Consider the following 116,210-nt stretch of genomic DNA (forward strand, 5'->3'; position numbering starts at 1 on the left):
TCCCTTCCCGGCGGGTGCCCCAGGCTCAGCTCCTTCCCTGCCACCAGGTGGCCACCAAGGAGACACCCAAACAAAGCCACCCAGACGGGTCTGACCTAGAACCCCAGGCAGTGCTGGTGGGGAGGGTGTGGGTGGGGAGGGTGTGGAGGGGGAGGCAGCAGCTGGACCACATGGGAGTCACCTCCAAGGTCACAGCCCAGACCTGGAGCCTGTCGAGAGGAAGTTCCCCGAGAGTCCAGTCTGATCAGCATTCCGAGTGCCTCTCCGAGTAGAGTCCGTGGAGCGGACCCTGAGCCACGGCCCCGCCCGCCCGCTCCAGCGCCCGGGGTCAGAGGCCTCCCTGCAGCCTGCAGTGGTCCCGGGAAGGGCTCCCAGCGCCGTCCTTGGCAGGTGTCTGCGGCTCCCTGGGGGTGGGGAGCCGGAGGCTGACATCTGCAGAGTGTTTTTACTGTTGGACAAATTGAATCAATTAAACAGGCCCCATCGGGGTGGCTGGGAGCCCAGTGAACAGGAAGGAGGAGGGGAGCAGAGCCAAGGGGGTGTCTCTCCACGAGGTTCAGGGTGAAGAGGCACAGGACACGCCCCTCTCCCTGCTCTTGGGGGCAGGGACCCTCTGTGCTGACCACCCCGAGGGCCAGTTCCTGGGGTTGAGGAGGAAACTGGGGGGCTGGTGCCCGCGCCCCCTTGGCCACCGAAACGCTTTTCCATCCAAGATGCAGGCAGCCAGGCTTCTCAGCCGGCCCTGCAGCTCTGGGGCCGAAGCCCCCGACACCGAGCCTCCTTTCAAAGGCACTTTGTGGCTCCCACAGGAGGCCGACGGAGGCCGGGAGGCTCCCCCCAGGAGAGGAGGCTGCCCAGGCCGCGGGGGAGGGAAGAGGAACAGACCGAGGTGATGGCCAGGGCACCGGTCACCACCTGGGCGGAAGCCTCCGCCTGGGCCCACCGGAGTGATTTAGGGTCCGGCTGCTCTGTGACCCAGCGGACCCCGGGCGGCCACTTCTTAGGGGCCCAGCAGCCACAGGAGCACCCCTCTGCCCAAGATGCGGCCCGTTCCCCGGCTCCGGCAAGGAAGCCCCCTCCCCGGGGACCTGGGGCTGCTGCAGGGTTTCGGGGAGTCAGGCCCAGCTCCCCGCCCAGCCACCGCCCTGGCCAGGCACTCACGAAAGGGCCCTTGCTCGTCGCGGGCCACGCGGTGACCTGTGCTGCCCTGACAGCCAGACCTCGCCTGTCCCTGGGTGTCAGCTGTCACTGGGCCACCTGAGGCAGACAGGTCTCCTCAGCAAGGCCCGTGGAGGGACACGATGGTCAGCGGGGGCCTCCACCTGCCAGCACTCGGGACCACGGGGCAGAGGCTGGGAAAGCACTGGGGCCGGAGGGCGGAGGGTGCCGCCTCCAGTCGTTAGCCTGGGCGGCCATGGGAGGCCGTTGTTGGGGGCGGGGGAGGGGGGCAGAGAGTGACACGCTCTCCCCTTGTTCTGGCTCCCATGTCACCTGCTGAGGGCCCGCCTGCCCTTGGGTCGCTCTGAGGCTCTGTGGTGTTGGGATGGACCCGGATGCATGCGAGGTCTCATGTCTCCTAGTGCTGTGTCTTAAGGGACCTGCGTGTTCAGGCCGGAGGTGGGTGAGTCCAGGTGCGCTGAGCACCAGGCAGGCAGCAGGAGGCCCAGGGCCCTGGGAGGAAGGAACGGCGGCTACTCCGCCCGCTGAGCTCTGGCTGCATGTTCGCCCGACGTCCTGAGCTGCGGTGCACGCAGCCTTGGGGCGGGAAGTCGCCCCCGACTGGCTTGGGGGACCAGGTCTAAAGCCGCCTCTGCAGCCTCCCGCGCCCACCCTGGGTCCACCGGGAGGCGGGAGGCGGGAACCAGGAGATCAACCTTTGGCTCCACCACTGGCCCTCGGCGTGGAGCCGGCGGCAGAGGCGGTGCAGGGGCGCCCTCCAGCGGCCGCGGCTGGAAGGGCGGCCGACTTGCAGGAACCTAAGCATGGGCGGCCCGGAGAGAGCACCAGCTGGGCGGGAGGGCTGGCCGCTCCCCGGCCCGGGCCGGTGTTCCTGACTGGATCGCAGGTAACTTGGGAACCAAAAAGGGAGCTGCCCTGTGAGAGTAAAAAGCAAGATGCCGCCCTGGCTGGTCTGGCTCAGGGGACAGAGCGTCGGCCTGTGGACTGAAGGGTCCCAGGTTCGATTCCAGTCAAGGGCACAGGCCCGGGTTGTGGGCTCGATCCCCAGTGGGGGGCATGCAGAAGGCAGCCGATCAATGATTCTCTCTCATCACTGATGTTTCTATCATTGATGTTTATCTCTCCCTCTCCCTTCCTCTCTGAAATCAATAAAAATATATTTTTTAAAAGAGCAAGATGCCTCTTAGAGTGACCCTGCTGGGCTCCTGCCCGGGCCCCGAGGGGGCAAAGCTGGGGAGGAGTAGAGGGAGGGGCATGGGATCAGGAGCTCTGTCTGCTTTTATCCCCCACAGGTCCACGTCTCTACTGGGCACCGCCTCCCAGCTCACCGGGCACCGCCTCCCAGCTCACCGGGTGGGATGGAGGAGGCGACGCCCTCAGGAGTAATCCACACCTCCCTCTGCCCAGAACACCTTGGTGTGCAGCGCCAGCACGGCCATGGGGGAACCTGATTGGGGGGGGGGGGGGGGCGGTGGCGGTGAAGGATTAAAGCAGACAGACAAGACAATAAAGCTGGGGCCAGGTGGGATGCTGCTCTCTGATGGAGAGACAGCACCACAGCCTGCAAGCCGAGTCTTTATTTTACAGTCAGAGTCCACGAGGCACAGGAAGGGCGGGTCAAGATGTTTACAACGTTCTCGCGGGTTTCGAATCCACTCAACTACAGGCACCTGGTCAAGCTTTGCTTACTTGCTGCACCTCATGTGGGCCCACAGGTTCGGACCATAAGGTCAAGCTCACAACCATAGCCTTTGGCTGTAACTGCTGGGACTTGCATGTGGCTTTGCCACGAGAGGATCGTGCCCTCTCATTCGTCCCAGGCTTGAATCTGTCCAAACGCTGTGGCCGCTCTCCACACCTTGGGAGCAGAGAGGACAGGCAGGTGCCATGTCCAACCTTTAGGCTTTAAATGCGTTACCAGCTTTGTTGAGACATACTTCACATACCATACAAGTATCCCCTTTAAAGTGCACAATTCCATGGCATTCTTTTTTTTTTATTGTGGCAAAATATATACAACAAACTTTGCCAATTTTTCCTAATCCTCACCCGAGGACATTTTCATTCATTCAGTCATTCATTTATTGAGAGAGAGAGAGAGAGAGAGAGAGAGAGAGAGAGAGAGAAACATCCACGTGAGAAACACTGCAGGTTTGGTGTCAGGAATCGAACCTGCAACCTAGGTGTGTGCCCTCACCTGGAACCGAACCTGCAACCTTTTGGTGTACGGATGATGCTCCTACCAACTGAGCCACACGCTGGGGCAAAACCTGCCACTTTAAAACCATTTTCTAAGCAGGTCAGTGGCTCTGAGAACAGTCACCATGTGCTTCCATCATCACCATCCATTTCCAGAACTTTTCACCCCAAACATAAACCTTGTATCATCAAGCAACCATGTTGCATTCCTCTACCCGCCAGCTCTTAGTAATCTCTAGTCTACGTCCTGTCTCTCTTCCAGATGTCTCTGTCTATATATGTAAAAAGCCACTGACCGGAGACCGGAACAACCAGAAGGACCGGAGACCGGAACACCACGGCCCCTCGCCCAGGCGGGCCCCGCCCCCCAGGGAGCGGTTAGGGGCGCCCCTAGGGGGTGAGTTTGATGGGGAAAGGTCTTAGGGGTCTGCGGGTTGGGGGGTCGGCCCGGAGTGGGTTTGGGGTGAACGGCTCGGCACCTACCTCTCTCATGGCGGACCGGGACGTGGGCTGGACACCGGGACGTGGGCTGGACGGGCGGCTGTTTCACGAGGGCGCTTGGGACCGCCGTGCTCATGGCAGTTGCTCCCGAACCCTCGCTGAGTCCAGATAGTAAACAGCCATCAACGCCAAGAACAGAAAAGTCCGCTCCAACCAGAGGCCCTGGACGGCGCCACGCCACGGAAGGAGGCGCTGGAGGAACCGGAAGTGGGCGCCCAGAGGATTGTGGGATTGTGGAGGACGCCGGGGCGCCCACGGCGGGACCGTGAGCCTGCTACTGCGCACGCGCACAGTGAGCCCTGTAGGCCTCGGTCTCGCAGTATTTGGACGTGACTTCTGGCGGGAAATGGTTTCCACTGAGGTTTGCCGGCCCCTGCAGCGAGGAAGATCAGAAGTGAAGGTTCCGTTTGTTGCCTTGGTTTGAAGCGAGGAAAATGGGGTCGTGACGAATAAGAAACTTTGGAGACGGCGAAGGGCGGTGAGAGCTCAGAGTCGGAGGTCCGTCGGGACAGAAATCCTGCTAACAGCTCCGGTGCCTGAAATCTGAGCACTGCTTCCAGGTGTTCCAGTGCAGGTTTCTGCAGGCTGCCTACGAGAACACGCTGGTCGGACAGTGTGTGTATAGAAGCCGTAAGAATGACGTGTTTGCTGTGCTTACCACGCTTAGCTCTCGGTAACGAATACGGAATTAGCCGAAATCGGTGTGGCTCAGTGGATAGAGCGTCGGCCTGTGGACTCAAGGGTCCCAGGTTCAATTCCGGTCAAGGGCATGTACATTGGTTGTGGGCACATCCCCAGTGGGAGGTGTGCAGGAGGCAGCTGATCGATGTTTCTCTCTCATCGATGATTCTAACTCTCTATCCCTCTCTCTTCCTCTCTGTAAGAAATCAATAAAATATATATTAAAAAAAAATTTTTTTTAAAAGCCTCATGTTCTTAAGAAGCTTGAATTTTAAAATAAAAAATAAAGAAGTATAGCCCTAACCGATTTGGCTCAGTGGATAGAGCGTCGGCCTGTGGACTGAAAGGTCCCGGGTTCAATTCTGGTCAAGGGCACGTACCTTGGTTGCGGGCACATCCTCAGTAGGGGGTGTGCAGGAGGCAGCTGATCGATGTTTCTCTCTCATCATTTCTAACTCTATCCCTCTCCCTTCTCCTCTGTAAAAAAAATCAATAAAATATATTTTTAAAAAATAAAATAAAGAAGTCTAAATATTAAAAATAAAAAAAGAAGCAGCTCTAGTTTTAGGGGCCATCAGGCAGGCAGGTGAGCGGTTAGGAGCCAGCGGTCCCGGATTGCGAGATGGATGTCCGACTGCCGATTTAGGCCCGATCCTGCAGTCAGACATCCCCCAAAAGGTCCCAGATTGCGAGAGGGTTCAGGCTGGGCTGAGGGACTCCCCCCCCCCACCCACACACACACACACACACACGAATTTTGTGCACTGAGCCTCTAGTTTCACGTAAGTGGGATCATACCATATGGGTCCTTTCGTGTCTGTCTGTGTCACTCAGCGTTCTGTCTTCTGGGGCCCTACCCTGTAGCATGTGTCACGACTCCATCCCTTTTCATGGCGAATTTCCCGCTGATGGAGAGGGTGTGGGTGGGGAGGGTGTGGGTGTGGGTGGTGGAGAGGGTGCGGACAGACCGCATGGCGCTCATCCATCGTCTGCTGGCGGACATTTGGCTGTCTGCGCCTTTGCCCTGTGAACAGTGTTACCATGACACTGGCTTTGGAGCCAGCCCCTGCCCTCGACTCGTTTGGGTGTGTTCCTAGGAGGGGGAAGTCTTTCTGTCGTTAGCTCTTTGAGAGTGGAGTGGACAGACTTCTCCATAATGGCGGCACTGGCATTGCACGAGTTCTCTACATCCTCCCCAACACCTGTTACTTTCATTACAATTATTACTTCACAGAACATTAATTTTTAAAAAGTCATATTTTCGTTACAAGCTATATAGTCGTTGGAAATGATGTACAAACTACAGAGGAGAAAAACACTTTGCACTTCCCGGCAACCTCACCACCTAGAGGGCGATGATCCTCACTAACTCGGGGTGATGCTCTGGGTTTCCACGAATGTGGGTTTGTTTGCTTCCTAGGCCTTGTGTCTGGGAAAGGACCCCAGCGAGGGGGGTGGAGCAGGCGCGGACGCCTGTCAAACGAGGGTCGCCAGGGCAGCCCGCAGCCACGTGGGGTGAGTGGGTGGGGGTCCCCACAAAGGGCGGGGCACCACGGCGGGGGCCTGCGGATCGGTGCGGCGGGGCGACCAGGCCCGCGGCCTCGCTCCCCTCCCTGAAGGTTAAAGGAGGGACCAGGCGACTTGGGCGCAGGCGGCCCCGCTCGGGCCCCACTCGGAGCCCCGCCGCCCGGCGAGTCCCCCAGCTGCCAGGCTCGCCAGGAGCCGCGCACCCATTGGCCACGAGCGCGGCCGCCCGGGCCAATCACGGAGGGCGGAGGCCCAGCGACCAATGGGAGCGAGGCAGGCGTGCGCGTGCGCACTGGCCCGGAGCCGGCCCCCTGCGGGCAGCTGCGGGGGGGTAGGGGGGGTCCCCCGGGTCCCGCTCTGCGAGTGGAGTCCGGCCGCGGTCCGGCCTCCCGGGGCCCCTCCTTTCACCTTCAGGGAGGGAAGTGAGGCCGAGCGGGGCCCCCGGGGCCCGAACCCCTCACCGGTGGGGGGGGGGGGGACTCACGGCCTCGCCGGGAACGGTCCTTTTTGTAGAACAAACGCTCAGGACGGAAGCGAGACGCGGGTTTACGCGGCGGCCCCCGGGCCCGGCGGCGACATGTGGCGAGCGGGTCCCTTGATCCGAGACAAAGGCGCCCCGGCCCGCGAGGCCCCTGCGGCGGGGGCGGGGCGAGGGGCTCTGGGCCTCGGGGCGCTCGCTCCCCTGCCCCTCCCCCCGCCCGGCCCCCCGCCCGCAGCCCCGCTGCGAGGTTAAGAGAAAAGGCTTGAAGCCCCGGCCGGTGCGGCTCAGTGGGTAGACCCTCGGCCTGCGGCCCCTTCGTGGTCTCTCCCAATGCAGCTTCACCGGATGCTTCCGAAGCAGCAGCGGCCCTGGCGGGCGGGTGCCCAGTTGCGTGTGGCTCCTCTGGGCCCAGGGGCACGGGCAGCGGGTGGGGGGCAGCGGGTGGGGGGCAGCAGACGCAGCCCTAGAAATGCCTTTCCAAGAGCCAGTGAGTCACAGCTCGCCCCTCCCCCCTCCGCACAAGTTAAAACGGGCAGGACCGTGTGTGTGTGTGTGTGTGTGTGTGTGTGTGTGGTGGTGTGTGTTTGGTGTGTGGTTTGTGTGTGGGGGGGGTGTGTGTGGTGTGTGTGTTTGGTGTGTGTTTGTGGTGGGGGTGTGGTGTGTGTGTTTGGTGTGTATGGTGTGTGTGTGTGGTTGTGTGTGGAGGTGTGTGGTGTGTGTGTTTGGTGTGTGTGGTGTGTGTGTGTGGTGTGTGTGTGGGGGGGTGTGGTGTGTGTGTTTGGTGTGTGGTTTGTGTGTGGGGGTGTGTGGTGTGTGTGTTTGGTGTGTATGGTGTGTGTGTTTGGTGTGTGTTTGTGTGTGGGGTGTGTGGGTGGTGTTTGGTGTGTGTGTGGGTGTGTTTTTGGTGTGTGTGTGGGGTGTGTGTTTGGGTGTGTGTGTTTGGTGTGTGTGTGTGGTGTGTGTTTGTGTGTTTGGGTGTGTGGGGGTGTGTTTGTGTGTGGGTGTGGTGTGTGTGGTTTGTGTGTGGTTTGTGTGTGGGGGGGTGTGTACAGAGCAGAGAGGAAGTGCGCCTGGAGGGCCGGTGTGCACCCCCACCCCCGCTGCAGGCCCTGTCCTGTCTCCCAGACGCCGGCTTGGGCTCCGGGCCATGGCCGGTGCGATGACATCAGAGCTGAGGCTGTCCTTGGCGCTGCTTCCTGGCCCGCAGCCGGGGACACCCAGCAGTCCAGGCGCCCGGCGGGTGACAGGCCCTGGCCCCGGGCCTTTGTCCGTGCCTCCCCGACAGGAGGCTGGGCCAGGGCAGGGTGGCGCCGAACTCCCCCGGGACAAGGCTGGGGGACAACGAGGGTGGTTCCTTGGCTGAATTGCCCATAAAGGTAAGATCTGTGAGCCTCGTGCAGAGACTTCTGTGCAGGAAAGGAGTCTTTTCAGCAAAAACAATGGGAGCCCTGGCCCGTTTGCCTCGGTGGGTAGAGCGTCAGCCTGTGGACTGAAGGGTCCCGGGTTCGGTTCCGGTCAAGGGCATGTACCTTGGTTGCGGGCACATCCCCAACAGGGGGTGTGCAGGAGGCGGCTGATCAATGTTTCTCTCTCATCGATGTTTCTAGCTCTCTATTCCCTCTCCCTTTCTCTCTGTAAAAAAATATTAAAAAAAAATAAAAATAAAGGACTCGAGGCTCTCTGCAGGCCCAGATCCTGGGAAGGGCCGGGGGGGGGGCGAGGGGGGGGGGGAGGGGGGAGAGAATGGTCTTAGCAAGTGGGATGTGGTCAAAGTGAAATAAGTGTCCTTGTGAAGGGGCGGGGTATCCAACCCAGCTGAGCCCCCGGCCCTGGAGAAAGGGTTCGAGAAAGGGTTCTGGGAGCCCCAGCACATCAGCCCCGCCCCTCCGGTGTGGCCGCACCGGCTCCGGGTGGACGAGGCCCTTAGTGACACACCGGCCATCAGCTTGTAAAATGAACACAGCTGGGCAGACACACCACCCATGCTGCTGGGCGCCGCCCCGGCCCCGTGCCCTGGGGTCCCCCCCCCCCATGTACGGGCAGCGTGACGTGTGACGTGTGACATGTGACGTAGGGCAGAGCGAGGGCACTTCCGAGATTAGGTGGTAGGAGCTGCCCCTCTCACTTCCTCACCCGCCACGGGAGACCACAGGCCCAGCCCACAACCTGACCAGGGCGCGTGGGAGACCCGGAGCCAGGCCCACCCAGGCAGGCTGTGCGCCACGGAGAGGAAGCAGCAGGGCCCCTGCAGGAGAAAGGCGTCATTGCTGATGTCATCGTGCCCAAGGCTGCAGAGGTACGCACGCCTCGAGGCCGCCGCCGCACCGAGCCCACCACGCAGCAGGGTGGGGTGCCCTTCTCTCTGCCCTTCAGGGTTCCGGGCAGAGACGCTGAAATGAAGGACAGAGCAACAGGGGAAAACAGCCTGGGGCTGCTCAGTGGTTAGAGCGTTGGCGCATGGACCCAAAGGTCACGGGTTCGATTCCCTGTCAAGGGCAGGTACCTCGGCTGCAGGCTTGATCCCCGGGCCTGGGTCAGGGCACATGTGGGAGGCAACCCATCAATGTGTGTCTCTCACATCAACGTTTCTCTCTCTCGTCCTCCTCCCTTCCACTCTCTCTAAAAAAATTTTAAGAATTAATGGAGCCCTGGTTGGTTTGGCTCAGTGGACAGAACATCAGCCTGCGGACTGGAGGGTCCCGGGTTTGATTCCCAGTCAGGGCACATGCCCGGGTTGTGGGCTCGATGCCCAGTAGGGGGCGTGCAGGAGGCAGCCGATCAATGATTCTCATCATTAATGTTTTTATCTCTCTCCCCTCTCCCTTCCTCTCTGAAATCAATAAAAAAATATTTTTTTAAAAAATCAATGGAAAGATAAAAAAAAAAAAATCAATGGAAAGATGTCCTCAGAGGAGGATTTTTTAAAAAGGAGAAAGAAAAAATAAAAAAATAAAAAAATAAAAAAAAATAAATAAAAAGGAGAAAGAACAAAAGCTAAGTCACGCGTTCTCCTGCGGAGCTAGGAATAGCTGGGAGACCCGGCAAGCAAACTCGCCCAGACGGCTGAAGCCCCCCCGCCCCCACGCCAACATCCGCGGAAGACAGAGGACGGTGCTGGACCTGGGGAGTCGGCTATGGGGGGAGAGAGGGGGGGAGAGCCAGGAGAAGTGCCTCAATGGGCAGGTCATCCTGCAGATTTCAATCTTCCCTTCCGCACGCAGAAGAGCCCCCAGGGTGAGGCCGTCCCTCCTCCTGCCCGGGCGGGGCACCCGGCAGACGGCAACGCCCTGGGCGGAGGAAAGCTGGTGCCTGGTTTTCCGAGCTGCTGCTCAGCATGAGCCACCCACCGCCGTCCTTGTGCCGAAGGGATGCGTTCGGGGTGTTCCCACCCCGGCCGGGCGGCCTGTGCCGTGCGGAGCGCTGGGAACGGGAAGGACCCACCTGACGCATTTCTCACGAGCACACGTCACTGCGTCACGGCGGCGTCACGGCGGCTGTGATGTCACGAGGCGACGAGGATGCTTCGGCTTCATGGTCATCTGATGGCCCACCACGTCGTAGATGCCATTGGTCATGGGCCCAAATACTACTTTGTGGCACGGGATTGACTGTATTCACGTGGAAATGTGTCACGAACATGTTGATTAAAAACAATAACCTCACATCAATCATACCCTTTACGTGTAAACATATGTCACCATAGACACTACACGGTACAGAGGGACATCCGCTTCTGGCCAGAGACACGGAATTGCCCGCCAGCCACAGCAACGAGACGGGAAGGAAGAACACGGAGCCGCCGTGCTTGGGCTGCGGACCACGGGCCCAGGCCTGCGGCCCGAGGGGAGGCCTCGGGCACGAGCCCCGCAGCCACCCCGCTTCCTGTGGGAGGCCCTTCCCGGACGGAGGCACAGGACAGAGGCCTGCGCGGAGCCGGGCGTGTGGGAGGCTGCGGCCCCGGTGGAGGGTGGAGGCAGCTGTGAGAGGACAGCCCGCCGTCCACAGGCCCCGGAGGCTTTTGGTGACGTTTATTTATTTTTATTTTTTTATCCTCACCCGAGGACATTTCCCATGATCCTTTTGTGGAGAGACTGGGAGAGAGCAGGAAAGACAGAGAAACATATCAACATGAGAGAAACACGTCGATGGGTCGCCTCCTGCACACGCCCCGACCAGGGCCCGGGCTGGGGAGGAGCCCACAACCGAGGTACATGCCCTTGGCCAGACTCGAACCCGGGACCCTTCGGTCCACAAGCTGATGCTCCATCCACTGAGCCACCCTCTCCCTTCCTCTCTATCTAAAAAATCAGTAAAAACACATTTAGTAAAAATCAATTTTAAAAAAAGAAAACAGGAAAACACACATGATCTCAATGATGCAGAGAAAACGTGACAAAATTTAACACCCGCCCTGACCGGTGTGGCTCAGTGGATAGAGCGTCGGCCTGCGGACTGAAGGGTCCCAGGTTCGATTCTGGTCAAGGGCATGTACGTTGGTTGCGGGCACATCCCCAGTAGGGGGTGTGCAGGAGGTGAATGATCGATGTTTCTAACTCTCTATCCCTCTCCCTTCCTCTCTGTAAAAAATCAATTAAAAATATATTAAAAATATTTAACACCCATTTATGACTTTTTTAAAACTCTCAGCCAAAGAGAAACAGAAGGACACTCCCTGCGCCTGATAAGGAGTCTGGAGCCCCACGGCCCCGCCCCGGAGCCGCCGGACAAGGCCAGCCCGAGGCTGACACGAAAGGCAGAGACCGGAGAGGAAGGTGAAGCGTTTCCGGCTCACAGGGCGTGACCCTGCATGTGGGACACCTGCTTCTAGGAACTCCTCGGGGGGCACGGGGAGACACGCCTGAGCCAGGTGACCGAGGGCGCAGCACCGTGAGTCACCTTAAGAACACGACCCTTGACCTGACCGCCGAGAAGGGCGCTTTGCCGTCGTGGTTTTCCTCCCCCAAGCCCAGGAGGCCAGATGACAAGGAGGGAAAGGTGCCCGAACCCCAGCAGAGGGCCAGCCTGCTCGCTCCCGCCCAGCCCTCAGCGGCAAGGTCACCCCGAAGGGCAGTCTGCGAGGCAGCCACAGCTGAGGGGCCTGCGGAGCCAGAGGCTAAGGGCCCTGTGAGATTCTGGGGCAGAAAAGGAACAATAGGTTAAAAACAGGCAATGAAGTGTGGGGCGCGGTGACAACACGGCGTTCGTATTGGCTCGGGAGCCGGAGCCGTGGCGCCTACGCTGTGGGCGGCGGGGAGGCCCTGGGAGCCGGCTCTGTGGGACTGTGTGCCCTATCTGCACCTTCCCGGAAACCTGTCCTGAAATAAGATTGAGAAGACAAGAAAGGACGGAAGGGAGGGAGGGAAGGGGAGAGGGAGGGAGGGAGGGAGGGAGGGGGGAGACAGCCGTGTGAACTCGGGGCGCACGGAGCACAGGGAAAACGAAGCCGTTACCACGGCCACAGCGTGACCTGGGCGGACGCGGGCCTCCTTCCTTCCCATTTGCCTGTCTTCTCCCCAGTCCTGCTTTTGCCAGCAGACGTGATGCGTTGTGTGTTTTTGTTTTTAAATATTTTTGATTTCAGAGAGGGAGGAGAGAGAGAGAGAGAGAGAGAGAAATATTGATGATGAGAGAGAAACGGTGGATTGGCTGCCTCCTGCACACCCCCCCCCACTGGGGATCGAGCCCACAACCCAGGCCTGTGCCCCTGACCGGGAATTGAACCCTGACCTCCTGGTTCCTAGGTCAACACTCCACCCGAGCCCGCGGCCGGGCGGGACTCCCTTCTTGCTCAGGCCCAAGTGCCCAGCCAGCTCTGATGGCCTGAGGGGGAGGGGAGGGGAGGGGAAGCCCCTCTTGGACACTGTGGTCCCCTCCTACTTCATGGTCTAAACCACGTCCCAGACACCCCACCGTGCCCCCTGGGGGTCTCCCCGGAGGGCCCCCGGGGGTCCCAGCAGGAGCTGAAAGGGAGGAAGCCCCCAGGAAAGGTGGGGGAGGGGGGGGCAGGGCACAATGAACACAGTGCCCCCCTCGCCTGGGGCTCCAACTGCGTGTTGGCGGGTTGCTGGCCGAGCCCTCCCTCACTCACCCCCACCATTGGGACGGCTGGTGGCCGTGGCGGAGGTCGAGAGCCCAGTCCCCAGGGCACGTCTCTGCAGAGGCACGGCTTCCGGAAGCTTCCGTGGGCTAAGCTGAGTGGTATTTGCGCCCCCGGCAGCCTTTGAGGTCCCATCTGTGACGCTGTCGGTCTGCTTTCCTGTCACTTGGCCACAGAGTTTCCTGTTTCTTGACCTTTGGTTCGGAGTCTGGGGCCCAAACCGCGGAGTCCCGTGGGCTGTGGGGGCGTGGGCCCCTGCAGAGGAGCGGCCACAGGAGCCAGGTCTTGAGCAAGTTCAGTTCCCAAGTCACGGTGGCTCCAGCTGGTCTCTCTTTTTTTTTTTTTTAATGTTTTTATTGATTTCAGAGAGGGAGAGGGAGAGAAACATCCATGATGAGAGAATCAAGGGTCACCTGCCTCCCGCACGCCCCACACTGGGGACCAAGCCCGAACCCGGGCATGTGCCCTGGAGGGAATTGAACTGTGACCTCCTGGTTCAGGGGTCCATACTCAACCCGAGCCCCACCCCCCCTCCTGGCTGAGCTGCTGGGGCGGGTGGGGTTTCCCGCTGGCTGGGCTCATCACTGCAGGGGCCTCCTGCTGGCAGCAAAGCCTTTGGGGGCCACAAGCCCGGGGCGAGGTGCTCGCCTCGCCCGGAGCAGCGCCTGGCACAGCGCCCTCAGGACTTCCGCCCTGAATGCCGCAGTGATTGGCTGTGGCATCCGCTTCCTGTCCAGGAGCCACAGAAGGGCCAGTGTCTTCTCCTACATGTGCGGGCGGCACGCAGGAGTCCAAGGTCCCTGTGGACACACCCACCAGCCAACGCTGGTTCAGTCCAGGTGGAGGCCTGAGCTGGGCAGGGTCCACTCTCTGAGGAAAGGACTCCCCACTCCACACCCTCACGTAGCTGAGCCCGTGCTCCTAGGAGACCACGCCCTCCCACCAGGGGCAGCAGCCACCAGCCCCGCTGGGGCGTTCCCCAACCACAGCCACCTTTCCCTTCCCCCTTCCTGACCCAGCACCGAGCCCAGCCTGCTAGCCACACCCACACCCCCCTGGGTGTGAAGGCAGAACCTGCACCTCCCCCACCACCCCTGGGGCCCACCCAGTGCACCCAAGGCAGCCGCACCCAGGACCCAGACCGACCGCCAGGCTGGCTTGGGAGAAAAAAGGGACACTGCCCGGAGGCAGGAGGCATGTTTTACTGCAGCACTTTTATTTTCCTCACAATGACGTGTTGCTGGGGCCTAATGTTCTCACGTGACAGTAGAAAACCAAAATTTGTCATTTCTTCAAGAATCGCGTACAAAAACCTTACATAAATTAAAAGGACGAAGATTTACAGGTGGAAATGCAAACCGTTTTCCAACTCAAGGCAAGTAACAGCCCAGGTGTTCTGGCAGGAACATCAACTAAGAAAGGAAAGTGGGCCCCATCGCTCGGACCCTCCCACCCCCACCCCGTCGGCCGGCAGGGCAAATGGTAACGGTGCAGGGGGCGTGCCCAGCTCAGAGCCCCTGGAAAGGGCAGCTCCCACGGGCCAGTGCCCCGCACACACGAGGCCCCGCGGGCTCCTGGGGCCACTGGGTTTCTCCTGCAGAAACATGTTCTCGTCTCGGCCGCCAAGTGACCGACCGATGCGTGTACAGGGGTTTAAATGAAAGGTATGTACAGGGCGTTAAACATGTACCAAGGGAACAGGTAACTTGAATACAGGTCAACGTCAGCAACCAGGCCTACAGTCCAGTGCTGAGCTCAGATACAGGCTTCAAGGACGTTTCTTTTCGAAGGCGCGTTCCAGTTTGGGGCCGGCATGAGGTGTGCCTGTGCAGGGCACACGGACTCATCCACTCATGCAGCAGACGCTACGCGTGTGCCCAGTCCGCTTAGAAGCACTTGCGGTGGACGATGGAGGGGCCCGACTCGTCGTACTCCTGTTTGCTGATCCACATCTGCTGGAAGGTGGACAGCGAGGCCAGGATGGAGCCGCCGATCCACACCGAGTACTTGCGCTCCGGCGGGGCGATGATCTGAAAGAGACAAGTGGCCTTAGCTCCTGCCACCACCTTCCCCGCAAGGCCTGCCCAGGCCCACGCCGAGGCCCGGCCCCACGGGACTCACCTTGATCTTCATTGTGCTGGGGGCCAGGGCCGTGATCTCCTTCTGCATCCGGTCCGCGATGCCCGGGTACATGGTGGTTCCGCCAGACAGCACCGTGTTGGCGTAGAGGTCCTTCCGGATGTCCACGTCGCACTTCATGATGGAGTTGAAGGTGGTCTCGTGGATGCCGCAGGACTCCATGCCTACGGGACAAAGCTCTCAGCCCGGGCCTCCGGCTCGAGGTCCAGGGCCCCGCCTCCGCCCGGCTGCGGCCACCTACCCAGGAAGGAGGGCTGGAAGAGCGCCTCTGGACACCGGAACCGCTCGTTGCCGATGGTGATCACCTGCCCGTCGGGCAGCTCGTAGCTCTTCTCCAGGGAGGAGGAGGACGCAGCCGTGGCCATCTCCTGCTCGAAGTCCAGGGCGACGTAGCACAGCTTCTCCTTGATGTCGCGCACGATCTCCCGCTCGGCCGTGGTGGTGAAGCTGTAGCCACGCTCCGTGAGGATCTTCATGAGGTAGTCGGTCAGGTCCCGGCCCGCCAGGTCCAGACGCAGGATGGCGTGGGGGAGGGCGTAGCCCTCGTAGATGGGCACGGTGTGCGTGACCCCGTCCCCAGAGTCCATGACGATGCCCGTGGTGCGGCCAGAGGCGTACAGGGACAGCACGGCCTGGATGGCCACGTACATGGCGGGGGTGTTGAAGGTCTCGAACATGATCTGGACAAGAGGCAAGGGCTCCCCTCAGAGGCGGGCGGGGGACCAGGGCCCCCCCATGCTCACACCCCGCATGCCAGCATGCCACAAATGTGATGTGTGGAGAAAGAAAAGAAAGCAGGCAAAAACACAACGAGAAACCTTGAGACTTCAGGGAGGAAATGCCAGGAGAGGAACAGAGCCCTGGAAATACCGAAAGAAACACTTGAATTTCAGGAAACAAAGCTGAACAGAAAATGACTGCAACGGCTGGGAGGGCGGGGGCGCCGGGCACTGACCTGGGTCATCTTCTCACGGTTGGCCTTGGGGTTCAGGGGGGCCTCGGTCAGCAGCACCGGGTGCTCCTCGGGGGCCACGCGCAGCTCGTTGTAGAAGGTGTGATGCCAGATCTTCTCCATGTCGTCCCAGTTGGTGACGATGCCGTGCTCGATGGGGTACTTGAGGGTCAGGATGCCGCGCTTGCTCTGGGCCTCGTCGCCCACGTAGCTGTCCTTCTGCCCCATGCCCACCATGACGCCCTGGTGCCGGGGGCGCCCGACGATGGACGGGAACACGGCCCGGGGGGCGTCGTCCCCCGCGAAGCCGGCCTTGCACATGCCGGAGCCATTGTCGATGACCAGTGCGGCGATCTCCTCTTCCATGGCGACCTGCGTGCAGAGGCGACCGGCTCAGGCGGGCCCCGGGGCCCAGACCGGCCTCAGCGTCCAGTCCCGCCTTCCCCGACCCCAGCCCGCCGCCGGCCGGAGCAACGGCCTGGAACCCCGCCGGGCTCTGCAGTAACGACCCCCAGGTTCCCCCGCGGCGGCGCGGCCCGGGCTCCCCGCACTGCGGCCGGCCCCGCCCTGCTCCCCTCCCCCCACCTCGGCGCCGGCCTGGCAGCCGCCCGCCCGGCCACCCTTTGTTCCGGGGACGCCGCGCCCGGGCTTCCCGAGCCGGGAGCGCCTAGGCCTGCAGGAGGGCGCGGGGACTCGGAGCGGGGCCGGGGCGCGCAGAACCGGCCGTTTACCTGGGAGGGCGGCGGGGCGCAGAGAGCGAGCGAGAGCGAGCGGAGCGGAGAGGAGCGGGGAGCTGGCGGCTGCAGCGACTGAGGCCGAGCGGGGCCTCCCCCGCCGCTATTTAAGCGGAGCGGGGCGCGCGCGTGGGGCGGCGGCGCGCGCGGCCCCAGAACATGTCCATATATGGCGATCTTTCCGAACGCCGGGCGCCCATTGGCTGGCCCGGCAGGGGCACGTGGGGTCCCCGGCCGGGCCCCGCCCCCAGCCCGCACCGCCCCCAACGGCCCCGCCCGCGCCCGCTCAGCTCCGGGGACCCCGCGCCCGAAACCCCCGCGCCGCCGGCTCGGGTGGGGCCGGCGGGAGCCCCCGGGGCTGCCAGGGATTCGGGGGGAGGATCCCGAGGGGCCTACCGGCCGGCCCCGCCCCGGGACTGCCGCGCGTCGTGGGGGAGGGCCTGGCTGCACCCCGAAACTGCCTGGCCCGGGGCTGGGTCGCGCCCCAAGTTGTGGTGTGTCACCCTGGCCTGGCCCCGCGCGCCCCCGCGAGCTCCCGCGGAGGCTGGGCCGCAATGGCGGTTCCGGAGCCGGTGTCGGGCCGGGGAGGTGGGTCCCCAAAGGCCGTCCTATGGCCCGCGCGCGGCCCGGGAACCTCGGGGAGCCGTGAGCTCGTCCCTGTCACCGTCCCACCGGCAGCTGGGGCCGCGCACGTCCCCCCGCCCGAGGAGGGGCGCCCTGCAGGGCCCCGGGGTGCACGGCGCAGACAGAGCCCGGCTTCCCACAAGACACATCCTCCTCAAACCGCAGCCCTGATTGTCCCCAATCGCGGCTGCACTCCGGATCTGCCCCCCTCGCCCGCTAGGGGGTGCGGGCTTTGTCTCCTTCCCCGGCGCCGTGGGCCTGACAGGGACGCAGGCAGGAAGGGGACCTGACCGCCCCCCCACTGGACGGAGGGGCGCCTCTGCGCTAGGAGGGGCCCAGGCCCGGGGGGTCTGAGCGCCCTGCCCTGGCCGCGCTGCCCGGGGCCCGGGGTTCTCCCCGGTCGGTGCGCGCTTCCCCAGGAGCCGGCGCCGGGAGGCCTGCGTGGGCCCGGCCGCACCTGCTGGTGCCAGGCCTTCTGGGGAGCGGCCCTGGGCCTCCTCCGGGCTTATGTGTAACCTCTGGAGCCGCCAGTGGGAAACCGGGGCGTGAGGGGGAGCCCTTGTCGGGAGGGCGGCAGGGCCATGGTCCCCACACTCAGCTTGACAGGGGCAGGTGTCTGAGCGCAGGGGGCGGCGGGCGCCCCAGGAACCCCGTAAGGGCAGCTGGTGGCCACAGCTGCCGGCTCGCCGGCGACTGCGGTTCCCAGATGCTGAGGCCTTGCCTTGCCCCCGCCCCAGGGCCTCGCTAGGTCACCCCCCACCCCCCGCCCCAGACTTCCGAGGTGCAGGCAAGGCTGCTGTCCGCCGGGTACCTGCCCACCTCACTCACCCCGCGAGGGGCGCCCGGTGGAGGCGGAGGAGGTGGACACTTGCTAAGGCCCCTCGCCCTCCGGCCAGGCCCCTGACTTGGGGGCGCGCCTGCCATCCACTCCAGCCCCCTCCAGCCCCCCTTTGTCTGGTGAGGCCAGGGGCACCGTGGCCGCGGCCCGGCTGCTTGGGGGACAGACGGGGGGGGGGGGGGGCCGAGGCGCCGGGCCGGTCTCCGCCTCCACCCCCTTCTCCACCTCGGCCGCCGGGTGCGCAGGGAGGTGGGCCGGGGTCCCCCACCCGCAGGGCTGGGGTGCGGGGGGCCGGGGAGCTAGTTCCCTGCCCGCGGCTGTGTCCCCGGGGCGGGGGCGGGGCGGGGGTCCAGGTGCGGCCGCAGGTGAGCGGCGGGCGGGGCACCTGCGGGCGGGCGGGCGGCGCGCGGCTCGGCCATATTTGGCGATTTCGGCGCCGCCCGGGAAACCGCGTCCCGGCCGCCCCGTCCCCGCCCGCCGTCGCCGGCCTGAGTCACTGGCCGGGAGGGGACGGAAGTAACGGACGGGGGCGCCGGGCGCGCTCCTCGCCTTATTTAGTCACGGAGGCCGCCGATTGGCCTGCGGACAAAGGGGCGGTGGCGGGCGGCCGGCTGACGGGGGCGGGGCAGGGGGGCCCGCAGCTCCAGGCCCGGCCGAGGGGCCGGATAGGGTGACCCCTCGGGTCAGGGGGCCACGGGTGGGCAGGTGCGGCGCCGGGTGCCCGGCCGCCGGGGAAGCACCGCGCGGAGCCGGGAGGAGGGGGCGCGGTGGGCCGGGCCCGGTGGAGCGAGGCCTCGGGAGCGGCGGGAGCACCGCCTTCGGCACCGAGATGGTTCCGCTTCGCAGCCGGGCGGCGCGAGGCCTCGCCGGGGTCGCGGGGGGCTGGGGTCCTGGGAGCGCAGGGCGACCCGCCCTCCGGAGCTGGAGAGGGGCGGGCGGCGGGGCCCTGGCGGGGTGGGGGGCTCGCGCTCCCTCCTGCCCGAGGCGGGTGTCCTTCCGCCCGGAGCCCGGACGCTGGGCTCTGGAGCCCGCGGCCTTCCCTGCGCAGGGCCGCCGCGGTGGGTGTGTGGTGACCTCGGTGCGCCTCGTTCCTCTCCGTCCATTTACCGGCGGCGGAGCTGCGGCGCAGGGGGGCGGCGCCCCTGGCGAGGAAGTCTGGCGGGGCTGGGAGCCAAGCCGGTCTCGGGGTCCTGGCACCGCCCCGCTACCCAGCTCAGGGTCCTGCCCTTCTTCCTCCCTCGGACACCCCGCCATCACCCCGCTCCAGCCTCAGGGGCGCTCCCGATCTGGGTCACCGCTGCGCTCCACCGCAGAGGGCGGAGCCCACCTTCCCACACCCCTCCCTCGGGCAGGAGGCCTCTTCCATTCCACCTGCCACGAGTGCCCCCCGGGGTCCTGGGACAGAGAGCAGGCCGAGAGTGGACGAGCAGGCCACGAGTGGAGTTTAATGGGCACTGAGCACCGAGGCCGGTCCCCGAGTGGCCGCTGCCGCCCGGATGAGGGTGGGGGGGGAGCTGCAGGAATGCCCACCCTGAGGTGGCACGCTGCAAGTCTAAAGTCACCTCATCATCGCCTGGCCGGTGTGGCTCAGTGGATAGAGCGTCGGCCTGCGGACTGAAGGGTCTCAGTTCGATTCCGGTCAGGGGCATGTACCTTGGTTGCGGGCACATCCCCAGTAGGAGGTGTGCAGGAGGCAGCTGATCGATGTTTCTCTCTCATCGATGTTTCTAACTCTCTGTCCCTCTCCCTTCCTCTCTGTAAAAAATCAATAAAACGTATTTTTAAAAAATAAATAAAGTCACCTCACCATCAAAGCTTTACCTCAGAGAGGCCCCCGCCCTCAGCGCACTGCCGTCTCCCTGGCCTGTGCAGGTCAGATGCCCCCTAAGCCGCTCCAGGGTGTGGGGTGGGCTCCGGGGGAGGGCAGCCCCCCGACTGGCTGTCTGCAGTGGTGACCCTGAGGGGAGTCAAGGCCAGGCACCCCCACCCCAGCGCGGCCTGCCTGCCTCCGTTTCAGGTCAGAGGACAAGGTCAGGGCCACACCCTCTGTCTCTGGTCTGGGGCCCAGTGGGGACTTGTTCTCCGGCTCAGCTCAGCCTGGGGTACAGGAGTCCACTGTTGGGGTCCACTGTCGGGCTCGAGCCCCTTCCCTCCCCCAGCCCCTCGCCCCGTGAGGGGGAGGCAGTGCCTGTGTCCTGGGCCAGCATGTACTGGGCGGAACCTCGTGCTGTCCAGTCTCACCGCCCTGGGACACCCAGGACCAACCACTTCACAGCAGGGAAACGGAGGCTCACTGCGCACCCCCACGCGGAGTTTGGGGGGTCAGGTGCACAGAGACACCCAGACCCAGGGTCCCTGAGCCCCTCCCCTCCTGCCTTCTGCCCGGGGCCCTGGGGGGCCCTGTTTGTGAGGTTCCCACGTCCCGACGGTGGGGCAGCAGGACCCAGGGAGGCCGTGGAAGACGCTGGGCAGGGCGTCAGGCCCCAGGTCCCCCCCCCCCCCATGCACAGCTCGGTGAGGGCCCGCCCAGCGACCCTTTCCTCCCGGCCTCGCCCTGAGCGGTTCAGGCCTCTGGCCTGGCTGTCCCCAACTGCCGGTGTTGGTGATGATTCTGAAGCGCTCACCCCGCCCAGCCCTAGGGTCAGCCTCCTGGGAGGACTCCCAGGCCACACCCCCTGGCAGCGTGACAGCCACGGCCCCGGGGTTGACCTTCTGTCCCCTCCCCTCAGTGGTTCTGATGGCCGGGAGCCTCGTCCACAGTCCTGGGCCTCCACACGTGGCCAAAGCCAGAGCCAGGGTGCCCACCAGGCCTCAGCCCGCCCGGCACACCCCTGGCCTGCTGCGGGGTCCCCCCCTCGTCCACCCACCTCTTGCCTCCCCACAATTAACGTTGCAAACCAGGCCACTGCTCCTGGTGCCACCCGGGCCTCGGCTGGAGCCTGGGCCCCTTGCCTGGGGCTGTGGGTCTCTGGGCCCCCCTCCACCTCTGCAGCCCCCGTGCCTGCGGCCCTGCCTCCAGCCGCGGGCCAGCACCCGGCCGCCCTCTGCCTGGAACGCCGCCTCCTCCAGGAAGGGCTCCAGGCCACCCTCTTCCCACCTGAACACTGTCGTCCCCGACCTCTCAGGTCCGGGTCCCCAGCGTAATGGGGACCAGCACCCCCAGAAAGGGTGGAGGGAGGTGGAGGGGCGGAGAGGGAGGAGCCTGCGCTGAGGCAGAAGGGCCGCTGCCACCCCGCCCTGAGCCCGGCGAGCCAGGGGGCTAGGCCCCAGGCCCAGAGGGAAGGAGCCCCACGGCCCAGGGCCCCTCACCCGCCCGGCTGGGAGGCCCCGGGCTGCGGGGAGGGCACCAGCCAAGCGCCCTGAGCTAGACTAGGTCTGGGCCTGGGACCGCCACCGAGCCCCGCGCGAGGGCCAGAAGGCGGGTCCGGGTCCGAGGGGGATACGGGCCGGAGGCTGCTTCTCGGGGCGCTCTATCCCCACCACTGCCCCCCCCCCCCCCCGCCTGGCGGGGTCCTGACCCGTCATCCTGGCCTCAGCGCCCTTCTTGGGGCGCAGACTCCGCGGGAAGGTGCCCTCGGGGGCGGGGCCTGGGGGCGTGGCTGCGATAGGCCCCGCCCCTCGGGCCGGGGAGGCACCCGCCCGGGAGCAGCCTGACCTCGGGGGCGCGGGGTGAAGCCCGCTGGGCCGGGCAGCGCCTCCTCATCTGGTCCGTGCACCCCGCGGCGCCCCTGCCCGCCGGCCGGCCGCACCGGGACCTGGCCCTGCGCCCTCCGGGGACCGCGCCGACGCCTCCGGGGGAGACCGGGTGGCCCCGGCGGGGAAACCAGCTGGCGGCCCCCAAGCAGCACACCCTGGGCCCGGGCACGCCCCGCCCCCCGCGGCCATTCTGCGCCCCCAATATCAGCTGGTTTCAGACCTGGCGCCAGCGCCCCCTGCCCCCCCTCCCCGCACCCCATCTCCTCTGCGCCGCCAGGCACGGCCGGAGCCCGGGGGGCGGGGAAGGAGGCCGGGCCGGGAGGTGGCGCCCTGCGCCCGGTCAGGCCGGCGTCATGCCCAGGTGGGCCGCCAGGGGGTCCCGCTGTCACTGGGCCCAGCGGGGAGTCCGGCCGCACCTGCCTGCCCCGCACCCCGAACTCAGGGCGGTGGGGGGGGGGCCTGGGGCTGGGGAGGGGCCGGGCCGCCCCGCCGATGAGTCACCGCCCCCCCAGGTGACGCAGAGCGGCCGGGGCGTGGCCGTGACCTCAGGCGGCGCTGACGCAGGGAGGGGAGGTGGGACCCAGCTCAGCCGCACTCAGGGCCAGAGGTGGCGGCAGGTTCCAGGTCACACAGCAGGAAGGTGCAGCCAGAGGTGGGGGTGGGGCTGTGAGGGCCCCCCCCCCCGGCTGTGCACCCCCCTGGCTGTGGGACGTAGGGTTGGGGGACAGAGGGGGGTGGGCACCGTCAGGGTAGCCTCAGGGGCCCTGCGGTGTTGCACCAGGGTCGTGGGGGCCCCAGGAGGCCCTGGGGGGCGGGGGGGGGGATGGGGAGAGGAGCAGAGGGCAGGAGCCACCAGGGGTGGAGGGAGGCAGGTGGGGGCGGGTCCTGCTGAGGAAGGACAGGGCAGAACTCCGCCTGCGGGGTGACAGGTGAGTCAGCCTCCACCCTGTCCACCGGGGACTGTGGGTGTGAATCAGCACAGGGAGCGGCCCCAGGAGCAGCCCCACCCACCCCCGGGGGACAGGGCTGGGGCTGGGGGGGGGGCGGAGCCCGGGCTTAGCGGTGCTGGTCCCCTTCCCAGGCCCCCAGCACCTCCCGGGGCTGGCTGAGCTGGGGTATCCAGCCGGGAGGGGCAGGCCTGGGCTGTCCGCAGGATTTCTAAATGTCTACACACTGAGTGGCCAGATTATGTGCGCTCAGAGATCATAATAATCTGGCCACTCAGTGTATAGATTATTGATTTCAGGGAGGAAGGGAGAGGGAGAGAGGGATAGAAACATCCATGATGAGAGAGAACCATGGATCGTCTGCCTCCTGCACGCACCCACTAGGGATCGAGCCCACAAGCCGGGCCTGTGCCCAGAGGCATTCCCGTGTCCTCGGTACGTGCAAAGGTCCCGGGGTTTGGGTGTTGAACCACCGCCCAGTGTCCGCAGAGCCTCTGATGGCGCAGATGCCTCAGGCCTGTGCTCCTGTCTTTCGGAGCCTCTGGCCTCTCTGTCACCTACCAGGTGCCCCTCCCCCACCAGGCATGGCCCCCCTGATGGTTTTACAGAGACCAAAGCCAGGAGCCGCCAGGCTTCCCACCCTGACAGCCAGGCTGCCTCCCAGTCCAGCCACAGCGCTGTCTGTTTAAGGCAGGGAGGGTCCCCAAAAGCCAGTGTTTCAAGGGGCTGCCCTGCCCAGTGAGGGAAGGGGGTGGGACATAGGGTCCTGGGGATGGGGGTGGGGTGGACGGGCATAGGGGGCATAGGGGGGGGGGAGGGTCTTGGAGATGGGGGGTTTCCCGTGGAGCAGGCAGGAGGTGCAGGCTGGGCACTCCCAGGGTTTGTGCCCACTGAGGCCTGGGGCCCCTCCCCACACTCACCTCAGCACTGCCCCCACCCGCCGAGGGGAGCTGTTACCCTAAACCGCCCGCAGGCCTCCCGTAAACCAACCCACCAGGCTGGAGTAAGAGAAGGCGCCCCGCCCGCCCGCGTGTAAGTGGAACTGGGCGGTGAGCTCGCCATGAAAAAATCATGAGGTAACCCAGCAGGCCGCGCAGGAACAATGCAGGAGGCGGGGCCTGGGCGCCCGCCAGGGGGGACCCCCCCTCCGGAGCAGGGCCTGGCCCAGGACCCAGGACACCAGTGCCCAGCGGCAAAGTGGCCCCGGCCTGGGGGGGGGGGCGGGGCAGAGGCACAGGGGGTGTCGGCCAGGAAGCCTGACCCTGGGGGTCAGAGTGCCAGGCAGGGCGGCACCCACGTGCCCCGGAGGTGCCGGGCCGGCGGAGGGGCTGGGAAGTGGGTGGGCGCTGGGCTTGTGCTGCTGGGGCGCCCTGAGCGGGGCCACGACCGGGCCAGGAGGCTGTGGCCTGTGGGGGCCCCTCAGCCTGTGGCCACTGGGCTCTGTCCTGGGCCACTTCCCACTTTCCAGGGCCCCGGGCCAGCCGAGGCGGGGAGCCCCCCCGCCCCGCCCCCCGCACGCCCAGCCCGTGCCAGCTCACACCACCGGCATCAGCGTTGCCCGGGCACCCAGCCTAGCGCACGCGCCGGTCGCCATGGCAGCCAGCAGCATGCTGGCAGGAGCCCAGTGCTGGTGCTGGCGTCCAGGGCGGGTGGTCTAGACCGGCCAGGCAGGGGTCCTTTCTCTGGTGCCAGAGGGGCCTGCCTGGGGGGAGCAGGAGGGGGGCCCTTTTGGGGGCCAGGCCTGCCCATCCCCCAGCTTCCGGGAAAGTAGCTGTTTCCCCGGAGCCCCAGGATGCGGCCAGGGGCCGGGGACCCTCTCTGCTCCCGGCCCCGCTGGGTGCTCCTAAGAGGGGCCGGGGCCGAGGGCCAGCCCGGCCTTGTCTGCTGGGGGCTTCTGGGTCAGAGCCAGGGGTTCGAGAGGTCCCACGAGTGGGTGCCCCACGCGGCCTCAGGGAGATGCCGAGGGGCAGGGTGCAGCCCCCCAGCCTGGGAAGCAGTGTGCATCGGGGGGCCCTGCAGCAGACACGCTAGTGCGGTGCATGGCCTGTCCGTATGGACTCACACAGGCATGTACATGCACATATACACACGTGTACACACACATGCACACGCACAGAGGACCATCCTTGGGGACCTGTGGGGCCCAGCCCATCACACAAGAACTCCCACATCCAACATTCACAGGGACTTATTAAGCACCTACTGTGTGCCAGAACCTTGGAGGTCCCAGGAAGGGGTCCCAGGCAGCTGGGCAAGGGCCTCGGGTCCCGAGGGAGAGGCCCACCTCCCGGAGTCCCGGGGCCCGAAAGGCCACCCAGGAGCCGCCCGCCTCCGCCGGGACTGGGGGCCCGGCCACTTGGCTCGGCCACGGAGAGGCTGCCGGAGCCAGGCCGCTTAGCGCCTGGCGGCCGCTCCCGCCCCAGGCACCTGCTGCCTCCCCACCTGCCAGCGCCAGTCACGCTAATGAGGCCCCTCCCCCCTCCACTCCTCAGCCCCCCCCAGCTCCTCAGCGCCCCCCCCCCGCTCCTCAGCGCCCCCCCCGCTCCTCAGCACCCCCCACCCCGCTCCTCATGCACTCCTCCCGTGCCTGGCAGGGGTCAGGGTGCGAGGAGGGGACGTGAGCACTGCTACCCTGCAGGCCCCGCGCAGACAGACTGGGGTTCGAACAACATCTCAGCTCGTACCCGGGCCAGGGCCCTTTGTCTGTGCGAGGCCCGGCTGGGTCCCTGGTCTGCTCCTCAGTCTGCACGTGCCAGGCTTGATGGCTGCCCAGAGCTGGGGGAAGGAGGGGCTCCTGACCCTGGCCCACTCCTGACTGTGCCCCCCTGTGCCCCCTGCCCGCCCCCCCCCCCCGGGCTCACACATGCTCAGCCTAAGTCCATTTCAATCCGCTGGACCCCTGTCGGGCCCGCACGGCCTTGGAGGGGTGCAGGCCTCAGGCCCCTGCGATGGAGCGAGACTCCGGAGGCCGCGGCTCGAAGTGCCCGTGTTCCAGGCGGGTCCTCGGGGAGCCCTGAGGGTCACGCACGGGGAAGGGGAAGAGGACACGGAGCTGGCCCAGGCCCAGGCTGGGCAGCTCTGGTTTCACTCCTTGGCTCCCAGCCCCCGAGGCAGGTGCGGGAGACAGACAGGCAGGTCCCCAAGGACACCCGGGGCTCCACAGGGAGGGGTGCAGGGGAGGCCCCGGCCGCTGGGACTGGGAGGGGCCGGTGCGGGGTGCCCTCCTGTAGCTGGCTCATCCCTACCTGGCCCCCTGCACCTGGGCCCATGAAGACCCCGCAGTCAGGCCAGTTTCTCTGGCCACGTGGACGGCAGCTCGGGGCCCCCAAGGCCGTCCAGCAAGGCTGCCCTGACCAGAGCTCACCCACGGAGGAGGGACGAGAGGGAAGCCAGGGGCCCCTGCAGCGCTTGGGGCGCAGAGTCAGCGGGGAGCTGGGCCCCTGACCCGGGTCCTGCCGGCCGCCTCCCGTGTCACCCCTCCCTGCACAGCCTGTTAGCAGGTGTCACCGTCTCGTCACAGCTGCATCCCCCGGGGCCGCACAGCCAGCTGCCCGGCCCGCGGGGACAGTGAGCCGCTGCCTCGGTCTGCACGCCTCGGGTCTGGGTGCCTCAGGTGCCAGGACTGGGGGGGGGGGGCACCCGGCCCGCTCACGGGCACCAGCACCCCCGCCTCCACTCTCCGCCCGGCCCGCTCGGGGAAGCACCAGGCTGCAGGCTGCAGGCCCGGCTGAGGGGCGGCCCCGGGGCACCTGACCGACCGACCGCAGGCTGCGCGGGGCCTGGGCTCCTGGAGTGGGAATCAGAGACGCGGTAACTGGATCTGCGGGCGCGGGCGGCTGCGAGGGCGGCTGTGATCGGGTTGCCACTGCGTGTTTCCACCCGCGGCCTGTTCTACGCAGAGCGAGCCGTGCTGGGCGCGAGGCCGTGCTGGGGGTCGGGGCCGAGGTGGGGCCAGGAGGGGAGAGGCCCCGAGGCAGGACAAGGCCGGAGCCTGGGCCCCAGCAGTTCGGGGGGGGACACGAGGTGGTCAGGGCTTTGTCGGGGGCACCCCGCGCCCTCCCCCCTCCCCCCCCGCCGCGGGGCCCCGCTCCGGCCCGTGCAGCCCGGGAGTGGCTGAAATCCAAGCTGGGGGAGCGACAGGCGGCCGCTGTCCCTAAGCCGGCCCAGCTCTGATCCGCCTCCCACCCGCCCTCTGCTGCCCGCTGGCCATGTAAGAGCCGCCCGGCCCTCGGCCGCCGGTCAGAGGCAGCACCGAGCGGCAGCGGGTCCATGACGCTGGCAGGGCCTGGGGGCCACGGGCCAGCCCAGCCGTGCCGGGCACCTGGGGGCCGCCGGGGTTCGTGAGCACGGAGCGCGCTGCCCGGGCCCCTGTCGGGCTGTCCCCGTCCAAGATGCCCACCAACGGCCTCCACCAGGTGCTGAAGATCCAGTTCGGCCTCGTCAACGACACTGACCGCTACCTGACGGCCGAGAGCTTCGGCTTCAAGGTCAACGCCTCGGCGCCCAGCCTCAAGCGGAAGCAGATCTGGGTGCTGGAGCCGGACCCCGGGCAGGGCCCCGCCGTGCTGTTCCGCAGCAGCCACCTGGGCCGCTACCTGTCGGCCGAGGAGGACGGGCGCGTGGCCTGCGAGGCGGAGCGGCCGGGCCGCGACTGCCGCTTCCTGGTCCTGCCGCAGCCCGACGGGCGCTGGGCGCTGCAGTCGGAGCCGCACGGCCGCTTCTTCGGCGGCACCGAGGACCGGCTGTCCTGCTTCGCCACCGCCGTCTCCCCGGCCGAGCTGTGGACCGTGCACCTGGCCATCCACCCGCAGGCGCACCTGCTGAGCGTGAGCCGGCGGCGCTACGTGCACCTGTGCCCGCAGGAGGACGAGATGGCCGCCGACAGCAACACGCCGTGGGGCGTGGACGCGCTCGTCACCCTGATCTTCCAGAACCGGCGCTACTGCCTCAAGTCCTGCGACAGCCGCTACCTGCGCAGCGACGGCCGCCTGGTCTGGGAGCCCGAGGCCCGCGCCCGCTACACGCTGGAGTTCAAGGCGGGCAAGCTGGCCTTCAAGGACTGCGACGGCCGCTACCTGGCGCCCGTGGGGCCCACGGGCATGCTCAGGGCCGGGCGCAACACGCGGCCGGGCAAGGACGAGCTGTTCGACCTGGAGGAGAGTCACCCGCAGGTGGTGCTGGTGGCCGCCAACCGCCGCTACGTGTCCGTGCGGCAAGGTGAGGGCGCCTCCGCGAGAGGGCCGTGTGGGGGGCCGGGGGGAGGGGGTGGCTCGTGTCTGGTGGTGAACACGTGTGTGGAGCTGTACGGGCTGGGGGCCATGAGTGGGGTCCCCGTGGAGGGCTGCTGGCTTTGGGGTCAGAAGGAAGGGGCTCTGGCCCGGCCGGTGTGGCTCAGTGGTTGAGCGTCCACCTATGAACCAGGAGGTCAGGGTTCGATTCCCGGTCAGGGCACAGGCCCGGGTTGTGAGCTCCATCCCCAGTGGGGGGTGTGCAGGAGGCAGCCGATCCATGATTCTCTCTCATCATGGATGTTTCTCTCTCTCTCGCTCCCTTTCTCTCTGAAATCAATAAAAATATATAAAATATATATTTAAAAAAGAAGCAAGGGGCTCTGTCTCAGGACAGCTGGGCAGCTGCTGAGAGCCACATGGGCAGTGCCCAGCGGGGTGTGGGCAAGGCCCCCTGCCCACTTACCACCCCACTTTCTGAACTTTAGAGGAGGTTGGGGAGGGGCCGAGGCCAGGGCAGGGGGCCAGCAGGGCCAGAGTGAGGCAGAGCGGCGGTCCCCACGCCCCGTCCAGCCCCAGGAGTGGGGAGGGTGGGAGCCTGGGGTCCTTCCAGTCGGGGGGACGCAGGGAGCAGATGGCCCCTCCCGGCCTGTGCTCCTCGGGGGAGGCACAGTCTTTGCCTGGTTGGTGTGGCCGGGCTCCCCGGGCCTCCTGGGTCATGGCCAGCGGCCTCATGTGACCAGCGGGCCCTTCCACATGCAACCCCAGCCTGTGGGTGGACACGGCGGGGAAGCTGAGGTCCCTCACGCTGCTCGGGCCCCAGGCCAGCGGTCTCAGCTGCCTCCCAGTGGGTTGGGCTCCCGGCTCTGTGCACCCAGGAGTGGCTGACACACCCTGACCTGGCACGATGCCACCCCTGTCCGAAGGGCAGAGGCCTAGCATGAGCGCCTGGGAGGGTGCCCACTCTGGCTATAGGGGCCCTGCCTGTAGTCAGCCCACCCAGCGAGGGGGTGAGGGGAGGGGGGATCCCGCCAACACCCCGAGCACTGGTCCTGGCAGCGGCGGGTCCTGGCTCCGACGGAGGACGCGCAGCCCTGTCCCTCCCACCACGGGCCTGTGGTCCAGCTACCCCGGCATCCGGCCCGGGCCAGGCCCAGGAACTTGGTTGTCAGCGAAATGCAGGTTAGGATGCGAAAAAGCTGCTTCTGGGTCAAAGGAGATGCTGGCACAGCACTGAGTGTGTCTAGCTGTGAGCCAGCCTCGTGGGGCGTGGAAGGTGAGGTGGCCGCGCTGGTGGTGAGGGTGGCCGTGGTGACAGAGATGGTGCTGGGGGTCCTACCAGCAATTCCGGTGGTGCTGGTGTTGGTAGTGATGGTGATGATGGTGTTGGTAGTGATGGTGATGGCGTTGATGGTGATGATGTTAGTAGTGATGGTGATGGCGTTGATGGTGTTAGTGATGATGGCGTTGGTGGTGGTGGTGTTGGTAGTGATGGTGATGGCGTTGATGGTGTTAGTGATGATGGCGTTGGTGGTGGTGGTGATGAGGTTGGCAGTGGTGCTGGTTTGGAGATGGTGAAGATGGTGGTGGTGAGGAGTGGGCCATTTTTCATTCTCTGGCCACCCTTGACCTGACCCCAGGCACTGCTTCGGGTAGCCTTGCCCTCCCCGGGACTCCTGGGAGACCCCACATGTGAATGGGAGGCTGGGGAGGTGACATGGGTTCAGGCCCTGCCCGGTGCCCACGAGTAAAGCCCAGACCTTGGCTGTGGCACTGGGAAGGACAGGGACCCCACGGGGCCCACACAGCAGCTTAGGGCTGAGATATAGAGGCCGGTGTCAGTGCCGGCCGAGGGGGAAGCAGATGACCTGCTGATTAGCAAGGCCCGGGGTTTGCCAGCACGGAACGGCCTGGCCCCTGGGCTGTGGTCGGTGGTGTGTGGGCTCCACAGCCCATGTGGCCTGGGGCAGAGCTCCCAGACCCTCGAGAGGTGCCTTCTAAACCCTCTCAGGTTCTCGATGAGCCCGCTCTGGCTTCGGGGTTGCCCCAAGAGCATGCTTCCCCACGTCTGCTCCCCACCCGCCCAGGGAGAGGCGTGAGGGGCTTCCCATCTCCTCCCTCCAGGGGTCAACGTCTCAGCCAACCAAGACGAAGAGCTGGATCACGAGACCTTCCTAATGCAAATTGACCGGGAGACAAAGAAGTGCACCTTCTATGCCAGCACCGGGGGCTACTGGGCCCTGGTCACCCATGGGGGCATCCAGGCCACAGCCACACAAGTGTGAGGGCACCATCCCCATCCCCACCACCACCTTCACTTCCATCTCCTCCATCACCACCACTACCACCACCCCCTCCATCTCCACCACCACCACCTCCACCACCACCACCTCCTCCACCTCCATCTCCACCACCACCTCCATCTCCACCTCCATCTCCACCACCTCCATCTCCACCTCCATCACCACCACCACCTCCATCACCACCACCTCCTCCACCTCCATCTCCACCTCCATCACCACCACCACCTCCTCCACCTCCATCACCACCACCTCCACCTCCACCACCACCACCACCTCCATCTCCACCACCACCACCTCCATCTCCACCACCACCACCTCCATCTCCACCACCACCTCCATCTCCACCTCCATCACCACCACCTCCTCCACCTCCACCTCCATCTCCACCACCTCCATCACCACTACCTCCTCCACCTCCACCTCCATCACCACCACCATCTCCATCACTACCACCACCTCCTCCATCTCCACCACCTCCACCTCCATCACCAGGATATTGTAGCAGCCCAGCCAGGGAGGAATGCCTACTGGGGTGAGGGACAGCTTTTAATGGAATGGGGTGGGCATATTAGTGGAAGGCAAGTGCCTGTCCCTCCCCCGAGGGGTGGTACTGGACTTGAGGTGGGTGGGGAGCCCCGACCCTGAGCCCCGTGTCCTGCTGCTCTGAAGGGACCCTGTCCTGCCCCTCAGCTCAGCCAGCACCATGTTTGAGGTGGAGTGGCGTGGCCGGCGGGTGGCCCTCAAGGCCCACAATGGGCGCTACGTGTGCATGAAGAAGAACGGACAGCTGGCGGCCACCAGCGACTTCGTGGGTGAGCGCTCCCCGCCTGCTGGGCCCTCTGCCCCGGACAGCGCCTGCCCAGTGGCCCTGTGTCCTCCATGAGCCGGCCGCCCCCTCCCCAAGGCGGGTGCTGCCCAGATCCCGGCTGCTGGCATCACAGCGCCCTTATCCCCGGCACCTGCGGGAAGCCCCGGGCGCAGGCCCCGGGCGAGGTCACGTGGGGCAGCAGATCTGGGCCCATGAAGGGGGCCGAGTCTGCTGGGGGAGCCCTTGGCCGGAGCGGCCAGGCGCGGACAGGACGGCTCCCCGCAGGCCAGGACGAGGAGTTCGTCCTCAAGCTCATCAACCGGCCCCTCCTGGTGCTGCGCGGCCTGGACGGCTTCGTGTGCCACCGGCGCGGCTCCAGCCAGCTGGACACCAACCGCTCCGTCTACGACGTCTTCCACCTGAGCTTCAGCGACGGCGCCTACCACATCCGAGGTGCGCGCCCGGGCGGGGGCTGGGCCGCGGGGGCGGGGGCGGGGGCGGGGGCGCGTGAGGCCGGAGCCCGGGAGCCAGGAGGGCTGGGGGCGCGTGGACCCGGAGCGCCCCGCCCACGCGCGCTCGCCCCCAGGCCGCGGCGGCGGGTTCTGGCACACGGGCAGCCACGGCAGCGTGTGCAGCGACGGCGAGCGGCCCGAGGACTTCCTCTTCGAGTTCCGCGAGCGCGGCCGCCTGGCCATCCGCGCCCGGAGCGGCAAGTACCTGCGCGGCGGCGCCTCGGGGCTGCTGCGCGCGGACGCGGACGCGCCTGCGGGGTTCGCACTCTGGGAGTACTGAGCTCTGGGGGTGCCGAGCTCTGGGGGTGCTGAGCACGCCCGTGTCCCCATTAAACCATCTGTCCAGCGGCTGGTGGCTCGAGGCAGCGGCTGGGATGGGGGAGGGTCTGCCCGGCCGCCCTCCTGGTTGCTGTGCGCCTGGCCCTCACCACCCGTCACTCCGGAAACGCAGTGTCACCCACACCATCCAGCACAGCCACAGCCCTGGGTCTCCGCCTGTCCCGCTCTCCCCCCCAAACCCGGGAGAAGACGCCCTCGGGTCTGAGCAGCGGGGAGGCCCCCACAGGCAGCCAGTGAGGGGTCCTGGGGGTGAGGGAGTCTCCAGAGCATCACTGCTCCCAGGCTGGGCGGGGTCAGGGACCCTGGAAACATTTGATGGACAAGCGACACCCACCCTCCCGAATGTGCTGTGGATGGAGGGCCCCCTCGGTTCTGGAAGCTCCCTCATTGCCACCCAGTCCCCCCCAATCCAGGAAAGGGGCTCTCAGGCCAAGCCCATCCCAACCTGTGCAGACACCCCACCTGCCTCGCCCCGCAGCCCACCTGTGTGCCCCCCACAGCAGCTGTCACCCAGAGCCCCCAGCTCACACGGACCCCCCCCCCCCATGGCATCGGCCTGGGTGACCTGGGACTTCCGAGGTGGGTGCAGGTGGGAGGCTTGCCCCTGGGGTTGGTCAGGACCTTGAGGATGGGGGCTGGGGAGGGGGAGACAGCCTGAGGCAAGGCCCAGACCCCGGTCAGGTGACGTCACCGACAGACGCTCTCACTGCCCTTCCCCTGGGGGAGGGTTAGGGCGCAGAGGGGCGCAGGGAGATGAGACACAAGGCCAGGGCGAAGGGAAGGACAGGGCAGGCTGGGAGGAGTCCTGGGGACAGAGGACTCGCTAGGTCACCCCTAGCCCCCTATCCAAGGACCCTCTGGGCCTACTTCCCTCTTGTTAGGGACAGAGCAGGGCCGTTAACGAGGGAGGGACAGACTGTGCCCAGCAGGCAAGGACGGAGCTGCCCAGCCGCAGCCTGTGCTGCCCCCTGGTGGCGTCTGGGAGGAGGCTGGGCCCACCTGCCAGGGCCTGGTGGCCTGGAAGGTGGCGTTAGGCCCGGATCCCAGAGTGCCTCCCGCCTCGGCCCTTGGCCAGTGTGCTTGGCCCGGCGGCCTGGGGCAGCTGCCGGAGGGGAGGCAGGAAGAGGGGGGCTGGGGGCAGTGAGGACGGCCGGCTTCCCTGGGACGAGGCTGGGACTGGGTGGAAAGACGCTAGGGCCGTGGTGGCCGGTCCAGGGCCTCACAGCCACTCCGACTGGAGGCCGGTGGCCCAGGGAGCTGAGGGTCCCAGAAGGGGGGGGAGTTGGTCCAGGTGGCTCCCGAGCAGCGTCACCTTTCCTGGCTGTGCGGCCGCACCCACCCTGTGCCTGGGCCGGCGCCTTCCGGGTGGTCCCGACCGGCAGGTCTTGTGCTCGCCAGCTCACGTGTCACGGCCGGGCTGAGACCACGCTGCGGCTGGTGCCCACTGTCCCGTGTGTCCTGCCTCCTCAGACGTGTTGTTTCTCCCCTTTATCCCACGTGTAGCTTGACCTCAACCCCAGGGCACAAAGAGGCCGGTGCCGGGCTCACCGGGTGCGGAACTGGGGGTGCCAGTCGGAGCCCCACCCGACGCCGGGGGGCGGTAACAAACGGGCGGAGTCGAGGCGGCTCACAGGAAGGCCTGTTGTGGCAGCAGCGGGCCCTCGGCCCACAGAGAAGCACCAGTGACCCCGGAGTCCCCTCCCCACCCTGACACCCCGGGGCAGAGCTGGGCGCTGGGCGGCCCCAGCCATGGGCACCAGGTGACAGGTGTCCAGGCCACTGGCCACCTGGGAGCACCCCCAGTCTTTGTGCTTTGGTCACAGGGAGCCCCCCCCACCTGGGGACCCCAATGGTGCAGGGGCAGGGCCAAGGCCCCCGGGTGGGCGACGAGGCAGGTGGACGGGCAGTGCCCCCAGGAACAGTGACGGCCAGACAGCCCCGCCCCTCCTGGTCCTGAGCCGGCTCCGTGGCCTCCGACAGCCGCCAGGCAATGCCGCTCCTGCTCCGGCCGGCCCTCGTCCTGCGCTGGACCTGAGTGGAGGGGACGACGCTGACCCAGCCCCTGCGTCTGGGAGCTGCCAGCAGTGAAGGCTGAGGGCGAGCCCACAGTGGCTGTGGAGGGAGAGGAGGGATGGGCCGAGGCCCTGAACCCAGGACAGGACGGGCCGGGCAGGCAGGGGAGGGGGCGGCCAGCAGGGCAGGCCAGCGTCCACTCGGCTCCCCTGAGAAGTCGCTCTATGACCCCGTCTCCGAGCACGTCCACGAAGAGGCCAGGTGGCCATCGGGCCAGGGGTCTGCGGCCTGCTGTCGGCAGCCAGGCTCACCCTGACCTTCCACAGCCTCGTGCAGGGGCACCGGCCCCAGCTCCGGAGCTGGAAGTAGCCCTTCGTGTCCTGATCTTTCTCCGTGAGAGCGCAGCACGGCGGCTGGGGGGCTGGGGGAGGGGCGGGGCGGGGCGGGGCCCACCTGCTCACAGCAGGAGGAGGCTGGGGCTGCGGAGCTGCTGGTACACCTGCAGGAGCCGCTCCGCCGTCGCCCGGGAGCTGGCCTCGTCCTCTGTGCACAGCCGGTCCCGCAGGGCCTGCACCTCCCGCAGCAGCGTCTGCAGGGGGGTGGGGGGGCGAGCGACAACAGCTAGGCCCCCACCCTCCCACCTGCACGCCCCCAAGTCGCCCACAAACCCCACCCACAAACCCCTGAAGATGTGAGGGGCAGCCCAGGACAAACTTTCCTCTGTGGCGTCTCGGTGTGGGACAGCCTGCCTCAGGACAGGAGGGCCTGGCCCCCAGGTCGGAGCAGGGCCAGGGGCAGGAGGCCCTGCAGGCCACACACTGGCCGGCCCCGCGTCCTCTGGGGCCGGGCTGCGGGGAGACGCGGGGCCGGGCCGGGGCTCACCTCGTGGTTGGCCTGGATCTGCTGGAGATACTGCACGCGGAGGTCGGGGGGGCTGGAGCCCCGGGCGGCCTGCTCCACCACCATCCTCTGGGGGACACGGGGCGTAAAGAACCAGCGCCCTCGGCGGGCGATAAGCAGGGCCGTCTCCCTTAACCTCTGGGCCAGGCAGGTCCTGGGTGCCCGCCCACCGGGGGCCGCCCCAGAGGGTCAGCAGCAAGCCTCCCCGCCCCGCCCCCCGCCCCGCCGTAAGGGAGCCCCAGACCCCAGGCGCGTCCCCCAGCGCGGACGTACCTGCATGCGCCCGACGATGGCGTGGTGGGCCCGGCACATGTTGGCCAGCGAGGAGCTCTCCACCTGGACCTCCACGGCCTGCACGGGCCCCGCCGGGCACAGGCCGGCCACCGCCACCTGCAGCACAGGAGGCGCCTCGTGCCCGCTCCGGCCCGGCTGCCCCTCCCCCTCCCCCTCCTGGGCAAAGCTGGGTCTCTGCCCGCCGGCAACTCCCCCCAAGAACCGGCCACCGACCACCACGTCTGCTCCCCTGTTGGGGAAGAACCCGCTCCCGGGCACTCGCTCTGGAACGAGGTGACGGCCGTGGCCTAGCCTGACACCGGCCGCAGCCCACACGGGACAACCCAGGCCCCAGGGCACCGCCAGCGCGGCGGCTTCAAGGAGACAGGAGCCGACTCTGCTTGCCTCCTGGACGATGAGGCGGATCTCGGCGCCGTCCGGGGTCAGGGCCTGGACAGAGGTCAGGGCTCGGGCCCGCACGGCGTCCACGGCGGCGTTCTGGGCCAGCAGCCACTGCAGGGTGGCGCAGCACAGGGACACGCCTGAGGGACGGAGGTGCCGGCCGTGAGCGTGGACGGGCCCCGGGGCCGTGAGGAGCCCACGTCCACCGCCTCGGTGTGTCCACGAGCCCCGAGGCCAGAGCCGAGTCCCCAGCGCCGCCAACCTGGGTCCCTGTCCCCCAGGGCAGCTCTGAGCAGCTCCGCGGACACCCGGATGGCGGCCACGGACGGCGGCAGGTACTTGGCGCGCAGGGACTCGGGCCCCGCCGGCTCGCTGCCCGGCCGCCAGCAGGTTCCCAGGAAGGTGCTCACGGGGTCGCCGGGAGGGGGGCAGGGCGCGGGGGCCTGCGCGGGGGGCGCAGCCAGGCCCGGGAAGCGCAGGCCCTGCAGCATGTCCACCGTGTGCTCGCCCAGGGGCAGGCAGATACCCTCCTGCTCAGGCAGGACGTCGGGGGGGCACCCGTCCAAGGAGGGGTCCTTGAAAGGGTCCGAGGGGGCCAGGGCCCCGCCCACGACCTCCCTGAGGCTGAGGAAGAGCGCGCAGGACACGGTCACGGGCAGGTCTAGCGCGCCGTCCTCCCCGGGGCCCAGGAGCAGCGTCACCTCCCGCCGCTCGCCGGGGCCCAGCCGGTCCACGGGGACGGTGTAGGTCACGGCCGAGCCCGCCGGGTCCGAGTCCGAGGCGTGGGAGCCGGGCAGCACCTGGACGCACAGGGCCCAGCCGCGGTCCAGGCGGAAGCCGCTGCTGTTCTCCAGCAGGCAGGTGGCGGTCAGCACGTCCCGCAGCTCCCGGCGGCTCCAGGCCGTGGTGGTGGTGCAGGAGACGGGCCGGGCGCCCTCCCGGCTGGCCAGCAGGGCACAGCTCACGTTCATGGCCTCGTTCAGACACGTCAGGGCCCTGTTGCGCTGGTCCACGGCCTTCTTCAGGGAGGACACTCTGGGGGGGCAGACGGCACCAGGGAGGAGCGGGGAGCGGGGTCAGGAGGGACCAGGACTCTGTCCCGACAACCAATCGCGGAGCCCCCGCCTCCTCGGGGAGCAACTCTGCTTGTCCCGCCCACGCCGCCCCGTTGTCCGGGCCTCGCCCAGCAGGCCAGGGAGCCCGCCGCCCCCACAGAGGCCCGCAGCCCAGGGGCACGGGCGGGCAGGTGAGGGCGGGCCAGGGGAGGGGCGGCTGGTGGCGTCACTGAGCACAGAGCGGAGGAGGCCTCTGAGGAGAGTCTCCCACGTCCCCTCCTGAGGAAACGGCGGGAGGAAGCCCCTCTTCAGGTAGCTCCGCACCTGGGGCTCCGCTGGGGACCACTGGCCACGCCCAGGCCGCCGCGCGCGGACACAGCCTCTCACCTCTCAGAGACGGTGCCGATCCCGCAGAGCAGGTCCTTGATCTTCCGGCCCGTGTCCGCCGCGGTCACCCGGGCGGGCTGAGGGGGCTCGGGGCTCAGGTCCAAGCGGCAGGTCATCAGGCGGCCTTTGGCCGACAGGGCCAGGAGCTCGGTGCCCCCTGCAGGTGGACACGGGCCGGGCCAGTCAGCGGGAGGAGGGCGGCTGCTGGGGCAGCTCCCCGAGACTCCAGACGAGCGCGGGCGGGAAGCCAGCACCAGAGGAGGACCCAGGACGACGGGAGAGCCGGGCATGCGCCAGGGGCTGACGGAGCTGCCCGTGTCCGTGCCCACACATTCCCCAGGGCCCTCCCCGGGAGGGGACGTCGGCACAGCGGAGGTGGCGAGGGGACGGGGGCTGGACTGACAGGGGCCGAGCCAGGACCCTCGTGGGTCACCGAGTCTGTCGGGCTCCTGCGTGCTTCCCCACGCCCCGCCCCCCCGTGGCCCTCTTTCCCTGCGTGGACAGGGGCCTTTCCCCGTCAAAGCGCCTCTTTCACGTTAGAACGCTGCGTGGCAGGCCTCAGGCCGACGCGTGGGCCACCAAACAGGAACATGCCCCGGGCAGACTGCTGTCCCCCAACACGGGACAGAACACGGGTTCAGAGCTCAGGAAGTCAGCGCCTCCCGTGCAGAGTGGGCTCGCTGGTGGCCACGCGGTGAGCGGGGAAACGTCAAGGCCAACTCTCCCGACTGCCCACGAGGCAGGACCTGGCCACCGAGCGCAGACCCCCCCCCCCCCCCCGAGACAGAGCGGCACCTCCCACTCCTAACCCCCACCCAGGACACACAGGCGGCCCCTGACCCCGAGAAAGGCCCGTCCACCACGAGGCTGCCCGCGGGACGGGCCGCCCTGCAGGGCTACAGCAGCCGGGGACAGGAGGGAGGAGGCCACGCACGGGGAGAAGCCGGCCGAGGGGGGTCCGCCACCCCCCAGGCTCCGGGTATGGGGTCCCCACAGCGGCTCATACCTTCAGGCGACCTAGACGGCGGCGAGAGGGTGACGACGCTGCAGACACCCAAGCTGGCGGGACACAGCAGAGGGGGCAGGCGTCCCGGGCCGTCGGGCGGCACGGGGTCCCCGGGGGTGCCTCCTCGAGCCAGGTCCACCGCGCAGAGGCCGGACGGGGTGCTGTGGTAGACGTGGCTGTCCCCGCCACAGGCCGCGCAGAGCACAGGCCCCGGCAGGCAGTACTCGCGCAGCTCCGGCACCAGACTCCCCGCCTCGTCCCAGCTGGCCTTGATGGCCAGGGTCCGGCCGTGGCGGCCGAGCGCCACCAGGCAGTCCAAGTCCGCAGCCTCTGGGCCCTCAGCCGAGGGCTCCGTCCTCAAGGCCCCGATGAAGATGATGGGCTGTTCCAGGTGGTGCAGGATCCTGACCAGGGCCTTGGGGTCACCAGGGGCCAGCCCGGAGGGGACCAGGGTCTGCAGGACCACAGAGCAGAGCTGGCCGTCGGGGAGGCCACAGAGGATCACGGGCGACTCCAGGAGGGCGGCGTCGGCTCCGAAGAGGAGCCCGAAGAGGGACCCCTCCAGCGTGAGGGCCCTGGGGCCGTGCGGGGAGCCGTGCCGGGCCCTGGAGCTGCGCAGGGACACACAGCACAGCACCGGGAGGAAGGGGAGGGCCTGGGGTTGCCCCGGGCTCCCCGCTGGGGGGGTGTGGGTCGACAGCTCCACCTCCCCGATCTGGCCTCTGGGCCCGGGGTCCTCCCCCGGACACGGACACTCAAACAGCTGCACCTTCCACTGGGCGGGGCCCTGCGCCAGCGCGATGAGCAGGTCGCCCAGCACGGTGAACGCGCACAGCGTGGCGTCGGGGAGCACACAGGTGTCTGGGTCCACAGCGGTCACGGGGGACGGGGACTCGCCGTCCTCGTCGTCCCCATCCCTCTGGCTCACAGACCTTCGGGAACAGGGAAGTGTCACTGCCGAGAGGCACCTGCTGTCTCCATGGCAACCCGCCACAGCGACCCCTCCTTACCTGCGGGCCTGGTCCAAGGACAGGCAGTAGACGCCCCTCCGGGCGCACAGGACGAGCAGCGCCCTGCGCGGGGCCAGGACCTCCAGGTGCCACACCTGCCCGGGAAACCTGTACGCCGCCTGGCCGGCGGGGCAGGGGACGGCGGAGGCTCCGGGTCTGAACAAGCTCCTCGGACGCGCCCCCCACCCCCTGCCCCCGACGACCCGGGAGCCCCGCCCCCCGTGCGCGCAGCCCCTCGGGCCCGGGCCCCGCCCCCGCCGCTCACGGTCAGCTGCCGCGCCTCCCGGTCGTAGACGTAGACCAGCTCCCTCCCGGCGGCCACGAAGACCTCCGCGCCGAGGTGCAGCACGCGGGGCCCGCCCGCCGTCAGGCCCCCGACCGGGCAGCTGAAGCCCGCCAGGTAGTGCACGCGCGGCGCCAGCCCGGCCATAGTGCGGGCCCGCCGCCCGGGGAGCGCGGGTGGCGCGCGGGAGGCCGCTCCGCCTGGGCAGGCTGAGGAGGCGGCGGGGGCGCCGTACGGCCGCCCACGTTGCGGCGCTGCCTCCGCCGTAAAACGGCGCGGCGGGGGCGTGGCCAATACAGGAACGGGGCGGGGCGGGGCCGAGACGGGGGCGGGGCCTGGGTGGAACAGGGGCGGGGCCTGGGTGGAACAGGGGCGGGTCAGGCTCCTGGGGTCTGGGCTGCAGCCCCGCCCGCGGGCGGGGAGGCGACGGGGTGAGGGTTAGTTAGGGGACACCGAGCAGTTTAGCAAACGCGGGAAACCCGGTGGTCTGTCCTCGCCCACCCCGTCCGTCCTCTGCGCGGCCCGAGGCGCTTCTTGGGGGTGCCCTGTGGGTCCGCACCATCTCCCTCGCCCGTGCAGGGCCACACGGCCCGGCACCAAGTCCCGCTCCCCTCGGAGCAGGCGGGCACTCCCACAGCGATCGGCTAGGGTTTGGGAAGCGCCTGGATGGTGCGGCCTGGCCGTGTCACAGCCAGAGGCTCTGGGCCTAGTGATGGGTCCCGTCCCTCTGACCTGCTGAGCCAAACGTGGACAGACAGCCCCCTCCGTGCCTGGATACGGACCGGGTGTGGGTGTGTTGGTTTGCATGGACAGTGGGGTAAGCCAGAGGAATTCTGGGTTGGGAGCAGGGCCGTAAAGAAAATGAGGGGGATCGCCAGCAATCATCCTGGGGGTGAGAGTGGACAGGGCTGCCCTCAGCCCTCCAGGGCTGGAGAAGTGCTGACCAGAGAGGGGCCCAGAACTTTCCTCTGGATGAAAAACGGAGACCAGAGCACCCCTGAAAGGTGCCTGCAGACGTCAACTACACCCCTCTCCTTTAAGCCAATGGGCCAGGCCAGTGTGGCTCAGTGGTTGAGCACCGACCTATAAACCAGGAGATCACGGTTCAATTCCCCGTCAGGGCACATGCCCAGGTTGCGGGCTCCATCCCCAGTGTGCGATGTGCAGGAGGCAGCCGATCAATGATTCCCTCTCATCATTGATGTCTCTATCCCTCTCTCTCCCTTTCTCTCTGAAATAAAAGAGCGAATGGGACCATCTCCAAGGCCACCCACGAGAGGCATACGGGGGCACGGCAGGCGTGGCATGCTCAAGGGGCCCAGCTGCCAAATGTCCTCTGGCTGGAGGTTAAGCTGGCACCAGGGAGGCTGGTGATCCTGCCAAAACAGCCAGCAGCAAAAGTTCTCACTGCCCTTGAGGTGTGGGCAGGCACACAGCCCCGGGCAGCAGCCAGCCAGCCCTCCTGTCTCGGTGCTGGCGGACAGCGGGAGCGTGGCGTTTGCAGTGCTGGCCCCCTTCTGCTCCCTGCTGTCCTGGACGCTGGGAGGGCGGCCACGGGGCACAAGGAAGACCAGCTCCCCTCGGCCTTGCTCCTTTCTAGCCCCCCCCCCCCACACACACACACAGGAGTGCTCGGAGCTGCCCTGCTCAGCAAGCCTGAGTTTTCTAACACGTGGGTGGCCCCTCCGGCCCACGACCTTCTGCTCGGCTAGCAGGCGCCTGGCCCCAAGCCCAGGCCGTCCCACACCTGTGACTCGAGGATTCATGAGCATCACCTGCCCATCCAAACTCCAAGGGGCCTTGAGTGCTGATTGTGGAGGTCAAGCACGAGCAAAGGGCTCTAGTCGGCTCAGACCCGAGGGGGACACTGAGGACCCTCCGTGCTCCCGGCGGGAGCCTGGGACAGCCAGTGGTCTCTACGCCACATCTGCAGGCAGCGTCACCTACGAAGGACAGATCACAGCCCCAGACTCGGGGGGGGGGGGGGGGGGGGGGGGGGGGGGGCGCGGTCAGGTTCAGGCTGTGCCAGGTGCTGCTCACAGGCAGCACAGCCATGATGGGGCGCACGTGCCAGGGTAGGAGGGCGGCCCCGAGATTGTTGCCAAGTAGTGCACTCCACCTGCTTGATTACTGGGGGGAGGCCGAGAACCTTCTCACTTCCAGAACCAAGTTCAGCGGCCTCAGGCGCCCTCGGCCAGCACAGCGGCCACACCTGGACGTGGGAGCTGCCAGCCATGTGAGCCACTGCTGGTGAGAGCCTTGTCTCGGGGGGCCTGGTGGCCTGCCCACCAGCCATGGTGTCTTACATGCCTGTTCGGGGAGCAGTCACCCGGAGGAGAGTGCTGAACGGTGCATGAAGGCTAGCACCGCACCCAGAGGGACGGTCGCTCAGGCCAGCAGCGTGTCCCTCTGGCCTGTTCCCTGCAGCTGAGGGGCTCCTGACTCCCTCCTTCACCTGCTGCCGGCCACGTGCACCTGTCCCAGCACGTAGGCCCAGGAGTGACACCTGGTGACGGTCAGGAAGGGCACCCAGGGAGGCCAGGCTCCCCTCTTCCTCCCCCACCTCCCACCTGCTGGGAGCAGAGCCCAGGAGCCCCGGCAAGGGTCCCTCTGCTCCAATGGTCCCCACCTGACGGGGGCCGTGTGAACTGGCCCTGCAGACGGAAAGCGCGCTGCAGGCCGGGGGGAGCCCCGAGGGGGAGGTGGCCGGCAGCCGGCACAGTTCACGCAGTCACCCTCCGCTGGGGGCCTGGTAGAAGAGGTTGTGTTCACACGAGGGCAGGTGGGACGCAGGGCGCTGGGGCCCTCCCTGTGCAGGAGGTGGCTGAGCTGCCTGGGTCAAGCCCATCAAGGCGCCCCTCCCACCTAACATTGAGCTCTGACTCTCTTTGGACAATAAAATAAAGTGCATTACTGAACAAAGAGCGACTCAAAACCAGAAGCAGAGAATCACAATGCTTTTTCTTTAGCTAAAAGACACAGGAACAAGTGAATTCCGTGACGCCAGACGGGAGTGAGGATGCTGGTGAGAAGCGAGCTGGGCAGACGCAGAGCCTGGGGCGCGAGGTCTGAGTAGGTCTGAGTGAGGTCCGGTGCGGGCCCACCTGCAGCCTCCATCTGGTCGCAGGGACCAGAGGCCAGGGCTGCTGGGAGGGCGACCAACGGTCCGTGCAGGTGGCTATGCTCTGGGTGGCTACTCTGCCCCTCCTGCCCCCAGACCAGCCCTCTGCCCTGGCCGGACCCACCCCATCAGCCCCTGCCAACAAGCAGACAAGTCCGTGCTGTGCACCTGGAGGTGCCGGACAGGGCCATTCCCACCACAGCCAACACCGAGCGCCTTCCTGGCACTGGGTGGGTGGAGAGGAGCCCACAGGCCGGCCCCCCAGGGCAGATGTGGGGTTCCTAAGCAGCCTCCCCCGTGGGTTCAGAGCAGCTCAGTCAGGGGCTCTTGTTAAGGCAAAGAGGCATCAGAGCGCCCGTAGGTTCCTGGGGCAGGGTGCCACCGAGGACGTGCGGGGACCCCAGAGCACACGTGGGATGGCCCAGACCTCGCACCATCAACACAGCAGCAACCTTCCAACGCCCTTGGCAGACCCACGTGGTTCACAACAGGCCAGGCCCCTCCCTCCCCAGGCCTGTCTCAATGGCCACGTCACTGTCAGAGGCCAGAGCGGGCGAGGCCCCCGGAGCTTCCAGTTCTGGGCAGCCTCCTTCACCCCAGCAGCCCAGTTTGCTGCCTCTGAGGGCCTGCCTGGTGGGAGCCAGGCTGTGCCCCTGCTCGGGTGGCCTGGGCCTCGGCTGCCGCAGCCATGCACCCGGCAGAAGTCTCAGGCACTGAGGTTACTTCCAAGAAGGGACTGGGGCTCCCTGTCTGCACGCACCGCCCTGCACACTCCCACAGGGACTCCTGGAGGGAAGGAAGTGGAAGCTAGTCTCTCTCACTCCCCTTTTGCAGTTTTTATCTTTAGAAAAATAAATAAAAGTCTTCGGGGCAGGAATTACTGGTAACTGTTATTACAACCAATGCCAACTTTAAAATCCCGCCTGGAGGTTGGTGAGAGCAGAAGGGGCGGGCAGCAGAGTGACCTGTGGGCCAAGCAGACGGCGGCCGCAAGCCCATGGCCACTGTGTTCCCACCAGACCACGGCTACAGGGCGGGGAGTGGCCCCCACAGCAGGGTCTGCCCCAGAGAACGGGCTACAGAGGCCAGCAAGAGCAAACAGCGTCCAGAGAGGACGGGAGGAGGCGGGGGCAGCAGCAAGCACCCCCCCACCCCGCAGGCGGAGATGTCGGGGCGCCAGTCCTCCCCCCGGAGAGGCGTCCACGGCCACCTGCCCCTCTGCTGGGAGGGCTCCATCCTCCGGGGAAGCCTGGTGCCGAGAGGCTTCGTGGGCCGGAGACCCCAGGGGAGCCCCCGCCCTCCATGAGGAGCGGCCCGGCTCCACGTCCCTGGCTTCAGAGCGGGCGGGGCCAGTCCTGCCAGCAGGGCCGAAGCCCTAGGTCCTGGGGAGGCTGCACATCTCGCAGTGGCCGGTGCCCGGCTGGTTCATGAAGGTGCAGTGCTCACAGGCCCACATGGCGGCCGCGGCGGCATGTGAGGAGCCCCCGACGGCTCCGTACTCCTGGAGGCCGGGAAGCTGCACCCCAACTGTGCCTGCAGAGGGGAGAGAGGCGCTCGTCATTTCTCACAGGGAGGAGCCCGCAGCTGAGCTCGGCGTCATCGTGCACCCCAAGCACCTTCTCCCGAGTCCAGAGCAGCCGAGCCGGTCCACAGCGCACACCTCACAGCCCGAGAGCCCGTGCCCTGGCAGAGGCCGCTGGGGCCTGAGGAGCTGGGAGCGTAGGTCCCGGGAGCCCGAGGGTGTCCTGGGACGAGGAGAGGGAGCACTTACTGCAGAGCTGCTCGATGGTGGCCCACTGCTCCGACTTCTTCCAGGTCTGGGCGAGCTCCTCGTTCCGGGTCCGCACGGCCTCCAGCAGCAAGCTGATGCTGTCCTGCGGGGCAAACAGGAGGGTCCGTGCGCTGCCTGCTTCTCCCCCAGCATCACACAGTTCAGAGGGGATGCGGGACCCGCACAGGCTGTCACTACGAAACGCACACTGCCACACTCCGTGTAGACAGGAGAAAACTGAGCCAGCACTGCCATTCCTCCCATGCTCCGCGTTGCCGCGGAGCCATCTGCCAGCACCCAGGTGACGGGCTCCTGGGCTGAGGTGGACGGGCAGGAGTCAAGGTCCTGCGCCCCCCCCCCCCCGCCCCCGGTTCTTGACCTTCTCAATCCCACCTTCCAATACGCACTCTACAGCCCAGGCCCCCGGGGTGCACACAGCCCCACAGAAGTGAGGTCTGGCAGTGACCGCAGATGGTCCCTGCTGCCCAGCAAGGAGCCCTGACGGGGAGGCCGGCCCCGCACCACCCCTCCCACCGACGGCGGCAGCTGAACCTGGGCCCGGAGCTGCACCCGTCTGGGTGTGTCGGTGCCTGGTGTGGGAGGGCAGACAAAGCCAGGGAAATACAAGAGCAGCCACGGGCCAGCTGACAGAGAAGCCTGGGCTCCTTGGGGGGCCCCTCTGCGCCAGCATCAGAGGCTCTGGAGAAACCGCCCCTTCCTCTCTCATGCTTCCTGGGGTCTTGGGCAGAAAGGCCACCCACAGCCCGGTGCCTGCCGGGGCCTCCTGGCTGGACGCTGCCCGCACCCAGGGCCCGCACCGCTCAGAAAGCACCTGCCGCCGTGCACTTGCCCTCTCCCCCTCCGTGTGCCTCACAGGCGCCAACCGCAGCTGCACGGGGCCTGGGCGCCCGCCCGCCGACGGCCACAGCAGCTGGCTCGGGAGGGAAGATGGAAGGAGCGGCTGTGGATCTGGAGCTGCTGGGACAGGGCTCAGCCGGGGACCGAGCTAACCGCCCTGCGTCCCTCGTGGTTCACTCACACAAAGCAGACCGGCCCCAGCACAGGGCCCCACCTAGACGCTGTCTAATGCAGACGCCGAGGGTGAAAGAGTCACCCCATCAATAAGCCCGCAGGGCGCAGGGGGCGGCCCGTCTGCTCCCGAGGAAGAGGACGAGGACGCCCCGTGCCCAGCCCCCCGCACACCGCCCCCGGCACACCACCGGCTCGCGGCACACTCGCTCCCCACCTGCAGAGGCATGACTTCGTTGGTGACCAGGAAGAGCAGGAGGTGGAAATCTGAGATGGTGTCCAAGAACATGGCGGAGGTATTCTGCGACAGGTAGGTGGCCAAACTATGGAAGTCCTGGACCGGCGGGCGGAAGGAAGACATAAACACGGATCGTTCTAGGCCCCAGGAGCCCTCCCTCCTGAGGGGTTCAAGGCCGACAGACATCCCTCTCCCCCTGCCTGTCCCCCTGACGGGACCAGGACCTGGCACTAGACAAACAGGCAGCAGGTACTTCAAATGCGGCTGCTGAAGCGAAGAGCCTACCTGTGTTTCCCCTAACACGTCCCGGTTCTCAATAGGAAATGGGTTTTGTGAAATAGAAAAAGTATAAACTGGATCCTTGGGGAACGTTGTTGTGATCTAAGGAACAAAAAGACAAACCGCATCAACCTCCTGTGTGAACAGGGTGGGCGACCCTCAAGGGCAAAGCGTCGGAGCCTCAGAGCCAGAGGCCTCGCTGCCCACGAGGACGGGCACCACTGGGCACCCTGAGCGAAGCGCCGAACCTGACCCTGGGAAGCGTGCTGAGAACCGCTTCCAGTCGCTTCCGAGATGGCCCCGCCCCCAGGCAGCTGCTGTCTGCCGTCTCTAGGATATAACTCAGCCGGACTGGGCCAGCCGAGGGGCGTCCATCCCACGAGCCCCCCAGCTGCTCTCCGTGGTTGGACGACCTCCAGGGTGAGCCACAGGCACAGCCGGAGGCCGAGCAGGCACCTCAGGAGCGGACTCTGTTCCACTGCTGGGTCTGAGGGCCCTAGAGCAGCCCGCGGGTGGGAGAGCCGCAGCGAGCCCTGAAGTCCAGGGGCCTGCTCCAGAGCAGGCGAGTCAGGGCGGGAAGGGAATCGGGGCCTGAGATGGGGCACAGCTGCCTGTTGTCCCCCCACAACAGCTGGAGTCAAGCGCCTGTGTCCAAAGGGAGCCGCGCCCTCGTTCGGCTCAGACGTGCTCGGGCGATGACGAAGGGCACGTGAGACCCAGCGGTGGGAGCCACGGGAGCCGCGTGACGTGACCATTCTGGGATCACAGGCTTTCTCCCGCCTCCTGGCAGATGTCCTCTCCCCACAGAGAGCACGAGGGTGGCCTGCCTGCCCCTTGCGGTGGCCACGGCGTTCCCTCTGCAGTTCAGCCAGAGGCAGCAGCCTGCAGGCCAGACTCGGCAGCTCTTCTGGGTCCTCGGGGCTGCTTCTAAAGGCCAGGAGGGGCAGGCAGCGACGGCTGTGCTGTGCCTCGCTGACCGACAGGCGGGTCATGGCGGAGGGCGTGGACCTGAGCCACAGGCCCGTCCCAGCAGTGTGGCCTCTCTGCTCATCTGCAAGATGAGGGTGACCTGGCGCCTGCACCTAAGGCTGCTCAGAGGGTTAAATGCTCAGACACTTTGTAAAGCCCTCAGGACGGCCACGGTTCGAAAGACGGCGGCAGGGCGGCCCGTGCGGCTGAGACAAAGCCGTGGACAGCTCGGCCCTCCCTGTGGGAAGCAGAGTGCCTGCTGGTGAGGGCGAGCCCAGGACTAATCCAGGGCCCCCCGGGGGTGGGCACAGGCCACCAGGCACCGGGTCCTGTGCTTCAACCCTCTCCCTCCGGCCCTTCTCGGGGCCGACGAGCTGATGCGTGGGCCCCTCCACAGGAGCCTGAGGCGACGGCCCCGTCACAAGGTCTCAGACAGCAGATGGCCCTCGTCAGGCCTGGGCCTGGGGGCGAGGCGCTGAGCACTTGTCTGGCACCTGCTGCCCGGAACTTCTTCCACAGGAACTGGGTGTCACAGGGTCACCCTCCTCTACCAAACACAACCGGAACCATGCGTGAGGCAAGAACTCAGGGCGGGCGGGCGGGCGGCCTCTGGGAGGTGCGCCAACTCCGCCCGAGTGTGCGTCCCCGCAGTCTGCCTGCCTTGCCGTCACACCCGGTCGTCTGAAATCAGATGCCTGCGACCTGGGTAATCGCTATGTTCTCAGGAGCTATCATCCCGATGCAGCATCGACGGCCTGGCTCCTGGGCCCGCCCCTCCAATGCCAGGCCTGCCTCACATGCCGTCCCGAGCCCAGCGCAGCCCCCAGGTCCCGGCGGGCAGAGCATGGCCTGCTGTCAACTGTCGGGCTGTCGTCAGCTAACAGTCACCGCCTTGGCCTGTGGCCTCATCTGTGACCAGAGCCTGAGGCCAGAGCAGAGCTGAGACCCTGGGCAGAGGCACGGGAGCAGGTGCCCTCTCGGCTCCTGGAGCTCCACCCAGGAAACCCCACTGCCCCCACTCAAGGCCATGACAGCTGGGTCCCCGAGGACCGACCGTGGCAGCACCTGCACCCGCCACGCCTGCCCGGCTGGCGGTCCTCTGCTGCACTTGGTTCGGGAGAAGCTAACACCGAATGGTTTTTAAGGGAAAAGACTGAAAAAAAAAAGCCCTTAAAATGGAGGGCTCCTCAGGGAAGCCAGGAGGCCCCGGGCCCGGGGCACACACTTACGTCTATGATCAGATACTCCACGGGCAGCGGGCGGGCCAGCTGGGTGATCTCGTTGCCAAACTTGTCTATGTCCTGAAACGGAAACAGGGTGAGTGGCGGTCTGCTGACCAGCGACCGTTCCCCGCGCAGGCTGCCTCCCTGGGAAATGGTGTCGGTGCCTCCCTCGGTGTGTGAACAGGAAGGGGAGCGAGCCTTTCCCTGCAGGACCCGCCTTCCGTCCCGCGGAGCTCTCAGTGCCGCCTCACAGGGAAACAGCCTCCGCCCCGGAGCCCCGCCCCGGCCGCCGGTGCCTCTCCCCCACAAGCTCGCGCAGGGCTGAGCGCTCCATCTCCATGCTCTTACCCCGCAGAAACCCCACCTGATGGGCCTGAATACTCACGCGTTTCTAAGAAAACGCGCACATGAGCCCACATGCACACGGACACAGACAGAACCCACCGCCCATCTGCCCGGTCCGCAGTTTGCCGTCAGATGCGCAGAACATGACGTTTAATTAGGGGGAGGACGGCCAGCACATGGTCGTTCATCAGAAAGTGACAATTAAACCCATTTATGTCCAACATGCCGAGTTCCACCAGAGCCCTAGACAAAAACTCATGAGAACGGATGCTCCTCACAGAGATCCTGCAGGGCTCTTTCCTATTGAAATCCTCATGAACACTGTAAATCGCTCACGGACCGGAGGTAAGTTAGACATCCGTACTTCCCACTGCGGGGTCTTACGTCAACGTTTCCGTTTGTTAAGCTCTCGGACCCGCCGGGGTGGAGCCCGGCACCCGGCACACCCACCCTCCCAGGACGCAGGGCCCTGGTCAGACCCAGCCCGCTGGCCCTCTGGCCTGGCTCCTGTTCAGAAATGGAAATTCCTGGCTGCAACACATGGCGCCTGCGTCCACACCTTCCTCACCTCCTCTGTTCACAGCGACAGAGCTGCCAACAAGCACTTGTCCTGGCTCCACCCAACCAGCTGCCGGCACGCGCATCGGCCGCCAGAGGACACCTCCCTGGAGACCACACACAGCTGTCTGTCTGTCTGTCTGTCTGCACCCGTGAAGCCGAACGACTCTCCCCTCGGCCTGGAGGGGACGGAGTGCCCTGCGCTGGTTTCCTTGGTGGTCAGGCTGGGCCAGCTCACCGGGTTCCACAGGCAGCCAAAGGTGGGGGCCTGCTGAGGGGCCCGGGGTCCCCGAAGCGGCAGTTTCTCGATGGAGGAGACTAGGAGGCAGGAGTCAAATCCAATCCAACTAAATCACCATTTCCAAAAATGCACGCTCGCCCCTACAAGACCTAACCTGCAACCGCGCACACGTAACGAGCCCACCTGGACCTCATTTCACATCTAATTAAGCTCCGAGGCAGCAGCAGTCCCAGCACCTGCTCACTGGGACCCTCCAGGGGGCTCTTGTTAATGCCGCTCTCTGTCTGACATTCTCTCTCAAATTTAACTACCCAACCACACCTCTCGGCTCCCCAAGAAGATAAAGGTGCTGCACCCCCTTCCCTGCCCGCATGCCTTCCCTCAATGGTTTTGCCGGGGCCGAGCCCACCCACCATCTCACGGGCCGTCACTTCCACAAGCGTCAGCCCCGTCGGTGCAGCAGCTGGAGGAGAACCTTCCCTCCAAGTCTGCCGGCAGTTTTGTCTCCTCCTTAGCAAGACACCAAGTCCAAGGTCGTGGTCCCTACTGCCTCCTCCCTGCCACGGCCACATCTGGACCCAGGGCACCAGCGCGGAGACAGCGAAGCCCAGGACCTCTGCCTGGTGCTGGGACAGCACCCCCCCATCGGTGGCACCACCTGCTCTGGAAAAGGCGGGTGAAACCCTGAATGAACACACAGAGGCAGCAAATGGCATGAGCAGCTCCACCTGCGACTTCCCAGGCTGGAGCAGGAAGACGTCCCTCGGGGCCCCTCAGACCAACGCTGCGCACGTCCGCTCACGAGCATGCGTTAACCCTGACCCGCGCCCCCGGACAGCGGCTGCCAGGCCTGCCCTCAGCCTCCACCCTCCGGGGCTACACGCACGCTGGGCAGCGCGCTCCGCTGCTCCCGCTCCCAGGCAGCTAACAACCCACGGGAACCGTGGGGGGACCCAGGAGGGAGGGCAGGCCCCACGGCCACGAGCTAGCAGCGCCCAGCGCGACCCGGGAAAGCACGTGGCCCGCAAAAGTTGGCAACACCCACAGCAGCTCACAGTTAACGGGAGACCCTGACACACGTCCTTTACGGTGAAACAGGACAAGGGAGTGGGCACAGGGTGCTACCCCGGAAACCTGGCCACACAGGGACGGGCGGGGGTGGGGGGTGCGTCCTGGGAACCACGACAGGACCCTCATGGGAATTACGGGGCAGGAACAGCAAAAGGGCTCGATACGAAAGTGGACCAGCTTCCAACAGCCGCAGTTTGGAAACCTGCATCAGAAGGTGTTCTCTATAACGTGGAGAAGTTATACCACGTGCATGCAGACACCACAAGCCAGGGCTGTGCAGGTGTAGCAAAGGTTACTACCCCGCTGACCTCAAGATCAGGAGATGAGCCCTAACCGGTGTGGCTCAGTGGATAGAGCCTCGGCCTGCGGACTGAAGGGTCCCGGGTTCGATTCCGGTCAAGGGCATGTACCTTGGTTGGGGGCACATCCCCAGTAGGAGGTGTGCAGAAGGCAGCTGATGGATGTTTCTCTCTCATCAATGTTTCTAACTCTCTCCCTCTCCCTTCCTCTCTGTTAAAAATCAATAAAATATATATATTTTTAAAAAGATCAGATGACCTGGGGTCACCTGGACGCCCACTGGACGACAGGAGCCCCTCAAGGCCGCGCTGGCCTCCGAGACAGATGCTCCTGCGGCCAGGCTGGGAGCCGCCCGGGCGGACACCGGGAGCCAGTGCTGCCACCTCAGGTGAAACAGGCGAGACCCACACCCGCTGTGGCCGGGGTGGCCTGGAGCAGGTGCAGCCGGCTTTGCCCAGACTGCTGCACACGCACCAGTCCGGGGAGTCACAGGTGTCGTGTGTTACAACCACCAGCTGCAGCCGTGCTAGGGCAGCAACAGAAATTAACACAAGGGCCCAAAACACCACCATCAACCCACAGACCCAAGCAGCTCAACAAACCCCAGACAGGACACACGTGCCAGGGCCCGGGCACATCCCGATCAGACCGCAAAAACCTGGCCTGGGAGGACGGCTCAGCAGCGACAAGAGCCCCACTATGGACAGAGGGACGCGCGAGGGTGACAGCGACTTCCTGGGGAAGCCCTGTGGGTCCGGTGACTGGCGCAAGCCTTCAGCCTCAAGTCTACCCAGTGGAAGAGCCGTGAAAAGTGAAGACTGAACGCCTTCAGACATAGAGGCCGCCCCGCTCTCCGAGAAAGTCCAAGTCCCGCCGGCGGCAGGCGGTGCCAGGTGAGCCCTAGGCTGCCCGGAGTAGGGAGGGCAGGGCCTCGGTCACGACCAGGAACAAGTCCCAGCTGAGCGTGAGGCGTCTGTCACAGCAGGAAGCACGGCACTCCTCACCGGCGACCCGGACGCGCCCTTCAATGCCAAGGGTTACGGCTCCACAGGAAGCCCAGGCCGGAGGGACCGCGGTTCGCCTCGGGAGCCCGCACTGAGCACAGCTCCAGCGCCATCCGGGGAGGCCCTGGCGCGCACGTCTTCTTGTTTTCGGAGACCGAGCTGTTCGTGTTGCCTGGTTTGATTTGGTGCCTAAACGCCAGACCCAGGGAAGCCACGCCCACTTCCAGTTACAGGCCCTACCGAGCCCCAGAACCGCCCCGGACGCCTCATCCACCGCTGAGACTAAACCACGGAACAGGCGGGCCGGCCGGCCGGGGGCCGGGGGCCCAGGGCGCCGTGTTTACCTTATAAAACACGTCGGGCACGTACTGCTCGCTGCTGGACTCCTTGGCGTAGCCGAGCTCGGGCGCGTCCTTGCAGGGCAGCAGGCACTCGTCCCGCACCAGCGCCATGCACTGGTTGGACACCTGGTAGCCTTCGAAGTGGACCTGGTTGTCCGGGCCGCCTGCAGGAGAGACGCCGTGAGCGCCCCAGGACAGGCAGGCCGCCCCCGTGCTCCTCTCCAGACACAGGGCAGGCAGCCCCGGGAGCCTGTTGCAGCCCAGATTTCAGACCACCCGCAGGGCTTTCCCAGCGGCCTGAGCACCTTGAACGCAGGGCATGGAGCCGCCCCAGCGGCACCTCCAGCAGCCCCACCCAGGGCTCCCTCTCAGGATCGGGGAGAGGCGGTAAGCACTCCCCAACACCCGCCAAACCCGGCTCAGAGCCAAAGCCTGGCTGCTGGTTTAGAGTTTGCATGCCAGCTGGCTTTCGTTCCAGTGAGGGGCGGGGGGGGGGGGATTCAGCTGGAGGCAGGAGGCGCGAAGCGGGAGAGAGAAGAGCAGGCCGGAGCCGTCGCAGCCAAAGCATCGACCGCACTTGCATCACACTGCGCAGTCTCTGCCCTGAGAAACCTGCACGGCCCCAGCGCGAGCTGCCGCGTGGCCCTGCCCAGGGCGCCGCTCTCCCTGCACCTGCACCGCCCCACACGGCCCTGTCCGTCTCCCAATCCCACCCATAAGCCTCCAGTGAGCGCGCCAGTGAAGGCTGAGGCCGAGTGCAAACAGCTGCTGAGCGGGAGTGAGGCGGCCAGTGAGACCAAGAGGAGCCGTCATTCTAAATATGCCCGAGTAATTCCCTATAGAAGCAGGCATTAAAGGGGCAGGCGGCCCCGGAGCCCGGAGGAGCCTAAAAGAGCACGTTGGGGTGGGGGGCGTGCTCTGAAAATCTGGAAGGTGCTGGTTGCTCAGCAGTGGGGAAGGGTTGGCGGCTGTAGTCAAACGTAGTAAAAGACGCAGACATTGCTGAGTTCAGGAGAGTCCCCCCCCCCCCCCCCCCCCCCGACACCTATTCACAGCCAGCAGGGCCTTGAATGGACCCACACACTCGGGCAGACAAAACCCAAGGATATTTTTCCATTGATTTTTAGAGAAAGTGGAAGGGAGGAGGAAGGAGGGAGAGAGGGAGAAAAGGAGAGAAGGAGAGAGGGGGAGAGAGGGTGGGAGGGAGAGAGAGGCATCGATGTGAGAGGCACATCAATTAGTTGCTTCCCCCACGGGCCCTGACCAGGACCCAGGGATTGATGCTGCAACCGAGGTACGTGCCCTCGACAGAATCAAACCCGGGACCCTTCAGTCCGAGGGCCGACGCTCTATCCACTGAGCCACACCAGCCAGGGTGACAACCCCGTTCTGATGACGAGATTCAGGGGGAGCGGATCGATGTGGAACTACAGAAGCAAGCATGCAGCCTCATCAGGACAAGCTCCCAGGAGGATGCGTGGGAGCTGAGGGAGGGTCCCCTCAGCTCAGAGCTTCACGCAGTCACTTCGCGCCTCAGGAAACTGTCCGTGAAGGACGACAGGGAACAAGCGGCGTTCACAGCGTCACGGTCTTGACTCTACCTGTGGCCACGGCAGTGACGAACTTGGAGCCGAAGTGCCCGTCCGGAGAGAGCCGGCACATGTTGGGGTGCTTGTTCTGGAAGTCCCCCGCGGTGATGCACTCCTCTGCGCTCAGGAAGTAGGTGTCCTGGGGAGAGAGCAGGTCAGCCAGGCCCCCGCGCCCTCAGAGACACCGGGGCCTGGACTGCAGCACGCCATGCCCACGGCGCCAGGCCAGCCGCCCTCCAAAGGCTGGTCTATGGGCGGTGGGGGGTGCCGGGGGGGCGCTCTACGAGACAGACGCAGCCTCACTTCACCCAGACGAGAGTGGACCCCGCTGCGGTCAGCGAGAGCCGCCCTGCCCTCACCTTGTTCCGACTGTACCGGACGGTGCCCTTGCGGGTGTCTTCCGAGACGAGGTCTGTGAATATCCAGCCGACCTGCCAACAAGGACAGGGCTGAGCCTCTCCCCAAGCAGGTGACCGTGGGCCTCCAAGCAGCCAGGCCACACCTGGGCTCCCAACCTGCTCGGCTCCCGGCGGCCACCCTCCTGGTGAACAAGCCAAACTCACTGACCCGCCAGCCAAGGGCATGCCCAGCACTGTGCCAGGTGCAGGGACCCACGGTCTGCCAAAGGGACAGACCGCCCTGGAAATAAGCACACGGCGTGACTTGGTGCTGGCAGGAGCCCAGGCCTGGAGGGGGCAGGACAGGAGCAGCACCTCGGGGACTGCGGCTGAAGGGAGCGCCTGAGGGTGCAGGGCGAGACCCTCCCGGCGCCAAGGCACCCCCACCCAGTCCCCGAGTCCTCGCCGGGGTGGCCTCCGAGGTGTGTCCTGCTACCGTGATGGTCTGTGCCCTCCCCCGCCCGCGAGCCTCCAGCCTTCACGAAGCCGACTGGCTGGGAGCCCATGGGCTGGATCCGGGCTCACACCGACCCCCGTGCCCTGGAGGAGCGAGCTGGTGCCCAGGCCGCTCGCCTGCACAACCCTGACACAGAACTCAGATCCGGCTGCTGCGCACACCACCAGGCAGACTTGGAGGCCGTCCTTTTCCTTTAAAACGCCCAAATGAATGAAGGACAGGAGGGTGGCAATGAGGAGGAGGAGCCTTCCCGGAGAGCTGTGAGGAAGCAGCAAAGGGGCAGATCCACGACCAGCCCGAGGGGACTAGGCTGGGGAGACGGTGTCTGCAGAAAGGCATTTAGGTAACTCCGAATCCTCCCTTGTAGTCACGGTTATCATGAACTTCACGCGTGTAACCAACATAGGTCAAAAAGTCATACTGAGAAAAACTCCCAGGACTAAAACAGACACGTGGCCCTAAACGGAGAGGCTGACCCGTCAGAAACCAAGGGACGTCTTTCTTACAACAGTCAGTGCCTTCGCCCTGACACTGCTGGGTTAGAAAGCGCGTTTCCAGTTGTTCCCGTACCGACCGGAGGGAATGTTTTCACTGTCTACACGGACCTGGCAGTAAAGGGACTACAGGGAGCCTCTAAGCTGTGTTCAGACCACAGCTTACATGTAGCTGTCAACCCCGTCTTCAAGGTCCTGGCCACCTTACAAGGATGTGATGAGACAAGTTAGGTCCATGGTTGGCAAACTGCGGCTCGTGAGCCACATGCGGCTCTTTGGCCCCTTGAGTGTGGCTCTTCCACAAAATACCACGGCCTGGGCGAGTCTATGTTGAAGAATTGGCGTTAGAAGAAGTTTAAGTTTAAAAAATGTGGCTCTCAAAAGAAATTTCAATCGTTGTCCTGTTGATGTTTGGCTCTGCGGACGAATGAGTTTGCCGACCACTGAGCTAGGTCGACAGGCTCAACAGGCAGCTCCGCCTCCTAAGGGCCTCCGCCCCCCACTGTGATCGGGGCTCAGCGCCGACAGAAGAGGACACACCTCCAGCCCGAGTGGAGCGTGAGCACGTGGCGGGCCTTGGCCAGAGGCAGCCATGGTGCAGGGAGGAGCGCCTGCCTGAGGTGTGCGCAGCAGTGCGGGAGGACAGGCCTGGCAGGAGGACGGGGTCCCCCTCATGAGGCAGTCCCCAAGAAGTGTGGCTGGCGGACTTAAGTGTCACGGCCCTGCGTTGGGGGTCATTCCCTCTATGCTCAGGGACATGTTCGCATCGCACTGAATCAGAGAAACAAAAGCGATCGGCACCCAGGCAACACGGCAAGGCCGCCTGCACCGACCGAGGGCCGCTGGCTGCGAGCAGCTGAGGACTCAGTCCTGCCCGGGGCTGGCCACGCCCCCTCCTGGATGACCCCACAGCGCCCGGCTCCACCAGTACCTTCCTCAGGCCGAGCTTGGCAGCGATTTCATCCACCACCTCGGCTTTTGGGTCTTCAAGAAGCTCCAAGCTGTTCTGTGTCCCAATCTGCCGGGCAGTGAAGGGAGAGAGATTTAGAGGAGTGGCTCAGAGGAGCGCGGGCCCCCTCCACGCTGGCTTCGCCGTCACAAAGGAGCGCTGGGCGCCCTGGCCTAGAGGAGGGTGAGGGCAGCGGAGAGAACTCCAGGCCGCCAGAGAACACACAGCCCAAGCCGTTTCCGCGCGTCCCTCGGCTGCGTGTGCTTCCAGTCAAGACTCAGACATGGAGATCCGATGCCGCAGCGGCACCGCCAGCGTGGGCTGTCGGGGCTCAGGAAGGCTCTCCACGGGCTAAGGGCCCTTTGTTGGGACGAGGCTAGTTGCACAGCACCCTCGATAAACAGTTTCCCTCTGGCTGGCTCACGCCCAGCCTCCTGGCCCCCGGCCCCAACTGCCTGCAGGAGGCGATGCTCGGGCGCCTTGAACCCGCACTGGAAGGCAGCTGTGGGTCAGCAGGGAGAAGTGTCGTGCTGAGCAGAAGCGCGGTCGCAGAGCCAGGACAGCAAGCAAGCCCAGCCCGCGCTCCCTGCCTGCACCTGCCCACCAGCCACGCCTGGAGAGCCACAGAGCCGCCTGTTGCTGGTGTCCCCATCTGGGACCATTAATCCTTCAGAGCAGAGACCAAGTCACACTCGGGACAGACCCGAGGACCCTGTTCGCGACACGTGCAGCATGAGCTTCAGCCCCCAGTGAGCGGGAGGTGCTGGGTCGCCGGTGCACCTCCAGGCCCCGGTGGGGTTGAGGGTGCCGTGAGCAGTCTGGGCACCAGAGGTTCCTGTCCCAACCGCTTGCTCAGTCTCACTCTAACGGAACGCGGGGTCCTCACACTGAGCCGAGCCCAATGCCTGGAGGGGGAAGGGGGGAGCCACACCAGGCTCTTCTAGAGGGCTCTCTGCTGCCACCTAGCGTCCTCGTCAGGGAACCACACAAAGGCGTGGCCACACACCTCATGGTAGCTCAGTAAACACTGCAAATGCCAAGGGGAGGGAGACTGCACTCAGACCTACTCACAGACACAGCAGGGAGGCACTGGCACTGGCGGGCAGCCCAGGCCCGCACACAGCACGGCCATGCGCCTGCCGTTAAACCCTGGTTCCTGTATACAGCAGGCGGTCGTGGCGCGCTCCCCAGGGCAGGAAGACCCACGGGACCGAGGCTGGAACAGGGAGTCCCGTGGTGTCTGCTTACACAACAGTCAGACTTGGGCAACTAGACTAGAAACTGCTACAGGTGGTACTACCTGCAGGGGAGGGAGGTACAGGAGGAGGAAACGCCTTGTTTGCAGGTCTGACTTTAGAAATGGGCGATATTTTTCCAAATACATAGCAAAGTCACCAGAAGGTACACAGAACACCGTGGGCCAGCACCTAGCTCAGCTGCCAGTGTGCTGTGCGCTACCATCCCGCGCCCCAGCCACCCCTCCGGCCATCTTGTTTCTGTCGCATCTCACGATCAAGTGCAGACACGGGTACACCTCCCGTGGCAGCGCCTGGAACTCACGTCCACAATATGTAAAAGCAGCCCATCAGCCTCAAAATAAAACCACCACCGAGCGTGGGCCCTGACTGACTGGCCCGTCGTCACACGGAGGGTCTTCCCAGGAACTTTGCTTTTCCTTTAATTTTAATATTTACTTTAAACCCAAAGACACGCTTATTGACTTTAGACGGGAAAGGGAGAGAAACATCCATGTGAGAGAGAAACACCCATCAGCTTCCTTCCCATAGGCACCCCAACCAGGGATCAAACCGCACCCTAGGTATGTGGCCCGACAGGGAATCAAACCTTTCGGTATATAGGACAGCACTCCAACGAACTGAGCCACACCGGCGAGGGCCCACGTAACTTTAAAGCAGTGACAGCCCTGGCCGGTGTGGTTCAGTTAGCTGGGCATCATCCCCTGCACCAAAAGATGGCTAGTTCGATTCCTGGTCAGGGCACATGCCTGGATTGAGGGCTCCATCCCCAACAGGGGCCCGTGCAGGAGGCACCAATTGAGGTCTCTCTCACATCAATATTTTTGCTCTCTAAAAATCAAAATCTTAAAAAGCAAACACACTCAGGAACAGAGGTACCCTAAGGACCCTCCCCCCCACCAAAAAAGCCTTTTACCGTTTTCAGTCCAACTCCAGTGGCAATGCCGGGGCGTGTTCTGAGCCATGTGGGGGGAGGGGGGGGCACCTGGGGTGAAGACCGCGTGACCCTGCTTCCGCTATGCCTGGAGAGCTGAGCCAGGGGAGAGGGAAGGACTGCGGACACTCTGGGCGCAGCTGATGCAAGTGGACTGCCCATGGCAGGTGAGAGAAGAACACTGTGTCGACGTCCAATTTACTTAGGTTGACAAATGTACTTGTCATGTGAGAGGATGTCCTGATGCTCTCTTACGTCCTTCAGGGGAACACACACTGAAGTCCTTAGGAGCCATGATTCCTCTCCAATAATTCAGAAAATAAGCATCGTGTGTGTGTGTGTGTGCGTGCGCGAGAGCGCATGTGTGGAACAGACACAGGGCAAAGGAGCTACAACCTGAGCCGCAGACCCACCTGAGGAGGCTCGTAAATGGCGGCCACCTCGGCCCGGATGCCCAGAGGAATGTCCTTGTGCTCCGTGTACCGTCCGTACAAGTACCCGAAATGCTGGTTCCCCGTCTTCCTCCAGAAGTCAAGGAAGCGGTCAGCAACCGTGTGATTCTCAAACATGATATTGTCCACATGTCTGTATTTCTGTAGAATTAACAACATTGGGCTAAGTAAAAAATCCATAAAAATAAGTAAACTTTTTAAAATTAAATAAAAATTAAAAATAAGTAGCTTTGACCTGGCTCTTCACACACACACACACACACACACACACACACACACACGCTTTAGAACAGCGGCCGCCATCCTTTCAGACCTCGCAGACCACCGGTGGCAACCACTGCTTTAGAATGTGCCACTTTAGAACGTGCCTCAGGACCACTTCAGGTTCTAGTGGGCACGCGGGGGAGAGGCGGGGGAGAGGGGTTCCTCGATAAGTTAATTCAAATGAACCGTACTGGGATTTCACCTAAAATGGAGGTGTTCAAAGTCTCTAGAGGAAAGAATAGTTCTCAAAAAGAAAGAACGAGGAGAGAGCGAGGAGGAGGAGGAGGAGGAGGAACTGTTTCCAGATGGACAGGGGTTCCCTGAGGAGCAAGCGCGGCCGCAGCGGCAGGGAACACAGTGGGCGTCTCGGGGCAGGGCCTCGGCGGCAAAGGCCAGAAGAACCCGTTTTCCTGGTTCTTTTCCTCCGGCTTCAGCCCCGCCGCCCCGAGCCCTGGGCAGGTACCCCGAGCTGGTCCAGGACAGCGCTTCACGAGGCTCCAGAGATTCGAGGCCTCGAAAGGCCGAGCCATAAGCACGGAGCGGCAGGAACAGCCACGGGGAAAGTTTTGCCTCCACACAAGCTGACAAAACAGGAAGCTGGCGCCCACCCCTGCTGGCAAGAGCTGCCGACCTCACAAAGCACGTCTTCAGGGTGCGAGTGCACAAGGGGTCCTTCCTCGGCCAGCACCACTGGGATCTGCCGCGTGTGACGACGTCTCTGCGAGCGGCAGCTCCACTCCAGGCAATGTCCACTCTCAGCCACGAAACCCCGCCCCCGCCGTCACTCACCTGTCTGTTCAGCGTGATGGCGCTGGGCTGGCACTTAGTGCAGATCCCGTTGGGCCACGGGAGGTGTCCCTCACACCCCAACTTAATCTTGCAACTGATGTTCTCCAGGGCAACAAACTTCCCCCTGAACAAGAGCCAACCTAATTAGACGTGACAGTAAGAAAACCGGCAGGAGACTGGCAACAACATTCAAACACTGTCCACTCTGAACAGTTCTGCGCGCGAGCCCGTGGAGGGGCAGCAGGGAGAGTGGCGGCCCGCCTCCTGTGCACTGGACTCCAGGACCGCCTCGCTGTTCCCACATAAACCATTTGATTGTCCCCGTCCAGCTCTAACTTCCATGAAGGTTTTCAAGAAGACTGGTGAGCCCTGGCCGGCGTGGCTCAGCTGGCTGAGTGTCATCCCGTGCACAGAAAGGTTCAGGGCTCGATCCCCAGTGGGGGGCGTGCAGGAGGCAGCCAATCAATGACTTTCTCATCACTGATGTTTCTATTTCTCTTTCCCTCTCCCTTCCTCTCTAAATCAATAAAAATACATATTTTTAAAGGGTACTGTTGAGTATCTGTTGATCTAACCTGTGCCCCTGAAGGGAAATGCAGTGCTTTTTAAGTTTCATTAATTTATCAGCGACACTCACACTGTGAGACGCACACCTCGAGGTTTGTAAAAATTGCTTTTTCTGAGGAAAAAACTGATTAGGATACACAACAAAGACAGCTTCACTCTGCTTTTGGCCCTAGCAGCCTGCCAGCGAGGAAGCACTGGCCCTGCTCTGAACATGGGCGAGCCCTCTGCCGTATCCTCCCCACAAAGTGGACCAAACACTTGGCCTCATCTCCCAGGCCACGGGCCTCTGCTCGGAGGGCGTGTGGAGCGGCTGCCGCCACGGTGGTCGCAGGTTGGTGACAACTACAAATGTGTCCCCCGGACCCCAAGGTCCTTGACCCAGACGGAAGGCTGACACAGTCATGCCCCTGGTCCAGAAAGTTCCATAGCTCATCCCACTGGCAGGCAAGAATGGGTTCTGGTGGGATTTTCCCTCCTGGTCTAACATTTTTAAAGTCATTTTAGGGTGTCAGCGGGCTGTCAGAGAAAAACGACCATCGGGCCTCACGAAGCTGCTGACGCGGGCTCACCATCTCCTGCTGAACCGGCAGGAATGAGACATCACAGCAGGAAGTCTATCCCTCTCTGGTAAGTGACTCTGTGGTCAACAGAAGGCTCACACAGGCAAGGACTTGACATGGTTTGAAAGACATCAAAACGGTCGGTCTCTGGCCACCATCACGGCCTGCACTCAAGGGAAGAGCCGCCCGCTGCCGCCGCCCCTGCCCACCTGGCTGAGTCTGCAGACACGGCCAGCCTGTGCCAGCGCCGCTCCAGACCCACAGGGCTGCCACACACCGGGCTCTGGGCAGGGGGCTGACGGAGGCGGTCCGACATGACCATGGGGTGGTTCTGCTTTTCCAGAAAGCAGAGCAAAAACTCAGACACCCGCCACAACTGGCCACCATCATGCCTTATCTCATCCACCTTCATGGACCAAATGGCCAGGGCACTGAATACCCAGGAAAGCCTGGCAAGTCCCTGGGGCCTCCACAGTGGCATCGCCAGCCTGGCACCTGCCCAACACTCCAGGCTCCACGCATCAGCTTCCACCTGTTTCTTTCCTACAATCAGGAAAAACTCTCGTCCAAGTGCTCCGGGCCCAGGTGCCCATCTTTGCTTTTCTTATTTATCTGCCCAGTGGCTTCAAGCAACACCCACGCGCACACACAACAAACCGTGCTGCCCGCACGCAGTCACTCACTTGTCGGCGCCCCCGGTCAGCTTCCGGATGTAGGCGTGGAAGGACATGTGCTTTACGGGCGGCTCGAGGTGGTTTAGGTAGTCCTCGTCGAACGGCTGCCGAGACACAGTCAGAGCGTCACACACCTGCTGCTCCCACCTGCTGGGGCCGCAGGCTGGCGCAGGAGGACGGGTGCGGCAGGAGGGCCAGGCCCACGGGCAAGGGGGAGCTGGGACTGGCTCTCTCTACCACTCTAGGTCAGAACCCACTTTTTCTTTGGGTCCCTATCTTTTCAAGATGAAAATGGAAAATGGATCCCTATTAAATATAAAACGCCCTAAGTCAAGTAAGTATTGGGAAAGTTTTTCCCCAAAAAAGTCACAAGATGAAGCAAGAAAGAGAAGCCTCGTGGCGATGGGCTGCCTCTGCCGTAACTCAGCCCGGCCAGTCACTGTCAGCACGCCCACGGTAACTCTCCATCTCACCAGACAGATCAGCAGACGGGGGACTCAGGGCGAAGCAAATCTAAAGACGAGGAGCACGGAAGTGCCTGGCGCAGCTGTGTGTCAGGGTTAAAGGATGGTCCAGGGAGCCCTGTAAGCACGGCCCTTCATCACAGCAACACAAATGCTGAGCGTCCACAATCCACCCAGAAGGTCGCCGCCATAAATAAGGGCTCGCCTCCATGCAGCCTGCACTGGAGGGACGACGAGGCCCAGGGCAGTAAAGAGGCGAGTTCCTCTACCCCGAGCGCAGTGCAGGGCTCAGGGAGAGCCAGAGGGCCGGGGAAGCAGGAGCTGCTGCAGACTCACCTCCAGAGGAACGCAGTGCACGCACTTCCCCAGTGGCCCGTGGCGGCACCTGACAAGAGAGGGGCACGGACACACAGTGGTTAGCGTGCCTGTTTCTACTGCTGCCTCCCGGCGCTGCTGACACCAACCAAGTGAAAGCGAAGGGACGTAAAGTCATCTAAACAGATAAAAATCTTAAGCAAGTACTAGCAAGGGGCTCCCTGGATACGGCAGAACCCGCACAGAGGGAGGTAAACAACTCTAGTTCGGAAAAGGCCCATAAAGGAGCCTGGCTCGGGTCCGTCACTTTGGGCAGAGAAACCTCGGGAGCTCTGCGCACAAGCCACGCGGGCACGTACCCAGGGCACGAGGGCGGGATGGGCTGGTGGGAAAGCCGAGCGGTCCCTCCCCGCTCACACAGAGTCCTTCCTTGTTGTTGTTAATCCTTACCTGAGGATATTTTGCTCTGCTTTTTCAGAGACAATGGAAGGGATGGAGGGAGGGAAAGGGAGAGGGAGACATCGATGACAGACACATCGATTGCTTGGCAGGGTGCCCTTGAAAGCTAAACACGAGGTTTCCACTTTTAAAAAAGACAGAACCCCTTCTCCAGTCTCTCCCACTTCCAGCGTAGCGAGGTCAGCAGCACGGTCTCTGCAGCGGCACTTTCCTGCAACCGAGACTGGCGTGCGGGCTGACGCTCTGAGCGCTGAGCCGTGCACGGCCAGAGCTCCGTCAGAGCCCGTTCTAAACGGGGCCATCTCTTAGGTGCCGTGAGTTCTCCATTTCTGAGCAGAGAGGCTGGTCTCGAACAGGCAGGCTCTCTGGACAGACGAGAGGTCAGCGTGCACACGCACACGCTGCTCAGGAAGCCACAGGCACTGCCGGGAGCGGGCAGTGGAGCCAGGAGGAAAGGGCAGAGGCGGCTCTGTGCTGACGGCAGCAGAGCACCACCCGGGCTCTTGGACCCGAGACCGACAAGCCGCAAAGGCAGCGTCTGGAGCCCGAGTCTGGGTGTTGGCACCTCCACCCCAGGGAGGACGCGTTAGCAAGACTCGGCCGCAGGCAGGACCTTCCCTCAGGCAGCTCTGCTCCCCGAGCGCAGACTCGGGTGCCTAACTGCTGTCCTTAAAGGGAACTGAAAGGTCTCAACGGATGCACACGCCACAGGCGCTTATGTGATCCCAGGAGGAAGCGAACGTTCCAAGAGGTGCTCACTGAAGAGCAGAAGCAAGTCCGTGCGTGTGACGCTGAGGCCGCTCCACCTTCACTACACGAGGTGGCAGGGACGAGCACCCTGCACGCACGGGCACCCAGATGTCACCCCTTCTCCCTCCCTCCTCCCGCCCGTCACACTTCCTAACCCCCTCTGCCACGGAGCACTCAAGCCTCTCTGGGCACGTCAGGGTCGACCCAGGTTCCTCCTCGGACCCTCGCTACAAGCAGACGCTTTATGAACATCCCGACCCGGAAGCCAGCAGCCCGCCCCGGCACTCACAGCTGCGGGTCGCGGCTCCGGTAGATCTTCCCGTCCTGTCTGCTCAGGTACTGGTCGATCTCATCTTCCACCACGTTGGGAGCCCTCAAGTTCACCGTGGCGGAAGTCTCCATTTCTGACGAGGGTCCGGCCAGGCTCGAGGGAAACAGGAACAACAGGTCGCCGTGCCTGGTCAACGACAAACATCAGTCCGGGCCCACCTTCCTTCCAGCACCCGAGCTGCACACACCACCTGGTGTGAGGATCAGGCCGGCCGTGCTGAAAGCTGACCACGAGGCCTCCGCTCTTAACAGAGACCGGAAGGCTCTCCTCCGTCTCCCCTCCGCTTCCAGCTCAGAGAGGCCAACAGCAGGGTCTCTGCAACGGCGCTTCCCTGCCAACTGCATGTGAGCACTGGGGCCTCACGCCCACACGCCTAGCTAGCTTCACACAGAGGACACCCAGAGGACACGGGAACGCGGCGCTAGGACCGCCCTCCTCTAAGATGCTCTGATCACGCAGACGACCCTCCACCCCTCGGATTTCCAGCTGCCGACTGAAGATACTGTTTTCAATCTGCGGGTGGTTGAGCCCGTGTGTTTATTGGGAAACATCTGCGTGTGAGTGGACCTGCGCAGCGCAGACCCTCATCGGTCAAGGGTCAGCTGTGGTCACAACACAGACCGGGGGGCAGGCAGCTTCTCTCTCCATCTCATTCTCGGCTTGGCCCCCACTTTCCTTCATTCGCTCCTAAGCCCCCTCTTCAGCCCCCCCATCCTATCTGCTTTGGACACACCCTTCCATTTCTTCCTCCTTGTTCCTGCACACGCACGGTGCGCACACACGTCACTGCTGGGCAAAAACGAGTCTCGAAGACATACTGTCTGCATTTGCTTTTTTTTTTTTTTTTTTATCCTCAACTGAGGATATTTTTTCCACTGCTTTTTAGAGAGAATGGAAGAGGGAAAAACAGAGAGAAATATCTGTGAGAGAAACACATTGACTGGTTGCCTCCTGCGTGAGCCCACACCAGGGCCCAGGCGGGGGAGGAGCCTGGAACCTAGGCACGTGCCCTTGACCGGAATCGAACCCGGGACACTTCGGTTCACAAGCAGACACTCTATCCCCTGAGCCAAACGGGCCAGGGCATGCTTTTTTTTTTTGGTCAGGAATTTCTGCCCAGGCCCCAGGTTGTTTTTCTTTTTTCCAATATATTTTCATTGATTTCGGAGAGAGGAAGGGAAAGAGAGAAAGAGAGACATCAACGATGAAAAAGAATCATTGATCAGCTGCCTCCTGCACGCCCCCTGCCAAGAACTAACCCTGACAGCCTGGTCCACAGGTCGGCGCCCAACCACTCAGCCACACGCGGGGCTGCATTTGCCTTTCTCATGGGACAACACTTCACAAACCCCCCACAGGCTCGTCTGACCGTCACCTCGGGTGGCTGCACGACGCTCCCCAGGGAAGCCGCCTCAGGACGCATGTGCGGCGCCCACACTGACAGCGTGCCGCGTGGCCCCTGCCACCAGGAATGCCACAGAAGAAAATGCTCAAGAAAAGCAGCCACCATGCCCGCCCCCGCCCCGTCTCCTCAGTGGTGCTCACTTGATCTTCAGCAGGTTGAGGGACTTGTTGGAGGACGCTGTGATCTCTCCAGTCTTGTTTCTATTGACATACACCGAGAAGCCGTTATTCTGGAAGCCAAACTCCTTTGCGACCTGAAAGAGCCCAAACAACCGAGATTTAATAGATTATCTCCGTTTCAGTCCTCTGACGGCACGCACGCCCTGCAGGCGTTCCTGGGACACTCCCTCAATTCGGAAACGGCTCCTGGTTACCCACAGTGCTCTCACTACCTTCGCTCTCCTGAGGAAGAGAGTGCTGCTTACACAGATGCCAAGCCGAACGAGAAAAGTGGCCAAAAAGAAGCAAAGCGCCATGTGACACTGAGAATGAGCGGCTCATTTCAGAGCCACGACTGTCTGGAGGTGTAACTTCTGTTGAAATCAAGTGTGAAAACCCAATTCCAATGCTGACCCTACGAGAAGAATGAAGCAGCGGAAGACGCCTGTGCGTCAGCGATGAACACCCGCTGGGCCGGGTGCCGGGCCGTGCACACGGGCACCCAGCAACGCAGCAAGCAGTCCTCGTGCTGGCTCCACTGGCGCCCCGAGCAGTGGGTGACACAGACAAGGCTCCTGCCATCGAGGGTCTTAATACCAACAAGGGAGATAAAGTCAACAAAGATGGAGACCCCAGGGCAGGGAAGGAAGAGTGAGGAGCCCTGAGCACAGGCCTGAGCAGAGAGCCGTACGGGCAGAGCCGGGGAAGAGCGGCAGCAGGACCTCATCCACCATGAACTATGAAGAACTGACATGGGAGAGCCACTGGATGGGCTTCAGCAGGAGGGAGAGGGCAGAAGGAGCCGATTAACATAAAAGCGGTGAGCAGAAACTACACAAGGGAAACGAACAGCCCGAGGAACCGCGGGGACATGTCAGGTGACCCTCAGGAAGAGATCAGAACAGAACTGAGAAACATCCTAAAGGAAATGGCTGGAAACCTCAACTTTGATGAAAACCATAGAATAACAAGGCCAGGGAGCTCAGCAAACCTAAAGGAGAACGAGTAAGAAGGAAGCTGTCCCAGGCACATGGTGGGCCCACGCTGAACGCGCATCCGGGACCAGAAGACAACGGAGTGACAGCTCTCAGGTGCATGGGTCAAGACTGTCAGCCCCCGCCCCCCCCAAAAAAAAGACTGTCAGCCCCGCATCCCGCAGCTGGGAACACCTCCCACACGGGTCGGAGGAAACCAGTTTCAGGTCAGCCACATGCAAGGGGCTGTGGCCACAGGCTCCCCTGAGTAAGTGCTCGTGGACACTCTTCAGGCTGCAGAACAACGGACCAGACAGAACTCAGACCTAAGGAAACGCTGAGTTATACACAGGAAACGTCAGGGACCCGCCCTGAGAAGCCTGCGGGGACGAGGCAGGTGCGAACGAGACCAGGGCGGAGCTTGTCCGAGACCCACACGAGCCCTTCACCTCACACGCTCTCTTCTACCTGGTCCTTCTACCCACGAGGGATTTGTCCTTTCACAGGGAATTACGGATAGAGCCAGCATTGACTTACTAAGGAAAAGGAGTTGACTTAATAATTAACTTTATGTACTAACCTATTTTCTACTGACTTTAAAAAATGGATTAAAACTAACTCCAAATCACCTTGTCATTCTGAAGTTCTAAAAGTGACCAAAATGATCTTTAAGACAAAGTTACGATTTTATACCAAATATACTGTAATAAGTATTTGATACCATGTAGTTTTTTCCCAAGCTAAAAGTGGCATTCATACAATAAAGCATCAGGAAATTAAGACTGAAATTTTGTGTCCCCAACTGCAAAAAAATTAAGACTAAAAATAATAGCTTTGACTCTTCTCTGAAACTGCTTCAATATAAGCTGAAATGAACTAATTGTGGTATTTCACCAATTCTGCAAAAAGGATGCTTCCTGTAGACAAAGCACTGCAAGCTACCTCCAGGAGTGAGAACTCTTCCGCAGGGAGTCAGCCGTAGGGATATAACTCCCCGACGTAAACACTCCGAGGGGAGCCGCGAGACCAGCCCTCGGAGTGAAGGTGGCTGCGGCAGGACGAGCACACCACGGAGCGTCCTGTCCTGTCAGCACGGACGCAGCGATGCCCGGTGGACAGCTGCGGCAGCCCCGCACATGTGCTGGCCCGGGAGGTGCGGGAGTCCGGGTGTGTTCACAGGGCTCCTGTGGAGCCACTGTCCCTGGAGAGTCTGAGTTCTGCACCTGAAGATGCCGAAATCTAATGTGAGGTGCTGAGCCTTTCGGCACAAGCTCAGCAGAGCCTCACAGCTCGCCTGTGGTCAGCCGCCATGACATGGATAACCAGGGACGCGGAATGGAATGAAAACACTGCAAACACCACGGAAGGCAACAAAAGAGGATGCGCAGCATGACTCCATCTAAGTTAGACTCAAAAGCAGCAAAATGAAAACTCAGGGCTCAGGAACGCATGCTGAGGAGGTGGCACAGAAGGGGGCAATTCCCGTCGGGTCAGGAGAGGGGTGCCGGGGTGGAGGAGCGAGGAAGGCTGGCACCACCCCCGCTGTGACCTGGGCCTTTGGTCACCATTTCTCAAGCATTTCTCAGTCTGTATCTATTTCATGGTTTAAAAAAAGTTCCCAAGTGTTAAAAGAAGGGACCGTGTCACATGCTGCTGAGCGGCCAATTATGACCGGACTAGGAACCGCCCCCGAGAAAGAACAGGTCAGACCTGGGGTGACTCAACAGGGGCCGTTTCAGGAGGGACAGCAAAAGGCAGACAGGGCACGGGCCTGGCGAGTGGTGGCCTGAGGAACTGTCCTGGGTACGGCTGAGACGCAGAGAGGGACTGAGAGGGAGCTGAGGGAGGAGCAGCAGCTGCTCTCAAAGGAACCGAGGGCTGAGATTCTGTGAGGCATTTGCAACGCACACGAAGTCAGCGCGCCTGCCCACCTCCATCCCTTACAGGGCATGATGCCACGTGTCAACAAGGGCCAAGGCCACCGGCTGTGGGGACAGTGAGCTGGAGCCAGCCGTGCCGCAGTGGACGACACACACTCCCCAGGCAAGTTTGTGAGGGCAGAAGGCCATTTCAAAGCCCCCTATAGGGCACATATGTACAGCCAAATTATCCAGTTAAAAATGAATACAGCCCTTCGCCTGGCCAGTAGCTCAGTGGTTGGAGCACTGGCCCATGTACCCAATGGTCTCAGGTTTGACTTCTGGTCAAGGGCAAATGCCTGGGCTGCAGGTTCAATCCCGGCCCTGGTTGGGACATGTTTCTGGGGGCAACCAATCAATGTGTCTCTCTCACATCAATGTTTCCCTCTCCCTCTAAAGCCTTGGGACTTTGGTCCTACAACTGTACGCTGTGCCACAACCTGATCCTCTATCAATCCAATCGGTCACAACAGGAAAGAGCAGAGCGGGAGACTGACCCGGTGGGGGGACCAGGGAAGGAGGGAAGGAGAGAAGGCAGAGAACAAAAAGGGAGTCGCCATGGAGGAGCAGGAGCCTCGGCAGCGAGAGCCACGGCACAGGTACCTTCTTCAGGAACGCTGCAGCCGTCTCCCTCTTGGTCGCCGTGATCCGCTTCACCCCGTCCGGGGACTGGACACGGATTATCTGTTGTAAACGAAACAAGACGGTCACTCCAGGCTGGGAAGGTCTGGCTCTATCCCCAGGAGTGTGGAGTGTGTGGGGTGCAGTCTCTCGGAGCCCCCCCCGTGGCAGTGCCCACCAATGTGCCCAGGTGACGCACAGGGCGAAGTCCGCCGACTCTCAGCTTACTGTTTCACTCAGAAGCACACCACTTCAGTTCTTAGCCGTCACTTATAAAGAGTGTATCTGAAACACTGACATGTTCATCTTCAGATTCCAAAAAAAGGGAAGGAAAAAAGCCCACCATGAATCATGAATGACTGGGTTCCTCAAAAAAGACCAAACTTTGTTCCAGGATCTATACACACACATTAGACTGATTTAAAAGCACCAGCCCTGGCTGGTTTGGCTCAGTGGATAGAGCATCGGCCTGCGGACTGAAGGGTCCTGGGTTCGATTCCCAGTCAGGGCACATGCCCAGGTTGCGGGCTTGATTCCCAGCAGGGGGTGTGCAGGAGGCAGCCGATCGATAATTCTCATCATTGATGTTTCTCTCCCTCTCCTTCTCCATTCCACTCTGAAATCATTGGCTTGTGGTAAAGATTAAAAGAAATGTGTGTGACATGGTGTGAAACTTAGCAGAATTTCAAGAAAATGTAATACAGCATCATTTTCCAGGACTTAATTTCATCTGATCAAAGCCCTTTGGAAGGTGACTGACTACCTGGCAACTTCGGGGCAGGAGATAGCATGCCCTGCTGCCCAGACAGGTGATGCTCCAACCACCTGGGGGGGGAGGGGTATGCCAGACAGGAATATGCCAGAATATTCCCCTCAGCAACCACGGCACTGCACTGTCTGAAACACTATACGGATGAAAAATGTCACAAGCCATTGTTTTAAAAAAAGATTCACTGACAAGACAAAATGCCGAAACAGCTTCAATCTACTATCTGTTCTTATCAAAGAATAATCCAGATTTTCCTAAAATAGCTTGCCTGTCCTCATATTCTATTAGCTTTCACTTCACTGAAGAGGCTTTGCCCCATATTCTCAATTTTTACGATTTTGTTTTCAATACTCCCCATGAAATCCCTATTGTTAGGAGCATGAAATATTCTCTACCTTTTTGCTGTCTGACTTTCCGTGTAACTTCCTCCCTCATCCGTGTGGAGTGCAAACACAGAGGCTTTTGGCTTTTGCTTCGAGCTGCCTCCACTGATTCCACACCTGGGAACACGCCTGCCTTTGACCCTCCACCGCGTGAGGAGCCCAAGGTCAGGTTCCCAGGCGTGGGGACAGTGCTGACGCCTAGGAAGTCACTCTACTTGCCTGGCTACCGCAGGGGCAGGGCGTGGCGCCCCTCTGGGCTGAGCCCAGCATTTAACTTGCCCCAGGGGAGCTCTGGCCTGGCCTCTAACACGGCCCCCAATAAAACACACACCAAAAAAAAAACACACACACCCAGGGCAGACCTGCAACAGGGACGCAGCCCTGGGTCGCTTAGCTTTCCCTATTTCTAAGTAAATGAGCTCAGAAAGCTTCTTGGGGAAGTCTAAGAATTGACCAGATGAACATCAGTCATACCTACAGAAGTTCTCAGAAGACCTTTCAACTTTAAAAACCACCACCTGCCTGGCTGGCATGGCTCAGCATCAACCTATGAACCAGGAGGTCACCATTCGATTCCTGGTCAGGGCACAGGCCCAGGTTGCCGACTCCATCCCGGGTGGGGCGTGCAGGAGGCAGCCGATCCATGATTCTCTCTCATCATGGGTGTTTCTATCTCTCTCTTCCTCTCTGAAATCAATTAAAAAACAAAAAACCTTTGGATCAATTTCAGAAGAAGGAAGAAGACCCCTGTTGTCCCCCACAATCTGGGGAACCGGCCCGGGGACTGCCCTTCAGGTGAGGGAGCAGCTGTCGGGAGGAAGTTGGAAAGCGAGTCTGAGAGCTCTCAGCCAGTTTCTAGAAGAAGCCACCACCCATCGGTGAACTGTCTTTTCCCAGGAGTCGAGTTTCCCTGGGTCCCCTCCAGGCCAGGCCCCTGCTGGGCGCCGGGAAGGAGGCGGCGCAGGGAGGCCCTGGCCTGGGCCTGGAGCCTGCAGACCAGGCCGCTCCCCGGCTCCCTGCCCGCCCCCCCACCACCACCGGGCTGCCCGGCCGCCGGGGGATCCCCAAGTCCCTAAAGGCCCCAGGGTCCCTCGGTCCACCTGGTCTGTTGACTTTGCTCCCTGCCATGTTGACTTTGGAGGGAAAACTTTCCACGAGTAAACGCGGGCCGGTTTTCTGATTTTCAGGGACTTTTTTTTTTTGTCCTTTAAGGGGTAAAACGAAGAGGGTGGCGAGTCCTAACTTCAGGAGAGCAACTTCCATAGGGCCCCTGCATAGACAGGAGGCTGTCACCCTCTCCGGCCACCGGGAGCGAGCCGTCGGGCTCCCGTCTCCTGCCCGCGCCTCCCCGGGGAGGGGTCTGCCAGGTCCCCGCGTGGAGGCAGCGCCTGCCTCCGTGAGTCGTGACTCGGCACCGACTGGGGCGGGTGTGGGACAGGACGGAGCGACGAGAGGTGAGCAAAGGACAGCGCCCGGCCGGGCACGCCCGGCAGCCCCGCCGCGGGGAGGCCCGCGGGTGAGGGCGAGGGTCGGGGACCGGGAGGGTCCGCGGGGGAGGCCGGGGCCCGCCCCGCAGCCAGCCCGGAGCGGAGGGCAGGCGGGCCGCGGGGGCCGCCACAGGCCGCGCCGGCAAATCTGCTGCCTCATCCCGGCGCCCGCTCCCGCCCGGCGCCCCACTCACGATGCTCTCGGCCATGGCGGCCGCTCCCGCCTCCGGGCTCGACGCCCGGGCCGCCGCCGCCTGCCGCCCCGCGGGCCTCGCAGTCCCAGCCCCGGCCTCAGCCCCGGCCCCGGCCTCCCGCCGCCGCCGCCACCGCCGCTCCAGCTTCGCCGCCGCCGGACAGCCACAGCCGCGACGTCCGGTGCCTCGCGCAACGCGTTCCCCAGGCCGCGCAGCCCGGAAACAGGGTTCCGGCTGCACCAACGGCCGCGCATGCGCACGGCGGCCCTGCGCCCGCCCCGCCCCTCGCGGCGCCCCGCCCCTTACGGCCCGGCGCGCGGCCCGGAGCCAGGACCTGGCCCCCCGGGAAACCCAGGGGAGGTGGGTGGGTGCGCGCCTGGAGCTAACGTAAAGGACTAGTGACTTTGAGCTGCAATTGAAAAAAATTACGTATTTTTCTTGATTGCAGAGGGGAAGGGAGAGGAAAACATCGATGACGAGAGAGCATCACGGATGGGCTACGCCCCGCACTGGGGATGAGCCCCCCACCAGCGTGTGCCCTGACCCGGCAGGGAAGCGGGCCCTTCAGTCCCGGGCTGACGCTCGGTCCTCGGAGCCGCGCCGGCTGGGGCTCGGCTGCATTTCGGTGAATGTGTCTCTGCCTACAGGGGCCGCTTCCCCACCTCGGACCGCCCAGGCCCCAAGCTCCGCCCAACGCACTGTCTTAAAATTGTTAGTAATTTTGAAGAAGGAGCCCCACGTTTTCGTGTTGCACTGGGCCCTGCACATGTTGTGGCTGACCTCGCCCTTGATTGTAAAAAAAGTTATGAAAACATCCAAGAGGCGAAAATCTATGTGTTTTTTTCTTTTTTTTTAAGTAGGTTCTTGGTGGTGGTGTTTTTTTTTGTGGGTTTTTTAAAAATAAATTTTATTGATTTTTTTACAGTGAGGAAGGGAGAGGAGAGGGAGAGAGAGTTAGAAACATCAATCAGCTGCCTCCTGCACACCTCCTACTAGGGATGTACCCGCAACCAAGGCACATGCCCTTGACCAGAATCGAACCCGGGACCCTTCCATCCGTCCGCAGGCCAACGCTGAGCCAAACCGGTCTGGGCGAAAATCTATGTTTTTTAACGCCTGCGGTTCGCTTTCAAATTGTATTTATTTAACTGCTGTGCTGGAAAAAGTCAGGAATTTGCTACTCCCTCATCCTGCCCCTCCACCTGATTTTGTTGTTAGTTACAATGTCAGTGTTTGCGACACATTCTGTTCCATTGACTTATTTCATCACCAAATACTTTTTTTTTTAAGGATTGGTTCCATCTCTCACATGTTTTTATTGATTTCAGAGAGGAAGGGAGAGGGAGAGAGAGACAGAGAGAAACATTGATGTGAGGGAAACATTCATCTGCTGCCTCCGTAAGCACCCCAACCAGGATCAAACCCACAACCTGGGTATGTGTCCTGACGGGGAATCGGACCCATGAACCTTCAGTTTATGGCACAACAATCCAACCAACTGAGCCACACCGGCCAGGGCTACACTGATTTTTCTAAAGGAATATTAGGCATGAGGCACAATGGTGACCATGACAAAGTCCTACCCCTTTGTGTTTTTGTTTTATTTAATATATACTAGGTGTACCGGTTAATAATGCGGATTTTGTTTCACTGGATGGAGTTACACATATGTTGAAATATATGCGATTTGATATGTGTGCTATTTTGTGGTGTTGCTCCTTTAGATGACCACTTGTTCCGATCAATGGCACACGCACTTTCTGAGCAGCACTTCAAAACGTACAAAGTGGAAAATTGGGTCTCTGAATGGTCTGCCTCAAAACAAGAAAAGTTCTATTGGGACGGTATCCACAAATTACCTGAAAGATGGGGGAAATGTGTAGCTATCGATGGACTTTACTTTGAATAAAGCGCTTTTGATGTTTCTCTTGAAATTATCGTGTTTTCTTTGGATTACAAAATCCGCATTATTAACCGGTTAATAGTTAATCCGCACTATTAACTGGTTAATAGTAAATCTACACTATTAACCGGTTAATAATCAACCCTCGTCATTAACCGGTTAATAGTTAATGCGACCATTCAGAGACCCAATTGTCCACTTCTTTGTACGTTTTGAAGTGCTGCTCAGAAAGTGCGTGTGCCATCGATCGGAACAAGTGGTCATCTGAAGGAGCAACACCACAAAATAGAATACATATCAAACCGCATATATATCAACATATGTGTAACTCCATCTAGTGAAAAAAATCTGCATTATTAACCAGCACACCTAATATTTCTTTATTTTCTTTGTTGATTTCAGAGAGGAAGGGAGAGTGAGAGAGAGATAGAAACATCAATGATGAGAATCATTGAACGGCTGCCTCCTGCACGCCCTCCGCTGGGGATCGAGCCCACAACCCAACCCGGGGGTGTGTCCCGACCAGAATCAAACCTGGGACCCTTCAGTCCGCAGGCTGACGCTCTATCCACTGAGCCAAACCGGCTGGGGCAGTCCTACCCCTTTGAAGCTCAGGTCCCAGGTACCTCATAACCAGGAAGGACTTGGCCTGGCTCATTTTTACAGAGTAAATGGGGATAAACGGGCATTGAGCTATGGGCGAGTGGCCTGAGACTGTCACTGTGACCAGTTTTCAGGGCTCCCTGTCCCTGGGGGAGCAGGGGGAGCAGCCGTGGACACTGCCAGGCTAAGGCCCACACTGGGGCCCCACAGCGATGGCCGTGGGGGCAGACCCTCCCATGTGGTGCCCGCAGAGCGAGGCTGCGGACCGGCTCAGGAAGAAAGGCGGTTGCGTCTGGACAAGCAGAGGCCGTCCTGAGCCCTAAAATGTGACTCCTCACATGATCCCATCGTGACTGCGGCACCCCGGCGGGGCTCCCGGCTCACCGGCCCTGGGCTCCCGGCTTCCAGAGTGGCCGGCACACAGCCGCACCAGCCCCCGTGTCCGTGTCCCCGCCAGAGAGGCCGCAGGGACCAGCACACCTGTCCTGGGGAGGGGGGATGGAGGAGGGGGAGAAGAGCCCCCTGCTGTCCCAGGTAAGTCAGTGCCCTGGCGGCCGCCCCCCCCCTCTTCCCCCCGGCCTCTCCCCATTGGAGATGTCCCCAGGCCCAAGGCCCCGTATGAGCTGCTAGGACTGGGGTGGGCTGTTCCCAGTCAGGCATCAGGCACTGCCCCTCACCCCGCACCCCGTTTGGTCTCTGGAGGGTGGCGCAGCCTTGCCCTTGCATTTGACCCGGCACGGGGTGCATCCAGGCCCCCAGGAAAGCACAGGCCCAGGAGATGGTGCCCACGGGCCCTCAGGCCTCCCTCAGGGCCTCCCCATCCCCCTCCACCACCCTGACTCCTCAGCCCCCTCACCTCCCCAGCGCCCGTCCCCATGCTCATGTCCCTGGCTGTCTAGGGTCTCTGAACTGCCCCCTCCACTCACCGGCTCCCTCGCCCTGCCCTGCAGGCTCTGACCCCTGTCCCTCCTCCCTCTGCAGGATGCTGAGGGCCAGGAGCCACCAGTCCCTGTCAGCTGCCTGGGTCCCGCGAGCCAGGAAGGATGGGCCTGGAGGGCAGGCCTCGGGGGAGGCCGGGCCCCCACCATGCTCTCCCTCCCGCTGAGAAGCCGCTGCCTCCAGTGCCTGATCTTTCTGTCCAACTTCCTCTTCTCTCTGCTCGGCCTGCTGGCCCTGGCCACCGGGCTCTGGGGCCTGGCCGTCAAGGGCTCTCTGGGGAGCAGCTGGGGGGGCCCCCTGCCTGCAGACCCCATGCTGGGGCTGGTGCTGGGGGGGCTGGCGGTCAGTGCGGTGAGCCTGGCGGGCTGTCTGGGCGCCCTCTGTGAGAACGCCTGCCTGCTGCGCTGCTTCTCTGGGGGCCTCCTGGCCTTCCTGGTACTGGAGGCCCTGGCGGGGGCCCTGGTGGCGGCCCTCTGGGGCCCCCTGCAGGACGGCCTGGAGCGCGCACTGCGTGTGGCCATCACCCACTACCAGGACGACCCTGACCTGTGCTTCCTCATGGACCAAGTCCAGCTCGGGCTGCAGTGCTGTGGGGCGGCCTCCTACCAGGACTGGCAGCGGAACCTGTAAGTCCTGATGCCCAGAGGGGGCACCCCCCCCACAAGCACTCACTCCTACACATGCCCACATGGACACACATACACACTCCCACATGGACACACTCGTACACACACCCATGTGCAGTCAGGTGGCCATGCAGAGCTCAGCTGCAGACTGGGAAGTCACTGTGGGAGTTTTTAGTAAGGGCGGCACGTGGAACAGCTGTGTCAAATGACAATGGCTTTTAGGTTAATTCAGGCGGTTCTCCCGCCGCTGTGTGTGTGTGTGTGTGTGTGTGTGTGTCTGTGCCTGTGTGCATGTGTGGACTCACCCCTGTGTGCCTCATGCGTGTGCATTCAGGCCTGAGTGTGTGCACGCATGCGCCTATGCCTGTGTGTGTGGAAAGGTGTGGAGGTGGGAGATGTCCTTTGCAGCGTGGGGTCCCGGGAACCCTGGGCCCCGCCCTGCACAGACGCGGCCCCCCTCCCCCCGCAGGTACTTTAACTGCAGCGCCCCGGGCGTCCAGGCCTGCAGCCTGCCCGCCTCCTGCTGCCTGGACCCCCGCGAGGATGGAGCCTCCGTCAACGAACAGTGCGGCTTCGGGGCGCTGGGCCTGGAGGAGGACGCGGCTCGGAGGCTGGTGCACGTGCAGGGCTGCGGCGCGCCGCTCCGCCGGTGGCTGCGCGGGGCGGTGCGGGCGGCGGGCGGCGTGGCGATCGCGGCGGCGCTAGTGCAGGGCGCGGAGCTGCTGGTGGCCGCGCACCTGCTGCGGGCCCTGGCCGGCCGCAAGGGGGCGGCGGGGAGCTGCGGACCCCGCGCCGGGGCCCTGTCCGCGCCAGTCTCCTGCTGACCTGGGGCTGTGGACGCGCGCCTCGGACACACGCCGCCTCCACCTGCTGCGCCTCTGCCCTAGGTGCCCACCCGCCGCCCGCCCGGTCCTGCTAACCTCATGTCTGACACCCTCTGAGGGCATCCTCAGATCCTCACCCCCAACACCGCCAGCTGTGACCCCTGACCCCCCAGCCTCTCCCTCTAGAGGGCTTGTTTGGGGAGTACATTCTCGGGATGCGGATGCGTCATTCATACAGTAAATTGCACCGATCTCAAGTGGGCAGTGTGAGGAGTTCTTAGCATCTAAATTCCTGCGGACACGCCTTCAGGCCCAGCTCCAGACCCGCAGGCTCCCCAACCCCCCTGCGGCCATCCCTGTATGGGCTCACCCCCTTTCTTTAGGGTGGTCTTTTCTGGCCCTCACGTAAGTGGGGCCCCAGAGGGCCTTTCCGAGAGTCATCGTCTGGCCACTGCACCTGGCCGTGGACATGCACTTGCCGTTGGCACAGGTCCCCGTGGGGCCCCTGCTTCTCCTGGGGGTGGTGTCAGGAGCGGCACTGCTGGGTTCCAGGTGCCAGCCTGTCCAGCTCTAGGGGCCACTGAGGCCAGGCTGGCTGGGCCACTGGGCGAGCTGCCCATCATCTCTGCATCTGCTTCCCGCCCGGGGAGGTGGGGATAGTTCCCTCCTGCAAGCTGCTGCTGGGCCTCCTCCAGGCCACCTCCTGCTCTGGCCGCCGGGAGTGCGTTTGGCCACCCACCCTGGTCTGGCCGCACGTGCCCAGCCATCACAGGTCCAGGCTCAGCGGCCAGCGGATTTTCTTCCCTCTCTGCCTGGCCAGGCCGCTGCTGCCCCAGCGCCCTGTGCCTTCCTCAATTCGCTCCTGCAGAAGCGACCTACACCCCTCCCAACACCCCCAGACGAGCCAGCGATGAGGATGATCGTTTTATTTGGAAACGGGGACCGTGAGCGTGGCCACCCACCGCGCTGACCCAGAGGCACCAGCCCTGGTTTTCCAGCTGCAGGAGGAGGGGATGTGGGCCAGTCTCCCGGGAGGTTGGGCAGGGGGCCTGACGTCACTGCCCTCTGAAGGTCTTCAGACTCGGTCTCGCAATCCTGACGCCCTGGCTGCGGTGTGTGGGGGTGGGGAGCCGCGGGGGGGTCGGGACGCAGGTGCGGCTAGATGATGCCGTACTGGGCCAGCTCGTGCAGCTCCAGGTGGTTGAAGGCCTCCCATGGGCAGATGACCGTGATGTCTGCGGAGAAGGGGCCCCGCCGTCCCCTCAGGGCCCTGCTGTCCACACCTCAAATGGGGAAGACCCTCCTCCCAGGACACACCAGCTTTGGGGTGTCGAGTGGACACCCCGCCCAGGAAGACGGTGGGTGCAGCAGGGGCTCCTCCTCCTCTCCCAGCCCCTCCAGGGGGACCTCACCCTTGATGTTGGGGAGAAAATGAAGGACAGGTTGGGGGCGTCCCTAAGTGAGTCTTGGCCTGGGGAAGCCAGAGGAGGCTGGGACCCTGCCTGCTGTGGGCAGGTGAGTGGGGAGAACTTGGCGGGACCCAGCATGGTCATACCTGTCCCCAGGCCTTCCATTCCAGGGATGTCGTCCCCAAACCTGCAAGCACACAGCCGTCAGGACGGTGGTCATGATGAGTGGAATGGGGTGGGGGCTATGTCTGCCCTCGAATGCATGTGCCTGAGTGTGGAGTGTGAGGGTGAGCAGGTGCCTGAGTGTGGAGTGTGAGCAGGTGTGCAGGTGCCTGAGTGTGGAGTGTGAGCAGGTGTCTGAGTGTGGAGTGTGAGGGTGAGCAGATGTCTGAGTGTGGAGTGTGAGGGTGAGCAGATGTCTGAGTGTGGAGTGTGAGCAAGTGTGCAGGTGCCTGAGCGTGGAGTGTGAGCAGGTGTGCAGGTGCCTGAGTGTGGAGTGTGAGCAGGTGCCTGAGTGTGGAGTGTGAGTGTGAGCAGGTGTCTGAGTGTGGAGTGTGAGGGTGAGCAGGTGCCTGTGTGTGGAGAATGAGGATGAGCAGGTGCCTGAGTGTGGAGTGTATGGGTGTGCCTTGCGTGTGCACCCACGGGCTGTGCGTGTGCGTGCAGGGACCCATGCCGGTGGCTGTGATGGAGTCTAGATGACAGTGAGCCCGCTTTCTGGGCCTGTTTGGAATAAGGACTGGAGACAGTGACAGGAGTACCCCTTCCCCCCTGCTCCTCTCCCCTCCTGCTGGGAGTGGGGGGCCCTGAGACAGGCCCTGCTCGGGCTCTCCAGAACCCCATTAGAGGACAATGGGACCACCTCAACCAGCCAAGGATGGCTGAGCCCCCCAGTCCCCGCCTCCCTGCTGGGCCCCTCCATTCCCTTGAAGAGGCCCCTTCCCCAGCTCTGCTTACCCTTGGACACCTTTCTTGGGGGGCTTGCTCTTGAACTGCCTGGTTTGCCGCTGCTTAAATTTGGGGGGCCCTTTCCTGGGAGTGACGGGGCCCCCCGTCACCCTGGTGGCCGAGCGGATCTCGGCCTTGGGTGGCTCCAGGTTCATGGCCAGGCTGGCAGAGACGCTGTGACGACCCTGGGCTTCTGGACTCCCTCAGGCTGGGCGCTGGGGGCAGACCAGGTGGGGTTCTGTCAGCCTCCTGCTTCCAACCCACCAGAGGGAACCCCGAAGTGTGAGACCTAGGGGCCCTCAGCATGGCCGACAGCAGCCCCTGCCACCTCCACGCAGGGCTCCACTGGGCCACACCGGGGACAGCGCTGGAGGCCCCCCAAGTGCGCCCCTCCTCCCAGAGGCTGGGACATACTGTCTTGTTCACCCAGCAGTGCCAACGAGGGGGGCCGGGGAGGGGGCGGGACGCCGGCAGGAAGGGGCGTCTCACAGGAGTCACCGAGCTGCGCTGTGGCAGGGTCTTCCCTGCCGCTCACTGCATTGGAGCTCCCTCTGGGCACCAGGGTCTGTTGGTGTCCGCACAACACTGACCAGGTGACCTCCTCTCCTCTCCCCCAGAGCCACTCCCCAGGTGCCCTAAGCCCCAGTGACCTTGGCCCAGAACAAGGGCAGCTCGGCTTCCTCTAAGCCTGTTGGCAGCAGAGGGAGACTAATCCCCATGGCCACTGGGGCCCAGGTTCTGGGGCTCAGCATGAGACAGGAGTGCTGTGCCCACCGCAGGCCCCAGGCGCCGGCCCTTGGGTACCCTTCTTGTCCCCCGTCTCATGGGCTGCAAGGACAGGTGGTCCCACTGGCAAGGAAGGCTCAGTGGTGGGTGCTGGGTGCCTGGGATTAGGGTGGCCCCGCCCTGGACCTTCCCTCCCTAAGATTCGGCCTCTGTGCTGGGACCAGAACCAGCCCAGGAGGGTCCGAGGTGGGCGGCAGCAGGCCTGGCCGGGTCCTTTCCTGTCCTGGGCCCCGGGCCTGGCGTGGACAGCTGTGTCCTGTGGGAGCTCCAGCAGCAGATGCTGTCCCCATGGAAACCGCTGCCTGAGCTGCCCGGCCCCAGCCAGGCTCCCGGCTGGTACCCCGCAAGGTGACTGGGCGTGGGACTCCCAGAGCATCGCTGGCCTGGGGACGGCCTGCACCTCCGTCTGACTTGGGGGAGCAGAGGTGATCAGCTGTACATCCTCAGACCCAGGCCTCAGTGTGGTGGCAAAACGCCGCCCGCTTCCCACCCTGCGCAGACGCCCACTAACACCCTTGGGTGAGTGGCTGCCAGGAAAGGCAACGGGGGCGGTCACTACTCACCAGGCACCCGGCAGGTCTCAGGGCATCGGTGTGAGTGGCGGCCTCCCTCACCAGGGGTCAGCGGGCATTTATCCTGCTGCCGGGTAAGCTGATTAGCACGGCCCTCGATGCCACACTAATGAGCTTGACGGGGCCGCTGGGGCGGGCACCACCCAGGATGCCAGGGGACGGGGAAGGGGCTCGGGTGCGGTCAGGGCCTGAAGGGAGAGTGAGCTAGGGACGGGCCAGGACGGGGGGAGTGTGGTCAGGAACAGCGAGCCTGGCAGGGCTCTCCTGAAGCAGCTCTTCTTTGAGACAAAGACGAAACGCTGCTATCCTGGGCCTCCCCACCTCAGTCCAGTCCCGACCGACTTCCAGAAAACCGCCTGCATGCCCCGGACACGCTGCAGCCTGCAGGTGGCCCACACAGCAGTGTCAGACCTGGGGTCCCTATGGGCTGTGCCCTGGGGCCCACCTGGCCTTGGCGTGTGTCCCGAGTTCCCTGCTGGTGCCCACACAGCACCACCGGATCCCAGCAGGAATTAGCATTCCCCGTTTTTAGCTTCACATCAAAGGGGAGGCCGGTTTGTCAGCTCAAATCCCTCGTAAAGTCGTGTTACAACCTTAGCTTTTCCCTTAAATGAGGAAATAAACCGGCATAAATTCTTTTAACCCTGCCCTGCCCAGGCCACTCGCATCGGAGTTGGGATTGCTGGGGTGGGGGATGAGGTGGGGAATTTCCATGGACAAGGATGAGGAAAGACAGGGATGCGCAGTGAGGGCCCCGAGATAAAGTCCCACTTGGGCCGATGGTCCCATGGCCAGGTCTGCAGCCAAGGACCAGGCCGGAGTCGGGACGCTGGTTCTAGGGTTGATGCCTGAGGCCTCCTAGTCCTCCCCCTGGCCAACTGCCCAAGTGGCTGGAAGGACTGGTGGCTCCCGGCGCTCAGGCCCCTGCAGGCTGATGGGCAGCCGGCTTCTTGGCTGGCAGATGGGTGTCTCCCCAAGGACAAATGGGGAATTTCCCAGGCTGCCAAGGGCTTTGCCAAGGGCAACTTCCTGGGACCAGATAGGCCTCCCTCTGCCCCACTGCCGAGTAACCACAGCTGACCTTCCCGCAGGACTCCCGAGTTGCTGCGACATGGAAGGGGGCCCTGGGGTCAGCGTCATTTGAATGTTCAAGGAAAGGAGTCTTATTTCGCCCGCACAGGCTGGTGCAGAGGCTCGGGGACCGTCTGAGGACGCCTGCTCTCTGATGAGGCCTCGCAGACCACAGCACAGAGGCCTCTGTCTCCGCAGCAGAGAGTTTGTTTATTTTCAGGTGAAGTCGATTCCCACCCGACCAAGCCTCATGAAGCGCCCGGGACAGAGGGTCGTGTGCTGCTGGGCAGGAGCTCCGGGCTCCCCGCGGGTGAGCATGTGGGCCGGGCCCGCTCAGCCTCTGCTCCTCATGCGGAGCTGGATCTCCATCCTGAGGAAGGCCTTGAGGTTCTCGTCGGTCACGTGCTCCTGCAGGGCGGCCAGGGCCCGCTCCCCGCCGTCCTGGTAGTGCTGCAGCAGTGCGTCGGCGTAGTCCACCCACACGCAGTTGGGGCAGCCGCTCATGCAGCAGTTTGTGGGGGGCTGCAGCTCAGGTGGCGGGGGGTACGGGGTCTCACAGGTGCTCCCGCCAGGCAGGGAGGACTTCGGATGCCTGGTGCCGTCGGCACCTGCTTGGGAGCCCTCCTCCCCATGGTCCTTCCCCAACCCTCTGCGGCCTTCCCAGACCAGGATCCAGGCACGGTACCTGTGCAGAGGGCTGCCGCCTCCAGGAAGCCCGCGGCACCACTCCCAGCTGGCGAGTCGGCCTGGCCCCTAAGAACGCAAATAGGCCTCTGAGCCTCCAGGATGCTGGTCAGGCCTGGCCCGCCACCAGCTCCATGGGAATCTCGGCCTCTGGGCAATGGCAGAAAGCTCCCATGTGACCTTAGACAAGTCTAGACTCGGTTTCCCTCTGTAACCGGATGTGATGGTTGGTATGAGGACATGTGACTGAAGACAAGGGCTGGTTTCAGGGCCTGTCACTGGGAACGCATTCCAGCAGGTGGAGGGTGGTGGGAAGCTTGGCACCCCCAGCCACGCCACCTCTCCCTCTAGCCAGTACAGAGGGCCCGTCCCCTCTGACCATCGCACTGACCGCATCACCCCTTCGTCCTGTTTCAGTCACAGGAGAAGCCCAGGCGGCCCGGGTCCCCGCACAGCCCGTGGGCAGCCTCCCTGCCTCCTCCAGCCCCGGCCTAGCCCTGGGGCCCCTTCCCAGCTCCACGTGTCTCCAGGGCACTGAAAACCGACCCTCTCAGCCCGAACTCCCGTCTCCAGCTCCGGGGGAGCACGAGCTCCCGGTTCACTGCGGCCTCCCCAAAGGGCGCGCATGCAGCAGGCGCTCCTAGATATGGCCGGACGGGTGGACGAGCCAGAACCCGCTGGCCCAATGCCGGGGCTCGGCCCAGAAGCAAAACAGCCCTCCTCGCAGACAGGGAGCGGGCCTAGCGGGAGCAGCACGGACAAGCGGCGTCCAAGGCTGCCCTGCCCGCCGGCGGCGCGGGCTGCCGCCGCGGCCCCTGGGAAACGGGGAGGCCGGGATTTCCCCGGTCCGTGCCGCCCCAGCCCCCCGGCCCACCCCCACCACGCCGTCCCCGCCAGGGACTCACCGAGCACAGGGAAGCTGAGGCCGCCGCCCGGCCGCCCGCGGCTACGCTCCGCAGCAGCATCGCCCGCGGCCCGACCCATTGCGCACGCGGGCTCCAGTCTCCGCCCCTTCCGGGCCGTGAGCGGCGGCCACCTTAGCCAATCGCGACTCGGCTAGGAGCTGCACCGCCCCAATGAGCGTGCGGCTCGGTGCAGGAAGCGGAAGTGGCGGTCGTTGGGCAGGACCGCCCACGAGAGAGGAAGTGGCTTCTCCCTGGACCCCGGCGCGTGCAAATGCCGGGAGCCAGGCTCCGAGCAGCGGGCCCCCCGCAGAGAGGGGGGCCTAGGGGCCAGGAGCGGCGGCAGCAGCTGCTGGGGAAGCAGTCGGCGCCGTGGCCCAGGCCGCGCAGGTGGGTCTCTCCCCGCCCCCCCGACGTCTCTGCCCCGGCCTCTCCCCCTGCCGGGCCCCTCGCGTTCTGCCCTGTCCGTGCCGCGCGTGGAGGCGCGAAGGAGGAGACACTTGCCACCTCCAGGGTGCGTCTTGGCCATCCTGGGCGAGGTCAGGGAGCGGCGGCCCCTGGGGCGCTCGGAGCGTTCTGCGAGAACCCGGGTCAGGGACAGCCTCCGGGGGAGGATGCCGCCTCGACCCGCGTGCCCCACCGCAGCTAGGGCGGCCTGCGAAGCTTCGTTTCCTCCGACCCTGCTTCTGCTGGACGTAGGACACATCTCACCCCCGTGTTCTCCTTCTTAGCCAAGAAAAGAAGAAAGTGAATTGCAAGCCCAAGAACCAGGATGAACAGGAAATCCCTTTCCGTCTCCGGGAGATCATGAGGAGCCGCCAGGAGATGAAAAACCCCGTCAGTAACAAGAAGAGGAAGAAAGAGGGTAATGTGCGGCCCGTGTGGGTGGCAATAGAGCGAAATTGTCCAAATATCCAAGGGTGCCCCAGTGGTCCGAGGGGGCGGGGGCGAGGACTGACCCAAGGCCGGGTCTCCAGGGCCACAGCCGCCTCTGGTTTCAGAAGAGGCTCCCAGGGAGCCCGGGGCCTGGTGTAAGAAGCATTGATTTCCCCCAAGAGCAGTGGAGAGCCATCTGACAGCGGTCACTGTGGAGCAAGCGAGGGAGGGAGAGTGGACAGGGCTAGCCCGCGAGTGTCTTGTGAGAGAGAATGGTGGGGAGAAGTGGGGGGTTTCTGGGGTTAAGGAAGGCATTGATGAGGCTCACTCTGACAAACGGACCCATCACACCCCTCCCCCAGGCCAGGCCAGTGCCCTCCATCAGCTTCTGCCTGAGGTGGCCCTTGGCACATGTTGGGGGGTGGAGTCTTTTGTGTAGATGTGTTTGTTCTCCCAAATGCAGGCTGGTTTTGCAGCCCTGCTGTTGGGTAATTGAACCTAAACCCCGGCTCTTTAGAAGGTAAACTCACATGTGGTAAAATCAGGCCGCTCTGAAGGCCTCCTCCCCCTAAGGCAGTGGTCGGCAAACTGCGGCTCACGAGCCGCGGTTTGCCGCTCTGTTGACTAATGAGTTTGCCGACCACTGTCCAAGCTTCGTGCCTGCCTTCTCCATGTCATGTGCAGTGGACTTACGGGTCTGTCCACGCCCCTGTGCGGAGCTCCGCTGTGCTCTCCTCTGACCGGGGCAGGGAGGCCTCTGCGTGAGCACAGGGACTCGCTCAGCACTCATCTCCTGATGGACGTTTAGGTGGCTTCCTGTTTCCTTTCTCAGCTGAGCTGCAGTGATCTCTCCGACATGTACCCGTGGTCTGGGGTGACCCCGTCCCTGTGGGTGCCCCGAGATGGGCACCGTACATCCCCTTCAGCCACAGTCGCTGGGCTGCTCCCTCGTGAGCCTGGTGTTCCCTTCCTGTGGCCTTGGGAGGGCAATGACCATGGCAGCCAGCCTGGGCCACCACCCTTCCGGCCCCTCGTGCCTCATCTCCCTTTACCCTCAGCCCAGGCGGCCTTTAGAAGGACGTTGGAGAAGGAGGCGAGGGGAGTGGGTCCAGACATCGCGGTCCCCAAGTTCAAGCAGAGGAAGTGGGAGTCTGACGGGGCCTACATCCAGCGCATGGAGCAGGCGGCCCAGCACGTGCTGTTCCTCAGCAAAAACCAGGCCGACCAGCAGCCCGAAGCGCAGGTGGCTCCCAAGAAGAAGTCGGAGGGGAAGAAAGCGTGAGTGGGGCTGGAGGGGCTTGGGGTCCCATGATGGTTTTCTGTTGCCAGGGGCTACCCCACCCCACCCCACCCCGTCCCACCCCGTGATTCACGGAAAGAAGTTGAAAACCTTGGTCACCTGGGGGGGGGGGGGGGGGGGCGGTCAGGGAGGCTCTGACGCAGGAACTCTGAGGGCCTAGCTTTGTCTCTGTGTTTCTCTGGAAAGGCATCAAGGGGGTCCGAGAGCCAGCGCAGGTCAGGGCCAGTGGTCCAGCTGGTTGCTGTCGGGAGGTGGAGAACGATGAGGCTTAATGTCACCCAGGAGGGCTTGCTGGCTGCCAGGGACCATGCCCACCCCCGTGGGAATCAGGACTATGGGTGGGGGTCTGGGTGAGGCTGACACGAAGCCCCGGGTTCCCCCTCAGGTCAGCGGGTGCCACGTCTCTCCCTGGACCAGGACTGGGGTTGTTCTCAGTGTCACCTTTCCTTCCAGAGGAGATGTGCGAGCCCTTAGCAGTGACCCCCATTAGCGTCAGTTCCTCCTTGTGAAGAGGGGGCGCAGGTGTCTCCATCTTACAGCGGTTAGCTGGCGGGGTTCAGAGCCCCCTCTGGTGGACAGCTGTGGGGGGGTGACGGAGTGGGGACTGGAGGCAGCCGCTGGGCACCCCTCGAGGGCAGGGTGACCCGCGGTGCTCCCTTCCCCAGGTTCCTGAAGCGGCGGCGGGACAGAGTCCGGAAGAAAAGAGAGGAAAAGGCCGCGGAGAGGCTGGAGCAGGAGCTGCTCCGAGGTGACTCATCCTGAGGGGACTGTGGGCCTGGGCGGGGGTTGGGGCCGGCGGCACCGATGTGCCCCCGGGTCGGTGGGTGGTCACCCAGCGAGCGGCTCAGGTGGCAGCAGGCCTCAGGCGTGCTCCTCTGCCCCTCTAGACACGGTGAAGTTTGGTGAGGTCGCCCTGCAGCCCCCCGAGCTGACCGCCCAGCCCAGGAAGAGCGGGAGCGCGGGCCAGGTAAGGAGGGCGGGGCTTCCCTGCTGCCACCGGGGAGTGCGGTTCTCACGGGGCCTATCGGCTCGGGGACCAGGCTTTGTCACCTCCCCTCTTCCTGACCCCGTGCCCCCTTCTGTCTGGTCCTCAGCCTGGCAAGAAATCGCTGATGCTGGCGATGCTTTTGAGCCCTGGTGGCGTGTCCCGGCCTCCACCCACCTCCATGGCCCGACAGCGGATCATGGCGGAGGAGAGAGAGCGGGCTGTGCAGGCCTATAGGGCGGTAAAGAAGGCGCAGCGGCAGTCGCAGGGGCCTCCGTCAGCCCACCTCCCTCCCAGGAAGAAGCCAGAGACCTGCCTTTGAGAGACTAGGGTTCCTGCACTCGGTGCGGTGAGGGGCCGGGGGTCCCCAGATCAAAGTCCTTTCCCTGGACGCACCCCCCGACACAGCCTGGTGCACCAGCTCAGAGTTCGGGAAAGGGCTCGTCTTGGCTCTCATTTTTTCCCCCCTAAACACTCTCTCAAGCGAGACCATCCGCCAGGCCCGTCCCATGGACAGCATCTCCATGGCAGGGCCAGCGCCTGGTTGAGTCACAGCCTGTCACACCTGGCACTGTCCCCGAGCATAGCATCACCCTCACCTGTACTGCACGCACAGGTCCGGGCTGAGACAACCGCAGGCCCATCCCCTACTCCCATCCCTAAGTGCCAGTTGATTGTAGACGCTGTGGACTCGGGCGAGCCGAATCCATCACAGGCTCCGGGATTCACCTGAGCAGCACGGCTGGACTGGAGGCCGGGGGCAGCCAGTGTGGGGAGGGTGGGGCAGGACCCACCAGGGGTTGCTGGCACCTACACTGCTGGCTCCCAGTGCCAGTTAAGTCCCCACGGAGGCAGCTGGAGTCCGTGCACGCCTTAGTTCTGACGTGGAGGCCGATGACAGCACCACACCAAGGGGTGTGGCAACAGGAAGCGTTTCTCACCGGGGAGCGGTCCTCCAAACAAGACCTGGTGCCTTTGGACACTGACCTGACAGGTTCCCAGCTCTCAGGTGCACGCCTCTCCCTGCCCACGATACGGAGCCATTTCTGTCCGGGACCACTGTTCCCTCTGGTGGGGGGTGTGGTGCTTAGAGACCAGCATCTGGGTTCTAGGAATGTTCACTGAGGCTGAGATGTCCTTGTTTCTAGACCATTTTTGCAAATGGGCCTTAGGAATATAATTTTTTAAATGTATATACATGTAACTAAAATTCTGAGTTTGTATTGATATTTGCTATTAAATTTTAATATTTTATGTTTTCTTTCTTTGTATCTTATACTGAGAATGTTTCACAAATATACTTTATCCTCCAACAAACATAAAATAGCTCTAATATGAACAGTGCTAACGTAAACGTACAGAACGAGGTTTAAGGTTTCAGTTTTCTCATCCAACCAGACAGGCCAGTGGTGTTGGATTGGCACCGTAGGTTCTCTCTGGTTGGGGTACCAGTTGGATACAGTTAAGATGGTTTGTGTTTTTAGGCTTTAAGTTGCCACTTTTGCTTTGCTGTTTTAATTCACTTTTTGAACACAGAGAGCGTGGTTTACATAATTCAGAAGTTTACAGCGAAAAAGGGGGCTTCCTGCCTGCTGCGGCCCCTTCTGGGAGTCGCCCTTAGCTGAAGAATGGATGATTTACAGCCCAGAGTCCTAGCACTTCACGCCTTTAACCAGGCTTTGCTAAAGTCCTCTGGGTCTCAAGTTGCCTGTGAAATCAACGGAGACCCCACTGAGGAGTGGAGATGGCCCGCGTCCAGGGCTGCTCGGTGGCGTCTGGGAGGTGGCGCCCAGCAGTGGCACGGGCCGTGCACAGCAAAGAGCCGAAGCAAACCAGTGCAGCCAGAAGCACGGCACAGCCTGAGGTGTCACCACACTCGGCAGACGGCTCCTTACCAGTCACAGGAGGGGGAATAGTGGCCCAAAGAGGTACGTTCAAGCGTAACCCCAGGACGTGCCGATGTCATGAGCTCAGCGGCACCCGCGCTCCACCAGACCCCTCCCTGCCGCCGGAGCCCTGCCCGCGTGCTGCTCCGGGTGCTCCGGTCTGGAGCGGTGCTGCTCCCCCAGCCCTGGACAGTCTTCATCCCAACGTCGGTGCCTCGGCTTTCGATCACTGCACGGCGGCACTGCAGCCCCCCTTCGAGGTTTACGCTGGGTCCTCCTCTTCCTAGGCACAAGCCTCGGGGCCAAGCTGGGTTGCCCTCTGCCTCCGCCCCATAGGGCGGTCCGGCCACGCCCCCGCCCAGTAGTCACCGGCCGGCTCCGTGTGTGTCCTGGAGCCAGCGCAGCACCTCGGTCAAGCCCGTGCCGGTCCGGGCACTGATGTCGGCCACGGTGATGGTCTGCGTGGCACAAGCAACGATGTCTGGGAGTCTGATTAACGATTTCATCTCCTCCACGGTCATGTAACAGGACAGGTCACTGGAGCAAAAGGGGCGCCTTGTTAAAGTGGGCCCCACAAGCCCACCCCAGCCCCCACTGCACCCCTCCCTAAGGGGCCACCCTCCCCCGGGAACCCTCTGCTCCCTCTCGGCTCGCGGACCCGTACGTTTTATTGAAGAGGATCAGGACCTGTGCTTCTGCGAGCGGCTCTGCAGCGAGGAGGCCCAGGAGCTGCGCGCAGGATGCGGAGAGCTGGGTGGGGTTGGAGGCGTCCACCATAAACTGGGGAGAAGGGCAAAGTTCAGGGCCACTCTGTGATGGAGGCAGCCCCTGCCAACCTCCTCCCCTGGGCACCACAGCCCTGGCCCGAGACGAGCAAGATGACTCTGAAGCCAAGGGCTGTGGGGAGGGCTGTACAGAGCAAGAACACCCCCTCACAAGCCTCCCCGAGCCTGTACACGAGCTGCCAGGGGGACCGCCAGGGTCAGACCGAGTTTCCCTCCACTAGCACAGTCGCTCCGGAAGCCAAACTCCATCCCACACAAAGGCAGGTCCGGGACCAGACAATACCGATCCGGGGACATACTTCCCCTAAAAGAGTTCCAAGACTGGGGACCCACCAGGAGGGAACGGCAGTCTCCATAGTAACTGGACCAGATGGGGCCCATGCACCCGCCCAGCTCCCGGATGGTGATCTTCCTGTGGGCCACGATGTCCGTGAGGTTGGTGCCCACCTGCGGGGAGAAACAGGGTGCAGACCAGCACAGCTCCTTCCCACTGGGACCCCCGCAGAGCAACGTGCGAGGCCCTTCACACTGTGACCCAAATCCAAAAGGCCGTGGGCCCTAAAGCAGAACCGTAAGGAAGAGGGGCTTCCCGTCTGGGCCCTCCCCCTCCCGCTGGCCGTGGCCAGTCAGCGCCCACCGGGGGTGCGCTCTGTGGGCGACCCGGGACAGGAATCCCACCTTACAGCGCGGTGTCCTCGTGGGCCCGGCTCCTCCCGACACCCCCTCGCTTCCCTGGGGCGCATTGAACTCATCGACCGGCTGGATTCCCGGTCCGCTTAAGAAGCCAAAGCACTTGGCAAGACGCAAGGGGTTCCGTGTCTACTAAACGTGCGGGAGCGCGACGCCTACCGTGGGTCGCGTCGAGGGAGGATCGCCCAGGTCGCCCTTCCCATCCTGAGAGCTCAGCTGTGCGAGGCGGTCAAGGACCCAAGCGGGACAGCGGGGCGGCGGAGGCGGGACTCCGCCAGGGCCGCCCCCGGCCCCCAGGCTCCCTCTCCAGCCCCCAAGGCGACCCCGACCCCGACCGCCTCCGGAGAGTCGCGCGTCGCCCACCCCGGCCACCCCGCGCCCCCACCCGCCCCACCCCCAGGCGCCCCCGCCTCCCCGGCGCCCCTCGCCCGGCCGGAAGGATAGTCTGCAGTCGTTTCACCAGCAGCGACTTGCCCACGCCGGCGGCCCCCAGCAGGAGACACATCCCAACCACTCGCGCCGCTCGGCCCCCGTAGCTCCGCCCCGCGGGGACGCAAGGCCCGCCCTCGGCTCCGCTCTCATTGGACAAGCCTCGCCTCCTGGGCTGCTCATTGGTCTTCCAGCAGCCGCGGCCCAATCGGCGCGCAGAGTCTGGAGCGAGCGGAAAGGCCGCCCCCTCGCGGATGGAGGAGGGCGACGTGTACGTGCGCGCGCCCGCGGGGGAAGGCGGAAGCGGAAGTCGGGGACGCGCTGGCTCGCAGCAAAGGAGGCCTCGGCGTCGGGTCGGGTCCGGGTCGCCATGGGGCGCGGCAGCGGCACCTTCGAGCGTCTCCTAGGTAACGCGGCCCCTGCCCCTCCCCGCCGGCCCGCGGCCCCGAGCGGATCCGAGCGGAGCGGCCGCCACGCGGCCCGGGCCCTGGGTGGGCGCGCCGCGAGCGGGGGTTGGCAGTGCCAGGCGCGGGCGCTGGCCGGGCGGGTGAGGGTCCGCGGAGGAGGCGGGCCCGGAGCCGGCAGGTCTCCCGGAGCCGACCACGGGCGCCTGACCGAGCGAGCTCGAGATTCTGAGTCATCAAGATGGGTGACTCGACCGAATAGCAAATCTCAGTGGACGTCCTCCCCGCAAAAAGCCTAGGTTGCGTGGGGTTAGGGCTCTTGACCCAAACATGAGCACCCCCAGAAGAGGACACCTTTCTGGGACCTGCCACGCTCCTCTGAGGCCTGCTTCCCTGCGGACCAGGCCAGCCCCCCGGTCCCCAATGGCTGGGGTGGTTCGGGAAGGCGTTCCCCGTCTGTCGGGGGCTGTGGCCCATCCTTTCTGAGCCTCCTGGAGGCCACACATTTTAGGAAGGAAAAGGAATGTTCCCGGGCAAGCCCCCCTCCCTCCGATGAAACGGCGTGTGCCGGCTCGGGACGGGCGCTCTGGGTCTCCACTGGTCAGTCCGAGCCCACCCTCAGGCCAGGCATCATTCTTGGTGTCGGGAGGTGCAGGCGAGGGACCCAGCCACCTGGGGTGGCTCAGCCTTTCGAGGATCAGTCCAGAAGTTACCAGCAGATCAGTGTGGAGGTGGCCAGGCCTTGCTAGGTGATTGGCGGTCTCCAGGGAAGAGGGTGCCAGCAGGCCTGGAGCCTTGCACGTGATAGAGAGCGGGAGGGATTCGTTGGAGAATCCTCGGAGGTCAGTCCTTTGAAGCAGAGGACAGGAGTCCAGGGGCCTCTCCGAAGCCTGGCCCCAGTGCAAATCCCACCAACGAGGTCAAACTGAAAACCGGGGGCTCAGGGACGCGAGTCCTGGCTGTGTCCCCAGCAAGCTGTGTGACCCCTGGCAGTGACCTCCCCTCTCTGCTGCGGTTTATCTGCAAGGGGGTGGAAGTAGGACCTAGCTCAGTGATGGGCAACCTTTTGAGCTTGGTGTGTCAAACTTCGCCAAGAAACTGAGCATAACGCCCAGGTTGTGGGATTGTGCCCTGACCTCCTAGTTCATAGGTCGACGCTGAACCACTGAGCCACGCCGGCCGGGCTCGCGGTTCTTTTCCAGGCTGTTTGCCTCATTGGGTCAGGCCAGCACTCTCAGTTACCACTGCGCCGGGAGGATTCTCATGGGGTTTTCCATTGCGTCCAAGTGTTTAAAATGGGATGGAGGCAGCTCCTCCCTGTTGCTGAGCCGGGGGCCCCCTAGGCAATCCCAGCAGGAGGAGCCCCCCTAATGGTCCGTTTCTGTCTCAGACAAGGCGACCAGCCAGCTTCTGCTGGAGACCGACTGGGAGTCCATCCTGCAGATCTGTGACCTGATCCGCCAGGGGGACACGCAGTAAGTGAGGGGACACTTGTGCCCACTGCCCTCAGGGCCCCGCGGCCTTGGCGGAGCTGCGTGGTCCGGGCGCTGCGGTGTTTGAGATCTGGGTGCAGCCAGAGGACTCTCTCCGTCCAGCTTGGGGGCCTCGAGGGCCAGACGGCAGCTGGGCTGCTCTCGTCTTAGTTGCTGAGACGGTTTTCTTTCTCCCGTCTCTCTGCGCTCCTACCAACACCCTTTCCTTTTAGGGCAAAATATGCTGTGAGTTCCATCAAGAAGAAAGTCAGTGACAAGAACCCCCACGTGGCCCTGTATGCCCTAGAGGTGACTGGACGCCTGCACCCCCCCCTCAGGGCCCCGTCCCGAGCGGTCAGGGTGGCAGAGGAGTGGCCCGCGGCCTTCCCACCACCTGGGCAGCGCCAGCACAGTGCAGGCATCGGGCGGGAGGCAGGTGTGAGCAGCCCTGCAGAGCCGGCCGGGGCCGGGCCTCCCCTGCCCCACCTGACACTGACACGCGTCGGGCGGGGAGGGTGGCTCCAGCCTCGGTTGTGGTGATGGCACGCGGAGTTGGGTGGAGCCCGGGCAGCGCAGGCTCCGGGCGCTCCTGACGGGCTGGGAGCCCGAGAGCCTGTGGGGAGCGGCCTCTGCAGGAGGTGGGCCGTCCAGGAGCGGTCCCTGCGCTGACCAGCAGCCTGTCCCTTCCCCTCCTCGGGGTCTGCAGGTCATGGAGTCCGTGGTGAAGAACTGTGGCCAGACCGTCCACGACGAGGTGGCCAACAAGCAGACCATGGAGGAGCTGAAGGAGCTGCTGAAGGTGAGGGCTCCTCGGGAGCCGGGGTCCGGGGAGGGGGGTGTCGCCCGCTGCCAGGCCTTTGCTGTGCGGGTGTTGCTGGCACCAGTGGCAGGAGCAGCTCCAGGTGTGGCAGAGGCCACGGGGTGAGTGTGGGTGGTCCCTGCGCCAGGCCGGTCTCATCCGGTGATGTCTGGGCGCAGGGGGCCTCACCTGCCCCACCTCACACTGACACTCGGGGCTGTAGTCACGGCACTCACTGAGGGGGGGCAGGTGGAGGGAGGAGCTGCATGTGTGTGAGCAGAGGCCCGGGAGCCCCGAGGGCAGCTGGGCGCCCCGGCTACTCTGAGCGGGGTGCACGTGGGCTAATGTGTTTTGGAGGGGGGAGGGGCGATGCCCTCCTTTGGCAGAGGAGGGAAAGTCCTGCTGAGCCCGAAACACGGTCCAGAGGGGCCTGCGCTGCCCCTGCAGGGATTGTGACGTGGGCAGTGACCCCGAGGCTGTGTGATGCAGAGCTGGGTGGGGCAGACATTCTTTGGGGTGAAAGGGCACCCACGGAGTTGAGGCTGCCTGGGTGCTCTGAGGAGCGCAGCCCCAGGCTCCAATGGCTTCCTGGTCCTGCCGGTGCCTGGGGCCCATGGGGCCGAGAGCCGTTGGGAAGAGGGGAGCAGTTCGCAGACCATGGCCTGAGGCCGTTAGGCCCCCGTGGAGGTAGAGGGCCTCCGCCGGGTGCGCAAAGATCACAGGAAAGGCCCGCCCTGGGCGGCCTGGGTGGGTGGCGCCCGAGGCGCTAGAAGTGCTGCTGGGTGCTCCGGCTGGTGGAGAGGGTGCCCGGTGGGCCTGGCTGTAACTGGAAGGAGGGCCAGCGTCAGGCAGGGTACAGGCTGAGGATCTGGGGATCTGGGGTTACTGTGCAGGCCCCGTGGGCGGACAGATGCAAGCGGTTCTCCTCAGGGTTGGGGTTCCATGGAGGGCAGCTGGCCCTGGGGAGAGGGTGGCCCCTGCACCTCACCCGGGGACCTGCCCACCTCTGCCCGAGCAGTGGGTCCTCCCAACCCCTTGGCCACGCTGACACTCCTTACACCTGCGTGTGCATGTCCCTCCTCACGCCTTCCTCCTCTGCAGAGGCAGGTGGAAGTCAACGTCCGAAACAAGATCCTGTACCTGATCCAGGCCTGGGCGCACGCCTTCCGGAACGAGCCCAAGTACAAGGTCGTCCAGGACACCTACCAGATCATGAAGGTGGAGGGTGAGTCAGCGGGGACAGTGCCCACATCGGGTGACCTGAGGGCTGTGTTCATTCTGGGCGGGCGGGGACAGCACCCACCCAAACCAGCAGTGGCACACGGAGCGGGTATCCCCAAGGTGGTGCGTGGGTCAGCCCCGCTCCAGGCACGCGAGCCCCTGCCTTTCCAGACTTCAACCCCATTGGGGCCGGGGTGGGGCCAAGCAGCACACACGGGCAGGGAGGCCTGTGGAGACAGGTGCTGAGCCTCGGTCGTGGTCCTAAGCGGGCAGGGCAGGGCAGGGCAGGCTGGGGGACAGGTGAGCCTGGGGCCTCGTGCACCTGGCGGCCGGTGGTGACTGCAGCCTTCCTTCTCCAGGACACGTCTTCCCGGAGTTCAAGGAGAGCGATGCCATGTTCGCTGCGGAGAGGGTGAGTCTGGTGCCTGGCGAGGGGAGGGCTGCTCTGGGGCGGAGGGGGCCGGGGACAGGCCTGCTGGGAGCCTGGGCCGCCGTGAGCTGCTGTCTGCGTTGAAAGCGAGGCGCCCAGCGTTGCCCAGTGGAGTGAGCAGGCTGTGGCTGGCGGGCTCGCGGTTAAATGGCACTGGCCTGTCCCCGAGGCCACTGCGCCTGGTGTGCGGCCTCAGGAGGAAAAGTCCTCTGGAGAGGGCTCCTCCCGGCCGGGCCTCGGCGGAGAGAGCAGACGGAGGGCGGGGCTGTCCTGACTCTGCCGCCCACAGGCCCCCGACTGGGTGGACGCCGAGGAGTGCCACCGCTGCAGGGTGCAGTTTGGGGTGGTGACCCGCAAGGTGAGCGCACCGTCAGGAGGGCCTGCCTCCCCCCCTCGCCCCCCCCCCCCGGGAGGCCAGCCTGGCAGCTTTCGGTGGGTGCTGCTGGGTGGAGTGGCGAGTGGGGCAGTGGCCCGTCCTGCAGCTGCCACCGCCCTGTCACAGCACCACTGCCGGGCCTGCGGCCAGATCTTCTGCGGCAAGTGCTCCTCCCGGTACTCCACCATCCCCAAGTTCGGCATCGAGAAGGAGGTGCGTGTGTGCGAGCCCTGCTACGAGCAGCTCAACAAGTGAGTCCCAGGCGCCGCCTGCTCCCCGCGCTCCCCGCAGCCCGGCTTCTGTTCGCCAAGCGAGGCCTGGCAGAGGCCGGCCCTGCCCCCTTCCAGCCTCAGCCGCCCGGACACAGGGCGGAGCCAGGCGGGCCCCCAGGGCCTGGGGCTGCCAGCCCGTTGCTGGAGTTTGCTGCCTCTTAACTGTTTACTTTGGAAGTAAAACTTCCAGGAAAGACACGGGTGTGACAGGTGAGGGATGCCCTCTGCCTGGTCCCTTGGTGTTGACCTTGATGGGGGCTCCCTCTGCATGTGTGTTCACACACGTGTTTGGTCCTGGACCTTCGTGTGCGTGCCCCAGAAGAGGAGCGCTCTGTTCCGGAGCCCACGCATGGCGCTGACGTGCCCTCTGCACCTTGTTGGTCCCGCGCGTCCCAGTGACGTCAGGGCCTGTTGGTCTCCGCTCCCCGGCGTCCCCTCCTCTGTCTTTCCCGATGCGCCCACGCCCTTGCCTCATGGCCCTCAGTTTGGGCTTGAGGTCCCTCGTGGTTCGGGTCAGGGCCTGTGCTCCTGGTGGGACCAGGAGGGAGGCCGTGTCCCCAGTGTGTGGGTGCAGAGGCCCGTGCTGTCCATCTGTCTGTCCCAGGCGGTGTCTGAGCCTCACTTCCCGGAGACAGGCTGTGTGGCTCAGGCCGGTGACTCACCAGGGTCCCCTGCCTGGAAGCGCCCGCTAGTCTGAGGTTCAGTTTTTCTCTGGGGTGCGGCTGTGACCACGGTGATCACTGTGGTGACGCTGGGGAATCCTTGGGGGCCGGTGCGGTGCCCGGTCCCCCACAGCACCCTGTTGTCCAGGAAAGCGGATGGCAAGGCCCCCCCTACGACGGAGCTGCCCCCGGAGTACCTGACCAGCCCCCTGTCGCAGCAGTCCCAGGTACGCCCGCGCGGCCCGCCCCCAGCCCTTCTCCCCGGGCCCCTCTCCCCGGCCCCGCTCACCAGCCTCTCTGCCCCCAGCTGCCCCCCAAGCGGGACGAGACGGCCCTGCAGGAGGAGGAGGAGCTGCAGCTGGCCCTGGCGCTGTCCCAGTCGGAGGCCGAGGAGAAGGAGAGGATGGTGAGTGGGGAGGGGGAACCGAGGCTGCACCGAGCTGGGGTGCTGGGGGAGCACCCCTAAATGTTTGGGGAGGGCTGAGTATGGAGGCTGGGCCTGCTATGCCCGTGCTCTCTGCGGGACACACTCTTCCTGGTTCTCCCGCAGAGACAGAAGTCGGGGTACACAGCGTACCCCAAGGCGGAGCCCACGCCTGTGACCTCGTCCGCACCCCCCGCCAGCAGCCTGTACGCGTCACCCGTGGTGAGTCCCCTGCGCCCCCCGTGGCCCACACACTGCTGGACTGCTCCCCGTGGGAGGGAGCGGGGGGCTGCCCAGAAGGACGGCGCCTTATCCCCTGGCCTCCCTCCCCCCCTCCCATCCCTGCTTTCAGCTCCCGGCCAGGGGTCCCCCGAGGGGGAGAACCCGGGAAGGCTGGGAGCCCCACTGGTGAGAGCCCCGGCTCTTCCACGCCTCTCAGTTGGGCTTGAAGTTCCTGGTGGGACCAGGAGGGAGGCCCCGTCCCCGGTGTGCGGGTGCCGAGGCCCGTGCTGTCTGCCTGTCCCAGGCGGGAGCAGGTGGGAGTCTAGGTGGCTGCCCTTTCTAGCCTCAGCTTGGCCAGGACAGGACTGACTTTCTGTGGGGTCGGCCGAGTCCTCAGTGACGAGGGGTGGGGCCAGCCAGGCCCAGGCTGAGAGTAGCCCTGCCGTCTGCCCATTGGGGACCAGTCGTACGGTTGGTGGGAGGGTGGGCAGGTGCTCCCTTGCATCTTGTCAGCCGTTATGGAGCCCCTTGGGCTCATCGGGCCCCTGAGTGACGGCTGTGGGGGCGCTGTGCTGTGGCCAGTGACCCTCGGCCCCTCCCCTCTCTCCCCAGAACTCGTCGGCGCCGCTGGCTGAGGACATGGACCCCGAGGTGAGTGTCCTGTGCACGGGGCTCCCCTCCTGAGCCCTGGCCCTGGATGACCTCCCGTTGCCCCCGCAGCTCGCCCGGTACCTCAACCGGAACTACTGGGAGAAGAAGCAGGAGGAGGCTCGGAAGAGCCCCACGCCCTCCGCCCCCGCGCCCCAGGCGGAGCCCGCCGCCCAGCCCGTGGAGGCACACGCAGCCCCTGCGGCCGCGGTGGAGGTGAGGCCGCGCTCAGTGCCGCTGGGAGGGCCCCGGGGACTGGCCGGCCACTCACCCTCTGGTGTCTTCCAGACTTCCCTCCCAGAGACGGACCCTCAGCCCCTAACCTCCTCCGGGGGCCTCTTCAGCGAGGTAAGCGCCCTCCTCGGGCCACGGAACAGCCTCTGGGTGCAGAGCGCAGGCCCCGCTGCCCAGTGACCGGAGGCGGCTGGGCTGGCTGCCTACCGAGCAGACCAGTGCCCAGGCTGCCCAGCTGTCGATCCTGGGGCTCCGGCCTTGTTGCCACTGGAGTAGATGCCAGGCCTTTGCAGGAGAGGCCCGTCCGGGTCACCTGGCGGGGGGTGCTTGTGGGCGGCCACGGGGCTGCAGCCGGCTCTTCCTCACGGAAAGACCGGAGCCTGAGGTGCTTGCCTTGGGTCAGGGCTGGTGCAGGCGGGACTGCTGAGGCCCGGGCAGAGGCCCTGCCCACGGAGGCAGCTCCTGACTCGGGAGCCCGGGGACCCCACAGTGTGCCCGTCCCCAGCAGCAGTTCCAGAACGGGGAGTCGGAGGAGAGCCACGCGCAGTTCCTGAAGGCCCTGCAGAACGCCGTCAGCACCTTCGTCAACCGCATGAAGAGCAACCACGTGCGCGGCCGCAGCATCACCAACGACTCGGCCGTGCTGTCCCTCTTCCAGTCCATCAACAGCATGCACCCCCAGCTGCTGGAGCTGCTCAACCAGCTGGACGAGCGCCGGCGTGCGTCCCCGCCTCCACGCTGCCGGGCGGTGGGCGGCGGGCGCTGGGCAGGGCGGCTCCTGGGCTCCGGGGGGTGGTCCCAGTGACGGGAAATAGCCCACCAAGCATGGGACCGGCAGCTGAAGGAGGCATCCCCCAGCCACGCCGCTCTGCCCCCTGCAGTGTACTACGAGGGGCTGCAGGACAAGCTGGCGCAGATCCGAGACGCCCGGGGGGCGCTGAGCGCCTTGCGGGAGGAGCACCGCGAGAAGCTGCGCAGGGCGGCGGAGGAGGCGGAGCGCCAGCGCCAGATCCAGCTGGCCCAGAAGCTGGAGATCATGCGGCAGAAGAAGCAGGTGCGGAGAGCGGCCTGGGCCGGGCTGCAGGCTGCAGGCTGCGGGCACTGACATGGCCGGTGCTGACGGCTTCTGTGCCTGCAGGAGTACCTGGAGGTGCAGAGGCAGCTGGCCATCCAGCGCCTGCAGGAGCAGGAGAAGGAGCGGCAGCTGCGCCTGGAGCAGCAGAAGCAGACCATCCAGATGCGCGCCCAGATGCCCGCCTTCTCCCTTCCCTATGCCCAGGCAGGTGCCCTGCCCCTCCCGCTCCTGCTGCCCTACAGCCGCCCGGAGCCCCTTGACAGCCGTCTCTCTGTCCCCAGCTCCAGGCCATGCCCACGGCGGGTGGCGTGCTGTACCAGCCCTCTGGCCCCACAAGCTTCCCAGGGACCTACAGCCCGGCAGGCTCGGTGGAGGGCTCCCCCATGCACACCGTGTACATGAGTCAGCCGGCCACGGCCGCCGGCAGCCCCTACCCCAGCGTGCCCGGGGCCGGAGCAGGTAACTGGGTGGGCGGACGAGCCGAACAGCCAACATGAGCCCCAGACCGTTACTTTTTTGTTTCGTTTTTATTTTGGCTTGTTTTACAGAATAGCTAAGAGAGTGAATGGTGCAAAGAGATTCCCCAAATGTTAATAACGTTCTACCACATTTGCTCTCTGTATGCACACGCACACGCACACACCTCTACTGCGCACACTAAAGTGCGTTCACTATGACACCTTCCGGTCTGGAGGCTCTGGCTTCCCCCTTTCATCCCCGCCCCCACCCGTCCCCGGTGCTGACTGACTTGCTGGGTCCCAGGATTCAGAAAGGAGTCTCGGGAATGCCAGCCCAGGCCTGTGCCAGGCTGTTTGCCATCCTGACCCGCCTCTGGGTTCAGGAGGTAGAGGCAGAGCTGCCCGCCCTGCAGTGTCCTTACCCAGCTGGGACACAGTGGGGTTCATTCCTGACCACTCCTCGCTGGGGGCCCCTCCCATCTGTGTTGATGTCCTTCCCTTTGGTGAGAAGGCGAAACATGAACTTGGTTCCAAGTCTCACAACCAAAAGGAAAATTCAGAAAAATGCTCCCCAACTCCGGGGCCTCCCCCTCCCTTCTCTTCCTCCAGATCCCAGCGTGGTGAGCACCTACATGTACCCAGCAGGGGTCACTGGCGCACAGACAGCCCCCCAGGGCCCAGCGGGACCCGCCGCCAGCCCAGCCTACTCCTCCTACCAGCCCACCCCCACCCAGGGCTACCAGGTAGGGCGAGGCTGCTCCCTCCCCAAGAGGCCCCGTGCGGCGCCAGCCCAGCCCTCCTCCCAGCTCCTCACAGGCCTTCCCTCCACAGACGGTGCCCTCGCAGCCCCCGCAGCCCGCCAGCGTGGGCTACATGGGGAGCCAGGCGGTGTCCATGGGCTACCAGCCCTACGGCATGCAGGTGAGACCACACGGGCATCCAGACAGGCAGGTCCCGGCGGAGAGGCTGGGGGCACGCTGGCCAGGCTCAACCCTTCTGATCCCACCCCCTTCCCCCCACTGGGCTCCCCAGCTGGTCTTCCAAGTCAGAAACTCCCCCACTGGTCTGGCTACAGGGCTCCCTTCCTTCTCCACAGAACCTCATGGCCGCCCTCCCCAGCCAGGACGCATCACTGCAGCCCCCGCCGCAGCCCTACATCTCGGGGCAGCAGCCCATGTACCAGCAGGTGAGCCCTCCCAGGCCACCACCTGGGCCCCGGCCCTCTGCAGGGCGCTGTCCTGGGAAGATAGGCAGTCCAGCTGGGAATGCCACTCGGCCCACAGACCCTGGGTGCACGCAGCGTCCGGGGGGAGCAAACCACGTTGACGTAAAGCTCAGCTGTCGGGATTCTAGGGGTGGGCGCTGCTGGGGCGTGAAGCTCAGAGCCCAGACAAGCCGAGGGAGGAAGGGGGGGTTGCACCCTGGGCTGGAGGGGACCAGGGACAAGGCTGGGGTGGGGTGTTCTAGAGCAGCCAGTAGAGGGGAGCTAGGCCTGGGGAGGAGCACCAATGGCCTCTCGTCCCCCAGATGGCACCTGCTGGCGGCCCTCCGCAGCAGCCTCCGCCCGTGGCCCAGCAGCCGCCCGCGCAGGGGCTGCAGGTGCAGGGCAGCGAAGCCCAGCTCATCTCCTTCGACTGACCTACCAGGCCAGCGCTGCCCAGAGTAACACTACATCCCGAGACCGCCGCCTCCGTCTGACTAGCGTCCTGTCCCCTCCTCGCGCTCCCCTCCTCCATGTAGCGCCCTGCCCCCAGCCCGCCTTTCTGTCCTCACCCCTCAGGCTCCACCCTCCTGTCCCTGAATTGTCCTCCGACCTGCTTCCCCATGGCCGGGCCTGGGGGGGCGGGGGAGCCCCAGCCTGGGTGTCAGGTCCCTCTGCCCCACCCCAGAGCCCTCTAGGACCCCCCCAGAGCTGTCAGCAGGGGCTCCTGGCCCCACAGGAAGGGGGGCTAGTCTCCAGCTTCTCTGCTTCTGAGCTGTCATGTCACCCAGTGCCCAGTAGACGGAATGGATCGGCCATAATAAAGTCTCTTCAACAAGAACCACGTGTCTGCTCGGGGGAAAGATGCTGGGCAGGAGGGTGTGGGCATCCCCGCAGGCCAGCCTGTCCCCCCCTGACCCCGAGTCCTGGGACGGGCTCACAGGGCTCGCGGCTCCGGTCCGACTGCAACGCCAGCAGCTGTAGTTGGAGGGAAATGTTCAATGTTGAGTCCGCCGCTTGCAAACACCCAAGACTCCTAGTGACTGCGGCCCTGGCTCCTCTCGGAGGGGCCGGACTAGTTAATAGGCACAGAGGCTCCCGGAGCGCAGGCCAAAGGCAGGGCCAGGACAAGCCCGCTCCGCGCTGGCTCTAAGCATCGGCAGGGCAGCGGGAGAGGAACCCGCCTTTCCTCTGGCTGCAACTAAAGAGCAACGCCAAGACCCTCGGGCAGGCGCTGCGGCCGGTGTCCGGGGGCTGGACCAGGAGGCGGGCAGGGCGCAGAGAGTCCGGTGTCTGGAGACAGAACCAGGGCTTATAAATCCTCTTCTCCCGGGACCTGCTAGCCCGCCGCCCGGTTCCCCCTCCGGGCTATCACAGCCCCGGGACGCGCGCCCGGTCCCGCGGAAGGAGGCGTCCTCGCTCCCGGAGCGGCTGCACCGCAGGACAAAACGTGCTCCTTCCCTCCCGGGCCGGCGGGAGAGGCAGCCGTGCGGGCCAGAGCGCAGCGAGCACTCCGCGCGTGGTGACCACGGATGCCGAGCAAACGGCACGAGCCGGAAGCCGCGGTCGGCTGACGCGAGGCTCCCGAGGGGTCACTGCGCAGCTCTACACGGACCGGGCCCGCCCCCGACTCGGAGGGAGCCCGCGCTAACCCTCGGCCTCCACTGGCCTCCCTGGGCCCCGGTCCCTTGTGGGTAATCTCGGCGAGCGAGAGGAGGCAAGCGCGAGGTGCGGCTAGAGCGTCCGTCCCAACTCATATGCTCGGCGGCCCTGGCGGCTAGAGCGTCCTCCCCAGCTCGTATGCTCGGCGGCCCTGGCGGCTAGAGCGTCCTCCCCAGCGCGTGTACTCGGCGGCCCTGGCGGCTAGAGCGTCCTCCCCAGCGCGTGTACTCGGCTGCTCTGGCAGCTAGAGTGTCCCTCCTGCTGGGAGCCTCGTGTGACCTTCCCGCCGGTGGAGCGATGCTGCCGGCGGCTGCTCGCCCCCTATGGGGGCCGTGTCTAGGGCTTAGGGGCGCCGCGCTCCGCTTCGCCAGGTACCGCGGGCTGCCGAGGGCCGGGCGGGCAGAGTGGGAGTCCTCAGCCGGCCACCGATGGTTCAGGTCGGGGCAGCGGGCGGGAGGCCACCCAAGTCCGGCGGGTCCCAAAGGGGAAGCGGGGACACTCCCCCCCCCCCGTGCGGAGACACTCCCCCTCCGTGCGGGCCGCAGAGAGTGCCAGGGTGGCCTCAGATCACATGGGAAGGGTTCCCGCCTTTGCCCGGGCCTCAGTTTCCCCCTCAGCCCAGTGACGTGTAGGACCCCCACCATTGCATCCGGCGCTCCGGGTTCTGAAAGCTTTGTGCAGCAAAATGCATTTACGTGATTGCATTTCCCCGTGAGCTGCTACGGTTCATTCAAACCAGGAAGTTGTTAAGGGCAACATCCAGCAATAATAACAATAATGATGATGATGTGGGTTTCTAAGGCTTGTGAAGAGGATAAAATATAAGTAGCTGGGAAAGCCCCTTGCTCTCGACGTGGACCCTGGAGTCTGAGAACCTGGGTTGGAACCAAGGGGCTGGACCCGAGTTGGACTGCCTGTCACCCGCCTGTGCCGGGCTGACAGCTCTGTTTGAATGGGGTCCAGGCAACAGGTTCCACGCGTCAGCAACGTGCGGCTGATGCGATGCAGCAGCCATCGGAGGGGAGAGGCCCTCGCCGGTGCACCCCTAGATAACGCCCCCAAGGAGTACCCCCCCAAGATCCAGCAGCTGGTCCAGGACATCGCCAGCCTCACGCTCCTGGAGATCTCGGACCTCAATGAGCTCCTGAAGGTACCCCGGCTGGGCCAGGAGGCGGGGTCTGGGGCTGGTGTCTCGCTCCTGGAGTATTTGGGGGGGAGGGGTTGGTCCGTTGTGGACAGTGTGCTCCCTGGTGTGAGGCTGTGCCCGCCAGCTTCTGAGACCGTTCTCCTCTGTCCCTGCAGAAAACGCTCAAGATCCAGGATGTGGGGCTCATGCCCATGGGTGGCGCGATGCCCGCTGCTGCCCCTGCCGCCCCCGAGGTGAGCCAGGCGCTGGCCTCCGCAGAGACCTGTTCCTCTGGTGCCCAGTTCCCAGCTCCCCTCACGTCCCGATTTCTCTCTTTGTCCCTCATCTCTGTCCTGCACCAGTCAACACCCCCCTACTTCTGTGTGCCTCCGGCTGGGGCTCTGATCAGCCTCCCTGGGCCTCCTCCCTGCCCACTGGGGACCGTGTGTCGGGGAACAGGGAGCCGATGGAAGGAAAGGACACAAAGAAGTTACGTCGAGTAGCAGGGCTTCCTAAGTTCTGTGGGGGGAAGCAGGGAAGAAGCTTGTGGGAGGGGAGGGTTACAGGTTCAAGGGAGGCCGTGATGAGAGGAGACATGAGGAGTTGAGGGAGCGAGCAAGGCATTCCCAGTCAGAGGCCGTGGGCGTGTCCCGGCTGGAGAGGAGCGGGCAGGCGGTGGGCAGCTCCACGGGGTTGGGTGTCGGCGAGGAAACCAGACATGAGGCCACACGCTCATCTGTGGGGGGTTGTTGTTGCTTTTTTGTATGTGTGTGTTTTTCAATATTTGTCATTTTTTAAAATCTCAAGTTATCCACAAGTAGAAATAATCACACCCTCCCCAGCCTGAGGAATAACGAAGGTTTTGCCACATTTGTGTCTCCTTCCCTTACGCTGGAGGCAGGCTTCTGGCCTGTCCGCTCCGCGGGGCCCTGCACGCCCCCCGAAAGCACAGGTGGCCAGGCGCCATTGGCACAGCAGAGGGCATTGGCCTTGACTCCGACCCCAACCCCTCCCATCTCGGGGGCTCCCCGCCGGCCACTGGGCGAGGGAGGGGCTGAGCTGGTGTCCTTGGTCCTGAGACACGGCTCTGGCTTGGCCGGGGCTGGAACCCACCGCTTCTCTATAACCTCATTTCGCCCACAAAGCACTTTGGGGGTCGCTCTGCCTTGTCTCCTAAGCTACAGTTTTAAAAGGATGAGTTTTGGGGGCCGGGGAGGGAGGCAGTCTTAGCACAGCCCCTGGAGAGCTGGGAAGAGCTCTGGGCGGTGGAACCCAGTCTGACCGAGGAGCGGACCAGGTAGGGGAGGCACCGCGTGGGGGGGCGGCCTGCTGGGCGTCCCTCCTGCCAGAATCGGGGGCCTTGCCCCTGGGGTTGCAGGACCCGCAGCCCAGGAGCAAAGGTGCCTGCTCCCCGCTCCTTGCTCACCCAGCCCCCCCTCCCCAGGCGGTGGAGGAAGAAGACGTCCCCAAGCAAAAGGAGCAGACGCATTTCACCGTCCGCCTGACGGAGGCGAAGCCCGTGGACAAGGTGAAGCTGATCAAGGAGATCAAGAACTACGTCCAGGGCATCAACCTGGTGCAGGTGAGAGTGGGCGGCCCCTGCGGGGGGCGGGGGGCGGGGCGCAGGGAGCCCGGGCGGCGGCCTCTGACCTGGCTCTCTGCAGGCGAAGAAGCTGGTGGAGTCGCTGCCCCAGGAGATCAAAGCCAACGTGGCCAAGGCCGAGGCGGAGAAGATCAAGGCCGCGCTGGAGGCGGTGGGCGGCACCGTGGTCCTGGAGTAGGCTCCCCGAGAACTGTGGACAGGGGTCCCTGGGACCCGGGAGAGGCCCGGCCGCCCCGCCCAGCACCCAGGCCCAGCTGCCCGGCGCCTCCTCCTCGGAGCAGAAGGCCACACCCCCGCTACTGCGCGGCAGCCGGCCCCGGACAGGCATGGACCTACCGAGCGGGCGGGGCGCGGCGCTGCCTGTGGGCACCCTGGGCACCCGGCCTGACTGGACCGCCCCCGGGTTTACCACGCGCCCCCTGGTGGCCGCTGAGAAAATACATGGTTTGGGCCGAGCGCGCTGCTTCTGTGTCCTGGGCGGCGGGATGGGGGGTCTGCAGGCGATCACCTGGGTCCTGAGACCCCGCAGCCGGCACCGCCCTGCCTGGCTGGCGGCAGCCGCGTGGCTGATCCCAGATCTTCCCCCAGGAGCTGGGTGTGCGGCTCCCGCCCGGCCGGCAGGGGTGAGGCTGTGCCCTGGGCCCTTGGAGAGCGCCAGCCACAGAGTGAAGACGGCCCGGGGCCTTGCTCCCAGGAGCCTTCCTCCCCCGCCCTTGGCCCGGAGTGGGAGGGAGGGGCTGCGGTATCCCCTGAGTTCGGGGACCCCCGCCCTTTGCCTGTTGGAAGAATGACCTGCAAGTTCTGTGGGACCAGAGGGGGCGCTGTGTCGGGGAGTCGGCCTCTGGTGGGACAGCTCCCGGGTGGGCGTTCCCAGTGGTCCCCAAGCCCGGGGACCGGCTCCCCCCACCCCCCATGTGCTCCCACTGGACCTTGTAGGTCTAAGGAGGCGGGAAGGCTGCCCCCTGACCGAAGAGCTTCCCTGGCCGCCGCACAGGGTTAATGATTCTCCATCAGCAGATCTCTGGGTGTGCCTCCCCCCCCCCCCGCGCCCCCCGGAAGTGGCTGCTGGGTCACCTGGGGCCGGGCAGGGCCTGCTGAGCTGCCTGCTTCTGGGGGGCTGGGGGGAAGAAGTGGGCTGAGTGAGCTCGGGGACCCTCCTGCTTTCCCAGGGAACCAGGGGCACAGCTGGGGGGATGGGGCCCCGTGGCAGCTCTCAAAGGGAGTGGCCCTGCAGTCGGGGGCGGGGGGGCGCTCTGGCCAAGTGCCTTCTGTACCCCAAGCGAGGCCAGCACCTGCGTCTGCTTGGTGCCCTCCAGCCGACCTCACAGTCGGTCCTGGGGGTCCCGCCCACCATCCTGGCTCCCCCGGACGTGCTGCAGCCTGCAGGTGGCCGGACAGCAGTGTCAGACCTGGGGGCCCCTGGGGCCACGTGGCCTTGGCCGTGGGCTCTGCACTGGGAGGGGGGTCTGTGGGTCCCGACTTCCCCGCTGGTGCCCGCAGGACCCCGTGAGATCCCAGTAGGAATTAGCATTCCTGCTCTTTGCCCAGCCTGGTGGAAAGGTCACGGGACACAGCTGAGAGGGAGCTGGAGCTGGCTCGTGCTTCCTGCCCCCACCGGCCGTTCCAGGGACCCCGGTGTCTGCCAGGCCACCCACGTGGCTCCGTCCTCCCTGCTGGGCTCCGGGGGAAAGTGCAGATGTCCCAGAACAGACCCCAGGCCCCACCCGAGAGCCCGGCCTGGCTGGCAGCCCTGTCCTCGGACTTGCCCGTCACTGCCCGTCAGCCCCGGGCTGGGATCCATCTGCGAAGCCTGCTGGGCCGTTCTCTGTCCCTGACCCGCAGTATTAGTGCATTCCCCACCTCCCGGATTCTGACCGGTCTTTTCCAGGAACTACATTTCAGGTGCTCTTTGCATTTTTATTCTATTATTATTATTATTATTCATTGATTTCAGAGAGGAAGAGAGAGATAGAAACATCAATGATGAGAGAATCATTGATCGGCTGCCTCCTGCATGCCCCCTACTGGGGGTCGAGCCCGAAACCCAGGCTTGTGCCCCTGACTGGAATCGAACCCGGGACCCTTCAGTCCCCAGGTCAATGCTCTATCCACTGAGCCAAACCAGCTAGGGCTGCATTTTTATTCTTAAAGTGTCCAGGCTGCTGAGCCTCCCGCCAGCCCTTCCCAATTTGGGGACGGTCCCCAGCGGGAGTGCTGGGGGTCCCTGCCAGCAGGACCCGGTCCAGCCCTCACACCCCTCGGGCCCCGGCCCCCCGGAGGTCTCTCACTTCCACTTCAGAGGCCTCTACTCATCAGCTTGTTCGCTTCTTTGCAGTCAGGGCCTGAGCACCTCACCGGGGCTGATCCCAAGGCGAACGGGCAGGTGTGGGGCAGGGAGTGGGCTCGGCCGGCCCCTCACTTCCCTGGGATTCCTGCCAGGGCCACGCCCCCTGCCTGCCGGGTTGTGTTTGCTAAAAATTGATTTAGGGAGGAACACGGGCTGCTCCCACCCACCTGCGCACTCACTGGCTGACCCTGGGGGTGCGCTGACCGGGGTCCCCACAGCCCTGGTGCCTGGGGAGGGCGCTAACCGAGCTCCGGCCAGGGCGGGCCAGGGCGGCTCTCGCTTGTCCTCTCCCAGCCTGTGGATCAGCTGCGAGAGCCACTCAGTCTCCTGGTGGGGCTTCCTGTGAGACCCCCTCCCCTCTGGTTCCCTCCGCCCCCAGCGAGCCCCTGGGGGTGTGCTTACATAGTTTGCATCTGACATCCTTCAAAACAAGTCCACACCCAGGACGTGCTTAGAGAGGAGGGGGAAGAGGAGCATCAATGAGGGGAACCCCATGGGCTGCCTTCCATACGCCCCGACCAGGAATCAAACCGGCAACCTCTCCGGGCACAGGAGCCGGCTCAGCCCCGCCGCACGGACATCTTTCTCAAGCCCCCCTCCCCCTTCAGACCAGGCAGCTGCCCTGTGGCCGACCTGCCCCTCCCCCTGCCCCCCGGACACCATCCGGCTCTTCACTGCCCAGCGGATGACCTCAGGGTCCGAGGCCGCCGGTGCTCCGGAAGACCTGGCTCCAGAGTCTCCAAGTGGCCACTTCAGTCCAATAGATGGCGGGTTTGCTCACATCCTGGAGCCTGGCTGGTGCCCAGAGGCCATGAGGCCAGGCTTTGCGGGTTCAGGGGACCTGGAGTGGTTTCCCAGTGCCCCTCCCCCTTCTCCCTTGGTCTGGGGGCTGCAGTGGCAGAGCCCGTAGGTCCTGCCCTGGGGAAGGGGTCTGGCTGGCTGTGGCCCCTCTGAGACTGGAGGCTGCTCCGGCAGAGAACGCCTGGGTCCCCAAGATCCTGCCTGAAAGTGTGGCCCTGGGGACTTGGGCTTCCCTCCACTTCCTACTGTTGGCTGGGGGGGGGGGGGGGGTGAGCGCGGGAGCCTCCAGGCAGGTGGGTGCCTCCCGCTGGGCCAGGCAGGGGCGGGCACCCTGCTGGTGGTCGCCTGGGGGCCGGAGCCTGGCGCTGGAACCCGGGTCTGTCTCCCAGGACTCCAGCCCGGGCTGCCTGGTCAGAGGGAGGCCTGAGGCCGGACTTGGCCGGGAAGTCCGGGTTGAGGCGGTGTCTGGTCTCGGAATTGCCTTTCGCCCCTAGTTTTACTGAAACCGCAGCTGGTCCCAGGGGAGTCGGCTGCTGCTTGCAACTGCACGTGTCCAGGGAGGACCGCAACCTGCGGGGCGGGTGCCTGCGGAGGCGGGGCTGGCAGAGCCACGTGCCCCAGGCGTGGGGTGGGCCTGGGGGCATCGGGGCGGCCCACGCAGCAGGCTCCGAAGTCCGCGCGGCCTGCAGAACGGGGCAGTGGCATCCACGGCCCCGCGGCCCCTTTAAGACACGGGGGCGTGGTCTCGTCGGCCCCGCCCCGGATGCGGCCCCGCCCCGCGCCGCGCGGGCGTATTGGCTGCGCCGGGCGCGGGTGGCAGACGCGCTTTGAACCCGGCGCTGGGGCGGCGCGGCCGGTTCGGGTCGGGGTCGGGCTCGGGGTCCGGGCGGGGTCGGGTCAGGCCGGGCAACCGGCGCTGCCGCGGGCATGGCGGCCGAGGCGCGCGAGTCGCGCTGGTACTTCGGGGGCTTGGCCTCGTCCGGGGCCGCCTGCTGCACGCACCCGCTGGACCTGCTCAAGGTGAGGGCGGCCGGGCGGCGGGGCCGGGCTGCGCGCCACCCAGGCTCCCGCACCCGCGGGCACCGGCCGGCCGGGCCTGGCCCCGAGGACCGCAGCCCCCGGGCTCGCTGCCCCGCCCGCCGACGCCGCCGACAGGGGAGGAGGGAGGCCCCAGGCCTGTCCCCGGGGGGTGGGCGCCCCGCGTCCCGGCCCCGGAGGCCTGTCCCTCCCCGCCCTGCGCTTCGCTACCTGTGACCTTCGGCAGCCACTCGGCCTCGCCGCGCCGGTTCCCCCCGCTCCTCCGAGGACGGCTGAGGGGCGGTCCCCGCGCACCCAGGGCACGCACCCGGCTGCCCCCCTGCCCGGCGGAGGGAGGGGAGGGAGGGATGTGGCACCGGCGCCCCCGCTTTGGGCTGCTTCCTCCTGGACCGGTGGGTGCCTGGCAGCCTCGGGCCTGTGTACACTCGGGTGCTGCCCTGCTTATGGGGCAGAATCAGATAGAACTTCCTTGTCTCCAGGGCCAGCCACGGGGTGGTTTTCTGCCCTGTCTCCCCACAAAGAACAAAGGAGAAAGGGCCGGGACACAAACCACAGGCCGCCCAGGGAATGGGCACTGTGTCACGTGGGGCTGTGGACAAGGGGCGGCCACCCAGCCACCCCCAGCTGTCTGTGCCCACGTGGCCTCCTGGGAGGAATGGACTCCTGTGGGCCGGCTGACCGGGCACCCCCCCACCCCCGCGTCCCCTGCCTGTGGGCAAGCTTCTTTCCGCAGCCCTCCTCCTAAAGGGGAGGGGTTGCCTCTAATTAGTAAAAATGCCACCTGATGAATTCCAAGGGCGAGTATCGGGTGAGCAGGGACCTGGGCGTCCCTGCCCTGCGGTTAGCAGAAGCTGAGGCTGGTAGCCCAGTTGCCGGGCCTGAGACCTGGCTGGCCTGGCAGCAGCCCCCGGGCCTGGAGGGTGCGCTGACCACCAGAGGGCACGGCGGGGAGCGGGAAGGTGCTTCTTGGTTGGGAGTGAAGAGCCCTCCCTCACCCTGTTTATTTGCTTTCTGGATGCCCTCGCAGGTCCCCACCCCCACACAGGCCCCCCCCCCCCCCCCCGAGGCTCAGGCTCTGACCAGGAGCAGGTATAGCCTCCAGGGGCTGCAGAGCCCTCACAGCCTGGCCTGGCCTAGCCCCCTCCATGGTCCAAGGCCCCTTCGGGCGTGGTCTCTGCCCCTGGCCCTTCCCGCCCGCCCCAGGTGCTGTTTGCCGCCAGGATGAGTCAGGGGAGGCAGGTGCCACAGGAGCAGGGCTCCCCTCTGCCCGGGAGCAGGTGGCCTCGTGCCAGGGGTGGAGGCCGGCCTTGGAGGAGGCCCGGGCCGGGTTTTTACCTCTCAGCGTGGCCATTGGGGAAATTATTTTAAAGCTCCTGGATCTTTGTCTCATGTCCTGACTTGATCCTCAGCCTCTTCTTGCCTGGACGGGAGCTGCTGCCCGCGTGGCCGCCCTGACCGCAGGCCCAGTGCCCGCTGTCCTGCCCAGCTTGGCTCGGGCCGCAGGAGGACACGGCTGTGTCCCTGAGCTGGGCACAAGCCCTCTCCATCCCCACCTTTGCTGCTCCACTACCCGGAGGCCCCGGGAAGAGCCTGAAGAGGGAGGAGGGTGTATCCACTGAGTCCCTTCATCCTCATAGCACAACGAGGGAAACTGAGGCACGGGTCAGTGACCCGCCCACGCCAGCCCCTCAGCGTGTGACCGCCTGAGGCGGCCTTTCCTTTCTGCCTCTCCCAGTCCCCATGCTTCTGAGTCCCCATAATTTTGTCCCCTGAGAAGTGAGTTAGGCTGAACAGTGGGGCTCTGGAGTCACCCTGCTGGGTCCTGCCTCAGTCTCCTCATCTGTGAAATGGGGCTGATGATCCCCACCCACAGCAGGTGCCCAGAGGACTCTCACAGGCCTGGTGGGTGCGCCAGTTCCCTGGTGTTGTCGCTTGTAAACAGTAGGTTGGTGGCAGGCGTGGCACGTGGCCACAGGGTTGTGTGGGGGAGGGGAGCGGCTTAGGCTGCGGGAAAGGACTCAGCAGTGTCCCTGCCCCCCAGGTGCACCTGCAGACGCAGCAGGAGGTGAGGATGCGCATGACGGGCATGGCGCTGCAGGTGGTGCGCTCCGACGGCGTGCTGGCGCTTTACAACGGCCTGAGCGCCTCGCTGTGCCGACAGGTGCCTGCCCGGCTCCCGCGGGTCCCGGGCCCGGGGCAGAGGGGAGGGCTGGCTCAGACGTGCTGTGCCTCCTGCCCACTGGGCGCCCATGGGCATCGAAGCAGCTTCCTCCTTTGTGAGGCTGCTCAGGAGGGAGGAACCCAGGGCCCGGGGAGCCGGCCCCCGGGGTGGGCGCAGGGCTGGCGGTGTGGGGTGTGCTGCTCCACCCTCACAGCCGGCTGGAGACTGCCACCTACAGATGGGGAAACTGAGGCAAACGGGCTCAGCCACCTGTTGGCCGTGCGGCCTTGGGAGGGCTCCTCGTTGTCCCCGTGGTCAGGGTGATGCCCAGCCAGCGGGGGGGGGGGGTCAGGGGTGCACGCCGTGCCTGCCCTGTCCTGCCCCGCCCCCCGCACTCTCTGAGCCGGCCCCTCCCCCCAGATGACCTACTCGCTGACTCGGTTCGCCATCTACGAGACCGTGCGGGACCGAGTGGCCAAGGGCGGCGAGGGGCCCCCGCCCTTCTACAAGAAGGTGCTGCTGGGCGCCGTCAGCGGTGAGTGGGGCGCGGGGGCGCGGGGGGGCCGCGGGGCCGCGGGGACACAGCCGGGTCACGTGCTGGGTCTGGTCTGTTGCCAGGTTGCATCGGAGGGTTTGTGGGGACTCCCGCCGACATGGTCAACGTCAGGTCAGTGGCCCCCACGGTCGGGGTCTCGCTGCCCCCGATGGGTCCGGCCCAGCCTGGGGGCGAGCCGAGGGGTCCCCGCGCCCCCTGAGCCGCGTCCTCGTTTCAGGATGCAGAACGACATGAAGCTGCCCCAGAACCAGCGCCGGAAGTGAGTCGTGGGCCGAGTTCTGCCCTTGGGTGTGGCCGGTGGGCGCTGTGCGGGGGCTCAGCTGGGACCGAGCGGCCACGGGGAGCAGAGCCGGGCGCGGGGGCTTCCCTGGGGGGTCTGGGACCAGGGCTGATGGCGGCGCCCGTCACGTCTGCTCCCCGTCGGCGCCTCGCCCACGTTTCCCCGAGGACGGCCTAGGAGCCTGCCTTGGGCTTTTCAAAGGGGTGGGGAGCTGGGATTTTTTTGGTGATAAAAGCACCGTTTTTCATGACGTCTAAGCACTGTCCACTCTGAGGCTGTTTGTGGACAGATGCCCAGACGCCGTCACGGGCGTCAGCTCAGGGGGAAGGTGGCTCCGAGCCAGCCCGTTGTGCACCCCCCGGCCGGGCAGAGCGTGTGGGGGGCCTGGTGACGGGACCAGGGCGCCCCGTCCTCCTGTCCTGGTAACAGCCGGGCGGGCCGCTCCCAGGCGGTGCCCAGGTGTGCTCCTCTGGGTCTCTGGGGTCTTGGGGCCGAGGTCCCCGAGGGAGGAGACTGCTCTGAGCTCCGGGCAGGCCCTGGCTCCTTGGCTTCCCCCATCCTTCCTTGAGGGTCTCGGGGCTCGTCCTGGGGAACCCCCAGGGAGCCGTGGTCGGGGGAGCCTCACGTGGTTCCGTTCTGTGTCCCGCAGCTACGCCCACGCCCTGGACGGCCTGTATCGTGTGGCTCGTGAAGGTGAGGAGCAGGCCCTGGTGGGGCAGGAGCTGGGGCAGGAGCCGGGCAGGAGCCGGGGCAGGAGCCGGGGAAGGAGCTGGGGCAGGAGCTGGGAAAGGGGCTGGGCAGGAGCCGGGGAAGGAGCTGGGGCAGGAGCCGGGGAAGGAGCTGGGGCAGGGGCTGGGAAAGGGGCTGGGCAGGAGCCGGGGAAGGGGCTGGGCAGGAGCCGGGCAGCCCCAGCCAGGAGCCCAGAGCCCCGAGGAGGCAGAGGGGAAGGCAGCATCGTCCAGAGCTGGGCAGCCTGACGGACGTGGCCGGTGCCCCACCTTCTCCCCCGCAGAGGGTCTGAGGAAGCTGTTCTCGGGTGCAACCATGGCCTCCAGTCGGGGGATGCTGGTCACTGTGGGCCAGGTAGGCCTTCTACGGGGGAAGGGGGGCTCGGGGGAGCCTCCGGGGCCCCTGCCCTGCCTAGCCCCCCCCAGAGACCACAGAGGAAGTGGGGGCCCAGGTGGGCACTGGGAAGTGGGCACAGGCGGGCGGGTGATGGCCGTGGGCAGCCCCTCGCGGCCTGGGTCTCACCTGCCCAGCAGCTCCAGTGCGTGCCGGTGACGCCCACGGGTGCTGGGTGACCTGGGTGGTGTCCCCATGGGCCCCCTCGGCGTTCCCTGACCTCCCTGCACCCCACAGCTGTCCTGCTACGATCAGGCCAAGCAGCTGGTCCTGAGCACAGGGTACCTGTCGGACGGCATCTTCACGCACTTCATCGCCAGCTTCATCGCCGTGAGTGCCGGGCGGGGCGGGGCGGGGCGGGGGCGCAGGATGCCCCGCTCAGACTGGGGGTGCCAGGCCAGGAGAGGGCGCCCCGGCCCAGGCTAGAGTGGTCAGTGCCCCTGCAGCCCTGGGTCGCCTCCCAGGGGTCTGGGCAGGGCTGAGGGGCGCCCAGGCATCACCCATGGCAGGCCCGTTGGTGACATGCCCCTCCCCAGGGCGGATGTGCCACGGTCCTGTGCCAGCCCCTGGACGTGCTCAAGACCCGCCTGATGAATTCCAAGGGCGAGTACCAGGTGAGCGGGGCCTGGGGGTCCCTGCCCTGCGGCTGCCAGGCTCTGCCCTGCGCCCAGGTCCTGGCCCGGGGGTGTCGACAGCTGCCCTCCCCCCGCTCCCCCTCCCCCCCCCCCCCCCGTCCCTCCCAGCCGCCTCCAAGCAGGCCTGGCCCCGTGTGCCCCTGAGTCAGAGTCTCTGACGCTGACAGGCAGGGCCCGGCGCCCACCCGGGAGCACGGCCTGGGCTCCACGGTGCCCACGGCGCCCTCTGTGTCTTCACGCGCCGGCGGCTCTGCCCCTGCTCTCCCCCCCTCGCCCCCCCGCCCTCAGGGCTCTGGTTCTGCCACATCAGCAGTCAGCCGGGCAGCGGCCGGGCAGCCGTGACCTTTTGGCTCACACGTTGTCCCTGTTTGAATGTCCGGCCGCGGGTTACTGCACGCAGCTGTTGGCCTGCAGCCCGGCTGTGGGAGGGGTGCTCCGTGTGGGAGGGGGAGCTCCGTGTGGGAGGGGGAGCTCCGTGTGGGAGGGGGAGCTCCGTGTGGGAGGGGGTGCTGTGGGAGGGGAGCTCCGTGTGGGAGGGGGCGCTCCGTGTGGGAGGGGAGCTCCGTGTGGGAGGGGAGCTCCGTGTGGGAGGGGCGCCCTCCATCTGCCTCCCTCGTCCCTGCAGGGCGTGCTGCACTGCACCATGGAGACGGCGAAGCTCGGGCCACTGGCCTTTTACAAGGTTCGGCGAGAGGGGGCGTGGGTGGCACTGGTGGGGAGGATGGTGGTGCCGGGGGTCAGGGCACAGCGGGTGGGGCCGGGGTCCCCCAGCTCTTCACTCCGTCCCCCCAGGGCCTCGTGCCGGCCGGCATCCGCCTCATGCCGCACACCGTGCTCACCTTCGTGTTCCTGGAGCAGCTGCGCAGGCACTTCGGCGTCAGAGTGCCGTCCTGACACCGGCCCCGCCCGCTCCTCCCGAGGCCACGCGGCCGGCGCTGCCCTGAGCCCGCACCTGCCACCGAGCTCGGCCGCCCCTCCTCCCCGCTGGCCACCTGCCTCCTGCCTGGTCAGAGCCCCTTCCAGCAGCGCGGCCCCCACCCCGTGGCTGCACCGCCCCCCGCCCCTCCCTGCCCTGCACACGGCCACACGCAGAGGCAGGCGTCCGGCCCGCTCCCCTCCCCAGCGGGCAGTGAACACGAGGTGGGTGCGCTGGGCTGTCCGGTTTCCTGGGGTCCCTGCCCCCTGGCCCCGAGGGGCCCTCAGCACGTCCCTCAGGGACAGCGGGCGCTGCGCCCTTGTCCCGGGGCTGCGGCCTCCGTGATGCTCGCAGGGAGCTGAGCCCACAGCTGAGGTCAGGACCACGAGGCCGGTGCGGACGGGCGCCACGGGCTCGAGTGCGGGGCCCCCTGCCTCTTCCGCGCCAGCCAACCCCCAGTTGCTTCAACAGTTTTGCCAAAACTCAGCACCCAGAGGCCACTGCTGTCCCTGGGCTGAGCCGTGTCCCTCGCTGGCCGCGCTGCGCCCCCTCCCGGGCAGAGGTGGGCAGTGGGGTCCTCGGGGCCTCCCTGCAGACGGCGCCCCAAGGCCCAGCAGCGGGTCAGCCAGAACCCGCAGGCTCCGCTGCAGCGCGGCCTGTTCTCCCCACGAGCCGGCTCCGTCCTCTGCGCCCGGCCTCGGCTGTGCCCCCGGCAGGGGGGCAGGGACGGCAATAAAGGACAGTGAGCTGCCCCTGGTGCGTCTGTCCCTGTGTCCAGGCTGCCCGCTGGTCTGGCCACCTTGCTGTTCAAGGGCAACGGGGCCCCCTGCGCCCTCCCAGGAGGCCTGGGCTCATGGGGGGCCCAGAGCGGGAAGCCCAGCCCTGGCTGGTGCCTTGAGGTCTGTGGCTGAGGGGTTGGGGTGTGGGTGAGGGGATCGGGTGTAGGCTGAGGGATTGGGGGTGTGGGTGAGGGGTTGGGGTGTGGGTGAGGGGTTGGGGGTGTGGGTGAGGGATTGGGGGTGTGGGTGAGGGATTGGGGGTGTGGGTGAGGGGTTGGGGTGTGGGGATGGCAGCCCTAAACCAGCATGGGGGTGGGTAGGTGTGCGAGCTGGGAGGTCTGGTCGGTGCTGTGTCCCAGGTCCCGCTCACCATGGACCCACAGTCCCCCTGCCCAGCAGGCACCTGGGACGGAAGACCCTTAGCTGAGCTGGTGGCCGTCCCCTTCTCCTCTGTGGGAGGCGCTCGAGTCCCAGCCGGCTCCTGGACATTGGGTGCTGGTCCAGCGAGCCCAGGGCTGGGGAGAGCCTGGGCGGGAGGCCCTCAGACGGGTGGGGGTGGGGAGCTGGGCACTGCCCAGGACAGGCCAGGAGGGCTGGGCAGCCCAGCCCGCTCAGACCTCAGGGCCCTGACCCCGGTCTGGAGGTCTGGAGCGTCGAGCGGGTAAGCAGGATTGTAGAAGGTGGTGATGGTTGCACAGCTGTAACCACGCTGAAAACCACGGAACCTCACCTCCCTCCCCAGCTTCCCGGGAGCACCCGGGCCCTCCGCACCCGCTGGAGCGTTCGGGAGCAAACCCTGGGAGTCGGGTCGTTGGTGGGGAGACGCTTCGCGTCTGGGAGGGCCTTGCAGGGGCGCCGACCCAGCAGCCTCGTGGGCGTGAAGAGGACGGTCGGTCTGCTGGCCTCGGCCGCCTGGCCCTCAGCTGCTCTGACGGAGCACCAGCCTGGCATCGATCACCTGCGTGCCAGTGTGCCCGGGCAGTTGGCATCTCACCAGCCTCCTCCCAGCCTGGCCCCCATGATGCCACGCCTGCTGGACCAGGACTGAGGGAGAAAGTGCCCCGTCTGGTTAGGCGGTTTGGCAGGGACGGGCCTGGCCGGGGCCCAGTGCAGGGCAGAGAGCAGAGGGTGGGGTGGAGGGGATGAGGTTTCCAGGGCACAGAGGAGGGCGTGGGCAGAGCTCCCCGGGCCTCCTGGCACAGAGCACCCAGCATAGCAAAGGGCTGGGCGCAGGGCCCTCCCCGGGGAGGTTTTGGTTCAGGGCCCACAGCCCTCATTGTGTGGGGTCAGCACCATCTGGAGTGTGAGGGGCCTGGGCCGGCCCCGCCCTCCGGGGGTCCCACTGTCCCGGCCTTGGGTCCTCTGGTCCCGGGAGGGCAGGAGGGAAGCCCCACCTTTCCCATCAGCCCAGGCCTTTTCCTTAAAGAAAGACTGTCTGGTTTGTAAAATGCCCTGGCTGGTGTGGCTCAGTGGATAGAGCGTCGGCCTGCGGACTGAAGGGTCCCCGGTTCGATTCTGGTCAGGGCACATGCCCGGGTTGCAGGCTGGATCCCCAGTGGGGAGCGTGCTCTCATCATTGTTGTTTCTCGCTCCCTCTCCTTTCCTCTCTGAAATCAATTCATTGATGTTTCTCTCTTGCTCCCTCTCCCTTCCTCTCTGAAACCAATAAAAATATATTTTTTAAAAATTTCAGCGAGGGCACCAGACAGATTCAGCGGGAAAGCCAGGTTTGGCTTATTTTTTTAATATATTTTATTGATGTCAGGAGGGGAGAGGGAGAGAGCGAAACATCGATGATGAGGGAATCACCGACTGCCTCCTGCACACCTCACACTGGGGACCGGGAATCGAA

At 64.7% G+C, this 116,210-nt stretch overlaps 12 protein-coding genes and 1 long non-coding RNA gene across 23 annotated transcripts; 7 read left to right on the forward strand and 6 right to left on the reverse strand.

Moving 5' to 3' along the window:
- Positions 1-13,860: 13,860 nt before the first annotated feature.
- Positions 13,861-16,583, reverse strand: ACTG1 (actin gamma 1). The gene is made up of 5 exons (XM_028130430.2): positions 16,488-16,583; positions 15,760-16,128; positions 15,046-15,484; positions 14,787-14,968; positions 13,861-14,695 (listed from the first exon to the last, which is right to left on the reverse strand). Exons 2-5 carry the CDS (start codon positions 16,120-16,122, stop codon positions 14,552-14,554), a joined length of 1,128 nt encoding a protein of 375 aa, XP_027986231.1. The 5' UTR covers positions 16,123-16,128; positions 16,488-16,583; the 3' UTR covers positions 13,861-14,551.
- Positions 16,584-26,986: 10,403 nt separating this feature from the next.
- On the forward strand, positions 26,987-31,726 carry FSCN2 (fascin actin-bundling protein 2, retinal). 2 transcript variants are annotated; one of them, XM_054708863.1, is made up of 5 exons: positions 26,987-27,812; positions 29,948-30,104; positions 30,817-30,967; positions 31,162-31,387; positions 31,521-31,726. In XM_054708863.1, the coding sequence occupies exons 1-5, from the start codon at positions 26,987-26,989 to the stop codon at positions 31,724-31,726; spliced, it is 1,566 nt and encodes a 521-aa protein (XP_054564838.1). The 2 variants fall into 2 exon arrangements, with proteins under 2 accessions (XP_054564838.1, XP_008153213.2); XM_008154991.3 differs by having other exon boundaries at positions 30,817-30,938; positions 31,220-31,387.
- A 1,690-nt stretch (positions 31,727-33,416) lies between these two features.
- On the reverse strand, positions 33,417-39,332 carry FAAP100 (FA core complex associated protein 100). Of its 3 annotated transcripts, XM_054708845.1 has the most exons (11): positions 39,097-39,332; positions 38,832-38,950; positions 38,591-38,753; positions 37,822-38,275; positions 36,816-36,972; positions 35,636-36,408; positions 35,377-35,513; positions 34,972-35,088; positions 34,681-34,767; positions 34,252-34,387; positions 33,417-33,816 (listed from the first exon to the last, which is right to left on the reverse strand). In XM_054708845.1, exons 1-10 carry the CDS (start codon positions 39,259-39,261, stop codon positions 34,256-34,258), a joined length of 2,304 nt encoding a protein of 767 aa, XP_054564820.1. In that variant the 5' UTR covers positions 39,262-39,332; the 3' UTR covers positions 33,417-33,816; positions 34,252-34,255. The 3 variants fall into 3 exon arrangements, with proteins under 3 accessions (XP_054564820.1, XP_027986229.2, XP_027986228.2); XM_028130428.2 differs by having other exon boundaries at positions 37,822-38,753; XM_028130427.2 differs by having other exon boundaries at positions 33,417-33,897; positions 37,822-38,753.
- A 2,724-nt stretch (positions 39,333-42,056) lies between these two features.
- On the reverse strand, positions 42,057-71,438 carry NPLOC4 (NPL4 homolog, ubiquitin recognition factor). Its single transcript, XM_054708850.1, has 17 exons — positions 71,217-71,438; positions 68,366-68,446; positions 64,852-64,964; positions 63,265-63,432; positions 61,788-61,836; positions 60,997-61,091; positions 59,187-59,310; positions 58,095-58,274; positions 55,474-55,560; positions 53,553-53,624; positions 53,206-53,332; positions 51,608-51,768; positions 47,751-47,822; positions 45,559-45,654; positions 45,253-45,369; positions 44,007-44,109; positions 42,057-43,768 (listed from the first exon to the last, which is right to left on the reverse strand). The coding sequence occupies exons 1-17, from the start codon at positions 71,229-71,231 to the stop codon at positions 43,611-43,613; spliced, it is 1,818 nt and encodes a 605-aa protein (XP_054564825.1). The 5' UTR covers positions 71,232-71,438; the 3' UTR covers positions 42,057-43,610.
- On the forward strand, positions 70,469-72,092 carry LOC129147310 (uncharacterized). Its single transcript, XR_008554672.1, has 3 exons — positions 70,469-70,638; positions 70,748-70,989; positions 71,665-72,092. It is a non-coding gene; the product is annotated as an uncharacterized LOC129147310 (long non-coding RNA).
- A 1,987-nt stretch (positions 72,093-74,079) lies between these two features.
- TSPAN10 (tetraspanin 10) lies at positions 74,080-76,323 on the forward strand. The gene is made up of 3 exons (XM_008155139.3): positions 74,080-74,256; positions 74,704-75,287; positions 75,757-76,323. Exons 1-3 carry the CDS (start codon positions 74,221-74,223, stop codon positions 76,109-76,111), a joined length of 975 nt encoding a protein of 324 aa, XP_008153361.2. The 5' UTR covers positions 74,080-74,220; the 3' UTR covers positions 76,112-76,323.
- Positions 76,324-77,022: 699 nt separating this feature from the next.
- PDE6G (phosphodiesterase 6G) lies at positions 77,023-82,552 on the reverse strand. 4 transcript variants are annotated; one of them, XM_008154988.3, is made up of 5 exons: positions 80,908-81,025; positions 79,818-79,890; positions 78,478-78,683; positions 77,667-77,707; positions 77,023-77,346 (listed from the first exon to the last, which is right to left on the reverse strand). In XM_008154988.3, exons 3-5 carry the CDS (start codon positions 78,621-78,623, stop codon positions 77,270-77,272), a joined length of 264 nt encoding a protein of 87 aa, XP_008153210.1. In that variant the 5' UTR covers positions 78,624-78,683; positions 79,818-79,890; positions 80,908-81,025; the 3' UTR covers positions 77,023-77,269. The 4 variants fall into 4 exon arrangements, with proteins under 4 accessions (XP_008153210.1, XP_054564846.1, XP_027986227.1 ...); XM_054708871.1 differs by lacking the exon at positions 80,908-81,025 and adding an exon at positions 80,148-80,263; XM_028130426.2 differs by lacking the exons at positions 79,818-79,890; positions 80,908-81,025 and adding an exon at positions 82,487-82,552.
- OXLD1 (oxidoreductase like domain containing 1) lies at positions 81,089-82,608 on the reverse strand. 2 transcript variants are annotated; one of them, XM_054708868.1, is made up of 3 exons: positions 82,487-82,608; positions 82,128-82,321; positions 81,089-81,650 (listed from the first exon to the last, which is right to left on the reverse strand). In XM_054708868.1, the coding sequence occupies exons 1-3, from the start codon at positions 82,563-82,565 to the stop codon at positions 81,231-81,233; spliced, it is 693 nt and encodes a 230-aa protein (XP_054564843.1). In that variant the 5' UTR covers positions 82,566-82,608; the 3' UTR covers positions 81,089-81,230. The 2 variants fall into 2 exon arrangements, with proteins under 2 accessions (XP_054564843.1, XP_008153359.2); XM_008155137.3 differs by lacking the exon at positions 82,128-82,321 and having other exon boundaries at positions 82,487-82,603.
- Positions 82,609-82,708: 100 nt separating this feature from the next.
- On the forward strand, positions 82,709-86,898 carry CCDC137 (coiled-coil domain containing 137). The gene is made up of 6 exons (XM_054708867.1): positions 82,709-82,873; positions 83,215-83,348; positions 84,418-84,637; positions 85,325-85,407; positions 85,547-85,626; positions 85,754-86,898. The coding sequence occupies exons 1-6, from the start codon at positions 82,758-82,760 to the stop codon at positions 85,964-85,966; spliced, it is 846 nt and encodes a 281-aa protein (XP_054564842.1). The 5' UTR covers positions 82,709-82,757; the 3' UTR covers positions 85,967-86,898.
- Positions 86,813-89,532, reverse strand: ARL16 (ADP ribosylation factor like GTPase 16). Of its 2 annotated transcripts, XM_028130424.2 has the most exons (5): positions 89,450-89,532; positions 89,165-89,223; positions 88,649-88,762; positions 88,195-88,310; positions 86,813-88,067 (listed from the first exon to the last, which is right to left on the reverse strand). In XM_028130424.2, exons 1-5 carry the CDS (start codon positions 89,508-89,510, stop codon positions 87,896-87,898), a joined length of 522 nt encoding a protein of 173 aa, XP_027986225.2. In that variant the 5' UTR covers positions 89,511-89,532; the 3' UTR covers positions 86,813-87,895. The 2 variants fall into 2 exon arrangements, with proteins under 2 accessions (XP_027986225.2, XP_054564844.1); XM_054708869.1 differs by lacking the exons at positions 89,165-89,223; positions 89,450-89,532 and adding an exon at positions 88,994-89,158.
- Positions 89,533-89,739: 207 nt separating this feature from the next.
- On the forward strand, positions 89,740-100,173 carry HGS (hepatocyte growth factor-regulated tyrosine kinase substrate). 3 transcript variants are annotated; one of them, XM_028130417.2, is made up of 22 exons: positions 89,740-89,841; positions 91,229-91,313; positions 91,544-91,619; positions 92,017-92,109; positions 93,211-93,334; positions 93,690-93,742; positions 94,050-94,118; positions 94,263-94,387; positions 95,219-95,297; positions 95,378-95,476; positions 95,621-95,716; positions 96,329-96,367; positions 96,437-96,580; positions 96,653-96,712; positions 97,089-97,317; positions 97,480-97,652; positions 97,737-97,877; positions 97,955-98,132; positions 98,741-98,874; positions 98,963-99,052; positions 99,228-99,317; positions 99,659-100,173. In XM_028130417.2, exons 1-22 carry the CDS (start codon positions 89,805-89,807, stop codon positions 99,767-99,769), a joined length of 2,325 nt encoding a protein of 774 aa, XP_027986218.2. In that variant the 5' UTR covers positions 89,740-89,804; the 3' UTR covers positions 99,770-100,173. The 3 variants fall into 3 exon arrangements, with proteins under 3 accessions (XP_027986218.2, XP_054564821.1, XP_054564822.1); XM_054708846.1 differs by having other exon boundaries at positions 97,104-97,317; XM_054708847.1 differs by having other exon boundaries at positions 97,107-97,317.
- A 979-nt stretch (positions 100,174-101,152) lies between these two features.
- Positions 101,153-104,179, forward strand: MRPL12 (mitochondrial ribosomal protein L12). The gene is made up of 5 exons (XM_028130422.2): positions 101,153-101,365; positions 101,958-102,144; positions 102,297-102,374; positions 103,565-103,702; positions 103,785-104,179. The coding sequence occupies exons 1-5, from the start codon at positions 101,292-101,294 to the stop codon at positions 103,899-103,901; spliced, it is 594 nt and encodes a 197-aa protein (XP_027986223.1). The 5' UTR covers positions 101,153-101,291; the 3' UTR covers positions 103,902-104,179.
- Positions 104,180-107,708: 3,529 nt separating this feature from the next.
- On the forward strand, positions 107,709-114,331 carry SLC25A10 (solute carrier family 25 member 10). The gene is made up of 11 exons (XM_054709640.1): positions 107,709-107,891; positions 109,951-110,070; positions 110,491-110,605; positions 110,689-110,737; positions 110,844-110,885; positions 111,556-111,599; positions 111,919-111,989; positions 112,266-112,358; positions 112,565-112,642; positions 113,289-113,345; positions 113,456-114,331. Exons 1-11 carry the CDS (start codon positions 107,799-107,801, stop codon positions 113,555-113,557), a joined length of 864 nt encoding a protein of 287 aa, XP_054565615.1. The 5' UTR covers positions 107,709-107,798; the 3' UTR covers positions 113,558-114,331.
- The last annotated feature ends 1,879 nt before the right edge of the window (positions 114,332-116,210 follow it).

The sequence above is a fragment of the Eptesicus fuscus genome, chromosome 20, assembly GCF_027574615.1.
Source record: "Eptesicus fuscus isolate TK198812 chromosome 20, DD_ASM_mEF_20220401, whole genome shotgun sequence".
NCBI lineage: Eukaryota > Metazoa > Chordata > Mammalia > Chiroptera > Vespertilionidae > Eptesicus > Eptesicus fuscus.

What these genes read in the sequence shown, in the direction of transcription:
- ACTG1 (XM_028130430.2), bottom strand. Translation starts at nt 16,122, where the DNA reads ATGGAAGAGGAGATCGCCGCACTGGTCATCGACAATGGCTCCGGCATG. An exon ending in CTTCCAGCCCTCCTTCCTGG is followed by an intron (nt 14,969 to 15,045) that starts GTAGGTGGCCGC and finishes TTTGTCCCGTAG; the next exon opens with GCATGGAGTCCTGCGGCATC. An exon ending in CCAGCACAATGAAGATCAAG is followed by an intron (nt 14,696 to 14,786) that starts GTGAGTCCCGTG and finishes TGTCTCTTTCAG; the next exon opens with ATCATCGCCCCGCCGGAGCG.
- FSCN2 (XM_054708863.1), top strand. Translation starts at nt 26,987, where the DNA reads ATGCCCACCAACGGCCTCCACCAGGTGCTGAAGATCCAGTTCGGCCTC. An exon ending in CTACGTGTCCGTGCGGCAAG is followed by an intron (nt 27,813 to 29,947) that starts GTGAGGGCGCCT and finishes TCCTCCCTCCAG; the next exon opens with GGGTCAACGTCTCAGCCAAC. An exon ending in CAGGCCACAGCCACACAAGT is followed by an intron (nt 30,105 to 30,816) that starts GTGAGGGCACCA and finishes CCTGCCCCTCAG; the next exon opens with CTCAGCCAGCACCATGTTTG.
- FAAP100 (XM_028130428.2), bottom strand. Translation starts at nt 39,261, where the DNA reads ATGGCCGGGCTGGCGCCGCGCGTGCACTACCTGGCGGGCTTCAGCTGC. An exon ending in TCCTTGGACCAGGCCCGCAG is followed by an intron (nt 38,754 to 38,831) that starts GTAAGGAGGGGT and finishes CTGTTCCCGAAG; the next exon opens with GTCTGTGAGCCAGAGGGATG. An exon ending in TCCGCCTCATCGTCCAGGAG is followed by an intron (nt 35,089 to 35,376) that starts GCAAGCAGAGTC and finishes CCTGTGCTGCAG; the next exon opens with GTGGCGGTGGCCGGCCTGTG.
- NPLOC4 (XM_054708850.1), bottom strand. An exon ending in TCCGGTACAGTCGGAACAAG is followed by an intron (nt 53,333 to 53,552) that starts GTGAGGGCAGGG and finishes CTCTCTCCCCAG; the next exon opens with GACACCTACTTCCTGAGCGC. An exon ending in TGCCCGACGTGTTTTATAAG is followed by an intron (nt 47,823 to 51,607) that starts GTAAACACGGCG and finishes TTTCCGTTTCAG; the next exon opens with GACATAGACAAGTTTGGCAA.
- TSPAN10 (XM_008155139.3), top strand. Translation starts at nt 74,221, where the DNA reads ATGGAGGAGGGGGAGAAGAGCCCCCTGCTGTCCCAG. An exon ending in AGAGCCCCCTGCTGTCCCAG is followed by an intron (nt 74,257 to 74,703) that starts GTAAGTCAGTGC and finishes CTCCCTCTGCAG; the next exon opens with GATGCTGAGGGCCAGGAGCC. An exon ending in CAGGACTGGCAGCGGAACCT is followed by an intron (nt 75,288 to 75,756) that starts GTAAGTCCTGAT and finishes CTCCCCCCGCAG; the next exon opens with GTACTTTAACTGCAGCGCCC.
- PDE6G (XM_028130426.2), bottom strand. Translation starts at nt 78,623, where the DNA reads ATGAACCTGGAGCCACCCAAGGCCGAGATCCGCTCGGCCACCAGGGTG. An exon ending in CCCAAGAAAGGTGTCCAAGG is followed by an intron (nt 77,708 to 78,477) that starts GTAAGCAGAGCT and finishes GTGTGCTTGCAG; the next exon opens with GTTTGGGGACGACATCCCTG. An exon ending in AATGGAAGGCCTGGGGACAG is followed by an intron (nt 77,347 to 77,666) that starts GTATGACCATGC and finishes CCTTCTCCGCAG; the next exon opens with ACATCACGGTCATCTGCCCA.
- OXLD1 (XM_054708868.1), bottom strand. Translation starts at nt 82,565, where the DNA reads ATGGGTCGGGCCGCGGGCGATGCTGCTGCGGAGCGTAGCCGCGGGCGG. An exon ending in CCTCAGCTTCCCTGTGCTCG is followed by an intron (nt 82,322 to 82,486) that starts GTGAGTCCCTGG and finishes TGCTCCCGCTAG; the next exon opens with GCCCGCTCCCTGTCTGCGAG. An exon ending in CGGGAGTTCGGGCTGAGAGG is followed by an intron (nt 81,651 to 82,127) that starts GTCGGTTTTCAG and finishes TTGCGTTCTTAG; the next exon opens with GGGCCAGGCCGACTCGCCAG.
- CCDC137 (XM_054708867.1), top strand. Translation starts at nt 82,758, where the DNA reads ATGCCGGGAGCCAGGCTCCGAGCAGCGGGCCCCCCGCAGAGAGGGGGG. An exon ending in AAGTCGGAGGGGAAGAAAGC is followed by an intron (nt 84,638 to 85,324) that starts GTGAGTGGGGCT and finishes TCCCTTCCCCAG; the next exon opens with GTTCCTGAAGCGGCGGCGGG. An exon ending in AGAGCGGGAGCGCGGGCCAG is followed by an intron (nt 85,627 to 85,753) that starts GTAAGGAGGGCG and finishes TCTGGTCCTCAG; the next exon opens with CCTGGCAAGAAATCGCTGAT.
- ARL16 (XM_028130424.2), bottom strand. Translation starts at nt 89,510, where the DNA reads ATGTGTCTCCTGCTGGGGGCCGCCGGCGTGGGCAAGTCGCTGCTGGTG. An exon ending in CTCCCTCGACGCGACCCACG is followed by an intron (nt 88,763 to 89,164) that starts GTAGGCGTCGCG and finishes TTCTCCCCGCAG; the next exon opens with GTGGGCACCAACCTCACGGA. An exon ending in GAGACTGCCGTTCCCTCCTG is followed by an intron (nt 88,311 to 88,648) that starts GTGGGTCCCCAG and finishes CCTTCTCCCCAG; the next exon opens with TTTATGGTGGACGCCTCCAA.
- HGS (XM_028130417.2), top strand. Translation starts at nt 89,805, where the DNA reads ATGGGGCGCGGCAGCGGCACCTTCGAGCGTCTCCTAG. An exon ending in TTGGGGTGGTGACCCGCAAG is followed by an intron (nt 94,119 to 94,262) that starts GTGAGCGCACCG and finishes GCCCTGTCACAG; the next exon opens with CACCACTGCCGGGCCTGCGG. An exon ending in ACCAGCCCTACGGCATGCAG is followed by an intron (nt 99,053 to 99,227) that starts GTGAGACCACAC and finishes CCTTCTCCACAG; the next exon opens with AACCTCATGGCCGCCCTCCC.
- MRPL12 (XM_028130422.2), top strand. Translation starts at nt 101,292, where the DNA reads ATGCTGCCGGCGGCTGCTCGCCCCCTATGGGGGCCGTGTCTAGGGCTT. An exon ending in GCCGCGCTCCGCTTCGCCAG is followed by an intron (nt 101,366 to 101,957) that starts GTACCGCGGGCT and finishes AATGGGGTCCAG; the next exon opens with GCAACAGGTTCCACGCGTCA. An exon ending in CTGCCCCTGCCGCCCCCGAG is followed by an intron (nt 102,375 to 103,564) that starts GTGAGCCAGGCG and finishes CCCCCTCCCCAG; the next exon opens with GCGGTGGAGGAAGAAGACGT.
- SLC25A10 (XM_054709640.1), top strand. Translation starts at nt 107,799, where the DNA reads ATGGCGGCCGAGGCGCGCGAGTCGCGCTGGTACTTCGGGGGCTTGGCC. An exon ending in GCGCCTCGCTGTGCCGACAG is followed by an intron (nt 110,071 to 110,490) that starts GTGCCTGCCCGG and finishes CCCTCCCCCCAG; the next exon opens with ATGACCTACTCGCTGACTCG. An exon ending in TGCTGGTCACTGTGGGCCAG is followed by an intron (nt 111,990 to 112,265) that starts GTAGGCCTTCTA and finishes TGCACCCCACAG; the next exon opens with CTGTCCTGCTACGATCAGGC.